This window comes from Pongo pygmaeus, chromosome 4, assembly GCF_028885625.2.
Source record: "Pongo pygmaeus isolate AG05252 chromosome 4, NHGRI_mPonPyg2-v2.0_pri, whole genome shotgun sequence".
NCBI classification, from domain to species: domain Eukaryota; kingdom Metazoa; phylum Chordata; class Mammalia; order Primates; family Hominidae; genus Pongo; species Pongo pygmaeus.
This window is the reverse complement of record NC_072377.2, coordinates 87,176,405-87,320,071: the sequence shown is the minus strand read 5'-3', so window position 1 is coordinate 87,320,071 and position 143,667 is coordinate 87,176,405. Positions and strand designations below refer to the sequence as shown.

Below are 143,667 nucleotides of genomic sequence, written 5' to 3'. Positions count from 1 at the left end.
GCCTTCCTGGCTATAAAGATGGACCACAGACATTCCCAGCCTGTCACTGGTATGACGCTGGTGGTCACTTCAGCTGAAAAAGGAGTATAGGGTCTCACCACCTCTCCTTGCAGGAGAAAACCGCAGAGAGCAGGGCAGAACACTTCCCCATTTGTGACATCTAGTGGCTCAGCCTCTGCATGACAACTTCTTAGAGAAGGAAAATCTGGCAAAGTCAACCCCAGCTCTGCCTGGATTTTGCCAGCTCCTGAAAAAGCACTAGAGCACACCTAATTCCTTAGAGGAGTGTTCAGTAGTGTTACAATTTAAGAGCCAGGCAGATTAAAATATAAAATATTTTTCTGTCTGTAGTGTATTCCCCTGGATACAGGAAAGCACAAGGGCCAAAGTGCACAAAAGCTCAAAAATAAAGATAATAGTGAATTGAAAATCTAGCTCTCATCATCAGGCTATTTCTCCCCTCACAAAAGGAAGAAAATTAAAGAGCCAGACATCTGCCATAGTAGCATCTTGCTTACTGGTGGGAAACCACATTCAACATGAATATTCAAACTCAATAGCTGGTGTCTTTATGGAAGCTTTTTGGGTCTTCCTAAAGAACCACTTAGGAAGAACTAGGAAATCAGCTCTGTCTTAAATAATTTCTGCATCAATACTGGCTACTTGTTTTTTGTTTGTTTGTTTTTATGCTTCTGCTGAAAGGAGACACTTTGTTGCTGTTGTTGTTTTTGAGACAGTGTCTCACTCTGTCACCTCTGCTCACTTGCAACCTCCACCTCCCAAGCTCAAGAGATTCTCTCACTTCAGCCTCTTGAGTAGCTAGAACTAGAGACACAGTCAACATGCACGGCTAATTTTTGTATTTTTTGTAGAGATGGGTTTTCATTATGTTGCCCAGGCTGCTCTTGAACTCCTGAGCTCAAATGATCTGACCTCCTCAGCCTCCCAAAGTGTTGGGATTACAGGTGTGAGCCACCACATTGGCCTGGGAGACACTTTGACTTTGCATATATTATCTCACTAAATGTAATCCTCGCAACAACTCTAGAAAATGGGGCTTTTAATTTCCCCATATGAGTAAATGGGAGTGCAAAGACTACAGAGACAAAATGTACTTTGCCCTAGTAAGCTAGAAAGTAGCATCATCATCCATGTCTCTTTGACTTCAGGACTGTATTTTTCTCCCACATCACATTTATTTAGGAAATAGTTTTGACTAATTAACCAATATTTTTTGGTTTTCCATCAGTATTTTTCACTTTCCTTCCCCTTCTCCCTTGTAGCAAATATTCTACAGTCATTGCCTCAGGGGAGGGATGTGACAAAACAGAAAACTGAAAAGGCAGTCAAATATTGGGGTTTTGTGGTCTTAAAGTCTAAGAAAGAGAATTCAGAACATAGATAAAGAGTATAGGAAGAGTGCTAAGAAGTGGGGTTGGGGAAAACTGGATCTAATTATTTTTCATGATTGCAGATGTAGTAGGGTAAAGATGAGAGAAATACATAGTGGTCTTGGGAAGGGAGACTCAAAGCCTTTGTCCCTGGCAGATCTGTCAAGACAACGAAACTCTCACTGAGAAAATGTTTATACACCACAGCTAGGTGTACAGCAGTATAAACTGCCTGTCTGAGAATCTTGTACCCTGTGATATGCTGGAAGCTGCTAGGGCCATCAGACCTGTAGAGGTGAAGGGGACACAAACAACTGGGTGGGACAAGCGTGAAGGGTTTATAGCTTAGACACTGCCTTGGGGGGAAGAAAGGGGCAGGTGAACCTAAATTTTTTTTTTTTTTTTTGAGACAGAGTCTCACTCCATGTCCCAAGCTGCAGTGCAGTGGCACAATCCTGGCTCACTGCAACCTCTGCCTCCTGGGTTCAAGCGATTCTCCTGCCTCAGCCTCCCAAGTAGCTGGGACTACAGGTGCATGCCACCACACCCGGCTAATTTTTGTATTATTAGTAGAGATGGGGTTTCACCATGTGGCCAGGCTGGTCTTGAACTCCTGACCTTGTGATCCGCCCACCTCGGACTCCTAAAGTGCTGTGATTACAGGCATGGGCCACCGTGCCCAGCCTGGTGAACCTAAATTGACCGAGCTTAAGTATCTACACACCTAGAAGAACTGAGGCAAAAACAAATGTTATATTGAATTACAGAAAAATAAAATTATACTTAATAACCACATTGTATGTGTTTCCTAGGACTGCCATGACAAATAACCACAAACTGGGTGACTTGAAACAGCAGAAATTTATTCTTTCATGGACTGAAAGCTAGAAGTTTAAAATAAGGTGGTGGCAGAGCCATGCTTTCTCCAAAGACTCTCAGGGAGACTCCCTCCTTGCCCCTTCCTAGCTTCTGGTGGTGGCCAGCAATCCTTAGCATTCCTTGGCTTGAGCGCATCACTCCAATCTTTGCCTCCATCTTCATGTGGACTTCTGCATGAGTCTCTTCATGTCCTCTTCTCTTCTCGTAAGCATTCCAGTCCATGAATTTTGGGTTCATCCTAATTTAATACGACCTTAGCTGGATTACATCAGAAAGAACCTATTTCCAAATAAGGTCATACTCACAGGTGCCAGGGGTGAAGACTTGAACGTATCTTTTTCAGAAACATAAAAGGTATGAATCCCAGTCCACAGATTCGGTTTTGTAGTGGTTTGGGGGTGGAAGAGGTGACACTACACACGGTCGAGAGCACTGGTGCCAGGGGAGCTGGTCCTAGTCAAATGCATAGTGACTGCTGGACCTTGAGCAAGGCAATGAGCCCCTAGGGGCCTCTATGTCCTCATCTCTCTTGTGACTGGAATGCTGTGTGATCCTTTCTAGCACTAACATTTACTGATTCTACTGGCCCTGTATGGAGGAGTAGATGAATCCCCACCCACCCCAACCAAACACAGTGTGATTAAATAGATATCACAAAAGCCTGCTGGTCTAAAAACACACTACCCTGCCACCTTATCATCCTTCCCTTCTTCCTGGTCTGTTCTTCTCACCATCAGGATTGAAAAGGTATTAAATGATAAATGGACAAATACCTTGTCTCCTAAAGAGCACTGCAAGAATAATCTGGATTCTGGATAACATGCAATTATATTGACAAACAGGATTCAGTTATGAAATGCTAAAACTATGGAGAGACCTGGTTTGTAAGAGGTTAATCTGTCTGGTTGCCAAGGGAAACTAGGACATGATTCAGTGGAGAAAATGCTAAAGAGGTAACATAATGCTTAGAGTCTGCATGATTTCTTTGTTATAATTGCAAATATATCCTAGAAAGAAAGAAATGACAGAGATGAGCCAAAAATCGAGGAACAAAGGCCAGTCTAAGCTCCCATTATTCATCTCTAGAAGCAAATAGTGAGCTGCTGAATCAGGCTACACCCAAACTGCACTAGAAGTCAACAGAGATGTCTCACTCCAATAAGGGTCCCCTCACAATCTCAAAGACCACTATAGACAAAACTGCAGAGAGTTTTCAAAGGCAGAGGCCAGACTGAAATCTGGGCTGCTTTCCAATGCCTAAAAGCTCTATTGGGGCCAGGAGCAGCAGCTCATGCCTGTAATCCCAGCACTTTGGGAGGCCAAGAGGGGCAGATCGCTTGAGGTCAGGAGTTCAAGACCAACCTGGCCAACATGGTGAAACCCTGTCTCTACTAAAAATACAAAAATTAGCTGGGCGTGGTGGCAGGCACCTATAATCCCAGCTACTCAGGAGGCTGAGGCAGGAGAATTGCTTCAACCCGGGAGGTGGAGGTTGCAGTGAGCCAAGATCAAGCCACAGCACTCCAGCCTGGGTGACAGAATGAGACTCCATCAACAACAACAACAACAAAATCTTTATTAGTCAAGGTCATCCAGAGTAACAGGACCAATTTTAGATAGATAGATAGATAGATGGATAGATAGATAGATAGATGATAGATAGATAGATAGATAGATAGATAGATAGATAGATAGATAGATAGATAAAGTAGGCTAAATCCCACAATCTGCCATCTACAACCTGGAGACCCAGGGAAGCCAATGGTATAAATACTAGCTGGAAGGCCTGAGAACCAAGAGCACCAATGGCGTAAGTCTCAGCCCAAGGACAGGAGACGAGCAACGTCTCAGCTCAAGCAGTCAGGCAAAGAGAGAGAATTCGACTTCTCTCTGCCTTTAACTTCTACTCAGGCCCCCAGTGGGTTGGATGATGTTCACCTGCACAGGGGAGGGCTATCTGCGTTACTCAGTTCACCAATTCAAATGCTAATGTCTTCCAGAACCACTCTTACAAATACATGCAGAAATAATGTTTAACCAGATATCTGGCACCATGAATTGAATGTTTCTGTTCCCTTCAAAGCTCGTGTATTAGAAACTTAATACTGAATGAAATGGTGTTTGGAGGTGGGCCCTAATGGAAAATTTAAAGGGCATAAATTAATGCCACTATAACAGGGGTTTGCAGGAGTGGGCTCTCTCTCTTCTGTCGTTTTGCTGTGTGAGGGACACCATTCTTTGTGTGACTTTTGGCAAGTTATCTTCTCTAAGCCTCAGGTAAAATGAAGATGATTTTTTTTTACCTCATATCTAGAGGAATAGTTGTAAGAATGAAATCAGATGCAGGTCACTTCATAGAGTGCCTGCCACAAGGGAAATATCCACTGCTACTTATTGTTGCAGATGAAGAGCCATCGTGCTCACCATTTCATAAATGAGGAAAATGAAGATGGAGGAGGTAAGTAGCCTGCTCAAAGTTACCCAGGGTCCATGGGTCCTAGGCTGTATCTAGGGGTTCTAAAGCAATTTTACAAAAAATAAAAATATCGTTTTCTTTAGACCAAGCTTGTTCAACCTGTGGCCTGCAGGCCATATGCAGCCCAATACAAATTCGTAAACTTTCTTAAAACATGAGATATTTTTGTGATTTTTTTTTTAGCTCATCAGCTATCATTAGTGTTAGTATATTTTATGTATGGCCCAAGACGATTCTTCTTTTTCCAGTGTGGCCAGGGGAATCCAAAAGATTGGACACCCCCGATTCAGATCATTCTTTACGAACTCATTAGCTAAAATATACTGTTCTTTTTAATAAGCATTTTAATTTTTTAAGACATTTAATAGACTAGAGGCCACGCTAAATCTAAAACTTTCAGTTATCTATGAGTGACAAAAGCCTAAAATTTCAGCCTGTAAAACATAAATTGATGGTCCATCCAGTTAATAGAGTTTCAGAAATTGCAAATGCTGTTTCATGAAGTGGTAACTATGTTCCATAAGACAAGCCTTACAGAATCTATCTTTACCCCACCTCTCTAGCTCTCAACGTATCTAAAGCTCTTAGAAATTTTTTAAAAAAATTAATCCTAAATGTTCTAAACATCTAAAACACAGCATAGATGACATGAATTAATATTTATTATTACTTTAGTCTGGCTTACAAATTTCTGTATCTATGCTATGCTACAATACAGTGAGATTTCAGGGTTCATAGCCCCTATGCCCTCAAGTGCCCTAACAGAAAAGATTCTGAGGGCTCCAGAACTGTGGACTTGGTCCAGGGCAAAGCAACAGTCAGGTCATCAGCGAGCAAAGTTATGAGACTCTCATGAAGTTGAAAATCTGACCAAAATACAAGGCACTGAAATCTGGTGCATTTAAATGAGAGAGAAGAACCAAGGGTTAATTTCAAGTGTGGAGCAAGGGTCACAAGGGGAAGAAAGATATCCTTTGCTGAGATAGGGAACTTGCCAAGGAAGTGTGGCAGGGGGTCAGTATAGAGCACAAAAGTGTTCAGTTTTAGACCTGTTAAGTTTGGAAATCCTTGTAAGTCATCCAAGTGGAGATCTCAAGTAGACCATTAGATAGATCTAAGTTGTGAAGCTTAGAAGTGGAGCCTGGGCTGGAAGTATAAACTTGAAAGTTTCAGCATATCGTGGCAATGATGAGAAGAGATAAATTTAGGTCATGGATTTGAACGGGATCACCTATGGAAGGATTGTAAAGTAGGACACAAGAGCACCTAAGACTCCTATCAGAGGGCTGTGGAAGTCCAGCATTAAAGCTGGGTAAAGGAGTACTAAGTCAGTATAGGAGACTGAAAAAGAATGGCCACTTAAATAAAAGGAAAACTGAGGGTATATGGCATGAAATCCAAAAAAGTCAGAAAGTGGTCAACTGTGTCAAATGCTACTGAGATAGAGTAGGATAAGGGCTGAAAAGAACACACTGGATCGGCACCATGAAAGTCATTGGCGACCCTATCAAGAACAGCTTAATGGAATAATAGGATGGAAATTATACTAAGTTGAAAAGTAAAGGGGAGTCAGTTCTGGCCATGATAGAGAATCTTGTCCTTGATTAATGAGACACACGGAACATATGCTTTGGGTAATATATACAAAACAACTGCTTGATACTGGAGAGAAAGCAATACAGGTGCTGTAACTCTTGAGAGAAGCAAAACATACAAGGTGAGCTTCAAATTTCCCCTTGCTTTTTCTCTAAAGCATTTTTTTCCACATTTAAGCATGTGGAAACTGGGTCCAAGTAAAAAGTATTGCAGGGACGAGGAGACAGATATTGGTGGTCAGGGCCCAGACTTATGCAGCAAATTTCCGGAGACTGAATCAAACTCAGAAAAGAAGCTCACATAACGATATATGTATTCCCCACAAGCTATTGGTCAGTACATAAGCTGCCCATGGTCTAGTGAGACTCTACAAAACCCAGAGCAGCTGGGAAGCTAAAAAGCTGATCACAGATTTCCGCAGCATACAGAATTGAGAAAACAGAGGTTATAGAGGTTAAGCTCCCCCAAAGTAGAGAGGCATCAGTAAACATCACAAAATTTTATTAGAGACTCAGATGAGGCAGGCACTAGAAGCGGGAAAAACTCACAAGAACTAACTGCAACACGTAAGATCAAATAAGGCAGAAAACTTTATAGCCTAACCCTAACAGAGCATATAAAATCACACCTTAACAAGATCCGCCCACCAGAAGAAAAAATAACTCTCTTTGGGAGAAATCAATAAAAGCCTCTACAGTTCTTTGTTTTTATTCACAATATCCAAACCTATAAGGCATGCCAATACCTAGGATACATTAGGTTTACTAAAAACTGAGAGACAGAGAGAGAGAGAGAGAGAAAGAGAGAAGTGATTTAGACATTAGAGGGAAATTTGGTCAAATAGTAGAAAAGATAGAGAATTAAGCTGAAAATTGGAATATAAAAAAAATCAAATGGATGCTTTAGAATAGAAAAAATATAATATTTGAAATTAACAAATCATTGGATGGGTTTTACAATGGACTGAACCCAATATAAAACAGAATCAGTAAACCAGAAAACAGAAGAAAAATAATATGCAGAAAAGAAGCATAAAGAGAAACAAAAATAGAGGAAACAACATAGAGTAAGAGATGCACAAAGCATAATCAAAAGGTATATATCTGTTTAATTGGAGTACAGGAAGAAAAGGGGTGAAAGAATAGGGCAGAAGCAATATTTAAGGGAAAAAAAAGGCCTATTCTACAACCTTTTCTCTTTATTTCTGAATTGATTATACTATCCCTCAGTGATAATTTCTGCCTCAAGTGTGATATCTGATAAATATTCTCTCCTATTTTTGAATGCCTGCTATGTGTATTTAGTAAATGGAAGAGCTGAGCTTGAAGCACAGGTCTTGCTGATGCCAGAGTTTAAGGATTGCTCTTTCTCCTGTACCATGCTGCATCCTTCTCACCCTCTGGCCCCTGCTCCAATGTTATATTCTCTCTCAGCTATATTCTTTTCATCTATGCAAATAGAAAGGCATCTTTTCAGTTGCCACATTGCTTTCTTTTCTCTCAGGGATCACTGTCCTGTGTTGCCTGATGTTCAATATCTGAAAACCATTTTTTAATATACTTTGTTTTTCTAATTGCTGCTTAAAAGGATAAATCTGGTCTCTATTATTCTATCCTGGTGGGAACAGTCCAAGTCCTTGTACATAATTTTTGTAACTACAAATGGTTGTTTATACTTTGTAAGGACTTCTTACAAATGGAGTATTTCACATAAAGGCAGTTCGTGTAGAATATTGTGTCCTTTCTCCATTTGTATTCCAGGCCCTTATTAACCTAAGTCAGTATCGTACTATTTTGGGATGCCATGCATAATATAGAAGATATACAAATGCAAATTTAGAATGATCTACATAAAATTTCCTTGTTCTTCCTTGTTCTTTCCCTAGGACTCATCTTTGTTATCTCAGATCTCATTGGTTTAAGAAAAATGGTACAACTAGAGCAGATTGCAGAGTAGGTGCTTCTGGGGGACCCAAAGTGCAAGATATGACCTGATCCTCTGTGGTGATTTGGGCAATTCTTGCTTATTTGTTACTATACCAGATAGGTTGTTACAAATCTGACTGTTAGAAAAGGGAACATACAATGTAAGTGTCTGCAAGAATTTAAATATCCTAAGAGTCAACACAAGGTTTTTGTGGTAAAAAGAGGGCCTCCCCTTCCCTCTGAAAATACATTTAAATTCTAAAATTGGATCGATGTAAAAATTTATTAAATAGATCTATACTTGGAAATTTGGAATATGTTTTACAACAATAAGAAACATTCTGCACAGAAAATCAGGCTTCTATTACATTGATTTCTAGGCAGAATATTTCAACTTAAATATCCCAGTATTGCCTTTCTATAAGACAAGTTAGATAATTAGATATGAATTCGTCTACTAGCACTTAGAATTTCTATTTTCATGTAGAACAAAACAATTTTCTCCATCAGTTAAAATGCTGAAAATGGATGATTTTATTATAGCATAGAAAATGATGTGTTGCTTAGTCCTTTGTGTCATGAAAGGGAAACACATAAAGAACTTTGAAAAAGAATTTTTTGTTGGTAATTGTTCTAATATGTGTTGCCAATTCTGCATTCAGACCTGGTTTGCAGCCAACAAGTTGTGTATGGATACTCTTAATATATTTTTATTTTATTTATAGAAATAAGGCACGAAAAATATAATGATATCCTGGAAGCAAAAAAGAAAACTAATTTAGACTGAACAACCAGTGCTAATGCAAATTGGTGATATCAACTAGTAAATTTTTTTTTGTTTTAGCAAAACAAGTTTTAGATGCAAATAGAATATTGAAAGTTATGTTCCACTTTACTGGGTTCACTCTAATGGCCTGATGTAAGTGTTTAGCTTTTAGGTGCTAACTTGGATTAAAAGCTTTGTTGAAGTATTTTGGTTAATGAGTCAATGAGAAGACTTGACTTGTGAAAATCTTATTTACCAGAAATCTCTGGAAGACCCCTGTTATTCATCGGGTAGGAAAGAAAGGGAGAATTTTGACAAATGTAAGGCCTTTGGGAAGTGATTAGGTCACGAGGGTGGAGCTCCTGTGAATGGGATTAGTGCCCTTATAAAAAAGACTTCTTCCACCATGTGAGGACACAGGAAAAGGCAGCTGGGAAATAGGTCCACACCAGACACTGAATTTGCCTGCACCTTGACCTTGGCCTTTCCAGCCTCTAGAACTGTGAGGAACACATTTCTGTTTTATCTAAGCTACCCAATTAATGATATTATGTTATAGCAGCTCACACAGACTAAGACACTATATTGCAGAAGATGTCCTAAGTACTTAGCATCCAATCACTAATTTGATAACACGATTACCATATGGGATAAGCACTATGTCTTCCTTTTACAGATGAGAAAACTAAAGCACGGAGTAAATAACTTGTCAAATATGACAGGCTATTAAGAGGTCAATCCTGAATTTGACCCAGGGAGTCTGCCTCTAGGGATCAAAGCCCTTAATCATTCCAGGATGTTGTAGAACTTATAGGAACTGCCAATCTCCCACTTTAATTACACTGGCTTTCTTTTGATTTCTCAAATATGCCATGTTTTTTATTTTCTCAGAGCTTTCATATAGGATTGTTTTCTTTCCCTGAAATGTGTACTTCCCCCACCCAACCCAGTCTTTACATTTTGTTTTATTGGTTTCTTCTGGTTCTTCACAGCTCACCTTGGCTTCAATGTCACCTCTTTAGGGTGGCCTTCCCATCCCACCAAAGTGAATACCCTCCCTCCACTGTTATTGTTCCTCACAGTACATTGTTTCTGCCTTCACAACATCTTACAATTTATAATATTACATGTCTTTGTGTTATGTATCCAATGTCTTTCTCTGATAATAAGGACAATGTTTGTTTCATTACTATATTATTCAGCACCTAGCACAGGTCCAGCACATAGAAGTCAATCCGTAAGTATTTATTGAATGAAAGAAATAGAAAATGGAAATCTAGCTTTTAGAACAAACAAGCAATGAGAAATATGGAGAAAGAGTATGGTAAGATACACTTCTGTAAAAATGGGTTGCCCATTGCTCAAATGTTCAGAAGAATTATGTGTAGGGAGATAATCATACATTCATTCAACAAATATTATTGGGTGCCTACTAAGGGCCAGGTGTTCTTGTTATCAATGAAGATGGAAGTTGAACAAGGGGGTTGGAGTTTTAAATAGATGTTCAAGAAAGGTTTTACTGGCCAGGCACGGTGGCTCATGCCTGTAATCCTAGCACTTTGGGGGGCTGAAGCAGGCTGATCAACTGGGGTCAGAAGTTTGAGACCAGTCTGGCCAGCATGGTGAAACCGCATCTCTACTAAAAACTAAACAAACAAAAAAAAAATAGCAGGGCATGGTGGCACATGCCTGTAATCTCAGCTACATGGAAGGCTGAGGCACAAGAATCACTTGATTCTAAAAGACAGAGGTTACAGTGAGCCGAAATTGCACCACTGCACTCCAGCCTGGGTGACAGAGTGATACTCTCTTTCAAAAAAAAAAAAAAAGTAAGTCTTTTCTGAGAAAGTGGCATTTTTTTTTAGTAAAGTTCTGTAGAAGGTGAAAGAAAAAGCCAGTCACGTATCTGAAAGATGACTGATCCAGGCAGACCAAAAAGCAAGTGCAAAGCACTAAGGGAGTGGGCCTGGCATGTGCAGGAACAGCAAGAAGACCAGTGAGGCCCTAGCAGAGTGAGTGCAGGGAGAACAGCAGCAGAAGGAATCAGAGAGGGCTCAAGGAGTGGTGGTACAGGCATCCTACACAAATGGGGTTAATTGTGTCTTTTACTCTGAGATAGATGGGCACCCACTGGAGACATTCAATAATAAGTGACATACTCTGACTTGGGTTTGAATCGGCTCATTCTAGCTGCCCTGATAAAATTAAACCAAAGTGGAGAAAGGATGGACCCAATAGTCTAGTAGGCTATTAGTGCTTAACTCAAGCAGAAGATAATGGTGACTTGGACCAGGGTGGTAGCAGTGCTGGTGCTGAAATAGGGAAGGTGATGGACAGAGCAAGCAGGAGGGAGATCAGGAGTTTGCATTTGGGTGTGTTAAGTTGAGATCCCTATTAACATACAAGTGGAGATGTACGGTAGGCTATATTTGGAGCTTGATATAGAGGTCTAGGCCAAGTCATAACACATTTATGCTGTTTACAACCGCAAGACTTGATAATATCAACAAAAGAGAAAGCATAAATAGAAAAGATGTGGAGCAACCAGCAAGGAAGATGCCTAAGAAATAGAAGAAAATCCAGGAGAATTTGATTCCTGGAAGTCAAGTGAAGAAAATGTTTACATGAGGAGTTCAAATGAAAGATCAACTGAGTCAAATGCTACCAAGAAAAGCACTGCCAATGTGTCCACCTTGGCCAGGGGACCTTTAAGAAATCTTATCTTTATCAGGTTTTTTTCCCTAAATATTGGATGAGGAAAATAATTTATGTTTTTTTCAATAATCAACAAGAAGACCTGGGGGCAGGAAAATCTGTCATTTCTATCTATACTAAACTTATAAATCCTCAAGGTAGCTAGCCTTGGAGGTTGTTGCTCTTGAAGAAAACTAAGTACTAGAGGTGATAGTTCTAAAGCCCCACAAGGATTTTAATGGGTAAGGATTTTAATTTTGCGCCCAATGCCCCAAGTTGCAGATAGGTGGCAGAGGAAGTTAGAGCTGCTTCTTCATAGCACTATGGCATATTTCTACTGGAGAAATGTACACTTCTGGGATTTCTTCCACAAATCACAGAAATATGTTTATCGATAGGTACTACTCCAACTATACTTTAAAAAATCTTCACTTTTTTCCTGCACTTATACAAGATACATCATCATACACTGCTGCAGGATACAAAGATTCAGGTGGACAATTCCAGAAACAAAAACCAGTAAGGAAATTAGATACAATATTTATGTATATGATATAATATACAATGTATTATATTATATATAATAATGACATATAATGTATTAAAATATATTATATTATTATATAATTATAATATATAATGTATAATATATAATATATTACATTATTATATAATATATAATATGACATATTACATTGTATATAATATATAATATACATATATTATAATTATATATGTAATATATATAATTACATATTACATATATTATATGTATATATAATATAATTCTATATACATACATTATATATAATATAATTCTATATTACATACATTATATATAATATAATTCTATACTACATACATTATATATAATATAATTCTATACTACATACATTATATATAATATAATTCTATACTACATACATTATATATAATATAATTCTATATTACATACATTATATATAATATAATTCTATATTACATACATTATATATAATATAATTCTATATTACATACATTATATATAATATAATTCTATATTACATATATTATATATAATATAATTCTATATTATATATTATATAATACAATTGTATATTATATATTATATATTATATATATTATATATTACATATATTAGATATATACATAATATATATTATATATATACACAATATATATTACATATATTTTATATATAATATATATACATAATATACATGACATGTATTTTATATATAATATATACATATTATATATATTACATATATTATATATTATATATATTACATATATTATATATTATATATTACATATAATATGTATTACATATATTATATATTACACATAATACAATTATATATTATATATATCATATAATATATAATTATATTAATTATATATTATATATTACATATATTATATAAAATATAATTATATTATATATAATACATGTAATATATAATATAAAATATAATATATAAAATATATATAATATATAATATATATTGTAATATATAAAATATATCTAATATATTATATATTATATTATATAAAATATATAATATATAATATATATTATAAATATAGAATATATAATATATAATACATATTATAATATATAAAATATATATAATATATACTATATATTTAATATATAATATATATAATATATACTATATATTATATATATAAAATATATAACATATAATATATATTATAATATATAAAATATATATCATATATAATATATATTATATATATAAAATATATATAATATATAATATATTATAAATATGAAATATATAAAATATATAATATATTATAAATATAAAATATATAAAATATATACTATATAATAAATATAAAATATATAATATATACTATATATTTAATATATAAAATATACATAATATATACTATATATTTAATATATAAAATATATATAATATATACTATATATTTAATATATAAAATATATATAATATATACTATATATTTAATATATAAAATATATATAATATATACTATATATTTAATATATAAAATATATATAATATATTATACATTATAATATATAAAATATATAATATATAATATATATTATAATATATAAAATATATATAATATATAATATATATTATAATACATAAAATATATATAATATATAATATACATTATAATATATTTTATATATTATAATATATAACATATTATATATTATAATATATATATAATGATATATATAATATATATTATGATATATAATATATAATATATAATATATAATATATAATATGTAATATATATTATAATATATATTATATATAATCTATAATATATATTATAATATATTATAATATATAATCTATAATATATATTATAACATATTATAATATATAATCTATAATAGATATTATAATATATAATCTATAATATATATAATATATAATCTATAATATGTAATATATAATATATAATCTATATTATAATATATAATCTATAATATATATTTAATATATAATATATAATCTATATTTTAATATATAGTACATAATCTATATTATAATATATAATATATAATATATATTTAATATATATTATATATGTAATATATATTATATATATTATATATATCATATTATAATATATAATATATATAATATATCTATAAGAATTATATATTATAATATACAATATTATATAATATAATATGGTATATAATGTATTATAATATATTATATATCATAATATGTAACATATTTTATTATATATCATAATATATAACATATGTAACATATAATATATAACATATAATATTATATATCATAATATATAACATTATGATATTATAGTATGATATATAATATCACATAATATATAACATTATGATATTATATATTATGATATATAATATCACATAATAATATATATCATAATATATATTATTTATATAGCATATATTTTTACAGTGTATATACATAAACTATTGGGGATATGTATCCTATTGTTCTAATAAGATGTTCCATTTAGAAAAATTTGACTGATACAATTTTATAAAATAATAACATCCCATTTGAAACTAAAATCCAATTTAATATTCTTTTAAAAGAATCACCATTTCCACTGAGGTTTGTGTTGGCAACCTTAGAGTATTAATTCAGCAAAAAATTAAATATTAATGCAAGTGTGGGATAGATTATTTTCTTCCTTTCTTGGATTTAGAACTTCTATTCTGCTTTTTATCCTGAGTACATGAGGCAAATATACACGGACCAAATAAAATTAGGCTTATTATCATGTCATAATTAATACCAAATGACAAAAAATAATTTTTGTGGGCTAGCTTGAAATAGCTTTTTTGGACCCAAGTGAATTATCTGTAGTTTCAATTTTAATATTAACCACCAATTCCTGCAGCTGACTTCAATCAGCTTCATTTTTGTTTTAAATAATTAGTGCTTAATAATGTATTATGCATTACACAGACATTCATAGAGGACTGAAGTTTCAATTACCTGTCACTTCAAATTACAAGCCCCCAGTAATTAGCTTCTGCCACATAACCCTAATGGAACAGACCCAAGTTAATAGAAAGTGGGAGGAAAACAATATAGCTAGTTTGGCATCAGTAGATTCTAAAATCAACCAATTTTGAACTCTTAATCTATTTCTCTACAGGAATTAAAGAATTGTCTGGCTAACAACATTTCTGAATCTCCCTCACTTGTAATAAAAGAGATAATGGAGACAGTATCTACCTTAGGGATTATTCAGATGAAATAATCTGCTGAGATAATATTCATCAGGTAATATTCAGATGACATAATTCATAAGGAACCAGATGAAAATGTATAGTTCAGATGTTAGGATTTCATCAGTGATCTGTTTTAAAATATCTTTAATCCAGTCAAGAATTATTTTGTAAAGCAGAGACAATGAATATATAGTATATATTAGAATGAAATCTCAAGTCCTCATGTGACCTACAAGGCCTTATATCAATGGTTTGATTAGAATCAACAAGGGGCCTTTAAAGCAGATTCCGCTAGAGGCAGGGATGGAGGGTCAAGGGGAGTGGGGAGGGCTGGAGGTGCCAAGCATGAGTATACATTATGAGGTTGCCAAGTTCTGCCAGGTTTTGGAAATATTGTCCTACATGATCACGCCCAGAGCTATATCACCCGTGAACATATTAGAAATGCAAATTACCAGGCCCTATCATAGAGCTGCTGAATCCAACATTCTGAGAGCCAAGCACAATAATCTGTGTTTTAATAAGCACCCTATGAGATTTTTATGCCCACAAAAGTGAGAGAACCAGTGTTCCAAGACCTTATTATTCAAAGTGTTTTACCTACCGACAACATCAGAATCACCTGGGAGCTTGTTAGACTTGCAGAGCCTCAGACCCCATCCCAGACCTCCTGAATAGAAACCTGCATTTTAACAAGATCCCCAGGTGACTAGTAAGTACATTAATGTTTGAGAAGCATTTCTCTAAGGCAATGGTCCTCCACCTTGGCTGCAAATTGGAAGCACTTAGGGAGCTGTAAGAAACAAAGATGCCAGTTGAGCTAAGCGGGTAGCTCCAGGTTCTTACCATTTCAACACAGAGAGCTCTACTTCCACCTGTATTATGCATCTGTGTTCAGAATAAGCTTTCATTGTGAGTAGAAAGGGCTCTACTACTACTAAATTAAAGTGTCTGAAACACTTTTAGCCTCATTTACCCCTGTCTTCACTAGAACAGCCTTGAAGTGATCATAATGGCTTAAGTAACTAATCATTTGACTCTTGATTCCATCTGTGCAGAGGGCCTAACAGCTTCCCGGGCTCCCAGAGCAGCCTCTGGTTCTGTCTGTGTGTCTAGACACTCCCACTGATGCCCTGGCATGTTCCCTGAAGCCCTCAGGTACCAGAGCCACACAAGTTCCCTTGCCCCTTGCCATGTGACTACGGATCACATTCTGCCCCTCCTGTTGTGAAGCATAGCACTGCATAAGTCTTGGTTTCAATCTCTAATAAAAATAGTTCCTTCAGCTTCTGCCTTAAGTGGTAGATATACATAGGATAGACCTCTGTTCTCTCACTTTTCCACCAAGAAAACAAAAAGGAAAAATATTTTCCTTTAGTTTTCAGCTAAACCAAAACCCCCCAAAAAATGTGTTCATAAAAATGATACCTAAGAATGACCTCTTCACAGTTTGTCAGACAGCACCAAATCCTAACTACCATCTTAGGTCCAGTTGGGAGCCAGTTACATTATCTGAGAAAACTAAATTTCAGGGGCTGGGTGTCAAAAGTCCCTCAGTTAGTGGATGGACACGTTGGGGTCTGATCCTACATTTTCTTTTTTGAGACAGAGTCTCGTTCTGTCACCCAGGCTGCAGTGCAGTGGCACGATCTCAGCTCACTGCAACCTCCACCTCCCAGGTTCAAGCAACTCTCCTGCCTCAGCCTCCTCAGTAGCTGAGATAACAGGTTCCCACCACCACGCCCAGCTTATTTTTGTATTTTTAGTAGAGACGGGGTTTCATCACTTTGGTCAGGCTGATCTTGAACTCCTGACCTCAAGTGATCCACCTACCTTGGCCTCCCAAAGTGCTGGGATTACAGGTGTGAGCCATCACGCCGGCCTAATCCTACATTTTCTGATTTCAGGCCCATCTGCTTTCTACCACACCTGCTCTGCCTTTGTTGGCTGTGGTCTGACAATCCTGCCTTTCCCCAGTCACCCTCCACAGGTCAACTCGGGATCTTTCAGTGGCATTCAGGATACTCAAGGGGGCTTTCCTGTCTATTTCGAGTGTAAGTAACCAGTTCCCAACTCCTAAACAAGGAACTGAGAGACACAAGAAAAGAAAGTTCAGCTAAAACATTGTTTGGCATTGTCTCAGTACATTTTCAATCAACTTACAAGATGGCATAAGACATGACATTGAATGAAATATTTGAGGCAATATTTTCAAATACAGAGTCCCTATTTGGCACAGAATTATTACAAACTTGTTATTACAACTACTTGTTGCTTGAATGCAAATCTTCCTTCCTGCCTCCAAACATTTATTTCCAACCTGAACTCACAGGCTATTTCTAGTTTCCAACAAAGCTTGCTTTACTTTGTAATGTCTTTAATACTGAGACAGATAATGTATCTTTTCAGTGTGCCAGTATAAGTGTTGGATGTTGTCAGATCATTTCTGGAGGGTTAAATATTTCATGTTTCAGGAGCAATTACTAAAACCCAGAAGAGTCTTGTCCTACTGTAATAACAATGTGATAAAGTCTCAAATGAATCTCAGAAATAAAATAATACCTGAAATGTAGTTTGTGCCTAAAAAACATTGTGAATGAATGAAAAAATAAATGAACAAAGGAATGAATTTGTGCTCTTACATTTGTAGCCTAATTCGAAGTGCATTCTTAAGGGTAATCAAAACTTAGAACACATTGTCATTGTTTTCTGCTACATTTTCTTTGAAATCAAAAGTTGGGTTGTTTTATTTAATCTCCATTCACTTCAGAAATTCACAGACTTATATGCTTATGTGAATTAGGATATGTCATAGGCATGTCAGTGACTCCTATGAATGCTAAAATGTAAACTGTATTTGAAAATTCATGCAAGCATTTCTTGATCTCCAGGATCATGCAAAATGGCTGCATGGAGACTTGTCCACAGCTCGCTGGAAAACAACTTCGGATTCTGTTCCAGACATTTCCACCAATGCCCTGGCATGTTCCCAGCATCACAAAATAAGTGGCAAATATTTATTTTGGTAAAATAGGCAACAATAAAAGTCACGATGTGCTGAAATCCAGAATGAAATGACTCTGACATTCACTCTGACTCTTCAGTCTTAAATAGACACAAATTGTACCTATATTTTTTTCTAAACATTCATTTATGTGAAATTCTAGAAATCCCAACAGGCTGTGTGATTCTTATTTGTTAAACCATTCAGCCACTAATTTAGGTGCCAGACAACCATGGATGGCATATTTCTGGAGCAGAGTGGTGAGAGACAAATGGCTTTACATTTTTCTTTTTCTGTCCTCAGCTTCTGATGCTGCTGGTTGACAGAACTGCTCAACAAATAATGTAACAAGTTACTGACAATACCTGTCTTACGGAGGTAAGGGGTTTCTGTTTTAGTTTCAGCGTGATGTTATTTTCTTATTTTTTTTTATTTTTTTGAGACAGAGTCTTGCTTCCTCACCAGGCTGGAGCGTAGTGGCACCATCTCGGCTCGCTGCAACCTCCGCCTCCCAGGTTCACGCGATTCTCCTGCCTCAGCCTCCCGAGTAGCTGGAACTACAGGTGCGTGCCACCACGTCTAGCTAATTTTTTGTATTTTTAGTACAGACGGGGTTTCACCATGTTAGCCAGGATGGTCTTGATCTCCTGACCTCATCATCTGCCCGCCTTGGTCTCCCAAAGTGCTGGGATTACAGGCATGAGCCACCGCACCCGGCCCAGTGTGATGTTATTAACATCATCACATTGACCTTATTTTCTACCGGCTCCCCACTACCCACGGAGTAATAACCAAATGTGTTAATGAGCTCCGGAATCAAACTTTCTAGGTGTACATCCCAGCTCTACCTCCCATCACTGAGAAGCTTTGGGAAGTCAACATAATCTCTCTGTACCTCTGTTTCCTCATCAGCAAATAGGCATGACAACAAAATCTATGGGAACACTAGAAGAGGTGATTTAGTCCTTCATTTAACAAATATTTATTGAGTGCCTGCTGCATGCCAGGCCCTATTGCAGGTGTTAGGAACATGGTGATGAAGAAGACAGAGGAGGCTTTGTGCTCATGGAGTTTACTTTCTTGTGAAAATAAACAGATGGCAATACACTTAGGAGGGTGACTGGCACCCAATAAATAGTTCCCTCTACATATAGTTATTGAGCACTCTTTGGATTCCTGTGGGTTAAAAATAGTGATCTGAAGCAAATAGTCTCTTGAATATTTACTTTCCTATTTGTGCTTTTCTGTATTTTCCCACAAGTTTACAATGAACTGGTGTTACTTAGCTAATAAATTAACAATAACAACAACAAAAGAGCAAGGACATAATTTAGCACATATCTAAAGTGTTTTCATGGTGTGTAATGGAGAGAGTTATGATTTAGGTAATATTCAATAAGTAGTAATTGCCCATGCTATTTTCAGCCTAGATGCATATTTTCCAGCTTTAGCACAATGGCCCATTCATTCTCAGTTGTTTCAGCATCTCTCGTCCTTTGGTCTAATCTCTACCCTGAACTTCCTCCTTTGTGGATAAGCAGGGCTGTTATTTTTGTATTTTCAAACCTTCAATTAAATAAAAATAATTCTAAGTTTGTTTCCTTCTTGTAAAATCAGAAATTCCCAAGCCCCTCACTAACATTTGTCCTTTTGGTAGCGAGCTTCCAATGTTTCTTGGTGTTCCATGTAACCTATCTACTGTGTTGACATGAATGCTTTATAGCATTTCTATTTTCCTCAACTCTGTATGCTAAATGTTGCACTTACCATTCTCTTCTTTCCTCCTTTCATAATCAGAGCCTCACTGAATCCCAAAGCCTGCTTTTTAATGGTATGTTTTGGCTCAACCTAGATTAGTATAGCCTCTAAAATCCCTGTTTCTTTCCTCAATCTTTTTCCAAAACAATGATATTGTTGTTTTACTCTCATTCTTCTGGAATTACTTTACTAATTTTCTATCCCATCATTGGAACCAACTTTCTTCTACTTCTTTTGCTGGGTTACTTTTATTTTCTTTGTTTATTATGTTCATTAACAATTTTCCTAATCACTTTTTTGAACGACATATCCTTATCCAAAATGAAATTATCTGTTAATTTACCTCATGTTTAAGGAGAAGATACTCAAAGTTAAAAGTCAAAATATTGCCACATATTAAGCAATGAAGATACTACTTATAAGAAAGCCTGAATAATATAGATATTCCCAAATTTAGTTGTAAGAAGTTGCACTTCCCTTTATCGCTAAAACAGCATTCCCCAAAACACACGTTATCTGCCAAAAATTTAAAAATCATATCAGGCCCCTCTCACAAAATATTCTTGGCACATTTTGTTAAGGAACGCTGCCCTATTCCATAAATTGCCCTGCATATCACTCTGACCCCAGCCTTCGCATACCAGGCATGTGATTCTCAACCATCTTTATCTGGCTTACCAAGGCTGCTGCTGATCTATTATTGCTCCACCCTACCCAGATGAAGCCATGGTCCATGTCTTAGTTCTGAAAAGCATAGTCAAGACTTAACCAAATTGTCCTGAGAATTTAAGGAAACATAAAGAATTCTAACACAACCAAGCCACACTTAAAACAGTGTACTTTATTGGACTACTTCCAGAGTTTATAGGCTTCTGCACAGATCTCTAGGAGAGGTTTGATTTCAGCACACCTGCCACCATGTTGCTGGAATCAGCTTTCCTCTTCAACACAGAAAGCCTCTGCCAAGAATTTTTCATGCCCTGGAATCAAGACCCCAGAGAAAACGAACAGAATATGTATTAATCTAAAAGATACAACATTTTGTATGAGAAGAAAATAATATCTACTTTTTAATGCAGAGCAGCTCAGCTTCTCCTTTTACCAATTCATCCCGAAGTATGAGCTTGGTCTTAAAGTTGTGTAACTTGAAGACCTCCCCTGGAATGACTTCTCCAAAAACCAGAGGGAAAAATTCATCTCTGAAAGATAAAGGCATACTTCTATCCAAAGAAACGAAATCTGTTGGCAGGTTTAAAATAGCAATGTCTTCCTCCCTTCTCATCCTACTTTCTCAATGGGTAACCAAAAAGTTTCAAAGATATTGGGGTTTAGTCTCAGAGAAACTTGTTATGCACCTATATAACTTCACTCCTACTCTTTTCTTTTTTCCTCCTAATTATAAAACAAGCATTGAAAGCTGACCTTGATTGTGAACTCAAATTGAGGAGTAATACATTTTGTTTTGGAAATTTAAGCCAGAAAACACAACGTTCGGACCAAGAAGTCTGCAGTGTGGCCATGTTTATGCATAGCCAAGGCAGAAAAATGGCTGGCAGTTGCAACAATCACATGCTTTGTGTTTAATGGTTACAAGAAAGGAATTAAGGCTATAACCTCATATAAGTACACAATAAGACGCCATAGAAGCAACCCAAGGGAACCAGTGCGCAAGCTTCCAGACTGCAATGTAGCATGCCTATCCTATGAATGAAATGAATGGGGTTACTTCCATAATTTCCCCTGAAGAAATGCATCAAATAACACTGTCAGCCAGGAATCCAACAGGAAACAGATGACACAACCAAATAATATTAGTCAAAGAGTGTTTAATAAAGGGATTTACAAAAGTGAGAAGCTTAAGGAAATCACAGTTCATAATACAGTATCCATGGAGCCAAAAATAGTGGAGAGCTCTTGCTAGACCAGTCCTGAAAGGTCTCATGAGCAGCTGTGGAACCAGGAGGCAAAGAGGGCTCTGTGGAGACTGCTGCCCAGGAGGATCTAATAACTTTATTATAGAGTACCACCAGCCCATGGCAATCTCACAGGATTGGGAGGAGGCAAGTGGCTACACACTGATATAGAGTTATCCTCTCTGGTTCTGATTTCCCGCAATGCTCTCCATGGCTGAACCCAATAGGAGCAATCTATACAGTCAGTATCTCAGAGCGCAGAGCAGAAGGGTGTAGAGTGTACCTGGAAAGACACACTTATGTCTTACTCAGTCAAATAGCAGTTTTAGTCTTCCATTTCTGCCTCCCATACAATTGCTACAAAGAGAGTCTGACATTTGATCAGAGACTTAACAGGAAACCAAACTGATCTAATTAAATAAAAACATTAGAACTTAAATTTGATAGTTGTTCCACTTACGATTTCTAAATCAAGACCTGAAATCAAAGAGTTTGGGATTTTTTTTTTTCACAGCATTTTGCAGAATATTAGATTGGACAAGTAGGTAAGGTCTATACCTATGAAATTAGATTCTATTTTGTAGGCATTAAGTTCTGAAGAATTCTGTGCTGGGGAATGCCAAGCTCTGATTTGCACATTTTAAAGAATACTCTGCAGTAGTTTGAAAGGTAATTTGGAAAGCAGTGTGTCTAGAGATAGTAAGGCTATTGAAGATATTGGATAGAGAGAAGAGAATGGATATAAGAAGGCTTTGGAGGTAGAATTACAGAATTTGGCAATTGATTGAATATGGGCATTAAATTAGGAGCCAGAATGACTCTTAGACTACTAGTTATAAAAAAAATGGTTGGGGGAGAGAGAGAAATAATAGTTCAACTTGAAAGATAAAGCTCTTCATGTGCCTATAGAATCCAACCAACTGGACATGGAAGTAATCATGTAGGGATTTAAGCCAGTTATGAATGGAATCAGGCAAAGATGGAGAGTGGAAAAAAAAGAGATGGTCAAGAACAGAGGCTTTTGCATTTTGAGAAATCAGACTGTTCCTACTTTAATGCCATTACTAATCTGTCTCATCAGACTGTAAGCTCCCTAAAAACAGAAACTCAGCTAGTCTTGTTTATAATAGTATCCCCAGCACTTAACGGAGTGCCTGGAACCTGATAAGTGCTCAATATGTATTATTATATGAAAAATGGGTTTAATTTGGCTAATGAACATAGGAGAGGGTGAGGTGATCTGGGAACTGAAGCAATGTAGAGATTAATCCACTCCAAAGGATTCTCCCACCTAGGCCTCTTTTAGGGCTCATCATTGAATTTGAGGTTCCTTTTCCTGGTTGGCTCTTGAAGAGAAATTACAATGTATCTTCTTTGCTTCTATTTCTGTTTTTAAATTTATCTTAATTCTTACACTTAAAACTTTGTATCAGGTCTTTAAGACATTAATATTTTTAATCATGCTGCTTTATTTGGTTTTTCCTGTAAAGAAAACCTTTCTCATTTTTTTCTTTAAAACCAGAGGCCCATTAAAAGGTTGGAAAGTAATCACCAGCAGACTGGTAGAACACATGCTGACAAATATGGACAGATGATGTACTAAAAAGCAGAAAGCACTTTAAGCACTCTGTATCTTAAAGCAGCTTTCGCCAAACCAGGGGAAAACTTAGTGTACTCCTAGGGTAGTACACCTACTGTGTGAGTGCCCTAAGACTTTCCAAGGGATACATAAAAGTGAAGCCATTTCCAGAACCTTAATTTCCACCTGGATGCTTTTCTAAAACTCATCTGCCTAGGGAGGTGTCTGTGGTGGAGGCTCCTGCTTCTGCTTTTGCATCCCCCTTTATGCCAGTTCTCATACACTTTAGAATGCATGAGAAGCACCGGAGTGCCTGCGAAAACCCATACTGCCGTCCCCACTCCCATAATCTCTCATTCAGTAGGGTAAGATCTGAGGATTTGCATTTTTCACAAGTTCCTGGGTGAAACTAATGCTGTTGTTCCAAGGAACAAATTTTGAGGACCAATACTTCAGACAATTGCTCCTTTTCTACTTTATTTAAAAAAAAAAAAAAAACAACCATTAAGTGAAATATATCTCTTATCCATTCTGAGTCTTAGGATACATTGCCGTGGAATGCAAGAATTAGAACAAATAAAAGACAATTAACACTGAATAATTCTGATGCTAGTGTGACAAATCCTTTTTCAAACCAAGTGTTTATTTAAAAAAAAAATTAAGGAGTACTTGACATGTCAGCTGAGAGGTAATTTGAATATAACTTTTGATAGATCACTGTGATTTTTGGCATATAACTCAGAAATTGCTTTAAAAATTGAGTAGCAGTGCACAATAAAACTATCATTTTCATTTACTTATGTAAACAGATTTTCTCGGTATTTAAATCTATCAAACAAAATGAGAGTGAAATGTGCTAAGCCATGCCACATTCCAGTTTTAAGGAATATTTCCCTACGGAAATGTGAATTGGGAAAAACAGCCCTAATCATCTCATTAAGACATATTTCCAACAAAATTTTACAATTTGTATAATCTTTCAAATGTTACGATAGCTTTATATTGTTTTGATCAATTGTATATTAGTAAACTACAAAAATAACTTGGTCCAGGAAAATTTTAGTTTATAGGATTATGTTCACAAGGAAAAAAAATTTAAACTTTAAAGTACAAATTTTGATGTACTTAAGTTTGATGGCTTAATCAATAGAAGACTTCTAAGCATATAACTTATAATTTTTGATAACATTCCATAAGAGGAAGTTAAATTTTAAATTAGTCTAAAGAAAATAAAAATATAAAATTTTTGACTGTTAATAAAGACTATTTTTAAAAGAATGATGTAAGCGGTCAAACCACTATGATATTTAGATTCCACTGAATATATCCTGAAAGTGATGTTACATGCTTATTTTAGAATGGCAATATTTAAAATAGGTCAAAAATTACATCCTCTATAGTTGTTTAACTTTATGATGAAAAAAAATTTTGTTGACAACTTAAAATGTGACAGGTACATAGTTTTTAAAATTTTTAAATAAATACTATCAAAAATAATTTAAGACTTACTGCCTAAGGCAGTAAACTTTTAATCTTCAACAGGGTTCATTTGATGGACTCAGACAGAACTCTGAATTAAATTCCAATTAAAACCCAGGCTTTGCTTATTCTGTAAACACCTCAACAAAACCATTCTTGTTCTATTTTGGCATTTGCTCTTTCTTGTCCAGCTGGGATCTAAACATACAGAAATGAGTAATAATGGGAAAAGATTATACAATCTTGAATGACTCACTCAAGGACCTTTATAAATGTTCTGTTTAGACTTGTTTCAGAAAAGAATCATTTGGATGAATTCTGATTTGTTTAGAGCAAATGCAAGTTGCAATACAGTAAAAAGAAAGATGCACCAATATCAGTGCTAACATATCACTGCCAACCTTTTTTTTTTCAGAAACAATTTCACTGCATTTCTAATATTAAGAAACATAAAAGGAAACACTTTACAAATGTTGTATTCATCAATGAGTCTTTAGCCACTTGATAATAACATCTTTTTCCCTTATCTAGAATATATTTTCTCTCATAGATCCTTTTCATGAGAAATAGTCATGCACAAGTCATGCACAAAATCAACCCTGAACTTTTTTACAACTACTTTATTTTTTTCTGTTTATTTGCAAACTCTGAGTTTATTGTACATGATATATGATTTCTGGGCAAATAGCTTGTGGCTAATTCAGTTCCTACTCTTGGTACTTTATTGAAAATTTACTTAAGATCAGCAAAGGTCTACTTACTATCACATTAAAATGATGCACCTCTCCCTATACAATCTCTCTTACCTCTTTAGTAATACAGTTACCCTGGAAGACCACCTCTTCTTAAATAGCCCCCAACGCAGGGGCACATTCTTCCCTCTGATATGTCACTTAACCTTTAAAAATGGACAAAGAATCACTTCTTGCTGACTTTGACTAGTGTAAGTCTTTTTTAATGTCTCACTCTGTCCCAGTATTCTGTACATCCCACAGATTCTGTTATTTGTACCTAGATCCACCAATAATCTCAGAAAGCTATATATGCACAATTAATATAAATTCTTATATATTCCCTTGGATCATATTTAAATTCTATGTAAAAGATATGACAGAGTGCACACTAAAAGGACAAGCTCAGAAAGGAAAATAATCTCTTCTCTTCCACACTTATTCACGCCAAACTCCCTGTATATTTTTGACATTTCTAGAAACAACCTTAAAATAATTTTCAGCTCACCTTTGACCTTTATATCTTTGATATAACTTCGGAGCATAAAATGTATTGGTTCTTCCAGATTATCAATAAAGATATTGAATAGAATGGGTTCTACGATAATTTCCATGGGATGCAGCCAGTATAAAAACTTTATGTGGGCAGAAACCTGTCTACCACATCCACTGGTGAATCTTCAGAGCCTATTACTGTGCCTGGCACACATTAAATCCTTAAATAATGAATGAATGAAAACTGAAGGAATGAATGGATATCTGAATGGGTGATAACTTTATATTTTTGACAGCTTCTGATAATTATTTACATATGATTTCCTTATCAGTAAATTAACCTCTTAAATGCATAACAATCAGGGATATAATATTTTACATTTTTCTTGGAAATGCTGTGTGGGCTGTAGGGATTACCTGCTTCTGCTGCACACTAACTGCATGACTTTGGACAAATAACGAGCCCTCTATGCCCGATCCCTCATCAGTCAGTAATGATGACCCCTGTTTCATAAGCTTGTTATGATATATTACACATAAAATACTTGCCTTGGTTCATAGGAAGATTTCTGTGATGTGAGCTATCACTTTTCCCATTGCATATTTTTCATATTTGAAATTAATACATAGTATTCAGATGAAAACATTATCAGAATTATTATCGCAACTTTTGCGGGTATATATATAATCATTTCTTTGCTTGCCACAAAATCATTTCATCCAGGTTAGAAGCTTGCTCTCCATGATGGAACCAGAATGTAAAAATGTTGGTGCACATTAGGATTTAAAGTTGTAAATAACCAGACCAGTCACAGTGTAGTAAAAGAAGGATTTTAGGTTTCTTTGGTGAAACAAAAGCAGATATAAAAAGTTACAAAGATTTTAGATTTTCATTCACAAAAAAAGTCATTCACATTTTACACTATACACGTTATGATATAAATACAGGAAAGTATTATGTGCATTGTAAAGAGAAAGGAAAAATAGAAACCTACTAGATCAACACAGTGTTGTTCTGTGCTCTAAAATACCTAAGGGTGGATTACATTTAATGCAACAACCAAAGGGAACCTGCTTAAACATACCGTGTATTATTGTAGCTAGAGTCATTCCTTCTAAGCCAAAGGAGGTTTTATAAAAAAGAATCAATATTGGGCCAATCCCTCTGTGCCCTTTTTCTCTTTTTCTATGTGCATTTATTTTTTGTCTACTCTTCTTCAAGTTGCTCTAAACTGAAATTAGGGAAAGAGTCTTACTTTCCATTACAGGTTTTTCTTTAAACATTAAATTAAGTGGATAAGGATTCAAAGTCATCTTCAGCAGTCACTTTATTCAAATAATGGGGAGAAAACAGAGTGGGAAGAGATGGGGAGAAATGTCAACACATACACGCCACCTAACAGGAAGAAATGCCCACACTATTTCTATATATTCGCTCATTTCTTAGAATGGGCAAACACCATTTGCTAAAAGCTATATACTTTTCCACTCTTTTCATAATAAACACTTGATGCATTCTATCCATCACATTATTTAATCAGGGACAAAGTACCTATATTATATGATTCCAAATTGTGTGAGGAAAGTAAAAGACTAACACTGAAAAATAACTAGCATACTATGTTCATTTTCAGGTCTTAGGGAAAATAACATCCAATAAATTAAATCAGTATGGCTTACTTCATTTATTTATGTATGCTTCACAGCTGCAGCATTCATACATGAACATTCAAAACTTTATAAAAGATTAAAATGGTTATATATACAAAATTTCTTTTTTTTTTTTTTTTTTTTGCATGTGTTTTAACAATCCCCCACCCTCCAGAGCCCTAGGTCTATATCTGTATGAAATGTGTTGATTGGTAACCTTATGAGTTAGTGTTATGAAAGCCATTAAAAAGTAGACCTTGTTGAGTTAATTATTAGCACTTTGACCCCTAAAAAATGCTCCTGGTTACAGAAAAGTCCTCCATTCAGGCCTTTCTTGTAAGTGAAGAAAAAGGAATGCAGCAAAGAAGAGTTCCACATTGGAGTCCCTAGTTCCATCAAGATCCCATTCGCAGCCTTTAGCATCATGTAGAAGCAAACTGCACCTATGGCTGAGATAGGTGCAATGACCTACAAGATTTTGTGTTTTCTAGCTGTCCAGGAAAAGCCATCTTCAGTCTTGCTGACAGTCAAAGAGCAAGTGAAACCATTTCCAGCCTAAACTACATAAAAGCAGCCGAACCAATGATTAAAGACCTCTAAGGCTCCATAATCATCATTAAATATGCCCAAACTCATTGTGACTTTTTATTTTATATACAGGATTAAAATCAACATTAAATCATCTTATTTACATGGCCATCGGTGCTGAAATTGAGCATTTTAAATAGTACAGTAGGCTGGTATACATTAGGAAATGGACTGCACTGGAGGCAAATAGAAAACTAAAGAAATTCGATAGGCTGGAAATGCTTACTTTCTGCTCTCATTTTCTTTCATTATGTCTGCTCTCTTTTTGAATGCCAATACTTTCATTTAAAATGTTTTGGGAGCACGGCAACCCAAAATGACTGAACGGTGGTCCAAAAATCCAAACCAACTGATAATTACTTCTCGAGGTGATAGGAAAGGCACAGGAAGTTAGGACTTTGGCTGAAATGATGAAAACACATGTTCGCCATTTTAGGGATCAGCGCCTCGACTCCTGCCACCTCCGGCTCCAACGATGATCATGTTTGGATGTATTTATTGAATTGTCCTTTGCTGATGAGGAATTTTTAAAGTATTTCATAGAATAAGTCCTTTGGTATGCAGATGCTACATGGAAGGAAAGAAAGAAAAAAAGAAAACACAACAATATTACTTGCTCCATACCCTAAACTGCCGATACCACAGCCGTAAAATGAAGGTGTCTAGTAGTTGTTATAGCACGGTAGTCCATTCTTTCTAAAGGACCACTTACGGTTCATGCAGGTAATTTTAGGTATAGCCCATCTTCCATTTCCTAGGCACCGGATAGTTGGAAGGTGACGCTGAATGAAACCATCTTTGCAGTGGTATCTAATCAGGGAGTTGATTTCATAACGAGGTTTCATCTTTCCAAAGGTCTTGGCATTTTCTACAACAGGGGGCTGGCCGCAAGCAACTAAAGGAAAGCAAATTGGGTTATTTCCAAATAATCTAAGTATTTCAACTAATATGAGTCTCTTATTTTTCCCTCTTTCTTTATGGTACCAAAGTAAGCAACTTCATCAAAGGCAATCCTTTAGAATTAAGAATATGAAATTTTTCAAGAAGAAAATGTAATGTTGAGGCTCTGGGCCTACTTTGAATCTCAGATTATGCCATCTTGAAATTTGTTTTATTAAAACAACCATAGGACTAAATGGTCATACATTCATCTACCCCTCTGGAAGGGCCACTATTCTGACAAAATTTCCAAATTAAAAAGCATACTGGCTTCATCACCGTCCCTAAGTTTTTATTTGTTAATTACCTTCACTTGGGACAATAATGAATTTAACTATTACTATTACCTCCTTATAAAAACTTACAATCTACAGTTCGGGCACAGTGGCTCACGCCTGTAATCCCAGCACTTTGGGAAGCCAAGGGGGGTGGATCATGAGATCAAGAGATTAAGACCATCCTGGCCAACATGGTGAAACCCCATTTCTACTAAAAATACAAAAAATTAGCCAGGCATGGTGGTGGGCACCTGTAGTCCCAGCTACTCGGGAGGCTGAGGGAGGAGAATCACTTGAACCTGGAAGGCGGAGGTTGCAGTGAGCTGAGACTGCACCACTGCACTCCAGCCTCGCGGCAGAGCGAGACTCTGTCTCAAAAACAAAACAAACAAACAAACAAAAAAACCTTACAATCTACAATAACATCATAGTTTTGAAATATGGACAGTCTCCTAAATACAAATATCTTTTGGTTCCATTTATGTTTATTTGCTCTTTTTTGTCTTCTGTATTGAGACAAGAAAAAGAGACCATAATATTCATGCCTGAGTTTCATAAATACCTTAATGAATATAAATTTAAACTCTTGAGACAGGCAAATGAGGGTAAAGCTTGGAATTCTTAACCATCATTTTAAATTTACAATGAAAAATTTTGTAATTTTGAATTTTGAAAAAATTCAAAAGCTTGGAAAATTGATTTAATTGAATTTGTGTTAACATAGTTTTTATTCAACATTAGCACACTTATTTTAAACGATATGCTTTAAAAAATCAACTTTGATTAAATTATTGTATTTTCCTATATATCTTTAATACAAATGTAACTTAAATATAATTTTCCCTAAGTGGAAATTTCTATTGTTTAAGAATTCTTACACCACAGGCCCACAAAAACATGCCGCATTCTCTCATGAAATATTGCAAATATTCAGTGGGAAAATGATTACCAGAAACCTTGGTACCAAATATTTGAATGTCAACATCCTAATATTAAAAGTTTACAATTATTAAATTTATTTACATATTCAGAAGACTATTCACAACCATATTCTTTTGCAATGACAAATTTTGGTTTAATTTAAATGTTTGGTTCTTCTAATTTACTTCTGCTCGACCTCAATCTGGATACCCGCACACTTCTTTTTTTTTTTAACTTTTAAGTTCAGGGGTAAATGTGCAGGCTTGTTATATAGCTAAACTCATGTCACAGGGGTTTGTTTTACAGATTATTTTGTCACCCAGGTACTAAGCCTCATACCCAACAGTTATTTTTCTAATCTTCTCCCTCCTCCCATCCTCCATCCTCAAGTAGGCCCCAGTGTCTGTTGTTCCCCTCTTTGTGTCCTTATGTTCTCATTGTTTAGCTCTCACTTATAAGTGAAAATATGCAGTATTTGGTTTTCTGTTCCTGTGTTAGTTTGCTAAGGATGATGACCTCCAGCTCCATCCATGTTCCTGCAAGGGACATAATCTCATTCCTTTTTATAGCTGCATTGTATTCCATGGTGCACACTTCTTTTATTGCAATATGGAAAGCCTATACTAGGATCCAGATAATAGCAAGTATCAGATGGAATAAGACCAAAGTGATAGAGAAGGTTAAAAATGATCAATTCAATAATTCAATATACTTGATTTGGTGCTATGCTAACAAATTTGAAGTCATTTTTATAATTTTGAGGAAATAATTATATAGATTTCTTCTAAAACTAAATATGAAGGCTTATTAAAAAGCTATAATAATTCAGTGAGTGTGGTATTGGCAAGGACAGGAAAATAGACCAGAAACAGATTTACACACATATGCTTGACATTTGAAAGAGGCAACATGGCAGTGCAGAGGGAAAGTGTAGTCTTTTCATTTGAACACTTGTGTATTCATACAGAAAAAAATAAACTTGGTTCCGTACTTCAGAGAATACATTAAAAATCAATTCTAGATGGTTCAAATATATAAATACAAAAGGCAAAACTATAAAACATTTAGAAACCATAGAATATCTTTATGACTTCAGGATAGTGTCAACCAAAATTAAGGCTGTTGAGGCAGAAATAATTTGATAAAGGCTTATTGGAAGCCAAATGCCAGGATCTACCTGGGAAGACACACCACAAATTTGGGCATATTCCAGAATCTGCTACAGGTTGGAAGGCTTTTATGGGGAAGTTCAGAAGGGAGGGCAACTCCTCAGACCCAAGTTGTGATTTTCATTGGAGGGTACAATACAGAGGTTATAATCATTGGCTACGGATTACAAAATACAAACTAAAATGCTCTATGTGCAAAACAATCAGTAAAACTTCATGATTCAGAAACAAATCTGTTTTTCCAGTGTCAGTAGGCTACATATTAATCAGTATGTCAACAGTTTAAGGAACTCATGATAAGATTTGAGGAACTCACGATAAAATTGTTTACTCAGGGACAGGATGTAAGCCATGAATCATAAGACCTCCCCCAGGCGGATTAATTTGGAAGCCTGCCAATGTGACCTGTAGGTTATCAGTAGGTAAAGATTTCTTAAAACACAAAAAAGGTTAGATCATAAAGGAAAAAAAATAAATAAAATTAAGAATTCTGTTCATCAGAAAATATCATAAAGTAAGGGTGAAGTCAAGCAACAAACTGGGAGAAGATATTTGCAACATATAAAATTGTCAAGGGATTAGTAACCAGAATATAAAAAGAACTCCTACAAATTAGTATGTATAAGATTATAAGTAAACAATTTTCAAAAATAACCAAAAGATATGAACAGAAACTTTACAAAAGCAGAGCTTCAAGTGATTGATAAATATATGAAAAGATATTCAGAGAGACGTATCAAAAAATGTGAATTAAGTCACAAGAGATTACATTTTATACCCACCAGATTGGCAAAAATTTCAAAGTCCAATAGTGCCAAATGTTGGAGAAGATGTAGAGCAACAGGATCTATCACAGATTGTTGGTGGGAGTGAAAATTGGTACCACCACTTTGGAAAAAATTTGGCTTTTTAAAGTAGATTTTATGGTACATATATCCTACGACTCAGCAACTTCACTCCTGGAAATATATCCTACAGAAACTCACAAAAGTTGACCAAGAACAAGTTCAAGAGTGCTCATAGAAACATTGTTTATAAAAGCAAAAACACTGAATATGACTCAAGCATCCACTGACAGGAGAATTGATAAGTAAAATGTTGTATAGTTATACAAGAAATACAATACAGCAACAAAAACAAAGAACATGCCATTACATGCATCAACATGAATGAATCTCACAAACATAATGCTGAACAAAAAAAAGAGCAAAGCACAGAATATATACAGTATGATTCCACTTATTTAAAGTTCAAAAATGTACAAAACTAAATAATTTATTTAGTGAAACAAGTGTATATCATAATAGAAAAGGGAAAAGAAAGGGAATTAAGTCATTATCTCTGGTGGGAGTTGAGAAGTAAATAGATAGGATTGAGAGGAACCCACAGGATACTCCACAGATACATGGGTAGTATGCATTGAGGTGTTCTTTTAAAAAATATGCCTTTTGTATATATTATAATTCTTTACAAGTATTTAATAGTTCATTAAAAGGAGAACTACTTAGGTCTGTAGGTTTAAAATATCTAAAAAGAGAAAAGGGTATCTTTTTTAAAAGCCTATAAACATTTAAAAACTTCCCCAGAGTTCTGATTAGTAAAGAATTGACTGCACAAATATAAAAATCAGCGAGTAGGGGAGATAAAATGCAAAAATAGGGTGTTTTTTCCTTCTTCTTCTTTAATGAGGTAGAACCAGTATTTTATGAAACTTGTTATCCATTGGGAAATGTAAACAATCATGGTGTTTTTGTGAATCTTTTTCGGTATAGGGCAGTGATTCTCAACGTGGGACAGTTTGCCTCTTCTGGAGACATATGGCAATGTCTAGAGACATGTTTGCTTTTTACAATGCAGAAGGGATGTAAAGGTGCTACTGACGTGTAGTATACAAAGGGCAGGGATTATGCTAAATATGCTTTAATGCACAGGATAGCCTCTCAAAATAAAGAATTATCTGACCAAAAATGTCAATAGCTCTGCTGTTGAAAAACCCTGCTATAGGAAAAAATAAAATAGGAAATGTAAGAATGTTTAAATCATAAAATGAAAAGTATGACTCCAGGGACCACTGGAGACATAAGAGGGCAAACATGACATTTGGATAGAGACGAATAATTTAGTAAAGATTTCTACACCAGAAAAAGAAAAATAGAAAATACTTGATTTGCTATTTTTACAAATCTCATCGCAGAGGTGCTGAAGTAAGGGACATGGTCAGGAAAGCTTCTCATGTAGAAAAGGTATTGAGAATACATTCTACCTTGAGTGAGAAAATAGCAGACTAACGTACTCATTGCTAACAGCTGACTTTCATATGAGACTCAGGCTTGATGTATGTTAGTGTTCTCTTTCTTCTAATAGAATTTCTCATTATTGGGTTTAAATCTTTCCTAAAATATTTATAGAGTGTGGTTTTTAGTTTTATTATTTTTGTATTCAAAGACAAATAAATCAAATAGGTTTATATTTTACATTTGTACTTTGTACTCTTATTTGAGATGGGTAAAAGTCTGGGTCTAGGGATTAAATATTCATGTGATAACACCATTATTAATTGCAAATAGGTTAAAATATTTTACAGAATTTCTATTTGTTTAGGGAAAAAGTCTGTACAGCGTGCTTTAGAAATTGGCCAATGATAAACACACCTTTTAAAAAATTAGCTTTTAAAATATTTTATGTTTAATGTTAACTAAACAATTCTCATAAAATTTATATTACACATGTTCTTATTTTATTGTATCTTGTAAATATTCAACTATAGATATAAGGATGGCATTTTTGATCCACAGTTTATAAGCATAAAATAAACTTCTAAGGGAATGATTAAAAAACTCAAATGCCTACAGAGACCAGGCAGTTGGCAAAAACTGGTGCCAATTATAATCCCAAAAGACACAATCTCAAAAGTCATAATCCCAAATTTTGAAATTCCTAAAGACCAAAATCCCTAGAGGTTAAAATCCCTAACATCTAAAGTCCCCAAAATCATAATTCTGAAATATTAAAATCCCAAATGTTGAAATCCTGAAAGCCAAATTCTAGGGAAGGGATTAGTGCATTTTTGGTTGTATGCAGGATAGTTATATCATGTCAGGAGAAATTATTATATAACCTTGTTATTGTCCTTATTTGGAAATTTAAATACAGCTTAACAATATGCATATGGGTGCCAAGTTGCAAGGGGTAGACCTGTAGACTTAATTTTAGGTGTCAACATGACTGGATTAAGGAATACCTAGGAACCTAATAGAGCATTATTTGGGGCACGTCTCAGAGTGTTTCTAGAGAAGATTAATGTGTCGGCATGAGTGGATGAGGTGAGGAAGATCTGCCCTCATTGTTGATGGGCACCATCCAATCAGCCAGGGGCCCAGAGAGAACAGATACAGAAGGCAAGCTGCTCTTTCTCTGAGAGCTGGGACAGACTTCTGCCACCATGGACATCAGAACTCCAGGCTCACTAGCCTTTGGATTCCAGGACTCACACACCAGAGGCCCCCCAGGTCTTGAGGCTTTCGGTCTCAGACTGAGAGTTACAGTACTGGCTTCAGCTTCCTTGGTTCTCAATATAAAAATATTGAAACTTCCTCAGTAAATGAAGAGATGTTCTTTTATACATCTCCATTTATGAACGATAAAATTTCTCAAGATCTCGGCTCTTTGAGTGACTGAATTTGCGGTGGTAACCCATCTCAGTTTTTCATCAATCTTGTGAAAAGATTTATGTTGTTCATCATGGTATTTCAGATGACCACCGTTATAAAGCTGGTGCACACAATTACAACCAGAGTGATGTGCATTCATACATTTTGGTTTTTCCCCAACTGCCATTAGTATACCTGAGTGCTTATGCTTGAAAATATATGTAGTTTTTATTGTCTATTTATTTTATTGTCTAAAGTGGCTTATGAAGCACGCTGTCATGTTTTTATATGTTTCTGTAATAAATCATCATTTTAAAATGTAAATAAATGTCTTTAAAATTTGTTTTTTTCCAGAATTCTATTTTCGGGATTTTAATCCTTTGAGATTTCAACATTTAGGATTATGGCATTTGGGACTGTGTCTTTCAGGATTCGGGCACGGACTCACATAAAACAAAGGAAGGACTCAATGAGGACTGCAATAAATGGAGATTGCAGCCCCAACCAAGGGAGGGCAGTGGTTCTCAGCTCTAGTACTTCAAACCACTGACAAATCTGAATATGGGCCACATGGTGCCAGGTCTTCTTATTTCTTAAAAAAGCTAAAAATCTAGATTTAAAAAATATAGCCGAATTTTTAACTGTTGACAACTATTTTATTTTGTAATGTTCTCATCAAAATAAAAAAAGAAGTCGGTCAGGAGCGGTGGCTCAAGCCTGTAATCCCAGCACTTTGGGAGGCCGAGGCTGGCAGATTACCAGGTCAAGAGATCGAGACCATCCTGGCTAACACGGTGAAACCCCATCTCTACTAAAAAATACAAAAATTAGCTGGGCGTGATGGTGCATGCCTGTAGTCCCAGCTACTTGGGAGGCTGAGGCAGGAGAATTGCTTGAACCCAGAGGCGGAGGTTGCCGTGAGCCAAGATCACACCACTGTACTCCAGCCTGGTGACAAAGCGAGACTCCGTCTCAAAAAACAATAATAATAAATAAATAAACAAATAAATAAATAAAAATAAAAAGGCCTATTGGCCTTTGGACTGGCAGTTGTTCTTCTTAAAGATATTACCAGGCAGCATTCCTACATTAATGTCACATTGTTATCTTAAGGACCTGAAATCTAAGGTGAGAACATTGTTGAAAACAAACTTTTCAATTGTTTTGGAAGAGTGAAATATTCCAGAGCAATGAGAGATGACATACATGGACATATCCAGTTTGTGTCTCAAACAATGAATTTGAGACACAAATTCCTGAAGTATCTTTATAATTGAAATGAAGATTAAGTACACATTATTAACGGGGTAATCATTACCTGTTCCTTTCTTGCACGTATAGGTGAGATGATAATTGCAGGGAACATCATTCCACTGGCCATTCTCATGCCAAATGATTACAACACAGTCTTCTCCAGCAGAAAAGAAGCTGTCTGGCTGGTTGGGTCTCCAATTCTCGTATTGCTGTAAAAATGGAGGGAGAAGGTAACTACTTGCTAGTCAAAAAGTAACATAAGAGCAACGACGGTATTATATCACAATCTAATTGGAATAGACTCAACAATTTCTGTTGTTTCATATAGCTGAAATTATTTTGGTGGTAAAGAAAAAGACTGTTAAACTGTGAGTAGAAAATATATGTGTCTCAAAGTATTTATTCAACAAATGTCTACTATTTGGCAATGAGATATCGTTGACAAATTTTGGCCTAGTTATTCTAGATTTCTAAATATATCATCAACCCTCAATTTAGGAATTTCATCTTATTATTAATTCAATAAAATTAATGGAAGTAGAACTAGAGAAAAAATAATCTCATCACTCTAATCATTGTTTTCTTCTACCTCTTAAGTGCACATATAAATTTACATAATTGTGATGATACTTCAATTGAATTTTCAGCCTGTCTTGTCTTATCTTTACTACTATAAAGTACCTTTGTCTCATTTATTGTAATTGCTTTTCACCCAAATTCATCTATTTGGTTAAAAAAGTAGAGATAGTTGCAATATTTATTTTTTGTATTTATCTGACGTAGCTATGCTAATCATTTTATATACAACCTTTCAGAGCTAGTTTGTTTTAGATGTGATTCTTACTTGCACCATACAGTTGAGTTGTGCTTTATGATTATGAAATGTTTTCTTTTTAGTAGAAACATTTATGACATTTATGCATATTGATATAGAAAGATACACCTTCAAAAGTATATCTTACTACAGATTTTTTTTGTGCGTATCACTGAAAAGGACTTTATGGGTTTGACATTTCTCTGCCGGTTACCTTTATATATACACGTATATATATATATCCTACTCTGAGCAATAATATACAATTGGAAATATCTTTTGCCTTCCATTATATGTGTCATTTATTTAGCATCTATAATAGATGAAGCCCTTTTCTAGGTACTTGATATGCATTGTCTCTTACAACAACGCAGCATAATAGGGAATTATTTGGACCTTAGAGATGTTACCCACCCAGAACTCTCTGGTTTAGGTTCATTTCTTTGTTACTTAAAATATTGCCTTCCTGGCAACAATAATTATATAAAAAACATAGTCGCTGTGCCTATTCAAGAATAACAAACTTTGGTAAGATGAAAATAATATTGGCCTATAAATAAGAGACCAGTTTCCTAGTCTTGGGTCCTCTTAACTAGAATGTGGTATGAGACAAGTTTGTTTGTTCAGCGCCTTTCTGGGTCAATTTGAGCATCAATTTCCCACCATGCTTTGGCTACTCTCATGCTTTATCATGTCTAGTATGGCAACATTAGTGGTGACAAACCTCCAAAATATGTTAGAAATACAGATTTAGATTTATGTGACAATGGTTAATATGACTGTCTTTTCTGGGCCTACAGATCTGTTAGTCTTTCCTTGAATTAAGTTTAAAATAAGTTTATGGTTTGAGACAATGAGTTAAGTGAATTTATTTGGCAAAGAGAAAGAGAATAAAGTGTATATAAGATTTAAGGCAATTGTTTTCAATTCAGAGCATCAGTGAATGCAAAAATTAAAAAAAAAAAAAAAAAAAAAGGGAAGGTCCAATTACTCTACTACCTACTTACTCCCAACAGTACTATCACTATTTTTAAGTCTTTTAAAATATATGTCTGATCCATTTCACTGTATTTACCAGAGTACTATACTTAGTTATCTGCAGTGTTTTCAATACCAAATGTTTCTTTTGTGTTTTATATCTTTAATACTTGGCACAATAAAAGACTCAAAAGGTATCCTCCTACCTATGAAATTAGATTTGTATACCAATAAGCTCTAGTTTACAAACAAAAACAGTATAATTAATATACTAGAGGATGTCTGTGATTTTTCTTCTCAGAAAAAGTGGTTTTCAAACTTTTAAATATGGTAAAAAAAAAATTTAGATCTTTCATAAAATAATTTGTGAAAAGACCTAAAGTTTGAAAACCTACTTTTCTTTCAGTCTTTTAGCTTTACTTTAAAGTCCTCCTCAATCCTGCCAAAATTAAGATATGAGACAAGAGATCACTGCTATGTAAAAAAAGAGTGTTTGAAGAGTGATAAACTTGCAAAAAACCAAGAGACCCTTAAGGAAGTTGTTTTTTTGCCAAAATACAGCATGAAAGGTGGTTTTATTTCTCAGGGGAAAAACCTAATCCAGAAGCGAGGCAAATTTAAATCCAACTCGTAGCCTAAATGGCCCCACTGTGTTACTCTCCAAATGGCCTGGAAAAGATGCTCAGGGGACCACACTCACTGAAGTACTCCTTGACTGGTAGGTCTCCCTGCAACCAGGAACTCACATTGGCTCTGCCCTGGGTTTCTAATTATTTCCCTATTTTTTTTTTCTTTGCTCATTTCCCTTATCATCCCTCAACCTCCACTCACCAAGCCTCCTTTTTACATTTTTGATACTCTCCTTTAATAGATAATCAACATTTCAGAGATATGTCATGGTCTGCCTGATGCTGATACAGAACTAAGTTGTTTGTAATGAATGAGTTAAAGTAGGATAAAAATTAAAAATCAAAGAATAAGAATCCATTAAAACTAACAAAAATCTATATTTGGTACTCTCTATGGTCAAAGATTCCAGAGTTCGCCAAATATTAAATTTGGATTTAGGAGCTCAATATTTTCTAGCTTACTTTCCAACTAGTCTCTTACAGGAAACCAGTAACGTCCTCAAAGGTGGAAAATTTTCCAACATCCTAATACTATGCGTACACTGTGCATTACTCTCTCATTTTTTGTCCCTACCTACACTATCCCATCTCCCTTTCTTAATTTCTTTTTCTTCATAACATTTATCATATTCTAACATCCTGTATAATTTACTCATTAATTGCATTTTTTTCTCCCTAGTAGAATGTAAACTCATTGAGGACAGGGCTTTGGTTTCTTTTGCTCATTACTGTATACTCAGTGCAGAAACTATGTTTGGCACATACTTATGTTGTTTAATAAATAGTTTTTGATATTTAGAGACAATGAACCACAGAGGGTGTTTCATTCTTCCCAACCCACACCAATCCCTAATCAAAGATCCTGCTTGCTGCTAGCAAACAGGTGAGACAGGCAATTATAGACATAGCCAGTGGAAGTAAATAACCTTTCTGGAAAACAGGTGGCAATGCATATTAGGAGCCTCAAAAAGTTCTTGCTTTTGGACCCCAAAATTCCACTTCTAAAATTCTATACTAAAAAATAATCAGAGATGTGAATGACATTTTATATGAAATACTATGTTTATTAGCAGTAAAGGGAAAACAATTTATAGAGTAAACATATGTTCAATAAATTATGATATAGCCAGACAAATAGAATATTATATCACCATTTAAAATTTCCTTTGAAGAATAAATAAAGAAATGGAGGATAGTAAAAGAAGTGTTAAATTATTATATAATAATGATCCAAATTTTATTCATACTCTCAGATACAGCTGTGTGTATGGATGTATGTATGTGTGTGTGTTTGTGTTTGCATGTGCGTGTGTGTATATAAAAGACCAAAAGCAAATGCAATAAAATCTTCCAGAGTTTATGTCTGAGTGATATGAAACTGAGATAATATTTTATTCTATATATTCTTACTTATTATGTTTTCCAAGTTCTCTAGAGTGAGCATTATTTTTCTAATTGCTAAAAATGAACTTTATAAAATATGTGCATTTCTCACAAAAAATACAAATTTCTTAACTAACCCTTTTTAAATCTAATCTTAACAAATATCACTTCAAGTTACTGAAGTCACTTGACTGCCCTATATTTTGCAGCTGACACTTCCTCCTGATCTGAACAATAACCATCTCATTTTCACACTGAAATGAGATTCGGATTCCATGCCACTAAAGTGAATCTCAGGGCTCAAACTGCCCAGATTCAGGCCTCTGTTAAAAGATTTAATTGTTTTGGGTGAGAATTACATTTGGCTTGCAGCAATGACTTAAAACGAGTGTTCCTGTTGTTGCTTGGCAGAGCTGTAGTTTAATGGTGCAGGACCAAATTTTAGCTCTGTGGTTTTTACAAGAATGTCTGATACCCACAGGCATGTCACACTATTACCTCATATCTGATCATTCCATTGTGCAGATTTATCTTGGCTAGAATGCTTTGATTTTGCTTCATGTTATTGCCAAACTGACTTAGCAAAGAAAACTCCAGTTTTCTTAACAACTTTGTGTCCTTCTGAATTCTTTACAGCCTTATTTAACATTACTTACAGGGAGAAAGTATAAAAAAAAATTTAACTTTAGCTTCAATAACATACTTTTCTTTTCACTAAAGTTAAATGTTAAGAAGAAATCCCTTCTCAGGGAATCAATTCTAAGTTATAAGAAGGTAATAGATCTTCTTGCACAATATGGTATCTCATATATACAGGAATACAGATTCTTGGAATTAGCAGGGAAAAACTCAGTACCTCCCATTTGGATTTCTTTATTTTTCACTTGGAATTATGAGCAAACATCCTGAGTGATCTATCTTGGATCAATCATCTTCTAGGGCTGAATGTGCAAACTAAGAATTATTCCCAGAAGCCAGCATGGGTTGGGGAAATTCATTTTAACCCCTTAGGGAAAAATAAATGCTGGTCATTCCCCTGCATGTTTGTCTGTGCCTCAGGAACTCAAGTTCATGCTACACACCTCAAACTCTTGTTGCCTCCCCAGGGACAAGAATTAGATCACTACTACACCTGAAAGAGAACCCTGAAATTACTTTGCATTTTCACTCTCTTCTGATGGCAGAGGAAATTGTGACATAAAAATCAAAGAGTTGCCAGGTGCAGTGTCTCATGCCTGTTATCCCAGCACTTTGGGAGGCTGAGGTGGGTGGATCACGAGGTCAGGAGTTTGAGACCAGCCTGGCCAAAATAGTGAAACCCCGTGTCTACTAAAAATACAAAAAATTAGCTGGACCTAGTGGCAGCCACCTGTAATCCCAGCTACTCGGGAGGCTGAGGCAGGAAAATCAGTTGAACCTGGGAGGTGGAGGTTGCAGTGAGCCAAGATCGCACCATTGCACTCCAGCCTGGGGGAGTCAAGCGAGACTCTGTCTCAAAACAAACAAACAAACAAAAATGCAAATAGTTGATGTAGAGGAAAGCCAACTCAGATGTAAATTTTTCTTGCATTTTATTAAGAGATAATTATTTTATATCTAGTATATAACTGCCTAATGCTGGATAATATATGATAAAATTGCTTTATTTTTAGAGTCCAATTAAATAACTAGTTCTCCAGGTCTGTAATAACATGCCAAAAAGGGCAACCATTTCGATTAAGCTGGAATCAGTCACTTTTCAGTTATTGTTTTTCTTTCTTTTTCCCCTAATTGAATTCAAGCAAATCAGCTGCCAACATAGTAAAATGATTCAAAAAACCCTGGACAAAATCTAACAGCTAATAAGTATGATTCTCTCCACAAACTAGAGAACTCATTGTGAACCAATCCTAACAGAGGGTGAAAACTCAGAGCAGACTGAAGCTATTCATCGAAGTCTATCGAACTCTAAATGTTTTGATTATTTTGTTCCAAATAATCTGTACTTGTCAAAAATTTATTTCTGTCTCACAATAACACAAAAGAGAAGACTCATCCTGCAGGTCTCTGCAGTGCACATGACTTCTGTGCATGCCAGCATCCTTAACCCTCAGACAGTGACCTCAATTCCACGTATCTCAGAGTGATTTGACTATTTTTCTCACTCAGAATGGTTGGAGAGCTATTTCTCTTCTTCCCAGTTCTTTGCAAGTCTCCAACTTAATTCAGTCAATATACCAGGAAAAAAAAAGATGATGGTGGGTGGGGAGAGGTCTCTGCTTTTAACAGTTACCAACAATCTACCAAATTCAGATGGGGTTTACATCTGTTCAAGGTGAATTTCTGATTACATAGTGTCTAGGAAGTCCCAACTGTCATTCAGAGATATCTTTTATCATTTAAAATACACACCAGGTGGCCATGATTGATGGCCTAAAATCTCAGCAGATAACTAGCATCACAAGCATGAACAAAACAAACTGATGATAAAAATGTAATGTACATTAATAGCCCTTTTCCTGATGCAGTGATGGATAACTGCCTTTTTGCAAAGGTTAAAAAAGCAGTTTTTCAGGGCCGGGTGCAGTGGCTCATGACTACAATCCCAGCACTTTGGGAGGCTGAGGCAGTTGGAGCACCTGAGGTCAGGAGTTCAAGACCAGCCTGGCCAACATGGTGAAACCCTGTCTCTACTAAAAATACAAAAATTGGCCAGGCATGGTGGCAGGCACCTGTAATTCCTCGGAAGGCTGAGGCAGGAGAATCACTTGAACCCGGGAGGTGGAGGTTGCAGTGAGCAAAGATCATGCCATTGCACTCCAGCCTGGGCAACAAGAGTGAGACACCGTGTCAAAAAAAAAAGCAGTTTTTCAGAAATAGATAAGACTTAGAAGTAAACCAGGAGTTTTTTTTTTTCCTTGTGTTAAAAAGTGAGTTTTCTTGGGTTCATCTTTAGTACTACTTTCAGTTGAAGAAAGGAAACCAGACCACCCAGTATCAGTTACTGCTGTCACAGTCAAGTCCCAGCTGGTCCTTGCACATCACATACAGAAGCAAATTCATCTATGAGCAAAAGACTAAGAAGTTTTAAGAGCAATTGTTCTTATCAACACCTAATCAATAACTAGAGTTTCTTTATAATACTCAACCCATTTCAAGTTATTTTCACTGAGATTTCACAATTCCTTAACTTGGTCAAATAACTACAAAGAATAATAATGAGCACTGGTTCTCTAGAAGAGTCAGACACTCTGTTTAGAATCTTTCTATTTCTTTTCCTCTCTACTGGCTTCTAAATCATACAATATAAATAAAAAGAGACAGAATTTTCATAGACACTAGACAAAATTAAAGTTCATATTTTTGTGAGTCATAAATTTCAGACTCTCTCTCTCTCTCACACACACACACACACACACACACACACACGCACGCACACACACCCCTACAGATACAATACTTCTTGGCATTAAAGAAGTGCCTAAGACCTAAGACTTGGTAATGCTTCTATTCATACACATCTGTGTAGCAGATAATTTCCTGCCATAAATACAGTAGAGAACAACCAAAATGGTCAGCAGAGTAGACAGCACCCTACTTCTTGCGATGAGAAAACTGAGCTGTCCAATAGACAGACTTGAGAGCTCACTGAGAGTTTTTACACACTAGCCAGTCATTGGGTACAGTTCAAATTTGTGCCTGAGCAAAAAGTACAAATGTTTTCATACTGCAGACCTTCAGGATCTCATGTATAACTGGAGCAGCAAATCTTGAATTTGTAACTGCCAAGGGCCTACTTTTCAACTCTCTCTCTATCTATCCATACATTATCTATAATTTTTCAGCTTAGGTGCAGTCACCTTTTGTTTTTTAAAATTCGCCATAGTTTAGATTACCTTAAATGGCCAATTAAAGATGATATTTTATAGATTTTATGGATTTTACCAAGCACATCCCTTTGAGAAAAACCATTCTTGACATGTGTCTAGTCAAGCCATTCACAATACATTATTTTAATTGTTGGGAGAACTTACTGAACTTCAAACTATAATTTGGGAGTTTTTTTCTTGAACGGTTCAGTCACTGCTCTTCACTTACTCTCTTTTCCTCCAAACATTGCTAATTTAGTTCACAGTGAAAAAAAAAATCATCTAAAAAACCCTGCAAAAGCCCTCTCTGTTCACCTCCCAAGGAAACTAGCCAAGGAAAACTTTCTCCATGGTTCTACTATTGTGTATAAAGTGAAAACACAGGACAGATAGGTCCTAATATTTGCCTTAGTTGCTAGGATTTTACTAAGCATTTGACTACATGTGTTAGCTTCATGCTGCATTTGAAAAATCCTCTCATTTCACACTTAACTTTCAGGATCACAGTATCATGCAATTTATACTGGAATTTAGAAACTAGTCAAAGCTACAGGAACTTGATTTACAGATAGTAGTATTCCTGTGTGTATCTGGGTGGAGTTCTGTGAATGTGGTTTTGAAACACAAAATACGATATGACCACTAGGTGGTGATATATATCCATTCTTACATTATGAATTAACGGCTACACCACTTAACAAAAGAGAACTTAGAATATGTCCCCCAAAATTGTGATTATGTACTCCATGTGGCAAAAATAAAAAAAAGTAATAAAAAATAAAAGATTGTCTGGGATATGTTCTCTCAGTTTTGTGAGTGAAAACACAAAGAGAACACTTTGCAAGAAGACAGACCTCAGTGAACCGGTATTTACCAACCTTACTGCATTCTATTCTGTTGCAGGCCATTCTATCTATAATCTGAATTTTCTTTCTGACTAAAATATTCACCTATGGTAGTTTATTCTTTTCCACTGTCTTTTAAAATTATCCGATGATTTACATCAATGGTGAAATTGCATCAGAACCAAAGCCAAATGTGTAAAATCCTTAGGACAGGTCAGATCATAGATAAACACCTAAGCACACAAATGCAATGTCTGCAGTGTGAGTCACAGTTAGTTTGTTTTTCAGTAAAAATTTATCTAGATTAGCTATGAAAACATGACACCTGCAGTAAGAGCTGACTTCTTGTGCGCAAACTCTTTTCATCACCTGGAACCCATATTGCCACTGCTGTACTCCCAGAGCTACAAAATTCAATCCAAATACACTGGATGCCAAGGGCAAGCAGATAACCACCGAAGTAGGAAAGCAAATTCCAAATAGAAAACACTTTCCCAAGAGGACAGGTACCTGTTTGAAACATACGCCGATAAGAAACCATCTTTTCACTAAATAACAAACAGAATAACCACTTGGGGTTAGCCTAAGCCTTTCAGAACACAGGTCAAACGGTTATCTGAAAAGAGGCTATGAGGACTACTTATTACAGAAATCAAAACATCTGGTACCTTTAAAATGACTTTTTTATCCCTAGATGGCTGGTGTACACAATAGGCATTTGTTTGCAGTCTGGAGGGGGAGTGGTGCATTTAACTTTGCCTTGTTTGTTAGGGGCAAATGACTTCCCTGCAAGGTAAAGATAAACCTTCTTCTGATCCTTGTACTTGCTTAAGGTTAGTCTAGTCTGGGTCCTTATTTATTTATGTTTTAAGGGAGGTTATGGTTTTGCTGCTGTCTTTTAGTTGAACAGGGTAATTCGCTGACCGACAACTGAAAAGAAAAGAGCAGCTTTGTTTTAAAGGAGAAAGAGACGTTTGTTTTGGTGTCACTACCCTATGCTGGCAGCCTGGAGTTGGATCCTACAAACATGAATATGCTGAAGGGAAGAAAAACTAACTTGGGGTCTCCTGATAGTTGTTAAAGTGGCAATATGCCCATTATTTTCCTAGCTGGCAAACCTCTGTGCGGGAAAGACAATCTGGCCAGCTCTTGAGAACAGCACTAATCTTGTGTAATAGTGTGAGCTCACTGCCCTACAAAGCAGTAATTATCAACAGCATTTTCAGAAGGATGTGAGTTACTCACACTGTGAGACCACTGTGAGAGAGGGGGCCTCAGGCAGAGGCCCACAGAGCAACTTGCATTTAATCCATAGAATGAATGGTGCCAGTAGGCTCCTTTACCCCAAGCTTATTTGCACAGGTCTCCAGTCATGAAGGGCTAACGGTCCAAATGTAAGGAGAGACTGGCAAAACTCATTCAACATTTTTTTTTTGGCCTTTTCCATGGTTATGCATTGCCTTAGACTAATTAGCAATTAGATTTAAATATCTGCATGTGATTTTAAAGTTGCACAGAAGTCTTGGAAAAGCATCTGTGAGATGCTACTGCACTAAATCTCCTTTTCTTATTCTTTATAATAATCTTGTCAATTATAAAATGATTTTCCAGTAGTGAGTAAATATGGTTCTTCCAGCTGTTCAACCCACCACTAGCTATCTGAACTGAAAGACAAGGCAGAGAGTACAGTTGTGTTCTAGAACTACTCTATGACTCATAATATCTCACATTTAGAATCAGAAGAATCAGTTTTTGATTCCAAATCAAATTAAACTACAACACAAGTCAAAATTTTCATTAACAACTCAGTAGTCTTTCGCAGAAAGGAATCTGAGAATTCTTCCACTCACGAGTAATGTGTTAAAGAATGAGAAAAGAGCATATGTTTTCCTTGGCTTTTGGGTTAATACAATAAAGCCTGTGAAGTTTAACATAATTAAATTAATGTTGATATGCAGTGTGACTTGTCCACAGAGAAATGGTATTTGACTTAGAGCTAATGCCACACCACAGCTGACACACGTCCATCTGCAAATGTTGTATAGAAAGTCTTCTAAGATCTTCAGGTAGGAAAAGGAAAACTTAAATTTTTGTTGTGGGGATTCTGTTTTGCATTGTTTTTCTGCCAAATCATGTGAAATCCTTTCAAATGAGCAGAAATCTACAAACAAGCTTAGAAAGCACTGGAATTAATGAATACTCTGTATTCTCTTTTCAATATCCAAGACATCTGGGAGAGGAAGGGGAATAGGAACCTTTGTGTTTATGAAAGGGTAATAATGATACATTGCTGCAGAAAAAGAATAATGGTTTATGGTCTGTGATTTGTTACTCCATTTCTTCTGCCCCTTTTAAGTGTCTCTCCCTGGGTAAGGGCTATTTCTTTATTGTTTCTACCTTTTTCAAAGCTGGCTTTTCTCACAATACTTTGCTTGACAGACTGATGTGTTTATTTATGAAAGAAGAAGAAGGAGCCTCTGGATTTAGAGTCAAATCCACACATCTGGCCATTCTTGTGCATCAACTCGAATCAACTGGTGAAGGGGGACAAGTGGGTGTTGGAAATTGTAGGTGTTAAGTTGCCAAAGCTGAACTATGCTTACCAAAATGAAAAACAAAATGCAAAATTGAGTTATCTTCCAGAAATATTTTTAAGAAGAACTTAAGTAATGAAGGTTAATTGCACAATTAATTGTACTAATTGTCCTATCAATTAGTTTTTTTTTTTTTTTAGTTTATATCACAACTATCATAGCAAGATGAGTTGGTTAGAGCTAGAAAATACGATATTTATGAATCTGTGATTTAGTAACTTGTTCTAGAACTTCCTGACCAGATTTGGGCAAATGTAGAAGAGAGAAAGTCTCTCTGTTTTCTCCCAACCGTAGAATGGAAAGTGAGAAGAAGGAAGCTGTGACAATTTCCCAGGAAGCAGGGAAGCCAGCAGCCTCATGGGGGTGACATTTGAGTCCCGACAATGTAGAGAAGACAGAAGTAAAAAAAGTGAAGGAGATGCAGAAAATGTTTTTAAAAATGTTTAGGAATAAAGTCAGGGCTTTTTCTGCAGAACAAACTAAATATTCCAAAAGCTCCTCAATATTTTAAAAATGGAATGGCAATGTCAGTTGTATTCAGTCCTCGGCCTCTGCACATGGCCATCTAAAGTGATGGTTCCCTTTGAAGTAAATGCGTCTGATCCACAGAAGACACCAGTGTCCGGTGGGGAGGGGTCAGCTTTGATGGTGCTGGCGGGAATCATTGAAGAAAGGTGAGTAAGGAGCAATGTGGAGCCCAGAGAATCCCCTCGTGAGAATCTTACTCCAGAGGGACCAAGAGAGAAGGAAGCAATATGACAGCTTTAAATCTCTGAGCTCCACAATTTGATTTTAAACCACTTGTTGGAGAGGTTTATCAGACAGAACAGTATGATGAAAGCATGTAAGAGTTTCTGATAGCTCCTTAATTGGGCTGTCCCATAGACACTATAGCCTTTAGTTGAAAACAGTGTTATGAAAATCATTTTGCCAGGAGGTATATTGATAGATAAATATAAATGATTCCATAACGTTCCCTGCCTGTCTGGCTTCCTCTGCACTTGAATAAACAGCCTCAGATAGTGGATTTACAAATGAAGCCCTATCCCATCTTATGCAACCAAAGCATCTATAAAAAGTAAAATGAGCTGATAACATTTGGGAGTGATATTTCCTTTTGTTTGTTTCACTCCATTTTGGATATAAATAATAAGGTTTCTAAAACTCATTTTTCTTCAGAAAGTATACCTACGGAATATGTGCCTATCTGGAAAAAAATATCCTCCTCCAAAGTTTTGAGTAATTGTTGGTTTCTTAAAGTTTCATGGAAAACCTGCCCTGATATAACTCAAACCTGCAGGGGTGGCAGAGGTTGAAAGTTTACTTTCCATTTTTAATTCCCAAAGTTTATTGCAAAGGTGTTTCTAGGACAACCATGGACAAAATTGTCATCATTTCTAGTAAAAACACTTGTTTTCCTTTGGGTTGATACATTTATAAGATGCAGTATGTTCAACTATATACTTCTATTTTTAAGGAATATCTTTTTTTTTTTTTGGTCTTTTCACCGTAAAACCCATCTATTATGTTTTGATGTTTTTCATACTGGTACAACTTTAAATAAAATCTTTAATTTAGGTAAAGAAAAAATATCACAAAGAGATTCAGCTGAAAGACATAATGTGTTCATTTCAGGATTCAAAAGATAGAGTTGGCTGAGCAATGTGTGTATACTGATGATCATTTGTTCATTCAAATATTTATTCAATATCTGTTCTATGTCAACTACTCTGCTAGTTGCTGAAAAAATAGAGACGCAAGTTAATTCCTATCTCAGAAGACTCAGTGTCAGGAAGTCGATTTCACAGGAGCCTGAGTTAGGATCGGTGGAGGACAAAAAAGATGTGGGAGCACAGAAGAGGAGCTCTTAGTCATTCCCAGCAAGGAAGGCTTCCTGGAAGGAGACCCTTGGCTATGCAGGGTATTTGACTGTTTGTGAGATGAAATGAAGATAAGACGTGAGAATATGCTAAACACTAGGGCCAGTACAGTCAAAGCCGCCCAGGAGTGAGAACCCATGGCTTATTCCAGGAACTGAGAGTATTTTGAGATGCTATAGCTTAGCAAGTGGCAGGTGGAGTGGATTGGTTTTGTCTGCCATACTAATAATTAAAATTTTATACTGAAGGCAATGAGCAGACACTGAAGAATTTTAAGGGAGCAACAAGAGTTCATAGCCAGGGAAGGGAAAGGTCATTAGCACTGGAAAACAGATCTGAAGGAAAACACTCTGACTAGTCATTCATTTAACAGTTGGTTTAAGAAAGAACTTTAAAGTCAGCTAACAGTATATAAGCTAGATAAGAAAAGTTTGTTTAAGTTCGCTAGCTTTAATGTATATTTAACTTGGATGGTTTAACTGAGTGTCTTTGAAGATATTACTTGTGTGACAAGCAAAGCAATTCATTAGTGAAGTTATTTGTTAGGGTTTCCAATAAAGCAGTAGGCACATTTTGCTATAGAGAACAATCGTCAAGTTAACAATAGTCAAGTTAGAGAATAACTGGGTTAGGAGAAAGCCAAGTGACAAAGTAAAACCTGAAATGTGTTAAAAGAAATAATCTTAATATAAATCACAAGCGTAAGGCTAGACACAATTTTATTCATGAATTCACTTTTGTGAAATTTATTGGGCAAACACCCCAAATAAAAAAAGTAATAGATTTTTAAAATATAACAGAAATAAGAATTTGGCATTTTATCAATGATAACAACATCCTATTATAGAGGCCAGTAATGTGGAATGAATCCATCAGAATCTCAAGAATAAGGGCAATTTAGATAACTTAGCCAAATAACATCATTAATTTAGTATATTAGTTGAATTAGTCTAGCTGTATAGCATAACATTAAATATGATACATTTATACTGTAAGTTTATTGAAAGCGAAGCTATTTCAGTAAAAGGGATCATTGAAATTGAGACCTAATATAAACTTGTTTGTTCTTACTGGATCATAAGGCTAAATATCAAAAGATACTTTAAGGTAAATATGAAAGGTTCTTTTTGTTTTAATACTGTTCTACCACCCAAGACAGAGAAGCTCTAATAAATCTTACAAAGAAAAAAATGGAGGGAGAGAGGGTGTGGAAGAGGAGAGAAATCACTCCAAACTACCACCCAAGACAGAGAAGCTCTAATAAATCTTACAAAGAAAAAAATGGAGGGAGAGAGGGTGTGGAAGAGGAGAGAAATCACTCCAAAACATAAACAAAGTCCTTAAAATTGCACACAGTCAAGTTAACACCATTCCAAGTATAAGCAGATACTGATCCCCCTGACCAAGACTTTACTGTTAGGGATATTTTCAAAAGCAAAATCCTTGGAGTAAACAGCGAAACAAAGCAGAAGGATCTTATTCAAAGGCCTGCACACATATGGAACCCGTTAACGGGATGGTGACTGTAGCAAAAACTACAAACGAGTTTAAGGGACACCTAGGCTGTTTCAGAGAGGAAAAGGATAGAGGAAAGGGTGGTTACAAAGGCAAGAAAGTGGGCAGGAGATCACTCGAATGCGAGGGAGACCGGCTCTAAGACAGATGGTCTGCTCTGTTCCAGAATTTTCAAAGTTAAGGGACACTCCTTAGCACACTTTTATTTTACACAGAGAGTGAATTAAGAAGAAACCGAGGGTCTGTCAGAGTTTTTTCTGTATTTACTTGTGTCATTTCTTTGATAAACTTTGCTTGTTAATACATTTCATCATGTGTCTTCTTCAAACTGAGGCCCTCAGTGCATTCTCCGTAATCCTTACGTTTCAAGTGAAAGTGCCAACTAATTAAGAGTAGGGTTCTTGTTTATGTTGTACAGGTATCTATGTTAGCTTATGTTATCTTCCTCTGGAAGTTTCAGAGGAAAATTTCAGAGGAAAATCAATATTTCTTTTTTGACAAGGTGCAATGCTCACTAATTTACCACATTTAGGACCATTCTAGACTATGGAAATGGTAACTGTTATGTTTTTCAGAGTATTTGTGTACCTACATTAAAAATTAATGGACACAGAGAAAAACCGGTTAAGCTGCCTTGCTTTGGCATACAGGAATAATGACATATGATGAATCAAGCTCACCTGTATGGCACTTGGCAGGGAAGATAAATTTCCTAAGATATTCTACAGAACCCACATAGCTGCCAGATATAGGCCAATATGAAGTCTCTTTAACCAAGCACACAGGAATAAAGGATAACACTTTATCTCAGACACCATGAAAAATAAAAAGCAGGGAAAAGAATTACTTCTTTGAAGAGGTGAACTGCTAAGGGAGAGACACATACATGTAACACACATACATGCTAAGAATAAAAACACACACATCAAATCTATGTAACCAATGACAGATTAGAAATAGATGGGACTTGGTTCAGTCAGGTAAGTGTGTAGGAAAAAGAGATTTTTCGTACACTCCACCTGGCCAAATGCAGCTATTCTAGGCTCAGGGCTGGAATCTACAGGAACCCAGACAACAGGTACACTTTGGGATAAGTCATGGGCTGCATCTGCCAGGCACAAATAAGCAGTAACTAGATAGAAATGGCCAGCTGAGTCCTGGGCATGCCAGCTTCTGTATACATGATGGGGGCTCACAAAACCCTGCACTTTTCACTGGGCTATAAATAAGGGAAATTTGTGGGAGTTAGACTTAATAGTGGGCACCCTAAAACCCAATTTATTCCATGACAATGAAGTACACATTTAACAAGGAAAACCCATTAAATGCATTCACTGTATGATATACATTAATAAAATTATAAAAACAGCTTATAATATATAGAAATACTCTCTTAATCATATGTTCACTTAGAAATTAAATTAATAAGAACAAAATTATCTTCAATTAAAATGAATATAATATAAAGATTAATGCTATACCAATCGCTATTAATCTAATGGGCCAGTATTATCCCCCTAAGTACAGCAAAATGAAAACATAAAGAGGCAACAATTGCAGATACAGATCCAATACATCCAGCCAGGACAATTATTAATAGAAGAAAATGAGACTATTGATTCTAAGGTTGTGTTTCCTATAGCTTACTGGGAACATATTTTAAGAACAACCTGTTTTTCCCTATTTTTCTCACATCTTGCCAAATAACCTACTTAAGAACTTGAATGACAAACAGTGAAACAGGGCTGATTAAACATAAACAGTGGTGACAGAGAGAGAAACTCAGGTCTTATTTTGGGTTGCTCAAAGCGAAAATGTAACAAGGGATACACTCTTTTTAAAGCCAAGGAGGTACCGGTCAGAAGAAACTGTGGCTTTGGAGACAAGCCTAAGTTCAAATTCTGGCTTCATCAGTTAACAGCTTTGTGATTCCAGGCAAATAGCTCAACCTAACTGACCTTCCCTTTCTTTACCTGTAAAACAGGTGAAGGAAAATCCAATGCCTCTCTTAAAAGTTATTGTGGGGAATAAACATACACAAGTGCTTAATACAGTGGCTGACATATAGATAAAGTGAGTAGTGTGTCCACGATGGAGCAGCTTCTCTTAAGATACAGCAGAACTTCCAAAAGCAGAGATTACTTTGACATCTGTTTTAGAATGAACTTTATATTTTGCCAAACTCATTAAATCCAAACAAGTGGCAGATAATGAATGAAACTGAATACCTAAGTAATAAAAACACAAAAAGGCCTTTAAAATTATCTTCAATTTTTTACACTTTGTTTCTAATTTAGAATTTAATTTACACTTACTATCTAGCCCAGTGGATCCCAACTTTGCATTTAAGAATTACCTTTGGAACACTGAGAAAATACAGCGGCTAGAGGTTTTGCTGTAATGGACCTGGGATAAGGCCTAAGCACCAGTTTTTAATTACATATTCCAGGTGATTCTAATGAACAGCCAGCACTGAGTACCACTAGTATAGCCAATCATATTTGAACTCTTTATAAAAATTAGATTTATTTGAGTTTAGTAGGAGTGACTCAAAATAGCTTCACCTGTTCTAAGAACCTATTACAGCCTACTCAAAGTTGTGGCCAGCATTTCCAAGTCACTTCTTTCTTCAAAAAATAGAAAACAAGTTGAAATATGTAATTGGCAGAAATTCACAAGATCATATCAACAATCTTCTTTAAGATAAAAATAAATGAATATTTTTGCTTGGAAATGAGTCATGCCTTATAGCAGATTTCCAGTGAATTATTTAAGAGGGAAAGGTATTTTTTTAAAAGGACTTTTCTCCTACATTTTATTCTTCTCTTTTTGCTCTGAAGCTAGAGAAAGCAAAGATAACCATCTGAAAGACAGACCCAAGGCAATTCTACTAATTGTCTGGTTTTCTGGTTTGATGGAAATCTGGTACACTCCTCTTTTGAAGAGAATCACAACTATTGAAGAGAGAACTGGATGTTGGATCAGTTAGCTTGGAACTCTTCTAACCCTTCCCTATTTCACTGAGTGACCTTGAGCAAGTCATTTAACTTGTCTCCAATCTAATGCACCCTCTGTAATGTGCAATCAGTGCACAGTACCAAATTTCCAGAAGGTAGAACTTGACATCATTTTCAAGGGCATCTTACCAGTGTGCTGCCATCAGTCCAACGGAAGTCATGCTCAAACATCTTGTCATTGAGGCCTATCCACTGATAATCATGGCCCACACCTAAGGGATAGGAAACCACACAGATATTTGTACTACTTTTCCATATATGGATGAAAATATATCAAAGAAAATTATTTTCAGCATGAATCATACATCCTCTTTACTGGCTGGATTTTTATTTAGTTGCTCATAAAAATCTCTCCTAGTCTATCTTTTGTTCTTCTGCCCGATGTGCTTTAAATGAAAAAGTTAATGTGCAAACACTGTGAAGCATTAAAATATCAAGACATAGACAATAATTTCCCTAGCAATTTACTATAATTAATTTTTTTTCCATCCCCACTCATGATAGAAATTTTTTTTATGATAGAAATTTTCTATTTTTTTTTGTTGTTGTTGTTGTTGTTAAGTGATGCCATTGGCAAAAATTCAGTGACCCAATAAAATGTGCTAGGTCTTATCCACGCTACCCTCATTTTGGAAGCCACTTGTTTTTTTTTTTTTTTTCCCAAAATATTTTAATTAATGAACACCTAGATTAGACAGTTCTACAAATTTATCCTCAAAAATATTTACTTTTACCATGAGGTGAGTCACTGGCAAGGATATCACGCAGTAAAGTTAAATGAACCTCTATCCAGATTACAAATTAACAAACTTCTAAACGATAGTAGGCATCACGAGAAAATATTTAATAGAACATCAAACAACACTTCATGAGGCTGGGAATGGTGGCTCACGCCTATAATCCCAGCACTTTGGGAAGCAGAGGTGGGAGGATTACTTGAGGCCAGTAGTTCAAGTCAAGCCTGGACAGCATGGCAAGACACTATCTCTTAAAAAAATGCTTTATGAGCAACAAATTTCTACATATTGCTACATGAAAACTAGTTGCCCTCCTTTTTGCTGCAGTTGAAGGAGTTATTAAACAGCTCTGATATTAAGTTTCATTAGCTTTCAATCTCCACCTATTCAAGTTCTTAGGATGTAGCTCACTTTCCACAAATTAAAATATTTAGAAACTTGAATGAGAATCAATATGCCCAAAAGGTAAGATTAGGGTGCTATTATTAACAAGTCAATTTTAATTAGCAGGACAAAAATAACTGAAAACAACTGTAATTTTAGACAGGCATATAAATATTCAAAATAGAGACTATGAAAGTATAACCATAGTAAGAATTCTATTGAGCCATAAGAAATGGCCGTTTTTGTATATTTAAAAATGATCAAATAGCAATTGCTTATGATTCAACCTACAGCAAGTGTTTCAACTACTACTGCTGGCAGACAAACCAATGCCTACCTATATTACAGTTGAATGTTTCCCAAAATGGGGGACTTAACATAGGTGAGATGATTTTAAGTAATTCACAGATGAGGGATTTGATAAGTTGTATTATGATTGAAAAAGCTACTTCTTTTCACTTGCACACAGACAAAACTAAGAGAGTGATGAGAAGGAGTGAAGTTCCTGGAAACTCGTATCTATTTGGTACATACGATTAACAAACATTTGTTCTTCGTGAGACAGGATGCTTGTGAGATGGGCGCCCTGCAGACGGCATTCCCGTTCAGCTGCATCCCATGTGCGTCGATGGGCAAAGTATTTGTAGCACTGCCCTTGGAATTTGTGCCAGCCATAGTCACATGTCTCGGTATCTGAGAAGAAACAGGCAGGAGCTTATTAAATGCACATACGTCATTCAAACTTGGCACCCCCATCTAAGTGTTAATAGCATACCCAAGCCAGTATCTGTGCAATGTCCCTGAAGTAAAACTGATTCATAAAATTCGGTCATGATGACAAAGAAATTATTATAAAGTGAGCCCAACTGATTCGTGCGAAGTGGATGGCTATATATCTTTGGACTGCAAAGGCAGCATCTAACAGCAACTTCCTTGATTAAAGCCAGAGAAAACTGGAAGAGGGGCCAGCCAAAATCTCTTGGGCTGCTATAGCACTGGCTGACTTACTTGTGAAGCAACTGGGGCTAATTCCTTACCAACACAACTTTTCTAAGAGACTCATTCAAGTGATAGATAAGAATTCCGGCTAATAGGATTACGAATGCCCTATTTGCATGACAACTTCAAAGGTTCTGGAGGTAGTCCTCTCCCACTTCCCAAAGAGATATCTGAGAAGTCACATGCTCTTTTCATGTAAAATTGACAAAGAGAAAAAAATCCTTTATGAATAGGTACCTTTTGGGATATAGCTAGAACTGTATGCATTCTTCCTAAAAAGAAAGGTAAGATAGGTAACGCCCAATGAAAATGCATCAAGATTTTAAGTTTATTAAAAATGAAATAAACTAAATTATTTAACTCACTCCCCCATTCCACCAGGTCATATACGTGTGTGTGTGTGTGTGTGTGTGTGTGTGTGTTTCACAATAAGCACACTATAACTGATATTCCAGTGGGACAAAAATATTTTTCAAATATATCTAAATTTTATACTGGCAGTCTCAGCTGCACTTTCTGGGTTGCCGATTTTTACACAGTTCCACAAGAAAGTAGCCTTGTTCATAGTACTGTATTCTTCATTGGCAATCTTCCCACAGAATTGCTCATCCACAGGTGGGGTTGACTTTCACAAAATACACCCCACAATTATACTGAAGTAGTTACGTGTAAAAACTAACAAAACTGCAAAGTTTATAGAATTTCAGGCACCAACAAAACCTTCCAGATGACCTAATAAGTATCTCCCCCCACCCAAATTTGCTGATTAATAGAAGAAAACAGAACCCTACTAAATTAAATAAATGTTTGCTTTATATGTTAGTTTTGGTGGCCAAATTGAAACTCAGATTGTCTCTTGACTCATTCCTGTTACTCCTCTTTCTATAACTGTGGGAAAGTATGAATTCTGAAAGATTTCATTTCTTTCCTGGCTTCAGTGATTAAAACCATACTCACACAACAGATGCAGCTTATCTGAGAGCAGTATTTATTTCAGTTTAGTCTATCAGGCCTGTTGTTTAGTTGCAGCCAGCTGACTAATTCTTTTGAGTAATGTGCACTGGAAGTTTTGCGTTTATTAAAGTGTTGTTTGGAGATCACCAAGTCTCATAGGAAAGGACTCAAGACACAGCTAGATGGTTTGGTATAAAAGTAGCACTCAGTGCCTCAAAATGAAGCAAATTTTGGCTACTTGGATGAAGTATTTCCGCTTTGGGGAAGTTCATTTGTAAGAATTTAGAGGTAAGGTGAGAGGGGTTAGGAAGAACACAGCTCTTCCTATGTGAGGGGGTTAGTTTACAGAGGAGGAGAATCAAAAAATTTTTTAGAACATTCTTACTGCCAAAGTAAATAATGTGATTTATAATGGCATAACTTTCCTTAACCATGGACATTATCATTTAATTTAAGATACATGATATAAAATTCTGGAGGATCTTAACCTCTTGAATAATACATCAGAAAAAACTTTTCTACATCTCCTTTTTTATCTGCTATTAACCCAATTGGTTTTAGTTTGGTTTCCCCTTTTTTGTCTTTTTTATTTTTTATTTTTTTTGTGGTGGAGTCTCACTTTGTCACCCAGGCTGGAGTGCAGTGGCATGATCTTGGCTCACTGCAACCTCCGCCTCCCGGGTTCAAGCGAGTCTCCTGCCTCAGCCTCTCTAGTAGCTGGGACTACAGGCGTGCACCACCATGCCTGGCTAATTTTTGTATTTTTTGGTGGAGATGGGGTTTCACCATGTTGCCCAGGCTGGTCTCGAACACCTGACCTCAGGTGATCCACCTGCCTTGGCCTCCCAGAGTGCTGGGATTATAGGCGTGAGCTATCGCACCCAGCCCCTTTTTGTCTTCTAAATAGTTTATCATTAAGTATTTTTCCTCCTAAACAAGAAAACCCAGATGATCACAAAATTTAGATGTGTGACCACTTCACTACTAACAATGCCTGTCTCAGTTAGCAGATGCATACATTCCTATCAGAACACAGGTCCAAAAAATAGAGACAGAGTTTCTGTTAAAACCAAACTGGGAAAATGTATTTATTTGTACTATCTAAATCATAGCTTCCCAATGATTATAAATACATCTGCAAAAACCACTTAGAGTGGTTTTTGTGTAAAAAGAAATAAAGCCAACTATCCACATTGATTCACTTTTTTTTTTTTTTGAGATGGAGTCTCGCTCTTGTCACCCAGGCTGGAGTGCAGTGGCATGATCTGTGCTCACTGCAACCTCTGCCTCCCAGGTTCAAGCTATTCTCCTGCCTCTGCCTCCTGATTAGCTGAGATTATAGGCACCCACCACCACACCCGGCTAATTTTTGTACTTTTAGTAGAGATGGGGTTTCGCCATGTTGGCCAGGCTGGTCTCGAACTTCTGACCTCAGGTGATCCACCCGCCTTGGCCTCCCAAAGTGCTGGGATTACAGATGTGAGCCACCATGCCTGGCCACTTAAATTTTATTGTTCATGAATTCAACAAATATGTAATGAAGGATCATGTGTCAAGCTGCATCTCCCAGGATGCTATTTTGATAGGAGATACTATTCATAGAAATAGTCTATTTGTTTTTTCAACCTTACCTAAAAATTATGTGAAACTCTTTTTATTTATTAAAAGGCAACGCTTGTGGATGACATTTGCTTAAAAATCATTCGATGTATGGAAAGACATCTTATGCTTTAAAACTCCTATAGGTTTTAAAGAGGTTACAAAAAAATAGGTTGTTTCAATGGGTTACAATACAAACCCAGATTTGTAGTGTGCACAGCTCCTGTTCATGAACATAGAAGGTGAAACTATCACAAACAATTTCACCAAAAATTTATTCTTTTGATGCTGTACAGGTAATGTTTTCAACATCTCTGACATATAGCTGTCAAGTCCTAAGAAAGTGCCCATCCTCTACACTTCTCACTAGGCAAGCTGTATCACTGACTTTGGCTAGGGCAGTTTGTGCAGCCAGAACTGCCTCTCTACCATTCCAATAGCCCTTTCTAGATTTTGTATCTGTAATTATTGCACCAAAATGTGTCCCCTATTTCAGAGTAACTGTGACTTGGGAAGTTACTAGTGCAGAGAACAGAAAACGTCAGCTGAAGGAACACCGACACGGTCATCACCAAACTTTGGATAGAAAATTGTTTAGACAACAAAGCTGCTGTTAATGAAGAAAACATTTGTTCTTAGGCAACCTGAAAAGAGGAGAAAAAAATCTTTCAGTATCCTGGCAATAAATCACAGGAGCACAGCTGCACTGCGTAAACAGACTGAGATCGATGTTTCTCAGCAAAAAATGTGCATGAAAATCAAACTTGCTTGAAAATACGATAAAAAGTACCTGAAAGACAGGTGGCACCAGAAATAAAATTAATTAACACTTTTTACTTTCAATATTCTTTTGAAAAGAAAAAGAAAAGGTCAATGGCACCAAAGTCCCTTCCAAAAATCTGTTACCACTCAATCCATCAGATAAACATACAAATAAAGTGTCTATCTTTGAGAGTTACTTTAGAAGTGTGAAGATATTCAGAGAAACTTGGGCTGTAGAGTTAAGCCATTTAGGTTCACTTTTCCCATTGTACGATTTACTAGCTGTGTGACATTAAACACATCACTTTTTTTCTCTGAGCCTTAATTTCTAGCCCATTTAATGCATAGAAATGCTATGCCAACCAAATGAAATAATGTGCCAGGATGCATTTGTTAGTCTGTAAAGAATTAAATTTTATTCTCTGCCAAGAGTTATGCTAAGTCACCAGGATCAGAGACTTTGTTTTGTTCATATTTCTATCTCTAATACCCAGAACAGTGCCTGGAAGACCGTAAGTGCCCAATAAATGCACGTTGAGCAAATGATTTTTTGAATTGCTTCTTGTACTTGGAACTAACAGAAGCCAGAATCATGTTTAACATATTGGAATGTCTCAACTGTCTCAGGCTTTTGTTTTCTTCAACAAATGCCATCTTTCTAATGTTTTTACTTTAAGAAGAGGATCTTGCTTGTTCTATCTTTATATTCAAAATCTAAAACAAACAGATTTACCCTATGCAATAAAAAAAGAAAAAAAACCAACACCTAAAAATGTAGCCATCATCCATCCACTTGGAACGGCAATTCAATACATGCTCCTTTTGGATTTGCATTCATTGCAGTGACATCCAAATTAACACCATGAAGCAGAATGTGGGACCAGACCAATGTGCCTGAGTGTCTAATGCATTTTCAGTTTGTCTGGTGGAATGGAAGTTTGGCACTGAACACTTTTATCAAAGCCAAACCACTGTACGAATTTAAGTAGAGGAAATCAACATTCCAAAGCTGAGTGTGCTTAACATGCAATCTGTTTCTTATTGATGGACCAAGAAATGCTCCCATTAACCACCTAAAATACACTCTCAGGTTGGCCATAAAATGCAAATTACAGGGATCATGAGATTCAAGCCATCATGAACATAGGGCTTTCTTTCATTCAGAAAAAGTCAATCCTTCTTTAGTAGGAAAATTTCCTGTGAGCAGATTCACAATATCTTCTACTTAGCATGTGCCAAGGCAAACGTATTCTAACAACTATATCAACTCATTCTCCAGATATGATTGACGATGAAAAATAAGTCCATTGAGTCTCAAGTGCTTAGGAGGAGAAAATAAAAACAGCTAACATTGAATTCAGTACTCCTTCGTACATGAGCCACAGAAAGGTCAGTGCTTAGTTTGTCCCCAAGAAAAATATATATGATAATATTCCTTTTATTGGCTGGATGTCTTTAAATTCAGCTCAGTTTGCCTGCCTGCAATTCCAATCTATCAGCTAAACAACGATAATCAAGTCAACACTATGATTCAGATGTTTTGAGCTATCCCTGAATAAGGAAACCTAAGGAAATGTGAATTTCCACTGCAGGAAAGATTATGCATTGAGGCCAAAATTGCTAAAAAAAATCAATAATGTTCATCACACAAATGTTGCAATAGCTCTTACCTTGCTCACAAAGTGCACCAACATAACTTGGAAGGCAGAGGCACCTGAATGTGTTGAAACCATCAACACAAGTGGCTCCATTACGACAGGGATTAGAGTGACATTCATCAAAATCTGAAACAAAATAGTAAAAGCTCACAAAATACTTTCAAAAAGTATCAAAGAATTCCATTTAGTGTGAGGTTGCAAGATAACATACAAGACAGCCAATTAAATTTGAATTTCAGATTTTTAAAAAAGTATAATTTGTTAGCATAAGTATGTCCATGCTACATTTAGGGCAAACCTATACTATAAAGTTATTCCTTTTTTACTCGAAACTCAAATATAAGTGGCCATCCTGAATTGTTATTTCCTAAATTTGGCAACCCTAAGAAAATGTCAAAGGTATTCAGAGTAGGGTCATTGTCTCCATTGCTAATAAATGAATCAGATAAGCCCTAAAACGAATGAAGAATTAACACCCGCAGCCTTCCCACCTCCAATCACGGCTCATTCTCTGATTACCTCACACATGGACTACTCAAAGTATCTAACTGGCCTCACCATCCCTGGGCCCTTTCCTCTCCAATATATCCATCACTCTGCTAAATGTCATATTTTTTAGACACAGTCATGATAATTTTATTCTTTTACTTCCAAACATTGCATGGATCCCAATTGCCCAGGGCAGCAGTCTTCAACGTGACCTCCCTGGACCACAACATCAGCATCACCTAAGAATGTTAAAAATCCACAATTCCAATTCCACCCCAAATCTACTGAATCACATACTTTGAGGTGGAGACAACAATCTGTTTTACTAGCCCTCTGATGCATGCTAAGGTCTCAGAATCACTTGACTAGAGTGTGAAGTAACACTATTCAGTACCCTGAACTCAGGACCTTCTTAGACTGTCAGGGCTTTCTAGACCCAACCTGCCTTCTGGTACTGTCTCCCAGTACGTCTCCCTCTCCCAAACCCCTAAGTAGGCATACCTGGATCGAGGCTGTCATTCAAATGCCTTCTGTAGTTTTTGGCCTCTGTGCTTTTATTTGTTGTGTCCATATCTCCCTCCACCACCTGTCAAATCTTCCCAACTTTAAAATCTATGTCAAATAAAATCTTTCTATGCAGATTCTAATCTTTCTACATATGATCTCCCCTGATGAAATTAGTGACTTTATTTCCATAGCATTTTGCAATTACACTAAAAATTTAATGTTTAAGAATACTTTTAAATGAATATACAAAGCAAGTTAAATTTCTTGGTCATATAATGTATTCTTACCTAAAGAAATGGTCTTAGTAACGATGATATTATATAGTAATAATACCAAACATGTTTATGGTACTTGCTGAGTGCCAGACACTTTGTCACCCAGCCTGGAGTGTGGTAGCGTGAACACAGCTCACTGCAGCCTTGACCTTCTGGGCTCAAGCAATCTTTCCACCTCAGCCTCCCAAGTAGTTGGGACTACAGGCACGGTTAATTTTTTTTTTTTTTTTTTTTTTGCAGAGGTGAGGTTCTGCCATGTTGCCCAGGCTGGTCTCAAACTTCTAGGATCAAGCAATTCGCCCACCTCGCCTTCCCAAAGTGCTGGGGTTATAGGCTTGAACCACCGCGCCGGCCTCATTGACTTTTTTTTTTTAAGTACTCTTTTAATATGAATGTTGGGATTGTATCCCAATATTTATGTATAATTTAAAGTGTTATTGGTGAGCTTTCTTTACTCAATCATTGTAAGGAAATTAAGCAAGCCTTCATGATATCTCTAAAAGGAACATCTGGACAACATATTTCATCATTCTTTTCTCAGAAGTGAGGTCTATATGTAGCCAAATCAACACTGGTGCCTTTTTTTTTTTCTTTAAAGAGAAGGATGCCTAAATAAGAATATGGGAGTGTGAGAGTCAATTATATTCCTTGGAACCAAAAGAGAGGCAGAGAACAGCAATTGCACAGCTCCCTGAGGCAGAGGCACGTTGGGCTGGGTGCTGGGAGTCAGGGAAGGGTTTTTCCCATTCCAAATGAGAAGAAAAATTATCCCAAAACTAAGGACAAGGCACTCTAATTTTTATTATTTTCGCAATTTTTAAGTCTAGCTTTCTAAAAAGATTTTTATACTGAAATTGATTTTTATTTATATGCAGATTTGGAGGATAGATGTACATTTTTGTTAATATTTATGCATCTTTACATTTGTAAATTCTACCTGTAAAAAACACAAGACTCAGCAGGCCTCACTGAGTCTTGGGTATGTTAACAGAATTCACTGAATATCTGTACCCATTTTCCAGCCCCTAGTTAATTACCCTCAGATTTTAACTTCATTTAACATATAATTAATCTTCATATGGGTTTCTCTGAAATCTCTGATTGACTCGACAACATAAATTCTCCCCCAATATATCTTCTGCGAAAGAACTGCACCCTTTCAGCCAAGTACCACCTTACCAAGTTCACATTGGTCTCCACTGTATCCTGGCACACAGGTGCATACATAGGAAGTTTCAGTAGGATAACAGGTGCCTCCGTTAAGGCACGGGTTCATTTTGCAACGATCAGGTCCTACCATATTCAGGAAAGTAAGAAAAGCAATTAGGCTCATCTCTAATGTTTCCGTGTATTTTAGCATATTGCTACCATATTGCTACCATATTATAGGCTTTACCATAGCAATTTAGAGTTACTACATATAAAAATTAACATTAACTTTACTCTCTGGAGTGTTTCTTGGCATTATAACTAATTGTTACAAATTGCATCTATTCATTTCTGGGATTCAGTCATGATTACTCTTAAATGATATTTTTTGTACTGTATCTGGCAACTAATATATTCTACTGCAGATTTAGTTGGCATGATAATGGCAATTGATTTTAGTCAAAAATGATTACACATATGTGCACAGTGAATGGAAAATGTATTCTTTTAAATGGGGTTAGTTCATGTGAAATGGCTGGATACACAGAACATGCATTCTTTTTAGCAGGTTGGCTTGTTATCATCATTTGAATTATTATTGCCTTTTACCACTTAATGCTCAGAAACTGTTTTTCTTCGAAAGTGTGCACTGAAGTCTCTTCTGCTACATTAATATGCTTTTTCCAAAAACACGTTCCAAATGTACTCCTTTAAACTATACTTGAAGAAAAGCAACACATGGATTAAACTCTACCGTAGAAAAACAAACCCAAATACAAAAACCTCACCTAAAATGAAACCCCAAGTTTTTATTATAATTTTCTTATTAAAATGCAAATAAAACCGACACTCCTGGGAGATAAATATGAAGGCCGAAGACATAAATTTATGAGGACAAACAGTTTAAATATATTTTCTAAGTGCAAACACTTTTACACCACTTGAAGCATATATTTTATATTGCAATATTGCTTAGATAAGTATATTTTCATTGAGTTTATACTTATTCTTTGTATATTGTTTCAGACTTGCTTAGATTTCTAAATCTTCAAAGATCCAAATGAGAGTTGAAAGTTTTACAAAATAATTGAAACAAAATAGATTATCTATGGAATACACCCATATTTTCAAGAATCTTAAGTCCTGAAACCCTGAAATAATTACACATAAAAGAAGAAAGATATCTAACTTCTTATGAAACATTAGCTTAAAGAATATCAGGATAAACAAGGTACTGCTATAAAAGATAACTGAGACTTCCCCACACCAGAAAGTCAAACTCAAACTTTCTGAGTGTTAAGTAAATTCTGAATGACTATAAACCTGGATAGGTACACATTCCCGTGTTTGGGATTCACGTTAAAATTAGGTTAATTCAGATGAGTACATCAACTTCTCCAAAAACTCCCCCGAGTTTTCTAAGACACTTTTTCCTATAGTTCCAAAACTATTTGAAATCTCCCTAACAATTTTAGCTTTCTGAATTTTAAAGTACAAGTACGCTGCCAGGATGACAAGGCTGCAGTTAACACACGCCATAGCCACATGCTGCCCTTTGTGCTGAATCCAAATGACACTAGGTGAAAGTGCTTTATCAGACTGTGATGTGCCACACAAATGTGAAGAAGTACTATTACTATTCCCACCACTGACACTAGACACCATGCTGAGACCATGAAACAGGGACTGAGTGAGTGAGTCTTCCTGTGAACTGGAAGTCGTTCCAATTAACAGGAAACTTCTGTTTTTATGAATGTTATTCTCCCCTAAACAGTTCCTGTTAACCTCTGAAAGTTGAATCTGCAACAGATAGACCAGGTAATCCCATATGAGCTGCTGTTTACTGAATTAAGCTAAAGTGACCATTTGTTTTGCAATGAAGATGCAAACTATAAATCTTGGTAAATATTGTAAACTGGATAATTGGTACGTATTTCTCATTCATCAAACTTAACTCTATAGGTACTTAGTTATTACCAGTTATTTTTACATCATATTTTTAACAAACTGAAGTATGTTAAACTAAATTAAAAACAATAAATATTAGCCAAATTCCCAGATTATCATTTACAGATTTAACACACAGTGATAACAAAAAACCCAATGTCAACTACCTTTGATCAATTTTCCTCAAAATATTTCAAGCCATTTATTAAAAACTGTACTCTTTCTGAAGCACATCAAAATAAAGCATTGGTGGCACAAAAGGTAATATTGATATGATCAGAAGAATAATTTTAACAATAGTCATGGCATAGAACATATTAATTAAAATAAAACATGTATTTTCAACCAAGACAGACATTAAAATACTGATTTTTCTTTCTCTTTTTCCAGGTAGCAGCTAGGTGGTGATGTCTATTTGCGGATTCCACTGACATTGTTAATTTAAATAATAACATTATGGGAAAACACCATTAGATCTGATTTCTTAACATTCTCAGGCTAGATTAAGAGGAAAATAAATTCTACAAAGTAAATATCCCAAGATTCCTGGTTCATATATTATTCAATATCAATTGTTTATTTTTATATTATACTGAAACCAGCAAAGAGCAGTGAAAAGACTATGGACTTCAGAGTGGAGCTAAGCTGGGTTCAAATCCTACTTTTACCACAATGTGGCTGTGCCACCTTGGGCAAGTTACTGAACCTCTCTGAACCTTCACCTCTTACCCTTTCACACAGGGCTTTTATAGCCTTTTCGTGACAATCAGAAGAGATGGCTTATATGAATCAGTATCAAATTCATGCTTTCCATGCATTCAGTAAATACACAGAAAACTTCTCTCAACAGGCAGTATGTTTATATAATAAATGACTACTCACTACTGGTAGGCACTGTGTTTGATGCATTATGTAGACTGTCTTAAACAAGGACATTGCATGTAAGTATGAGCTGATATTGATACTGCACAAACTCTGAAATAATTATTAAAGCTATGTACTACTCTCAAATGTTAAAGGCCTGACAGATTTTGATACTGCACCAATAGCATCCATCAATGGGAGGGTTTTTAAAAATAGGGCTTTTTTTCTACTTTTAAACCTAAGATGTATAACTATGAGACATATGACTAAGCAATACTCTAGTTGTGAGTAAAAACAAATTGAATTTTTATAACATTAATAATTTCATCTTTTCCATGTTGTAATTGTATATTATTTCTAAAACCCAGAAAAGTACAAAGTCTACTTGTAAAGTCCAAAATTAATCTATACTTACTGTTACTTCATCTCATTATGAACTCAATACTGTGGCCTGGCCTGCTGTTATGTGAATAATATGAAAATCTCCATTGATTTAACATCACAATAAAAATTATATACATATAAATGTTAGCACCAAGGGACTGTTCCCAGGTTTGGAAACAGATTTATCAATGTTGTGATCTTACCTGGTAAATAGATTGCCGTGCCTTCCACTGACTCTTCATTAATGCCAATCAGGAAATCTGTTTCATTAGAAGTCTCCAGAAGGGAAAATGGTGGTGTTGCAACCTCAGTATTAAATTCCACAGGGGTTACTGTTGCCTGATTATTGGAATCAAGAATTCTCGCTGCCACTTGCTGTTCTGATCCTGCTGTTGTGGAATCCTGCCCTCTGATTAAAGCTGCTTGAGTTTCAGGGTTTATTTCTGGAGAAGAAGAAAGCGTGGGCCTCTCAGAAGTCTGTGGACTCAGCCAAGGCACCACACCTGCCTCGACCCCATAGGTGGCAGAAGCAGAAGTAGAGTGTGGCCACTGTGTAGCACCTTCTAACTTAATTTCATCGGCAGTTGTAATAACAGTTCCAGCCTCAGGTGTTTTAATGGTGGAAAACATCTTGATTGCTTCTCCAGAAACTTGACCATCAGTTTTGTTTTGGAAATCTTGGGGAATCTCAGTTCCTTCCACAGCAATAAGTTCTGTGGGAGAAGCTTCTGTTTCTTCTAATGACTCAGGTTTACCATCATCTTCTGAAGGTTCTAATTTTGTGTCAGGAGATAAAGAGGGAGGCTTAGTTACGTGAAGGTATTCCTCACTTGATGGTTTGAAAGTCGCTTCAATATTTACATGAATTTCCTTAAAAGAATCCTGTGGAGACATTACAGATGAGCTGACATCTATTCCTGGCAGAGCACTGGGCTGGGGGATCTCTGTGTGTCCAGAGGCTTCACTGCCTGAGTAGAGAGTGAGAGGAGATGATGGTGTCTGAGAAGGCAACTTTGCAAATGCTGAAACTGCTAATGTTGTATCAGTGTAATATGGGGGATTGGATCCTTCCATCACATTAGGCACCTCTGTTAAACTCTGATCCATAAGGTGGGTAGTAGCAATACTTAGATAGGGAGTATGATCTACTAATGCCTCCTCAGCTCCTGAAGAGAATTCTGGCTGAAAAGAAGGACCAGCATGTTTTTTGTCTTCATACTCCTGAGTCCTTTCAAATTGGCCCAATGTTGGTATTATTTCACTTTGGTCTGCAATAGCTTGACCATCAGACAAAGTGCTTGATTCAAACATGTCATCCAGGGCTTTTGCTTCAGCTTTTATTCCTTCAATCTCTGCAATAACTGTGGCAGACTTATGAGGAATTGGCAGGGATGTTGCCGTTGGAAGTAAAATGTCTAATTCTGTTTCTGTGCTAGGAGCAGGGATCCCAGTTGTGAAGTTAAAGCCCATGTGACCTAGTTGGCTTCTATCTTCATAAGTCATTGATTCATCATGTGTTGCCTGAGTGTAGCTAGCCAGAACATCACCAGAGCCCTCAAATGTTTCCTCAGTTAAAGAAAGGTTGACAGCTGCCTCATAGGTCTCTTGAACTTGAGTGCTGTCATCTTTACTTTCATCATTACTGTCATGTGGTTCTGATGGTACCTCTGGATCTATATCTGTTTGCATTCCAAGAATGTCTTCATATACAGGTTTAGTATGATCAATATCTATGATAGTATTTTTATCCGATGTCAGCTCAGGTAGAATTTCAAGGATGGTACTCTCTGTAATTGTCAATATTAAATCCTTGTCCTCTTTGTCCAGGTCTATGATAATATTTTCAGTGGGTTTTTTTCTGTTAGGTTTTAAGGTGGAATCCTCAAATTCCCTGAAACGGTCTTGGAAACTACCATCTGTGGACCTCTCATATGACACTGTATTTGACAGTGTGCTAGTTGGACCAGGGGAGATTTTGTTCTGCTCTGAATGAAGAGGCAGCATCACTGAAACTGTTGGGAATCCATCAGCAGTAACAGCTTTAGCACTTGGCACCTCAGGATGTTTTTCCAGGGACCCATCAGAAAAAAATGTGGTGCTGCTTTCTTGTCTGGTTGCCTGAGTAGTTGCAGAAGTGTGAAATGAATCAACAATATCCACTTCTCCAGATCCTTCTCCAGAAGGTTCATAATACAAGTCAGATGGTTTTGGTGCTGATGTAACAAATTCTTTGGCCATTTCAAAACCATAAGCTCTAGCCAGAAAATCAGTGGACGAGGTGGTTGTTTCGTTAATTTCTGCTGTTGAAGAATTCTTGTTAGAGTCTTGTTCAGTTATGGTTTGTGGTCTGCTAGTCTGGATTTCTTCTGCCCACCTAAGAGTCTGATTTTGAAGATGTCCGATGTCCGTGGAGAAAGGGAGAGGTGCCACCGTGGGTCCTTCTACTCCAGTGTCACTTAAAATTTCTATTAAGGTTGTGCTGGTTACTGACCCACTACCTTCAAAGATGTCTGTTTGAGATACGAGTGGTCCAACTTCTTTTGCCACATTTTCCATTCTGTTAGAGTCTTCAGTTTTGTCACTTGAGGTACTTTCCACTTGAGAAGTGTGGGGATATAATGTGTTATTGATTTGTTCCACTTCAGTAAAATTCACTGACTCTGTTGGTAGAGTAGGTAAAACTTCTTCTCCTGATCCCAGTCCAGAGAATAAGAGCTCAGTATCTGACTCTTGAATTGTCGGTCTCATGCCTTTGGGAAAATGTTTTGTACTTTCTTCCTTTTTGATTGGTGAATCTGTGACTACATGTTCAGCTGGTATAGATTCAGTTACTAATGCAGTAGCTAAGAAAAAATGTGACTTTTCAGTAGCTTCAGGGAGAGTTGTGTAAGATTCCAAGCCATTTGCATCTGGATCTGGAGTAGACATGTTAACTAAAGAAGTGTCTTCCTCCTTCATTTCTTTATCATCACTGTAAGTTTTCTTTGTTGTTAGTATAGAATAATCTGTGGTTTTGAGTTCAGTTTCAGTAAATGTCTGTGAATCAAAGATTGTTTGTTCTGTTGCAGGAGAGTTTTGGGGGGATTCGAATGACTTTTCTTCTTGAATTTGTTCCTCTGATGTTGTTTCACTTTCAATTTCTTGTCTTACAGGGTTGACTTCTTGCCTAGACCATAATTTGGCTGGCTCCATAGTTTGGGGAAAGTTTGTTGAAATTGTGCCATGGACCTTTACTTCCTCCTTCTCTACTGGAGCTTTTGTACCTTCCACTTCTGCTGTTGGTAAAATGGTGGATCTTCTATCAATTTCATTGACAGTACCCACTTCTCCCAATCCTTCGTCAATAATGGAGGAAGCTGTACCAGAAAACTTTCCCACAGCACTGGGAAGCACTGGAACAACAGAGCTGCTGACTGTGACCAGTTGCTCACCTGAGCCCTCAGCTGAGGATGTAAACTCTTCCCAGGGGAAGGCTGAAGTGCTGACCATGGTGCTACTGGGTCCTTCTGAGTCAGATATGTGACTGATGTGAACTGAAGTAGGTACTGTAGATGGTAAAGTCTGCGTATCCCTAAATGCTGCATCTCCAGAGCCTTCCATCATTACCATTTCTTCTTTTGCTATGGGATGAGACACTGTTGAGTATTCTCTAAAGTCACCACTGAAATCTTCCTCCAAAGGAAAACCTGTGGAAAAGCCCCTTATTTCTGCCCCATAATTTGGTTCTCCTAATCGCTCTGAAATCACTATTTCCCTGGATGTTTGGCTTATATTTTCAGCAACTTCTCTGTCCATTACTGTACTCAAAACCAGTCCTGTTGGCTCAGTGGAGAACGTAGTTTCCACATGTGGAGACGAAGTGCCAGCTGCTTCCTTTTTGGCTTGAATTTCATACTCTAAATTTAATGAAAATGAAGAAACAGTGGTGGTTTCTGGGTCAGCAGCAGCTTCTCCAGAGCCCTGCTCCATAAAGACAGAGGCAGGACTACGTGGGAGAGTGGACAGCCCTTCCTGAACCCCAGGTTGATGGATACTGCTGTGCTCAGTGGTCTGTGCCCCCAAATTTTCTAATGTATTTGTTTCTGTAAAGACAGGCGTAGAATCTGTCATTTCCCTTTCAGACTGTGTTGGTGTTGTCAAGGACATAAAACTTTTCCTGGTACCTGAATCACTAGATGTAGCTACATTTGGACTTTCTAATTCAGAGGGTAAAATTAATTGATCCGATCTCTGTGTAGGTGAATATACCTCAACTGTAGAAGCCGTACCTGTAGTTCCCATCTCCTCCTTCCTTTTCTTTTCCTCAACAGAGGTACTGGAAATCCACTCAGAAGTGTCTGTTTTACTTACAAACTTGGTAGGCACCACTTTTGCAGAAGGTTGTTCAGAAACTGGATAAATGGTGGTTGCGGGAACCTCAAAAAAGCTTTCTGTGATTATCCTGCTAGTGTCTAAAGTAATGAGTGTATCAGTAGTATTTCTCTGTGATAAATCAGTTACCATGGTGAACATTGTATCTTCATCTGCTTCTGCTTCTCCAGAGCCTTCTGTAATTGGAATTGAAGAACTCCCTGAGAGCTCTACAACTTGTCTAGGAGTTGCTTCTACCCAGCTTTCTTTGGTAGACAACAGGTCATCTGGCCAAGGATTTCCTATTAGGGTAACTGTTTCTTCCTCTGAAACATATGCTGATGCAGAACTTGGAACTATAGTGGGAGTGTATGTGACAGAAGTACTCTTTTCTACCTCTTCACCAAATGTTACTTCTGTAGCCCTTGCAAAGGCTATTTTCTGAGATTCTTGGTCAATGGCAATCTCTCCTGAAGACTCTTCAGGAAACAGAGTTACAGGTTCAGTATGATCATGTGCCTGATGACCAACTTCAGTATCTCTCTCTGTGACTGATTCTGCCCCCTTTTTGGCTGTTCCACTTTCAAATTCCTCATGGAATGGGACTGTGGGGAAAACATCAGGCTCACCACCTGAAAAATGTTCTGATGTTTCAGGGTAAGTCTCAGGCTTCCATGTAATTTCAAGAGATTCGGTTGTTTCTGTAGATTCATTAGGTTGCACAGCAGTAGACAATTCCATTTTGGCTGTTACAAATGGATGAGTATCACTTTCAGAGCTGTCCGAGAAATTTTGAGAAGGTGCAACACTTTCAAACTGGCCACGCCTAGCTTCTGCAGCTTCTGGGTCCTTGGGCACAGTGGTAACGAGATGCTTCCCATTTATGTACTGCACAGATGGGGTGGTTGTCACATCAGTAGCATTTGCACACTCTTCTTCTTCTTCTTCATTTTCTTCACTGTGGTATAGGTCTATTTCAATTATGTCAGGGAATTCAGGTAAAATTTCAGCCATTAGATCATGCACTGGATCTGTTTCTTCACTACAAGGTTCATCTTCTTTAGATTCTGAATCTATTGGATGACCAATTACACTCAAATCACTCATTCGACCTGAAAAAAACAGAGTTTTCACAATACTTAAATAGAAAATTTGGCAGTGTATGACAGAAGAAATTGATAGCAAGGCTGGTCACACTCACACACACAAAGAAGGATTCAAATCTTTTCATAATAAGTGCAATCACCCTCTTATATGGCTCTCAGTCTTCAAATTTACTGTTTTTGTATTAACAATAAGAAAAATGAATTCAATTTAACATTATTAAAACAGGTTATAAAGACTCGTCAACACATTTAAGAAAACAACATAGTCCTTAAAATGAAGCAAGGAATCACATATACAATGTAATCTTGAAGTGCAGGAATTCATCTTTGTGTGAACTGCAAAAAGAGTAAAATTAAGACTATTTCATATAAAAACAATTTAAAAATTAAAAATTAAGGCCATATCATATAGAATTAATTACTTTTTCTATAGATCTATTTCTATACATCATCTATATAGAAAAAGTAATTGTCCCTTATGTAAGGGAATAATTTATACACTCTCTATTCAATAAGAAAATGAGAAGAGATTCCTTCTGGCCCCTTCATAATCTGTTCTAGAGCAGATTGTTTTATGGAAAAACAACAGAGCTTTATTTATAGCCCTTTCACATTGCAATGGCATCCTCTACCTACTGTGGCACTGAGACAAGAGCTTAACCACATCCCATGCACAAGAGTGGGAAGCTCTGGATAGAAGGGCTCTATTGGAAATAGCTCACTGAAAGGACCAGAAAGAGCCTTCCACACCTATAGACCTTTATCCTTCCCGGGATGTGACCCAGATTAGGTCAATTTTAGTTCTTGTTATTAACATCTTCTCAAAGAAAGTTCAGGAGTCCTATCTAAATATTCTAACTAGCATTCTTCGAAAAGTATATATCATCAGAATATTTCCTAGATTGTAAATTGCCATATGGTACCAACCACTAAGCTCAATGGCCTTTTCTGCTATCAGAAATACATCAGCAAAGCTCCTTGTCTTGGGCACTAGGAAAGAGAAAATTCTGAGGCCTCATCATAGAGGCGTTCAACTGTCCTAGAACAGGGTCCTGCCACTGCAGCTGCCTTACTTTTAGTGACAAGGCAGTACGAAAATGTGCCTGTGGATATATTGACCCATAAAGAAGACAAAGAACTACACACCACTCACCACCTTGCCCACAGGAATAATATTGCAGAATTAGTTTTCAAACTATCCCCAGTCTATAACACACATGCATAGGCCGAACCTGAGAAGCGTTTAGGAGAAATCATTATGACGGAGCCAACCCTGCTTCCCATCCTATCATCTAAGGGGGAGAAAACAACTGTTTTCTCCTGAATTGTTCCTGTTGCAAGAAGCTATTTCCTTCTATGTATAGAAGAAACAATATCTAGCATTTGCTGTTTCATCAGAGAAGAAAAAACCCTGTTGAAGAGGAATCAGTGTTGCTTATATTCTAATCTATTTTATGAATCAAGACTAATATAGTAGTGTAGAAACTACCAAGACAAATTCCACAGAAGGTCCTTGAATTTTTTTTAAATTAAAAAATCCAGACAATAAGACTTTTATGTAATGATAAGACATACACATTTATCCCTTTTATTCTAATAGAAACAAGAAAGAAAACTCTCTCTTGTATCCCACCACATCTTCACTAAATTATTTCACTAAAATACTTCTGTGTAGGACTGGGTTATTCTTATCCTAACTAAACACCCTTCCTATTGAAATTTTACACACTACAGTTCATTTCTTATCTCTCCATTCTATTCCATTCTATACATTCAGCTTTTCAACTTCATAAACTACAGCATATGGGTATGCAAATAAATGAGAAAATATTTCTACCACAAAGAGAAGCGAGATAAATATGTAACTCTAGTGTATTATAAAAACATAAAATGAATACAGATTATTTCTGACACAGATGTTGCAATTGTTACTAATTGCCAAGTGCAGGAAAATGATTAAATGCCTTGTTATTTAAAAATATATGTAATTAAAAAGACTAGGTTTCTTCAATATTAGGTCACTAAAGTTGTTACTTGGATCTTATATATAGTACCCATGGTGTATACGTTTTAAAATAGGACACCATAAAATATTCAGATGATAGCATCCTCTTAATTCAGTTTGCATTGAAAGTAAACTTTGTGCTATGAAAAAAGAATGTGAAGAAAATGTTTATATGAGCGGAAGCATTTAAAATGCCTTCTGTACAAAAGAATCTCTTGAAATATTCACATCAATAATTTTATCCAAGCCAGCAGTCTCTCATTGGTAAAACTATTTGAACATAGTTGAATTAAGCCAGACTCAGTTAAACTATTCAGTACAACTTCATGGGATTTAACTGGAGTTTAAAAATTTGCATATCTTAAACTGCTCATAGTATCATTTTACATGCAAGCAACTCTTTTATTTTGCTTCATTAACTTAAATAAAACTAGAATTCATGATTAAGAAATATTAGACACAGGTACACTAAATTCTTACTTACCCTGTTTGGTGACACCAAAACTTTCATTTAAATACAGAGAAAAGATTTTAAATAAGAAACATGGGTCAGTGTCAAGCATATAAAGAACCTCTACCATATTTTGTACCCTTTTGTAAATAATGAAGTTAAAACGAGCCATTCAGCTAGGTTTCTCCAGCAAAACACAAGGATAAATAAGGAAATATCTGATTAATATTGTATATTTACAAACTCCTAGGCCAAGAATAGGGTAAAAACACTCATTGCTATTATAGACTTACTTGAGTTTCTAAGTAAATTCTTTACTTCAAAAAAATAAGGCTGATACAAACATATCTCATGATCTTCTTGAGTAATTACAGATGGAAGTTCTGTCAAGTATGTTGGTGGCTCCAAAAAAAGTGGGGTGGAGAAAAGCAGAGAAAGAAGACACAAAGGCATGCCAACATGTCACATGTCAATATGGTAAGAAACTGATGGATGGTCATAATGCTCACTGAAATATTTTTTTCCCCCCGGGAAAGAAAATGAAGAAGAACTCTAATTGTAAATCAGTACTATATAATAATTTAGCTAACTATCAACTCATATTAAGAATACTTAATTCTACTAAAGACCATGGCATTCACTTTATAGTTTCTGATTTTAGCTCCAATTAACAAAGCATAATATCCTTTTAGGTCATATTTCTCTCAGATCAAGAACTCTAACACTTCCAATTGCTCATAGAGCTATAAGGACTTCCTTGCCATTTTAGACTATCATCTCAGAATTTCTCACCAAAAACCCAACTCAGATGTAGTAAATTCCATTTTCTAACCTAAATAAATATGATAATGTTTCAATCACCGCAGCAGTATAAGCATTTCAGAGACAGAATCTTCGCATACATTTCACAAACACAGCATTGCTTCATATTGGTTTTTGCACAAAAAATTAAATTCACTACCACCACAACCATGCATGCTGCCCTGAATGTAATATCTCTTCAGATGCTCATTGATTTCTCAAAATTTACTGAGTACCTGTTATGTATCAGACCCTAGGGCAAACACTCTCTTGTCAACTTCAGAGAGACCTAGTATACTTTCCAAGTCTCTCCTTGCCCCCTTCCTCTCTCTCTCTGAAACAAATGTTCCTGCCAGTAAGTTAGAGAACTGGCCTTACTAAACCCTTTTCTCCTATTTTAATGGGAAACTTTCGGAATGTACTTATTGCAAATATACCAATCATTAAATTTAGATTAGGATTCCTTTCTCCACCCACCTCGCAACTATTTGATCTGACTTGCCTTCAAAATGATAGAAAACAGAAACGTATTATGCAGTTTCATCTTATGTTTCTCATCATGAAGCTGGCAGCACATCAAAATAAATTAAGTAATTGAGAAGAAAATCTACATATAAATAAAATAATATGCTCGTTTAATAAGTATGATAGAAATTTTCTTTTTCTAAAATAAACTCTATTGTGTATTTGAGGTTTACAATATGATGTTATGGGATATATAGAGATGGTAAAAGGAAGCAGATTAACATATATACCATCTTTTTGTGAGAAGAGCAACTGAAATTTACTTTTTTAACAAAATCTCTAATACAATGCAATTTTATTAACTACAGTCTTAATGTTGTATATTAGATCCCCAGAAAAAAAATTGTCTACTAAATGGGAATTCTTTAATTTCAAAAAATATGCAAAATGGGAGTTGAAATTATTTTGTTTCCTTTTTCTGAAAGTAATAGTCTCACAATTAAGCAACTACTATTATTCTTTAAATAAGTCGTGACAACTTCAAATGGTCTTATTGAATTTTTTTTTAGACAGGGTGTTGATCTGTCACCCAGGCTAGAGTGCAGGGGTACCATTACAGGCAGCCTCAAACTCTTGAGTTTGAGCAATCCTCCTGCCTCAGCCTCCCAAAGTGCTGGGATTACAGGTGTGTACCACTGCACCTGGCTGGATTTCTTAATATCAGTTTGAAGGAGAGAGAAATGTTAATTACCTAGGGCTTTCAAGTTAAAATTTTCTGCTGACATTTCCTATACATACAATCTAAATTTTATTCTGTCAGTATAGTTTATTTCTTCCCATACTTTTAACATCTCATAGCAGGGAGAGGTGGGGTATAAAACCTATCTGCTATTAATATATGCAGATAAATTTTTCCCTGCCCTGTCACCCAAATATTTGTCACTAACCCTTTGCATCTCACCAAATCCTACTTGCCCCCTCTTAGTTTATTCTTCCTCTGAAATTACCTCTTCATCCCCATTTCCTGTCACCACCTCCACCCACCACACACGTTATTAGAGAATCTCCACAGAGATTATTGCAAACCAGAAAAGTTTCTTTGTGATGTATAGTAAGGGGATGGGGGGTACACCTGTGCTACTGTGAGAGGAGGTATCTCATTCCGAAATGGTGATCTGCTCTATTTCGTAGGAACAGAGCAACCCAATGATGTAATTGACATTCCAAGCTCTTAGATGAAGCTCTTAGTCTTATAAAAGACTGCTGTATTCTAGAATTTTACTCAAAAGGCAATATAATTTTTATTTGGATTTCAAGAGTCAAACCACAGAACTCTACAGAGTGTATGCATAATCTTCTCTATGTTTATATGAATGTATTTTAACAGCTTGACTTGAATATAACAGTACCATGGTTAATAGGCTTTTTTTAATGACATTTCACACAAAGCTTTATTGCTAGCTGACCTCAAATTATTCACCAAGTATTTTTAAGTACTTCATAACAAAGTTTTGTAGACAGAGCACAAGTCTTCCAGTCATACTGTTACCAGACACAAAACATAGTTGCTAAGATGCATAGGCAGCTGGTTAAAGTTCATGTTCTCTTTGGGGAATTTTACAATTTAAGTTTAAGAGCTTTTAATTAAATGTAAATGTACACCAGTCTACTCAGTGGAGATATATTAGGATCATATTTCTTTATTAAAATGCATTTTATTTTAATGTGTAACAAAAAGATTTTGTTTTCCTATTTAAAAAATACAATAGACAGCCGTCCCGAAGTGCAGCATAGCGAAAATGATGATTATACTATATTCCAATATACTCTCCAGAAATATACATTACCTTTTCCCTTTCTCATCTTAGAAAAAACAAAACCTCCAGAAACCTACTATGTAAAGCATATGGCCAAAGTAAGTAAACTACCCTTGTGAGACACCAGCGAGACTGTACTACAAGGTAAAAAGATAAAATCACTAAAAACCACTCATGGTACTTACTGTGTACTGGTTATACACGTGTATAAACAAGTTTGGGTATACCACAGTGACACTGTATATCAACTTTTCATAGACATAGATACTGAAATACAATTAAACTTTTCCTCTCACTCCAGAGATTCCTTCCTTCTAGTTTAAAATCTCCTTTTTAATACTTAGGTTATTTATGGAGAATCAAAAGCTGTATACATTACCCAATCATTCTAGCAGTTACTTAGAAGGTCCACCAGAATTTATTTTCCTCCAAAGGATCAAATCACTCTTTTTAAAAATAATTATATCCATCTTCTTGTCAATGGATGTGTGTTTCCCTCCTGATTCACACTCAAAAAGTCTAAATACTGGCACTCTCTTCCTAAGGAACACCATTTTTAATGTAATCAAATGAGTTCTCAGATATCCACATGATGCCCCAGGATGAAGGAATATTTTTATATTTTATATCACCTCAATTAGGTTGTAAAAAAAATTCAAATACTTCAATAGAAATGAAAAAATAGTTTCTACTAAAACGCATCACCACTCCCTCGTCCATCCCAGCCTCACCAACCTGGGCCCCATTCTTGGAGCTATTCTCTTAACGAAGCCACTTAATAACTAATATTTTTGTACATGAAACACTGGCCTCAATGAAAAGTAATGTTATACATTTTCTAAAGTGACAAAAATAGGCAATGTCTTTTTTAAAGCATAAATTTTTCAGCTTTACCTCATTAAGATGGAACCTCAGCAAGCATTTCTTTTTCCTTTTCTTTTATTCCTATTGCTCCTCTCACTAGGCATGTCTCTTCCCTTAGCTACGCCCCTCACCCACCAAAAAAGTTCTGAACACTGTCTGGACCTGTGAATACATTTTTTATTCGTTGCACAAATGAACGATCTAAGAGCTATTAAGAAAGAAGAATGTAATCCCTGTGTAGAGAACTGGGGGTTTCCTTGACAACAACAAAAAGACAGCAGGGAATGTCCATCCATTCTATAAATATGCAAGAAGCTAGGCCCAATACCTGGGGAAATGTATCAAGAATTTGTAAAATGATTTTTATGAGAAAAAAATTTAACTGGTAGTTATCAAAATCATAAGCCCAACTTTCACACCTGAGGAAAAGCAAAAAGCTAATAAATTCTACTCTTAGGTCCTATAGAGCCAATACTATATTTAAATTTTAAGTAAGGGCTGCAGCTGCTTCTGATTTGCACCCAAAATGGCACCGCCCAAAAAAACACAACCTATGTTGGGTTCGGATTTTTAAGAAGTTATTTCAGTCAAGCAGACACTAAAGTACAATTATACTTGGCTCCTTGTGGCATAAATGATCTCAAATTTTAAGATCATTTAGCTTTTACCTATTTAGAGCAAAACAGTCTATATTTTCCTGTACTTAGAAGTTGGAAATGAAATAATTTTTAAAGCCCACAGGGGATTAATTTGTACTAAGTCATTACTATGTATCAGGCATTGTGCTTGGTGCTTTCTAGTCACTGAAGGAGTATTAAATGTGTGAAATGCCTGTCACAGTGACTTGCATGTGGCAATCACTCAAAGATCCCCTTCTTTAACCAATGTGGTGAGGTTGTAGTATTATAATAAATTTTTAATTATATAACAACTGAGGCCTGGGGAGGTTAAGTAATTTATACAAGACCAAACAGACCGTAAATATAGTTATCCCTCAGTAGCCATGGGGGATTGGTTCTAGGAGGATACCGAAATCCATGGCACTCAAGTCCTTTTTATAGAACGGCATAGTATTTGCAGGAATCCTACACATATATTCATATACATATACTTTAAATCAGGTATTATAAGTAATCATTTAAATTACTTATAATACTTAATACAATGTAAATGCTGTATAGTTATTATAGTGTGTTGGGTTTTTATTTGTGTTATTTTTTATTGATGTATTGTTCTTTTTTATTGTGGTGCTCTTTTTTTTTTCAAATATTCTCTATCCATGTTTGGTCAAATCAGAGGATGCAGAATTGTGGATACAGAGTGCCTCCTGTAACAATGTTGACAGTGAACCCAGGTCTCTTTCCAAAGGCTCTTTCTACCACATTAACTGCCTCTTCCATGTATCCTACGAAGCAAACTAACTACATCTCCATGTTTGTTCAGAATATTAACCAGAATATACTTCAAAAAAATCCAGTTCTAATGTGGTTAGTATATTGTAATTATTTGACTGTTGAATAAATTAGAAAAAATATATCTGTATATTACCTGTATATATGTGTGTATACATATATCTGTGTGTGTGTGTGTGTGTGTGTGTGTGTCTTTGTTTCATAAACCCTGTGATTTGGAGAAAGAGTATGTGTCAGAGCTTAGGAAATATCATTCCATATAATAATAGCCATTTTACCACGTTAAAAATTCTGACAGAAAAATGGAGAAATCCCTGGGTCCACATTGCACATAAGCAAAGGAGAGACTGACTCCAGATTCCCTAACTTAGAGCGCCTGCTCTATAATCCTACTGATTCAGTATTCACTTGAATTAAGATGTCATAAACCTTTAAATCACCTTTTAGAGTGTAGGCACTTTTTACAAAGTAGTTTTATGCCATTTAACTTTGTAAGTGTGTAATTCTGAACCATGATACTTCATGGGAGTATATTTTGAAAAGGTAAATGTACTTAACCCCAGAACGTGCTGTCTTATCAAAATGTATGAATCACTGAAGCTCAGAAAAGTGGGACAACACTGCTTTCTCAAGAAGCTGGCAGAGTATCTCGGGTTTTCATGAACCGTACTAGTTTCTGCGTGAGGCCTAAAAAGGTATTCAGCTTCTGAAGCAGGCCATGTCAAACAGCACTGGGACGACATGGCCTCCTTCAGAAGCTGTTTAGAAGCTCTATTTAGAAAAACAGCTGTTTATACTTGGGGCTCCTTAACCCCACTGGTTAGCCTAAGTTGGGAAGCAATTGGCTAATAACTGGCCTCTCATGATTGGATTGTATGCTATCCCTCCAACAGAGACTGGCATAAGTCTCCTCTTTTGCATGAAATATTCTGTAACTTCCTGCCTTTCTTGATTCCTTCTTTTTCTGACCTCACCTGTCATTCACAATCTGTCATACCATACAACCCACTGTGTAACTATATGTTTAGTATGACAACTGTATTTGATTGTGTTAATGTTAGCTGGCCAACATGCCTTTGGAGCACAGCCTATGGTTTATGTTTCTTTTACGACCACCTTTAATATCTGTCAAAGGACTAGACATGCTACAGCTTTACCTGAAGTTAATTTGATTGACTGTGCTCTCCTAGAAGATGGTGTATGCGTCTCTCTCGAGGTAACTGCCAATAAATAAGTGGTATTTGTTTTAGTTAATGCCTCTACCTCAGTGGTAGCTTTGATAATGGCAAATTGTAATTGCAAGTGCCATTTTCAGAATAGGCATTGGTTTATTTTAGGAAGAAGATAATAAAGTTCCTTTTAGTTATCAAAGTAACACCTTTTATTGTTAAACCTCAACCTTTGAAGAAAACACTTTCAATTTCTTAACTTTTTCCTCAAGGTTAGTGAGTTAGTAAAACTACCCAAAGAAGTGTTAAAATATTGAGATTCTATATGTGTGTGTTTATATGTGCATCTATGTGTTATATATACAAAATATTTCACCTCAAAGGACTTTTTTAAAAGGTAATCTTTGGTCTATAGTACAGCATTAAGCTCACTGATAATTTAGAATCATTAAGTTCGTTTATTTTCTTAACACTACAGAAAGGAAAGGAAGACAAACATTCTCTTCCCTTTTATTTGACTAATAGAAGAGGAACTCAATTCTTTTCTAGACTTGGGACAGTCTGTGAGAGATGGGGGAAGCCATTCTAGTTTTCTGCAGAAAAATGTGCTTCTCTGACAGAGAGCCACAGCTGGAGCTCAGGAAAAGGAACCACGGAGGTGTGCAGGCACCAGACCCACCCACTTTCAGAGATGTGCTCCAAAACTCTACAGGAAAGAAGCTGCCCAGAACTGCAGAATAACCTACTACCAATTTCAGCACACTCTTCGCTTGCTATGTCAGGTATCTGAAGAGCATGCATAGTGCCCCATATTAGCAGCAACCAATCTAAATTATATACTCTAAACAAACCACTAGAATGCCAATGAGAAACCAGTCTTCCCAGAGTTTGCTCTTTCAGGAACTGACAGACAGGGCAGTACCTAAGCCATTGGGCAGGGGGTGGTTGTTTTCTGAGCTCATCAGGAGAGAGAATCACTTTATGGCAAAAATGCTCCAAAGAGGGCCAGGGCTGCTAGACCCAATGCCAAGAATGTCAGACTCAGTGTACCTTCGTTTGCCTATCTGCTTTCCCTAGTTGTCTCACAAATTATCTTTGAGGTTTAAACATGATAATATATAGAAAAAGTGGTCTGAAAGTATTAAGCCCGAAGTGTGAGTCTGATGATGACTTAGTTTTGCACATACATGTGAGACTCTGACATACCATTATATATTCTCTTGATGACACATAGGCATCAATAAGATTGAAACAATATTTGTTTAATGTGTTTTATTCAGCACCATGCATAGTGCTATTCAAAGGTAAATGTTAAATGTGTATCATTATAATGAGATAAAGATATAGATAATCAGACCAATTTCTGAAACATTTTAACTTTTAAGAACTTAATTCTCTCAGGAATGAGTAACTGTTTTTGCTTTATTTTGAATTATCTAGATATCATTCTTTTTCTAGCTGTGTTGTGAGGTACATGTTATTTTAGAAACCACCACAGGAGATGAGGAGGTCCCAAGGGAGTGAGGTTCCTGATGTCTCCCTCAAACATTAACCAACACAGCTACTCTTTTGTCTGTTCAAGATACGGGGGCTCTCAATAACATTTTGTTTGAAGAAAGGACCTGGATCTTATAATAACAAATCAGAAAGTAATTTTTCTATAATTAAAACTTTCTTTAAAATTCTGTAAAAACAGAAAATGTGTGATTTTAAAAAATTATATGAGATTATCTTAAATAAACATTACCTTTTAAAAAGTGATGACTTGGCTGGGCGCAGTGGCTCATGCCTGTAATCCCAACACTTTGGGAGGCCGAGGTAGGTGGATCACGAGGTCAGGAGTTCAAGCCCAGCCTGGCCAAGATGGTGAAACCCTGTCTCTACTAAAAATACAAAAATTCGCCAGGCATGGTGGCAGGCACCTGTAATCCCAGCTACTCGGGAGGCTGAGGCAGGAGAATCGCCTGAACCCAGGAGGCAGAGATTGCAGTGAGCCGAGATCACCCCACTGTACTCCAGCCTGGGCGACAGAGCAAGACTCCATCGCAAAAAAAAAAAAAAAAAAAAAAAAATGATGACTCTGCAATCAATGATGTAAATATGGGTATCTGCCCAGATGGCTCCTGCCCTCAGAGCCAATGTTCCTTGTTCTTTATCCTCTCCATAACACCATGTTTAGACAATAAGCCTTTAGCTTTTTGTATATTTCTCAAAATCTAATTAATCTTTAATAGCATTACGTTAATAGTTTTACCAACATCTTAATCTTTCTATCATTTAATTTAATATTGCTTTGCACCTGCACACATACATTTGGGTAGATATAAATTACAAAACCAGTAGGAAAAAGAACACCTAACAAGACAGCATCAAGCAGGCCTGACACATAATAAGTAGTATATACGAATTTGTTTGTTAAAAAACGAAATAAGCTGCCTATTTTAAGGTTATAACTATGAGCATTTGCATAATAATGTTGGTATTTAATATCCATACATTTCTAAATTATTCTCTGATTTAAAAATACCTGTTTGTCAGCTTTTAAAAACATTCACAGTTCTGTTCCACTACCTTGTAACATTTCAGATGATTTAGAGGAGTCCTCTTTAAAAAAAAATCTGGAGTTGAAGAAACTCTTCGCACACCTTCAAATTCTGGCCTCCATGCATGTTCACAAAGAAAGCCTTTCAATAATTTTTCAAAATGCAGGTGTGCAAATTACTCCTGAAATAGACAGGAGTACAGTTTTCAGTATCCCCTGAACCACTGTTAAACACACCCCATAGCATTTTTCAGCTCATAAAACTTTTATGAGCTGAAAAGTTCCTTCAGATTTTTTTAACTGCTAACTACAGTTGCCCTCTAGCAACAGCACCGTAAGCTGCTATTAAGATCCATTTGAGCAAGTATAACATAAGTGTGTCCTGAGTAGCATGTTTTGTTTCACAGTAGTAAAAAAAAAAAAAAAAAAACAAGATTTATATGACTCGCTGAGTGCAGCAAAAAATTATTGAATGCCTTGGTTTAGAATAGCATGGGTGGTATTTTTGCTTACTTGGATATACAGTATATATAAAGGTGTATTCTATTCCTGTGAATAGATTTATACAAGTTCACACATGCACCAAGGACTTTCCAGTCTGGAAAATTGTGCCTTGATACTTGATACATAAAAAGGTTGGTTCTCCAGGCACATATGCATTTTTCCTTATTAAGGTATACACCTGCCTTGAAATTCATTAATTGAACATCTGCTTTAGGATTTTCCCTTGCCAAAGCTCAAAATGTTGGAGGATAAAATTTCTCATAGAAAATAAATAATATTAATATAGGTGAGCAGTTAGAGGTGAGTAAACTTCATTGTCTTATGAAGACAATAAACAATGCTTTTAGTTAAGGAGAACAGCATATACAGAACACACAAAAATACAGATGATGACAGGTAGGTAGGTAGGTAGGTAGGTAGGTATGTAGGTAGGTAGGTAGGTACGCAGGTAGGTAGGTAGGAAGGTAGGTAGGTAGGTAGATACATAATTATTCCACAGATACATCTCCTTCTTGTACACACATATACACACTCTCACATCAGAATTCTGCCTGACGGAAGTAACCAAGTATTGCACGGTTTTCTGACCCATTATTATTATGCAAAACAAAATTAATTTCAAGGTGGATTAGAGTCCCACATTTTAGAAGCAGAAGGAGAAGAAACAGCTATATACGTCTCCCAGGTCTAGCTGAATCAAGTCCACAACTCGCTTATAAATATACACCTTTGTATAAATTGTTTCAGGTTTAGCTTACTCAGACCCTCCATTTCCAGTAACCATTTATAACTTAGTCCTTTTTTTCTGATGACTGCCAATTCTTTCAGAGAGATCAAGTTTCACTTTTTCCATTTTGTAATTTGACTTCCTAACCTTAACTGGCAGTTTCCCACTTGGAAGAGTTTTTAAATGCAGAACATTTTTACTGGGTTTTATATTATTCAACTCAACTTATTAGCCACACTAACCGAGTAATATCAATTGAAAAACAATCTGCATATCCATTCAAGTATTTTTTTAAATTATGAAACTAAGTGTTCGTAGTCATTTACTTTTTGCTTCCTTTTACTTCTTTTTTGTTTTTCTTTCATTGTTATATTCCTGTCTCTTTTCCAGCCTTACTAACGCAATCCTCATTCCAACTTCTTGGCAATTCATTTTCTCTTTCCAACACCAGTTCTGAGAGATGGAAAAGGATGTAGAAAAGAGGAAATATGTTATGGTTGCCAAGAAACAGTATCATTAGCAAGAAAATCATGATCAAACCCTATCCTTTTTAAACTACATTGGGAAGTGGAGATTAATTTTAATACTCTGTGGGTGTGTTCTCTTCTCTACTATTCGCTGACAAGCAAAAGCTTTCACACAGAAAATTCTGGAGAGTAGAAACCTATAGAAGCCATGAAGTGTCCACCAACAGCACTACATGCAAACATACTTGACAATAATGCTACTTGTTTGTTTCCAATAGGTGCACTCCTGAGCATTCTAATGAGGATAGCATCATTCTTCAGAAAAATGATACTCGAAAGGGAATATTCCAACAGTAAGAGAGAAACCCTGCTTAAAAAAAAAAAAAATCTTCTATCCTGTCTTCTCAGAGCCAGGTCAAGAAAAAATGAATACATTTTCATTTAATTCTTATATGAAAATGAAAATACAGCAAATTAACTAAAATCCATGATTGTAATTTCTAAACTAGAAAGAGACAAACCTGAATTGATTTATTGAACTGCATTTGCTATATATTCTCAACTCAGCTTATCAAATGTAAAAGATGGTGTGATCTCACCTTTAGACAGCACTAAATCGTATTTGATCATGACAACTGCAAGTATTAATCAATGTAAAAAAACAGCTTTTAAGAGTTCTGTCAGAGAGCTAAAATATTTGAGTGGAATAGAAGGCATCACAAATATTCCTAGTGGTAAAACAATTAAATCATAAAATAAACAACATTACAGCCTGGTTTTTAGGAAGCAAGGATAATGAATATATAGCCACCTTCTGAAATTATATTTAATACAATAAACTGTAATACTCCCTACAACTAAGCTAGGTTGTATTTGCTCTAAATAGATAAAACCACAGTAAAATACCCCAAAACAATAGCATAAGAATATGTTGCATTTACATTAAAATAACACTTACATTAGAGACCTATTACCCACCACACAAGTCATATAATAAACCTGTAAAATTCTGGAAGAGAAAAACCAAAGCAAACCTTTAAATATCTTTCTGTCAGCTTTAGGGATATGCAAAACAATTTTAGCCGTCCACATTGTAAGTACTGAAGGTTAATAGTTAAAGACCAATGGAATGTTAACACAGTCTAGTGCTACACTTGAGTAGTAATGTATGAAAAGACACTGAAATTAAAACACTTTGTTCTGCATGTTCTGAAGTGATGTAACAGTGATGATTTGGTTATATTAGATGACAAAGCAGGGCTTCTTATGACTTTTAACATAAAATTGTATCTAACATTCTTCCGCATTGTTTAACATATTCTTCCAATTCTTGTACAAATATATGAAGCTAAAACATTTATTTTTCACACTCCAGTTATCTTCTAATGGCAGCATTTGGTATGTTGACTTTTTTTTTTCCCAAAAGTAACTTTCAAGATAAAATGCGGATTGCCTTCAATGCTAGTCTAGAAAGCAAAGACTTACCTGTCTTATTTTCTCTGACCTCAATAATATAAACATTAATGTCAGGGTGAAATTTTGTCCTTGCTGGGGGCTGTGGCGTAGAAAGTGCCTGAGGTCCAAAGGCCTCTTTGTCTTCCACAGTGGGTGGTCTTGTTGGCTGTGTAGCAGAAGGACTTGAAGTCGTGAAATACTCTCTATCAATATCGGTTTCTGTTTCCTTAGCTACAATATCTTCAAGGGTAGTGGGAGGAACATGAGATGTTGATTCTCCAATGATTACCATGTCACTGGTTGTTTCTTCACCAGGTTCCCTGTCGATGAGAGGTGGTTTCTTAGTGATCGCGGAAGATGGCTTGAATGCTGAAGTTGTGTGAAGTCTGTCTACTGAACTGAAGGCAGTGGTAATATCACTTGGAACTGTGACTTTGATTGTTGAAAATTCTATGAGTTCTGTGGCTTTGGGCTTTTCAAATAATCCTGAGCCTAAATCAATATCCTCTAGGGATGTTTTCTCAGTAGTGGTTTCTTCCATAAGCTGGGTAACATGGGTACTAAAAGGACTCAAAGATGATGTAAATCCTGTTGTACTACTACCTTCTGTTTCATATTTTTGTTCAGGCCCTGGACTTAAAGATACTTTTGGCCCAATGTGTGGTGTTAGTGTTACCACTTCATCAATTTTCACTTTGTGCTCAGTTACAGCACCTGGTGGATAAGACACACTGTGATCAATTTTTCCAACTGGAGTTGTTTCTAAAACTGGGACCCTCTCAGAACCTGTCAACAATTCATCTTCAGAGACTGTATATGCTGATCCATTGCCCTCTTGTTCATCCAGTGGTGTTACTGCCTCCTTGGGAGTCCAAGCTGTAGAACTGAGAGCAGGAACTGGTTTCTCTGCAGTCTGTTCTTTCCAAGGGAATTCTTCCTGAGTTGTTCCCTCTGTGATTTTTGTTGTTCTCATAGTTTCCGGAGAAATAGTCGCTTCAAGGCGAGTCTGATCAATGACAAGTATGTCTTGAGAGGGTTCACCTAGAACTTCATCTTCTGATGGAACAGAAGGTACTAACACTCCCCAGTCTGTCTTGGGAATTACAGAAAGAGGAATGGTATGGGAAGAGTCTACATAAGTAGTAGGCTCTTGGGTGCTACTATAACTAACAAATGCTAATCCTTCCACCTCTGAAGTGTGTGCAAATTGGGGAACAGTAGATACTGGCTTAGAGAGGTCCACATCTTCTACTTCATCCAAAGCACTTCCTTCCATGGTTGCATAAACTTGGCCTTCAGTGCTTGTGATAGGTGGAACTTTTTCTTCAGTTGTGGAATCTCTCAAAGTTGACTTTTCTGCAATACCAATTGATGTAGTTGGCTGAAATCTAATTGTGAATTTTCCATGGGCTGCTATGTCTTCATCAGTAACCTCCTCTAACTGCTTTTGAGTACTATCTGGAATAAGAGTAAATTCATCTACTCCATCTTCAGTGAAACTTGGGATTTCTTTATCCTTTCCATTCATCCCCACAGTTGTGAGTAAGGCAGGGGGCAATTTTGAAGAGGCTGAAGGTTCTGTAGACTCTAAAGGCTTGGATGTTGTATTATCTTCATCCCATGACCATTTTGATACAGTGGCTGCTTCAACACTTAAAGTACCATGGGCCAAAAGCACTGTTGTAATATTTTCATCATATTTTGTAGTACCTGGAGTTGCTGTAAAGTCTTCCTCCTTATCTCTTACTTCTGTTGGCTCTGCACTTAACTTTGTTATCAATGTTGGGAAATCAAAAGACTTGGTCATTTCCACAGAAGACTCTGTAACATGAATTGGCTCTGAGGGAGATGTAGAGAGTTTCACCCCAGAGAAGACTTCTTCTTCTGTTTTTCCCATAAATGGGCTTTTAGTGATCTCTTCTTGTATTTCATCTGTATAAGTATCTGTTCTCATCTCTGGTATTAGTGTTTCTGTTCTTTCTCTTCTATGTGTCATTTCTGTTTGTAGAGAAGGATAAATGACTGTAGAAATTCCCTCTACTAATATTTTATCACCAGAATAAGGAAATAATTCTATTTCTGTATGATGCTGTGATAGAAAAGGTGTAGTAGACAGATATTTGCCAAGAAACTCTTCCGTTATCCTACCACTAGTTTGTCTCTCTTCCCAGTCATCCATGGATGATCCATTATTGTCAGGCATAATTAAAGGTGAAACAGTTGTGGATGCTGAGACTGACTCCAAGTCCTCTAACTGAGTGTGGATGGTGTCTTCTGAAGTCTTTGACACCGTAATGACTTCCGGCACTTGGTCAAAGATCAAGGTGCTCTCATCAGATCCAACTGTAAGTGTTCTGTCTTCATCATCCTCTTCTCCCAAGGTGAATCCATGGTGACCTGTGGTTATCAATTCAGAAACGGTGCTTACCATTTTCTTTTCAGTTTTGGATTCCAAGGTCATTCTTGCAGTTACGAATGGTGTTTCAGTTACAGCGAATTCCTTGGAAGGAATGTGCTTTAAGATTTCCATAGATGTTACCAAAGGACCCACTTCTATTTGTTCAATCTGTGTAACCGATTCTTGTGTTTGTGTATCTTCCACGACACCATCCCATGAATCGGTAGCATAATGAGAGACGCCAGTTGTACTTTGGAGCACTTCTTCCTTAATTTCTGATATGTCTAGCTTTCCAAGAGGTCCTGAAGCAGAAGGTGAGTAGTCGTCCATATCCCAAGGCTTCTTGGTACTGCCAGTAGGTGTGGGTAATTTGGTGGCTAAACTATCTGTGACAGCCTGAGGTTGGACTGTGGCTTTCTGTTCAAAATTGACAATATTTCCCACGGGAGGGAACTCTGTTGGAATGACAGGTAATTCATCAACTAAAGGGATGACTGATGTAGTTCTATCAGAAACCATTTGTGGTTCTTTGGATAAACTGGGTGATGCAGTTTCTGCGAGGATACTCAAATCGATGGTTGTAGCCTCTTTAGCTAGAAAAATAATTTCAAAGAGTTGATTAGACAAGTCACTAATAAAAAGTTGTATGCCCAGTGTTTGTTAAGTACTCATGAGTATTTTGTAGGGAGTATTTTTGGGTGACCCAGAAATGTTCTGTGATGGAGAGGAGTCTTAAAACTATACTTGAATTAACCCAAGGACAGATAATTGAACACTTAATAGTCATAAATTGATCAGTTGTTTTACGTTATAAGGATTATCACTGCTTTTACCTAAAAGTATGCATGACTGTTACCAGTTAAGGAAAATTAATATTAGAGGTAGTTTTAAGATAAGGAAAAGCTCCTAAAAATATAAATGCAGATTTTAGATACAGTAGACTGTTTATTTACCAGAAACTACAGCGTCAACTTGAAGCCTCGCAGGAGAATTTAGTACTATTCTTCTGGAGGCTTCTGTACCCTGTCTCTAGCTTTCTCCACATGCTCCCTTCTTTTCAAGTTGCTGCGTATTATCTCAGGGGAGAGGGTGTGTCTCAGATTGCAAAACAACAAAAAAGCCACATCAAATGTATCCAAGTTACATATAAACCATTACATTGTCCATAATGTGGAGACTTTCACAAAAACAGGATGTTAAAACTTGTTAATACCACTCTTCACTTGATCCCAGGTGTTGGACATTTGTCTTCATCCTTCTTTCAACTTCATGGTGTAGATTTGTTTCTAATAAATTATAAAATGTGCCTGGCAGAGGCTGGTTGGCATTTGTTGTAGTTCTACATTTTGTTGTATGTTCTACACACTCTGTGTGTATCTCCTAAGGATCTTGTTTCCAGGCTTACTTTAGCCTGAAACACAAATGTAGAACAGGAAGTAAAGTACCCACATAATGTATTTTAGGTCTGTAATTACAAATCACTGGGAACAACCCTAAGCATCAGAAAGAACAGGCTCAGGCAATATAAAGTAACCTGTCATCATAAAATGCTGCATTATAATGTCTCCAGATTTACAGAGAATGGCCTGGCCTGTTTAAAGAAATTTAAATTGTGTATAAAAGCAATAGTTTGTAAACAAGATTCTTTCTCAACACCGGGAAAAGGCAGCAGCCTACTATATAATGATTGTTTTTTTAAAATTAAAAAAAGTCAGTATTTTTAAAAATAAAAACCTATTAATAGTTGCCACTGAACTCAAAAGAACTGTCCTGAAGAAACCTGTAGTTATTGTTTTGCTACATCCTATAGGACTTAAAGCTAGTTTTACGAGTAAATGCTTGTTTGCCCTGAAAAGAGGTGTAATAGCCATAGTATCTATAGTATCTTCTTTTTTACTTTTAATAATTCCAGAACAGGAGCCCTCAAAAAACAAAACAGGCTACCTTTTAGCTCCATTTGCTCTGTAAAAACTTAATCATAAAATGATATGATTTTATTGTAAATCAGACTAGGGCTATAACAGGTTCCTTATTTTTTGTCTGGCACGAGCTGTTATTAGTTGTGGTCATTCCCCAGACCATTTTAAAGCTCAGCTTCACTGATTTTATCATGAACATTTGATGGCTATTTACATTATGATACATTTAAATATTCTTTAAAGTCTGTCATTATTTATCTTTCTAATATTAAAACAAAACTAAACCAATAAAGAGTTGGAGTTTAAAAACATTAAATAACCTTTTCCTCCCCTTTTTAAAGAAAAGCTTTTTCTACATTCATTTCCTGGAAGAAGCGTTGTTCTATTTTGATTGACATGAACAACTTAAAAGCCCAAAATGTGGATGACTATTTTAATTCAACTCTCTATCCTCTGAAATTCCATAACCATTACTTCATTTAACTGCCAAATTTCATGTTTGTCTTATAACTGCATTCTTTGGGGAAATAGTAAAAAGATACATACAGAAAAAGTTCCCATGGAAACATAATATAAATACTTAGCAAACAGCATATTAGAGAAAATTTCATCATCATATTATTAATAACAACAAAAAAGCTAAATTTACTTTTTCCCTCTGAGTATTTCCTTGGCTGATGAAATTAACTTAGAAACAGGTACAATTGCATTAGGGCCAAAGGGGCTGTGAATCCAGGCTTCCTATGTTCCAATCCAAGCTCTCTGCTAGCAACTTTCTACAATGCTATGAAAATATGTTTATAGTGTTTTAAAAATTGACTCATATTTTTACAACTAAATAACTGGATTTCATTGTCAATTATTACTATGGAGTTTGCTGTTGCTTTCCTTCCTCTAGTCCTGCTGTGTAATAAAGTGGTAGCAATATGTCCTAGAGAATCTGTTCTAGAAAGCCAGTATTTATGTGACTTTGTTTCCAAAAACAAGGGTTTTCAATAATTTTAGAGCCCTATTTAAAAAAAGAAAAGGTCTGCTTATAATTAAGTTAATTAATTCTACTACTTGGAATGGAAAACCTCAGACTTCCTTTCCAGTTTGGGTGGCTTTTTCATCAACTTAACAGCTGATTTTGATCACAAGTCAGTATATCTGAGGATTTGTGCCATTTGTTTCAGCCATTCCACAAAAGGAAATAATTTTATAAAGCACAATATCTACAAAGAGATATTTTAAGAATAAATACCACTGTATTCTGATGACTATTGTAAAGGTAAAAACAATTCCAGATTATTCTAACAGTGTCCTTCCAATAGGTGCATTCACATGGAGAAGTTTTGGTTCTGGAAAACTACCAGTATTCCTTCAACTTTATTATTGAGGAAGCCAACATAAATCAACACGATTCTTTTCCCACAAAAGTTCCTTTCCAACCTTTGCAGCTGTCTTCCCACAGATGTTTCACATCACTGTACTTATGGCATTTTTGTCCTATGGGCCATCTTCTCTGCTTCTGCTGCGAGACATGAGACAGATTTTCCTAATAAAACTTAAAACCCCTATTAGCAGCATGATAGTCAATTTAACTTATTCCCATGCTCTCTACATTATTGAGAAATGACTAATTTTAACTTCGTTCTTCTATATTAAATTTGTTATACATAACTAAATGTAAACATGTTTAGAAAACTGTAAAGATTGGAGCAGTGGAATTACAATTCATACTATATATATATATATATATAATTTTTTTTTTTTTTTTGAGACAGAGTCTCGCTCTGTCGCCCAGGTTGGAGTGCAGTGGCACAATCTCGTCTCACTGCAAGCTCCACCTCCCGGGTTCACGCCATTCTCCTGCCTCAGCCTTCCGACTGGGACTACAGGCTAGGGTTAGGGTTAGGGTTAGGGTTTGGGTTAGGGACTCGGACTACAGGCGCCCACCACCACACCCGGCTAATTTTTTGTATTTTTAGTAGAGACGGGGTTTCACCGTGTTAGCCAGGGTGGTCTCGATCTCCTGACCTCGAGATCTGCCCACCTTGGCCTCCCAAAGTGCTGGGACTACAGGCGTGAGCCACCGCGCCTGGCCAATTCAAACTATCTTTTTAAAGTTATATGAGTGATGGAATGCTAACAAATTCAAATTCAGTGAACAGGAAACATTTGTAATATATCAACTGGGGAAAGGTTAGTTTTGGCACATGTGGTCAGATTATGAACTAGGGCACACACAAAAAAGATAACTAACTAACCAAAGGTTAGAAGGGCAGGCAAATTTTAACAGTGAATGAGTATGTAATATAGGATAGAAAGTGGTGGGAATTAATTTAGCCTTCTCTGGACCACCATTTTGATTTCCAAACTTAATCATAAATAGAGGAATGTGCGAAACAACGATGAAACTTCAAAGCAAGAACATTATCAATGATTAGAAATTTGGAGATTGAAACTGTAAAACAAGAAAACTCTTTCAGTTGGAGAAGATGCTGAGGGATAAATAAACAATTGTGATCAACAATAGAAATGGCTGTTATTCAGATTTTGGTCTCCAACTCAAAAATGAAAACATGGGTTCAAATTCAAATGCAAAGCACTTAATTAGAAAAATTATCTGAGAGTGAAAGTCATGGAATATTAGAATGAGTTTTCTAGGAAACATGTTCCATCTCCCTCTCCTGGAGATAATTAATAACATTCTGTGAGAGATTATCATGAGTTTTGAATGGTTTTGATTCACTTAAGTTTGAGGATGTATGAAATGATCTTTCAAAGCCTTGTATAACTCTCCAACTTTCACAGAACTTGCTAAATTCTGAAGTAAAAAAATAAATAAGCAAAATTGTTTAATCACTAAGAGAAGATATACAGGAAAACTTTCTCTTACAAAGACATTACTTTGCTTACTTTTCAAATTTATTTGAAAGAATAAAGCCTAATTTTATATTTTTTATCTGTCATTGTGAATGTTTTTAGTCAGTGACTTTGTGAGGCAAAGGGAATTAAAGCAAGGTACGATTTGGCATTGTTCATTCACCAAGTGACTTAAAAAACACTTTCTACGTTTGCAAACAAGAAAAATATGGTTATATTTCTAAATTCCTCTACATAACCAGCCAGCTGTATATCTCTGAAATCACTTTTGGAACTGTAGCTGAGGCCATGACTCTTATGAATTTTACCCTATAGAATTTAGTCACTACTTGACTATGTGGGAAAAGTGGACATCAATTAAGTCATTTTGAAAATATTTTTCAAATTCTTTAAAAATATATACTAGGCCAGGAGCAGTGGCTCACTCCTGTAATCCCAGCACTTTGGGAGGCCGAAATGGGCGGATCACCTGAGGTCAGGAGTTCGAGACCAACCTGACCAACATGATGAAACCCATCTCTACTAAAAACACAAAATTAGCCGGGCACGGTGGTACATGCCTGTAACCCAGCTACTTGGGTGGCTGAGGCAGGAGGAGGCAGGAGAAGGCAGGAGAATCACTTGAACCTGGAAGGTGAAGGTTGCAGTGAGCTGAGATGGCACCATTGCACTCCAGCGTGGGCAACAAGAGCGAAACTCCATCTCAAAAAAAAAAAATATATATATATATATATATATATACACACACACACATACACTAAAAAAATTTTTGAAAAATAAATTAGAAATTTTGGAAAACTATTGGCATTGTGTGTGGTTTAAGAAAGGCTTCTATATGGCTACTCTTTTAACCTTCTATGCACTGAATGAATTCTGAATATAATAACGTCTTAAGTAGGAAATAAATAAGAATCTAGCCACATGCTTAGGTGGAAAGAAAAGCAAAATACGAGTCCATTATATTTACAAGTTACATACATGTAAATGAATTAGAGAGATAAAAATGAATATAAACTTTTAAACATTTTTTGAATTTTGTGTAGATTTTGGTTACTCTATTTAAACATAAGTACCTTGTTATTTCACGTGTATTTTTCAATTAAATAAATAATTTAAAACACATCAGGATGAATTCTTTAATAATAGTCTTTGTGGCTATAGACAGGCTTTGATTTAAATTTTACCCACAGAGAGACGAAAAATGTTGTTTAAAAGTTTTCCAGTGCCAGTTTTATTAATAAAGCACAAGAAAATATCAAATAAGGAAGTCAGGCTGGATAATTCTACTCCTTCCCTAATTTAACCTCTCCAATGCCTTCCCCACAGCATACCAATCTGATTTTGCTCCTTAATTATATCAGTCACGTAATGTAAAACTGATTTTAGAGCCTGAAGTACTTGAAAAATCATTGTCGTGACAATGCAGCTTAAAGGAATGTACATCTGTCTACTTTTAGAGATAAGGTTTATGCTATTGTTGTTTTCCTGAAAATGATTAAGGAAGAATTCTGTTGTTTCAGGGCCTGAGAACAAAAGCTAGCATTTTCTACAGCCTTTATGGAGCGACCAGCTTGTAGCAAGCTAATACAGAACACATGGCTTTAACACTCAGCAAGTTGAGTCTAAGGGAGGAGATCCGAGCAGAGACTTCTTAGCTAGGAGATAAAAGTGTGAAAACAAACCTTTTGGTTGCATTAACATCCATTCTACTGACTACTTAGAACATCACAGTCTGTGTCTTTTTGGTTGCTTAAAAATGCCAGTGTATTTCACTCTAGAAATCAATTATATAATAAGCTAGTACATTTTGTACTCATTTTAGTGACATATTGCTATAACAAGATACATTGGAAATTTAGTCAAAATTGTTTACAAATTTGTTTCAACATAACCTTACTCTGTCTTGGATATTACCCAAGGTCACCAAAATTCTGGGAGATCTTTGTTTAGCTAGCATAGTATAGATGGTTCAGTAAATATTCCAATGAGATGCTAGATTACTTGCTGGTTTAATTTGCATTCTACAATTATGATGCTATATCATGTGACTACTACTGCTAAAATTACTTGAGGACATCTGGAAAATTAAAATAATTATATCATGAATGTTAAGAAACGTTATTTAAAAAAACAATGTGAATTAGTAAACCTAACTAAAGATACTCTTATAGATTGCAAAGAACACATATTGTACTTCAATACGATACTACAGAATTAATGATTAGAAGGCATGTATTTCCATTACTTGATGTCAGTGGAGATTTTTATTGATAGTATGGTTCATTTTTAGTTATGACTTGAACATTTTGAGTATCCATGTCAGCTTCAAATACTCACCTGTAATTACTGAAATTTAAATTCTTTGCCATCTCAAAGAAAGTGATACTGAAGACAAAATAAACAATCTTAAGGATTTAACTCAGCCTCACTTGGCCTCGGCATTGTAACACCAATAAGCAAATTGCAAAATTTAAGGACTGCAATTAATATAAAATACTTAGAAATATGCTCTGTGGCTCTGGACACAACAGAGCACAGTTAAAGCTTAACCTGATATTTCCTCACCCCTCTAAAAATCCATTTGTCAAAATTCCTGTGGTTTTAACCATATCACTGCTGTTCAGTTTGCTTGCTTTTGAAAATCACTGAACTGTTTCCATTCCGTGCACACACTGCAAGACATGGAATCCATTCCAACGGCTAGTTGAACATCAATGCATGCTTCGAAGCATTTTTTTAAAATCTGTAATTTTTAAAAAGGTATCAAACACTTACGTTTAAAGCAGTAGGCATCAAATCTGCTATCAGGGGGAGGGAAGCCTGTCTGGTTGTCAAAACGATACAGGGTTCTCACCCCAAGTAGACCACCTCCACACTGGGCCCTGGCCACAGTCACAGGGTGGCGCACGCTGGCATCCGACAGCCACCCGTAATCGCACTGGTCAAAGCCGTTCCTCCACGCCGCCTGGAGTTCCCCCACTGTTGCCAGCCTGGCGTCCTGGTTTTCACACTCTTTTGCAGCCTCCTCGAAGGTGAATTTATTGGGGACAGTGAGGTGGAACACATCACCTGGGAAAAGAAGAGGGGAAAAAAAGCCCAAAGTTTTATTATTCATTCCTTTCCTGTTGGATAAATATGGTGGGGGAGGAATTGGAGGAGCACGTAATACTTTTTCATGGCAAGGTAGCAGCTTCCGATACTTTAAAGCAGAAAAGATAATGGTGACTTTGCTTCGTTATAATTATGAATACATAATCATAAATAACACATACCAGAGAAGTTTTATTCTATACGTGTGTGTGTGTGTACATTGGCCATAGAATCAGTCATTTGATAACATTTTATAATACATTCTTTAAAATGAACAAATCCTTCTGAGTGATTCTTCAGATTACTATCCAGGTTTCTTTTTTTAAGGAAAAAGCCTGCTATGTGCTTCCTAACATTGCATATTGGAAGGGAAACCTTGCATTGAACTGCCACCACGGTTATTCCACTTCGTTTACCCTAAAATCAAATAGTAATTCTCTGGCCTTCCTCCTCATTTATAGCAACCGACAAAGTGGATTAACGCCATTAAATAAAAAAAATAAATAAGAAAACCTCCAGAAATGTGAAGATGGGAAGGGCTCCGAGTGGTACGGAATTCTACTTCCTGCCTTCCCGTACCAGGCACAGGGCTGCCATGATGGTTACGAAGGTCGCGGCCTGCGCAGGAGCACCGGGCCCAGTGTGTAGGGAAGGCCTAGGTCGCCTCCCACTCAGCCAGCCAAAGGAACTCCAGCCTCTTTGGATAAAGCCTTTGTTTTACTTGCTCTGTGCAGAGGGAGCACTTTTTGCTAATTCTTACAAAGACACCCCAAGTGCTAGCGGGGGCTTTAACTAGGTTCAAGAGACTTCTTTTTTTTTTTAGGAGAATCGCTTGAACCCGGGAGGCAGAGGTTGCAGTGAGCCGAGATCGCACCACCGCACTCCAGCCTGGGCGACAGAGCGAGACTCCGTCTCAAAAAAAAAAAAAAAAGAGAAAAGACTCCCCCCACACCCTGCCCACTCGGGCCCCAGATGGAGTCTCAGTAGCCCAGGCTGCAGTGCACTGGCACGATCTGGGCTCACTGCAACCTACACCTCCCGGATTCAAGCGATTCTCCTGCCTCAGCCTCCCAAGTAGCTGGGATTACAGGCACCTGCCACCATGCCCAGCTAATTTTTGTATTTTTAGTAGAGACGGGGTTTTGCCATGCTGGCCAGGCTGGCCTCAAACTCCTGACCTTGTGATCCACCCGCCTCGGCCTCCCAAAGTGGTGAGACTGGTTAAAGAGATTTTTTAATTTGCTGATTGATTAACAAAAAAAGGCTGGACAGTTGCTTTGTTTATTACCAAGTCTAATTAGCAGAGGGTATATTCGTTATCATTTAACATGTTACAATGAAAGATTGTGGAAATTTTAGAGTTTGTTAAGTTGGAATTTTACTTAGCTAACTAACATAACAGTTTGCTGAAATAAATTCCACACAAATTAAATTATGTTTTTCACATGTGAGCAAAAGTAACCGAAGACAGAGGCAGAATTATAGAATACCTAAGCCAATATTGCAGGCAGGAGGAGAAATGAAAACTGAAATAGAAAGTTAAAATGTTGATAGCCCACTATTGTAGCTGAGAGTCCTGTTTCCATCTCACTGAGGCTGATCTCTAATTCTATGATATATTAGACAACTGGGATCCAAAGAGCTGTCATGATTTGGATCTTCACCTGACTAAATCCAGATGTAACAAGCAATTGTTTAAAATGAATAGTGCTATTACTTTCTCTGAGTGGGTGACAGCACTATAAAACAAGAAAAATTAGTCATAGGGAAAATGGCCAAGCACACATATCGGCTTTTCTCACTATATATCTAAAATTGCTATTGAGGAAAGTAGGCCAAATTTCAATGAGAGCTATTTGAAGAAGGGAAAGAGAAATTACTTTCACCTGACTGAAAGAAGTGGTAGAGGTGGACATAGCTTTTTATTCTTAATTATCTAGTCTGGCAAAAGCCAGTAATCTCAAATACAACAATACACTCGAAGAATTCCCCCTCTCGGCTCTCACAATGTCTCCCTTCCTAATAAATTTTAAAAGCATAAGGGTCACAGGGCCAGTTACATAGTATGTATTAAATAAGATTTGTTAAATGAATGGCACTTCAAGTTCTTATTAAGAAGCTAGGTCTCTTTTTCCCCCTATCCTTCCCAACATCACGTTAAATAAAGCTAACTCTGCTGCAAAGCTTTGGAGAGATGGCTGCTGCCTGAAACAGGCATGTTATCTCACAATAGACTTGGCTCAAAGCAACATGGAGAAAGGCAGACAGAGAAATTACGTCACCCTGAACAGCCTCCTTCACCTCAGAATAACACTTGCCTGAGGCCTGAAAGGGCTGCAAGTGTAAAGAAGGCAGCGTGCCAATAGTTTTCCCTGAGAGGTAGAACCCTTGGACTTGTTATTACAGCTGGAATATTAGTTGTGTTGCCTTAGTTTCCTGCATTTCCTGAGATACTCCTACCTTAAGGCAAAACTACCATTCCTCTTAAGTAACAAGTGTTATCAGCCAACCACAGCAGGGCAAAGAAATATAATTAACTGAGTAAAACTCTGCTTCTCCAACTGCACTGTTAGTCTATCTATTGAGGAACATCAACTTCTCCAAGGAAGACCAGACCAAAGGGCTAATGAGGAAAAAATGGCAGCGTGATTTCATGGGTAGCTGGTTTCCCGATTTTAAACAGCAAACATGTTTGCAGTATTAAAAGAAAGAAAGGCTTCAGTAGATGCTGGCCTGTTACAAAGAGAATTCTCTTATTAGTAGTAAATCAGTTCAGACCTACTTATAGAACTTTTCATGTAGAAACTCTTGTTAAATCTGACTTTATATCAGACTATCAATTATTTAACTCACTTGTTTAAAGTATACAATTTTCATTTATTTGTTTGATACCCACAGAATGATCATTTTACTACTTTAATTAAATTCTGTTATCCCCAATGCCATTTCTTTTTCTTTCTTTCTTTCTTTTCAAAAAAGATGGAGTCTTGCTAAATTGTCCAGGCAGGAGTGCAGTGGCTATTCACAGGCATGATCATAGCACACTCTGTCCTCAACTTCCTTGCCTCCAGCAATCCTCCTTGTCTCAGCTTCCTGAGTAGCTGGGACTACAGGCAGGCACCACTGTGCCCAACTTATCCTTTTCAATTGTGTGTAGAAATTTTTCAAACTTTCCAAATAAAATTTTTATAAAACATATTGCAAGAAACATTACCATTGGGTTTCTTGTAATTCAGATGAAAAAAAGGAAGATTTAACCAGAATCAATTGAGTTTACTTTAAGGTGAGGGTTAAAAAATTAATCTGTTAAGATAATGTGCAGTCAGTTATTTTATTCACCAATAATTATTTTATTTCAGAATAATGAGAAAAGGAAAAAAATTACTTAAATTCTGTTCTAAAAAATAACTGTTTAAGCCTTCCTAAATCATAATTGTTTAGTGTGAACATTTCCTTGCTCACCTCAAAAACCTAATGATATAGTGAAGCATTTACACTATAGAATTGAGTATGTCTTTAATCTCTTATAATTAACACCCAATCTATACCAAACGTGATAAGTTAAATGTCCAAACTTCTGTCCTTTCCATGTATCAACCCTCTATTATTAAGGCAGGAACATCTGTACATAAATTTGTTTTGTGGAATATTTTGGAAAACACTGTTCTAAAGACGTATATTTTAATCAAGAAGAGGAATCTCAATTAACTTACAACACACATAACTTAGTACTAAGTTTCTGGTATGTGTCAAGCTGTTTAAGATAGAAGCAAAGTGAGCAGACTGGGTATCCAGTCAGAATCAAAGCAGGAGATTACAGAGCAAAGTATATATGATGCCAATTGCCTCCCAGGATTATGTCAAAGACTGCAAGTGAGCAAAAAGGGGAATGAGGCAGAGCAGGGAACCCTGATGAAGTGTCTAAGACAGCAATTTAAGCTGAACATGGAAAGAGCTCATTACTTAAAAAGAAGCTCATTTTGCACAAAGTAAACCAAGGTATGGCAGATAGCAACAGGCTTTCTCCTGAACAATAAATCCCAGGAATAAGTCTTTCAACCCCGTATCTCATTAAAAACATGCAGATTTTTAAGCTAAACATTGTCCATTTCTACACTGAGAAAAGCAATGAAGATGTTAACATTTTCAAAGTTTCTAATGATCTATTTTCAGTCTTTAAATCCATAGTCAGGAATTATTTATAAGTCAAATTATATGTTGTAAACTATAGCACAGTGGAATGAAATTGGATAGAAATGAAGTCTGAGCCAGTAACAGAATTGTAAATCCAGGCTTGGTCCAAAAATGAATGGTCATAGAAGGATGCCTCCCAAGATAAAATCTAGTGCCTAGAGGCAAAGCCAATCAGGAATCCAAGGAACAGACAAAAGAGAAAGCCACTGATCACAGCAAACATGGGAAATCAAGCAAATCAAATAGGCACGTTTGCTTAGTTGCTTTCTCTCAACATGATTTAATTGGCCCAGCTGTGTAAGCTCCTACCCAGAGGGTATCATAAAGCCACCTTTTTATCTCTGATGTGAATAATAAAAGTTCTTCCTGAGTTTTTAATCACAGTACAAGCTTTAGAGTTAGACAGGGAATGCACAGCCTTCAGTGAGAGAAAATGCCTATTTTAGTAGCATAGAACAAAGTTGTGTTGTATCTCTGCTCCTGGATACTTGTACCCAAACAATTTAATGTATTTTTAGATTTAACAGATAGTTGCTTTCCTGGAAAACAAGCATGTTTTTTGTAGTTTGACAAGAAGCCTGTTAATAAGTTCCAGGAGTAGCCTCATCAAAGCAGCTAAATTGATAGGACAATTATCAAAGTCATAATTAGAGCACAGATTTGGAACATGTTTCTAAATGTTACCTATCCATGAGAAAATGTTTTATTTTTCTCTAATTGAAAACAGTAAATAAAATGTCAAGTGATATGATTTGGCTGTGTCCCCACCCAAATCTCAGCTTGAATTGTACCTCCCAGAATTCCCATGTGTTGTGGAAGGGACCCACGGGAAGGTACTTGAATAATCGGGGCCAGTCTTCCCTGTGCTATTCTCATGATAGTTAATAAGTCTCAAAAGATCTGATGGGTTTATCAGGGGCTTTCTGCTTTTGCTTCTTCCTCATTTTCTCTTGCCGCTGCCATGTAAGAAGTACCTTTCACCTCTCACCAAGATTCTGAGGCCTCCCCAGCCATATGGAAATATAAGTCCAATTAAACCTCTTTTTCTTCTCAGTCTCGGGTATGCCTTTATCAGCAGTGTGAAAATGAACTAATACAGTAAATTGGTACCAGTAGAGTGGGGTGTTGCTGAAAAGATACCCAAAAATGTGGAAGCAATGTTGGAACTGGGTAACAGGCAGGGGTTAGAACAGTTTGGAGGGCTCAGAAGAAGAGAGGAAAATGTGGGAAAGTTTGGAACTTCCTAGAGGCTTGTTGAATGGCTTTACCCAAAATGCTGATAACGATATTGACAATAAGGTCCAGGCTGAGTTGGTCTCAGATGAAGATGAGGGACTTGGGGACTGGAAGAAAGGTGACTCTTGTTATGTTTTAGCAAAGAGACTGGTGGCATTTTGCCCCTGCCCTAGAGATTTGTGGAACTTTGAACTTGAGAAAGATGATTTACAGTATGTGGTGGAAGAAATTTCTAAGCACCAAAGCATTCAAGAGGTGACTTGGGTTCTGTTAAAGGCATTCAGTTTTATAAGGGAAGCAGAGCAAAAAAGTTTTGAAAAATTGCAGCCTGACTATGCAATACAAAAGGAAAACCCATTTTCTGAGGGGAAATTCAAGCTGGCTGCAGAAATTTGCATAAGTAGCAAGGAGCCTAAAGTTAATCCCCAAGACCGTGGATAAAATGTCTTCAGGCCATGTCAGAGACCTTCACAGCAGCCACTCCCATCACAGGCCTGGAGGCCCAGGAGGAAAAAGTGGTTTCATGGGCCAGGCCCAGGGTCCCCGCGCTGTATGCAGCTTGAGGAATTGGTACCCTGTGCCCCAGCCACTCAAACCATGGCTGAGTGGGGCCAGTGTACAGCTTGGGCTGTGGCTTCAGAGAGTGGAAGCCCCAAACCTTGGCAGCTTCCACGTGGTGTTGAGCCTGTGGGTGCACAGAAGTCAAGAACTGAGGTTGGGGAACCTCTGCCTAGATTTCATAAGATGTATGGAAATGCCTAGATGCCCAGGCAGAAGTTTGCTGCAGGGGCAGGGCCCTCATGGAAAACATCTGCTAGGGCAGTGTAGAAGGGAAATGTGGGGTTGGATCCCCCAGACAGAGTCCCTACAGGGGCACTCCCTATTGGAGCTGTGAAAAGAGGGCCACCATCTTCCAGAACCCAGAATGGCAGATCCACTGACAGCTTGCACTGTGTGCCCGGGAAAGCTGCAGACACTCAATACTAGCCCATGAAAGCAGCCAGGAGGGAGGCTGTACCCTGCAAAGCCACAGGGGCTGAGCTGCCCGAGACCATAAGAACCTACCTCTTGCATCAGCGTGACCTGGATGTGAGACCTGGAGTCAAAGGAGATCATTTTGGAGCTTTAAAATGTGGATTTTGGACTTGCATGGGTCCTGTAACCTCTTTGTTTTTGGCCAATTTCTCCCATTTGGAATGGTTGTATTTACCCAATACCTGTATCCCCATTGTATCTAGGAAGTAACTAGTTTGCTTTTGATTTTTACAGGCTCCTAGGCAGAAGGGACTTGCCTTGTCTCAAATGAGACTTTGGACTGTGGACTTTTGGATTAATGCTGAAATGAATTAAGACTTTGGGGAACTGTTGGGAAGACATGATTGGTTTTGAAATGTGAGGACACGAGATTTGGAGGGGCCAGGGGTGGAACAATATGGTTTGGCTGTGTCCCCACCCAAATCTCAACTTGAACTGTATCTCACAGAATTCCCATGTGTTGTGGGAGGGACCCAGGGGGAGGTAATGGAATCATGGGGGTTGGTCTTCCCCATGCTATTCTCGTAATAGTTAATAAGTCTCACGAGATCTAATGGGTTTATCAGGGGTTTCTGCTTTTTCTTCTTCCTCATTTTTTCTTGCTGCCACCATCTAAGTAGTCCCTTTCACCTCCTGCCATGATTCTGAGGCCTCCCCAGCCATGTGGAACTGTAAGTCCAATTAAACCTCTTTTTCTTCCCAGTCTTGGGTATGTCTTTATCAGCAGCATGAAAATGGACTAATACATCAGGAAATATACCAAATATATTTTATATAAACAAAGTGATGCATTACTTAAGATGTCAGGTTTAAAGTAAGTTAAATTGTTATAATAAGAATTCATCAGGCTGGGCACAGTGGCTCATGCCTGTAATCCTAGCACTTTGGGAGGACAAGGCAGGTGGATCATCTGAGGTCAGAAGTTTGAGACCAGACTGGCCAACATGGTGAAACCCCATGTCTACTAAAGATACAAAAATTAGCCAGGCATGGTGGTGCATGCCTGTAATCCCAGCTACTGGGGGTCTGAGGCAGGAGGATCGCTTGAACCCAGGAGGCAGAGGTTGCAGTGAGCTGAGATCATGCCACTGAACTCCAGCCTGGGCAACAGAGAGACTCCCTCTCAAAAAAAAAAAAAAAAAATTCATCAAGGTATATACATATACATTCAGATTAGTGTACATGTAAAATATGATATACAACAGAGCCTTTCATGAATAGGATAATTTGCATATTCATATGGAAAACATATGCAGTATCTTAAGCCATAGTTTTCCAAAATTTCAAATTAAATACTTATAGCTTTGACATATTCCTGTTACTTCAACTTTCCAGGGATGCCCTAGATGAAACTGGGAGACATGTTGTAAGACTTTAATGACATTCCACAAACTAAATTTATCTTAATTTTGGGAATTAACATCAGAAATTAAGGGAAAAAATACTCTAATTTGATCACTAGCTGCTACAAGACTCCCTAGAAAGCGGACCATGTATATTTTTTTCACATTTCTGTTTGCTAAGTGGAAAAGCTGCTTCTTGGCAGACTCAAACATGACACATACTGAAATGGTAAGCAATGATGAAAACAAATCAAAACATTAAAAATGACCCACAGTGTTCAAAAGCTAAAGTTTATACTCAGGAGTCACTCAACAATATGATTAAAGAGCCTGAGTCTAGAGTAAAACTGGGATAGGATATTTCTCCCCTACTGACAATTCTTGCAATCACCAAGGTGAAAGGAGGACTTAATCACAGATAATTACACAATTCTTTCCTGACTGCAGCAGATGGGCTGCTCTTTGTGGCAGTCAAAGCTGAGATCTTACCAGTTTTCTAGCAGAGTATATTTGCTGGGTGATGTGATACATGATTATGTTTATTCTGTTCATTAGTGCTTATAGCTCTACTATACTGCACTGTTTGGTCTAAAAATCAGTTCTTATAAACTAATTTATAATTTCCTTTGTCCATTTGGGTGCAGCACTCCCTGCTCTTTTGGTTTTTTGTTGTTGTTGTTGTTGTTGTTGTTGTTGTTTTACTACAAAAGTTCAACATTTGTAAATGTTTTCACATTACCTTGCTATCTGGGTCAAAATGGTATATAAGTAATAAATGTGTGCAAAAGTAAATGGGATGAGTTAGCTGGAAGTAGTTACACGAAATGAGCTTCTAAATACTCATATGATAAAATCACTAACAGAATATATCAAGTAACAAGGTGATAGCAACAATTCAACAAAATGATTAGCTTTGAAATGTTGGACTTTTAAGCTTTTTCAACACGTTCTTTTTCTTCTCTGTCTCTCTCTATCTCTCTCTCCATCGTTTTTTTTTTCTGTATTGATATACATAAGATCAAAGCAGTAAAAACTAATGTTTATTATCCACTGAATCACAAAGTCCATCAGCTGCACATGGATTGGTTAACAGATAATATATACTGCTATATAATCTTTTAAGGGCTAATATTTGTAGATAATTTAAAAGCAAGTCAATTTCCTCTAAGATTTATTTATTTAACCTGCACACAGGCCAATCTTCTGTTAACAATGACAAGAAAACTCTAGGGCTGCCAAAATAACTTCATTTTAGACCCCAGAGTTAGTGTTAGGCTGGTAATGTTTCTAATTTGGGAATAATGAGACTAGAAAGCTAGGAGGGCCCCCTCCAAATTTCTCCCTTGTATTAGGCTGAAGTAGAACATAACGTGGCTTAAAGCATAGTCTTTGAGTTTTAAAAATGTTAACCTGTAATTAATTATCAGAGTATTATCCATAGTCTACTATGATAGTTAATATTCTCTAAATCAGATTATATTCATTTGAAAATGCATCTGCATATTTGCAAATGTGTTATTACACAAGATCTTACCTATGTCAATTTAAAGAGGTTAAAGATGCAGGAAGCCCGCATTACAATGTAAACACATTTGTATGGTTTTCAGAATGTCTGGACTCATTCTTTCCCATTGACAGAGCAGTAGGTTTTAATTAGAGTGAGAAAGAGGTTCTAAAAATTTCTGGGTTTCTGAGTCTTCAAAATATACAAAAGACTGAATGTGTTATTTGGTTTGACAGGCACAGAATGACCTCAGGTCAACACAGGAGGATCAGCCTAGTTTGGGTTTTTTTGGCTTTTCACAGCTGGGAGGTAAATGGCAACTGTATTTCCAAAGAAGATCTTTTGATTCAGAACTCCAGGAGACCCTGACATGAAAAGCTTAAAGCAAATGACTGTCAGATGCTTCAAGGAGTTTATGTCAAGACAGTTCTACTTATGTAAAGTAAGATTATAAAATGAAAGAGGGTGTATAAAGAAAATCCTAAGGAATCCACTAAAAAACAATTAGAACTAAGAGGCAAGTTCAGCAAGGTTGCAAGATACAAGACCAATATATAAAACTCAATTGCATTTCTATACACTTGTAATAAACAATCAAAAAAAGAAATTAAGAAAATTACATTTGCATTTGCATCAAAAATAGTAAAATATTTACAAGTAAATTTAACAAAAGAACTGCAAAACTTATACTCTGAAAAGAACAAAATATTGTTGAATAAAATGAAAGAATATCTAAAAAAAAGCAGAAAGACATTTCAGGTTCACAGATCAGAAGACATAATATTGCTAAGAGAGCAATATACCCCAAGTTGATCTAGAGATTCATTGCAATCTATATCAGAATCCTAGCTGGCTTCTTTGCAGAAATTGACAAGCCAATTTTAAAATTCATGTGGGAACTCAAGAAACCCAGAATGCTAAAACAATTTTGAAAAAGAAGAACACAGTTGGAAGCCTCACACTTTCCAATTTCAAAATTTACTGCAAAGCAATTGTAATAAAGACATTGTGGTACTGGCATAAAGATAGACATACAGATCAATGGAATATAATTGAGAGTCTAGAAATAAATGCATCTACCTATGGTCAATTGATTTTCAACAGGGTGCCAAGGTCATTAAATGGAGAAATAATTATCATTTCAATAAATGGTGCTGGGACCACATCCAAAAGAATGAATTTGGACTCCAACCTCACACCATATACAAAAGCTAACTCCAAATGGATCAAAATAAAAGCAAAAGAGTTAAAACTTATAAATCTCTTAGACTAAAACACAGAGATAAATCTTCATGACTGGGGATTTGGCAATTTTTTTTAGATATGAAACCAAAAGCACAAAAATTTTAAAAATAGACAAATTGGACTTTTCATCTAAATTAAATACTTTGTACTTCAAAGGGCCTTATCAAGAAAGTAAAAAGACAACTCACTGAATGGGAGAAACTATTTGTAAATCATTTACATGAGAAGACATGCAAATCTAGAATATATAAAGAGCACTCAAAATTTAATAGTAAACACAACACAATTATAAGTGGGCAAAGTTTCAGAGTAGACATTTCTACCAAGAAGATTGATAAATAACTAGCAAGCACATAAAAAGATGTTGGAGCTCATTAGCCATCAGAGAAATGCAATTTAAAACCACAGAGATGCTACTTTACACTGATTAGAATGGCTACACAAAAGGTCAGAAAATAGCAAGTGTTGACAAGACTGTGGAGGAATCAGGACCCTAATACACTGCTGATGAGAATGTAAAATGGTACAGCCACATTGAAAAACAGCCTAGAATTTCCTCAAAAAGTTAAAAGTAGAGTTACCATTTGACCCAGCAATCCCAATCATTGTAATCCAATCTGTAATGCAGTCATTGCTCAAATAAGAATTATGATTTTTTCTAATGAGATATCAGAGATTTGAGGGAGCTTTGAGGGTACTTTTTATCTTCTTGGCTTGCAAGACTGCCTGCTGCTCTACTGGGGAATCTTTGGTGGCCCTGTGAGTTTATGGCAGTAGAAGAAGAAAAAAGGCATATCCAATCACTTAACCTGTCTATGCCTCAGTTTCCTTATAGGCAAAAGTGAGGTTTCTTTTAAAAAGTGCCTGACAAAGGTTTCATAAGATTTAAGTTAAATAATACTCCAACCACACAGTAGATGTTTTCCTTCCTCATTCTACTCATGAAGCTACCTCACAGTCAATCTTACTTGAGTCACTATACTGAATAAGGACATCATCTTCCAGAGGTGCTCCCACCATGCTGTGCCTGATTGCTTTCCACATTGGCTCTTAGGTAGACTGTTCAAACACTGTACATAGAAGCAACTCCAAGCAAGGTGTGTTAATCTCCAAAGTCTATATAGGAAGCTACAGAGAATTAAAAAGTTTTCAGCATCTTCTAGGGCCAACTGCAACAAATGTGAAGAGATTCTGAAATCAAGAATCACTACTTTAACCATCAGCTGAATCATAGTGTGCAAGAGACTCTTCAAGCTGATATGTGGCTTTTTAACTGAATAAGCCCAGTAAGGACACAAATCACTAATTCTTAAATAACCTTCATCAGTGAAGTATTCTGTAGATTACATACTGTAAATCTCATTAAAATTAAGAGGCAATCTGAGAATCTATAGGAAAGAAATTACACAATCTCCAGATTGGATATCTGATTTTGGTCCAACCAAAACCTCTAAAAAGCTAGAACTAACCCTGCTCTAAGACCTACTTGATGATGTTTATCTAAATGTTTAGATTTTCATATCTAAAGGAGCTCATAAAGTAACAAAAATGGAAAAGTTATTTTTGGTTCTAGGTGAGGCACAAGAATGATATGGAGGCGTTAGGTAAGTCACAGAGGTGACAAAGCCATCCTGGACTTTGACACCAGGAAACAGTAAAAATAATAACCTATAATTGATGAATAGGTATTAATACAAGAAAAGCAATCCCAGAGAGGAGAATTTGCTGGGAAGGAGTGGAAGGCAAGGAAAATAATTTACCATGAGAGGCCAGAAAGGAGTATCTCTGGGAAGGAGTAATTTCTAAGAGACATCAAAGAAAAGAGTGAGAGGAGAAATACAAAGGGGAAAAAATAGTATCATGGTGATTAAATAATGGTAAAAGGTAGATCTTTTTGAATTTGGTAAATAAAACAAAGCATTTTTTCAAGTGTTATAGATAAATGGAAAGGTGGTGGTGGAAGGCAGTTTCCAGAAGAGACAAAGGTTGGAAAAATACTATAATTACCACCAACTATTTATTGGATAACTATTATGTGTCTGCGATTGGAATAGGCTCTTGATTGCAGTTAGGAAACATATAGAAGTTTATGGTCTTATCTCTACTAGGAGCTTACAATAATTTTGCTGAAATAAAACAAACATATAACATTTTACATTTTATGAACACAAAGAAACCAGAAAACAATTAAGCAATAAATCACATGGAACTAACTCTAAGTAAAGTAGAAGTTCAGAGTCAAGAAATTTCAGTGTGAGCTGCAATAGCCAAAAGGGGGATCCTGGAAGCAGTAAGTCTTCAAGCACAGGCAAAATCACAATGTTGAAGAGATGAAGGGTGTGTGTTCCCTGAGAGGAACAGAGCAGACTTGCAAGCAGGAGCAAGCAAAGGGTCTGTGCAGGGCGAGATGCACGTATGTGGGGTCACATTGAAGAGTGTGGGAATGAAGGGTGAATAGATTGCAGTAGAGCAGGTATAGGTTTTGAAGACCAGGCAGAGTATGTGCTTGTGGATGAAGCCAACAAAACCAACACACAATGTTAAGTAGGAGAATTACATGGCAATGGTGTTTAAGTGTTTTGATGGTAGTAAAACAGATCCCCTGAAGGACTCTTAAAGTGATGGGGACTATTTGTGACAACCAAAACCAAAAATGAAACTCGAAAGTGATTCATAAACTAGAAATATGGGTATGAAATTCAGAAAAGAATTCAGGAGCTAAACATGCAAAACTAGAAATGAACATCTTCATTGTTCACGTATTTGTTCTTTTGGTATTCTTTCATGCCCCATATGTCCCACAAGACTTTTGGCTTACAAGTTATGTACAAGAGAACAAAAATGAAATTAAACAAACTAATAAGAAAATTAAAGCAATAAAAAAATCAGGAAGCAGGTAGTATACTGATGGAGCCTGGAGAAGTGTGAAACTATCCAGAAAGCAATTGTAAATCAAGGTGAGAAGGGAGGCATTAATGGTTTAGAAGTTAATTCATTAATTCACTCATTTATTCAGCTCTACCTATGGAGCACCTACTATATGCTAAGGACATGTTGGGCATACAAAAATGAATTTGTATGTTTCCTTCTTTCCCCAAATCCATAGTTTAGAAGGAGAGAAAGAAGTATAAGCAAATATTTGCAAGAGGGTAATTATAGTCATACATTCAAGGTTCAGAGATGGTAAAGATGAGAAGAATCAACTAGGTCTTCAGGAGGGAATATGAGATGAAAGAGAGTGCCCACAGTATAGGCCTGTCAAAGTGCTGGGAAGCTTGTGTAAAAAAACAGGGAATTGGAATAGTAGGGTAGTAGTTAACCCAGGTGAAGTAAATACCAAAAGGCAGGGCTACATAGAAAATGCAGGCCATAAGAGGATAGGCCTATGTCACAGGGGAGAGAAACTCCTGAACCAACCATTTGTCAGGTCTGGGGACAAGACTGTAAGTATTGACTCATTTGCAAGGAAACTAAGTGGGTCAACAATGAAAGAAGGTAGTAGGACCTCATCTGCAATCGTCCAGTTTATCTGCGGGTTAAATTAAATGCCTAAAAAATAAATTTATTTTTTAAAGTACCTGCTACCATCAGGAAACCAAATAAATAGTCAGTCTATTAATTTCATTCTGAAATAATTCCGATCCTTTACCTAATTTCTTGAGCCATTTAATCATCTCAACTCTACCTTAAAACCCTCCCAATGTTTTCCAAATCTGTCTTACTGGGAAACAAAGATTAAAATTCCTAATAAGGATTATTTTGTGGATCTTAATTTCTAGATTCCCATTTTAAAATTTTAATTCCATTAATTTCTTAATAATAGCATTCTATTACTGATTGAATCATGTCTAATAAGCCATCATAATTTCCAGACCATTTCTAAGAACACGAGCTGATATTGAAATGTTTACTAGTGAATATAGCTAATGTAATTACTCTTTAAAACTTAATAGGTTATTTTGAAAAGCAGAATCGAATATTCATTGAATATGCATAACTGTTATAATCACCACCTTAGAAAAAGAACCCTACTAGATTTTTCTCCTAAAACTGGCAGGATTTAATTTAGTGCAATTATTTAAATTTTATAGAGAAACACATGTGTCAGGAAAATATGACATTATAAAACAAGAAAGGAGAAAAAAACAGGTCAACATTCTGTCAACTATATATCTTTCACAACAAATAATTAAATTAAAACAGAAAATTAATTGCCTTTTTGAGCAAGTTTTCATTTTATACTTAATTGGCTCTTTCATCAGACCATCTGGAATATATGGCTTCTGATCTAAATTAATTGCACCTTGGTTCATAACTCCTGTGTGTGTGTTCCATCACATGCATTTTGAATATACCAAATCTTTTCCTGCCCCCACCATTTCTCATACACACACACTTGACTCCCTCAAATACAATAAAATATAGGTGGGAATTATTTGACTCATGAATTTAGCAATGCCTCTTACAAGGAATCTTGACTCACCTTCAGATAATCTTTTCTCAATGTGGCAATTGAAATACCAGATGTAATTTTATGTGGTCAACTTTCCACAAGAATTTTTTATTAATTCACACATTAGCCAATGGTCTGTACTTCAAAAGGGAAGACATATACTTCAGTTAAGAAATGAGAGAAGCCTTACAAGAATGATTTTGTGATCTTCCTCTTACCTCATCAGCCATAAAAGTTACCTTTCACCCCCATTCCTGCTCACTTTCAAGCCAAGAAAGAAAAGAACAGTGTCCAAAGATTTGATACTTAGTCCAAGAGCCAATAAACAAGGAGGAAAAAAATGTCAGGAACAATGTTATTGTAAACATGCTGAATATCCTCCAGAATTGTCAAGTTTATTCTATGAAACAAATAAATGCCTTGTTACTTTGCTGACACAAATTTCAGCCAGTGCTTGAATTAATATTTGAACTGACTCTTTTATATTTCTCTTCCAATTTTTACATATTAAAACAAAAAGATTAAAATTCTGTTGCTTTGGTATAAAGAGCCTAAGTAAAGTTATGCCATATTCCACATTACAAGTTTTCAGTCACCAAGTACGTAGATTTATCCAAAATAACTTTATAAAATACAGTTGGGTTACACTGGGACAAAAACTGGCTTCTTTAGAAGTGATTGTGTTTATGGAAGTGGGAGAGGATGTCTATAAGACTAGTAAATCTTTCGTCGTGGGAGATATGCATATATCCTCAGAGCTCCTCTTCTGACAGAGTCCAGTTCCTGAACACTGGTTATGATACTATCAGCAGATTGTGGGGAGCCATCGTTCAATGAAGACAGTGTGGCTAGGAAATCCCTGGAAGGACTCCCACCACCAAGACTTGTCAAAAGTTCTTCAAACAGTACTTGCAGAGGCCCCGAAATTTCTGGGACTTCTATAAAATCCCTCCCTGGGCTTGAAAAAATAATTTTGAATTTGGGCAGTCTAGAGCCTTAGAGAGCTAAGAGCTGATGGTACCTCTATCAGAGTAAACTGAAAAACAAACACACGGGGGGTCTCTAGGGCTTTCTGGCTGGTGGCTTCATGGGTACATAAGCCTATCTTTCCACTAAGGAATCTGGCTTGGGATGCTTATTCATATTTGAATCAGGCCATGAAAGCCCACCATTTAAATAATATTTGGTAAAGATCTTTTAGGTTAATTAGATCTTACATATACTTTTGCAAAAGCTACCTCTGGATCATTTCTAGTATTACTAGCATTTCAGATATTGTTTATAAATATCACCCTTGTAGATATTACACTAAATTAAAACAATAGTGATACAAATTCCCACCTTACCAAAATAGCAATAACCCAATTTATTTCCTAGTTTATTTAATCAGATTCTCCTACCAACCATCTTCTCTTCTATTTTTTAAATCAATTAAAATAAAGGCAAGAGAAAAGCTCTAGTTTTATATATTTCAACCATAGCTTGGATGTTATGTTTTCCCTTTTCCTATATACAAAAATAAAATTTGCTCACATCTGCACTTTTGGTTTAGAAAATACATCTGGCAATCTTCAGTGATAGTGAAAATAAGAATGCTAAGATACTAGAGAACCACACCTAAGCACCCTTTTTGAAAGCAGGCCTTCCGATGCAAATTTAGTCAAGGCATTAGGAAAATATAAGCTGCTTATATTCTAGCTTTCAGGCTCTAAGGTTGCTTATTCAATTCACAGAATCAGGGAATCACAGAATTTTAATGTTGAAAGAGACCATAGAAATTATCTAGTCCAGCCTCCTCATTTTAAACATAAGAATTTAAACATAAGAAAATTCAGATCATTCTTTTTATATGCACCTAGTCAAAATTAAAAGTATAATTTAATTTAATAACACTATTATCTGTACCTTTAGGATTCTAATAATAGCTGTTAATACAAATGAAAATCCATTTCAAAAGTTGTAGAAACTTCTATTCCATGTGCCTTTATTTTACTTATATTTATGTATTTGTTGAGACAAGGTCTCGCTCTGTCACCCAGGCTGGAGTGCTGTGGTGCAATCTCCTCGGCTCGCTACAGCCTCCACGTCCTGGCTCAAGTAATCCTCCCACCTCAGCACCCCGCACCCCCACACTTCTCCCACTCCCTGAGTAACTGTGACTACAGGCACATGCCACGACACCTAGCTAAGTTTTGGCATTATGTAGAGACATGGTTTCACCGTTACCCAGGCTGGTCTCAAACTCCTGAACTGAAGCTATCTTCCCACCTAGCTCTCACAAAGTGCTGGGATTACAGGCGTGAGCCACTGTGCCCACCTCCCTGTGCCTTTATAATAAAGCTGCACCATGCTCTTTAGATAATGTCGGTACTATTGAACTCAAATTCGTCTTTAAGAATCTCTAACTCAGGCAAAGGAGAAATGACAGTGCCGAAATCAGACCGTAAGCAACTTAAAAGGAAGGGCTATATCTTAACTGATTTCATATCTCTAACAACCAGCAGAGTACCTATAAAAATCACAGTAGGTGATTTTTAATGTGTTAACTGGTTTAACATATTGATGGGTTGAATGAAGGAAGGATTGCTCTGAATATTAGTGTAACAAAATAAACAGGAAGTGAAACTTGAAAATTCCTGCTGGGCTAGTTTATGGAGTTATTTAGTTAGCTCTGGGGTGTTTATCAGTACTTGGATTCACAGTGGATTGTCATCACATGATTTTTATCTTATGCTCTCACCAGAATAGGTACCACCCTTACAGCTTTCTATTCTCAATGCTCTAAAAGTGTATTGGAAACAGTCCAAGAGCAGCATGACTGTAAGAAAACCTGCCATTAACTGAAGACATTTCTAACCTGCATAACCATTTACACACTCCTCCTTCCCTTTCCACTTTAATTTCGGCTTATTTTACCACAAAATCATACAGTCGTATAAACAAAATGCCACCGTTTGGAATCCAAACAAGCACGAAGACTTGCTCTATTCCAATGCACTTCTGGTCTTCCCTCAGTTTTCTCAGTTCATACGAAGATATAGAAACTCAAACATCTTACCATCCAGATGATCCACATAACAATACACATCGTAAGTTTCCTGGGGAGAACGGAATCCATAGGTCCTGACTCCTGCCTTCCCCATCTTATCTCCATAACAGCCTACTCTGGGAGCCCGGATGGGATATCTGGGGAAATAAATGGCTAGTTAGTGGCACTTTCTTCTCACTCTCAAGTTAATAATGAAGCCTGTGGCCCCCCGACCTCTTACCTGACAGTCTGATCAGACAGCCAGCCTGCGTCACACTGCTCAAATCCATCTTCATAGGCGGCAAAGAGCTGCTCTGGAGTTGCTATGACTGCCCCAACGTCCAAACAAGCCTTCTGAGCAGCCTCAAAATTCAGTGTGTACCTGCTGGTTGCCGCCCTGTAGTGAAACACAACCCCTGCAAAGACAATAGCAAACAATTGCCAGCCTGTTCAAATCTCCCACTGCACTGTGCAAAATTTCTCATTGGAGCAATGTATCAACTCAGTTGGACACATAGTAATAATATCATAATAATTATTTACTTTTACTTTATGCAGCATTATGCAAAATCATGTTGATTTGAGGGGCTCCAAAAATGCCATTCATCTAGACATCCCGTTCTGCTCCACCAGAAAATTTTCTACTGGATCTCCTAGATCAAGGAAGAGATTTAAGTCACTGAATCCCAATAGTTGTCCTGATTGCAGGCAGTATTCAGGCAATCATGGGAACACCAGATACCTAAAGGGAGTAGATTCTGCAGAAGACACAAAGACCTAAGGGGACCACAAGATCAACTTCTACTTCAGGACTTTATCCAGGGTCAACCCAATATTTATGCATGAAACACTCACCTGTCTCATAAAAATATTCACTAATACCACTTCCTCCAAATATAAAACAATGAGATATTTACCTTCAGAGACAATGTACTAGAGTGGAAAAGACACTAGACTATTCATGAGTGAGAAGACTTGTTCCAATCCCTAATTTACTCCTTACTTTTATACAGGTCAGTTCCTCTGAGCTTTAATTTCCTGTCCCATAAGGTGGAACTAAAAATATGTATGTTACTTGATTGGTGTGAAGGTCAAATTAGGTAAAGGATTTTAAAATGTTGAGTAGACCACCAGGTACCATTCAAATGTTTATCTTATTCTTTACCTGACCAGCATAACATAGGGTCTCTGCTATGACAGATAACATGTATAATTTTTATCCAAAGAAAGCCTGAAATAAATTCTCAAATTCTTCCTAGTAGAAGCTCCTGATACTTGCCTCAAATTCAACTTTGTTGTATTTTAGGGGTTGTATAAACTGGTGGTTTTGAACTGTGCTCCAGGGCTCAAGAAATTTTCAAAAGGATGAGGATAGAGCAAGCAAGGGGCTGGAGCTCTGGATCCTCTCTTGCCATGTCAACAAGAGTCTCTCCATTTTTAGCTGGAGTAAATATGATGACTCATTTCTGCAAGACATCAAAGTGGATCGAACTAATGTGCCAGAGAAGTCACTGAAAAATAGAAATTGAGGCAACCGGGTCTCATGAATGAGATTTTATTAAGAGTGATCCCATTTAAGTACACTTTTTTTTGTTGTTATTTGGGATAAACTGTGGTTTCCAAGATACGTGCCACTCTTCTTATCCCTAGTAATTTCCTGGGATTGACAACAGTTTATCTTCTGCAGCCTGACTTCTAGCTATGACTGTCTGCCATGTGTTCATCCTTAGATCATCTCTGTCTTCCAGAGTTATATTACTGTAGTAATATGACTACAGGGGAAAAGACTACCCATCTCATAGATAAGTACCTCAGATCAGTGCCAACACAAAAAGAGCTGCAGAGGCACTAAGTAGATGCAATGACAACTAGCATTCATTTTCTCATTTCTGATATTTTATGACTCAAATAGGAGATTTTGCCAAAAAAAAAATCAAATGCCAATTTGTACCTTTATAGAACCTCTCTAAAATTGCCAGAAAATATATATGGTGCTATCTGGTGAATATAAGAGATAGCTTAAAATGATCTCTAAGGCTTAAGCAAGAATTTGAATAGATTTAGATTAGTTTAATGTTGATCAAAGCTTCAAATAGTCTTCTTGGTAAATAAAAATCTTCCATGTGCACTGAAGATTGGCATTAAAGGGGCACAAAGAGGCCTCCTCGACCAAGGCAGGGAACTTCAATCTGTATAAGTATCTGCAGTTGCTGGAATAATTTGAAGACCCCATGGAGCTAAGGAGATTAAGTGGAGGATTTTCATTGTTTCAGAGGGGCAAGGGGCAAATCCATTGCTAATTCTTTAATGATGAAAAATTGTAAGAAGTTGTTAAACTCCTTTGGGGATTTTAAAAAGTGATATATAAACAGAAGAGAGAGAGAGAGAGAGAGAAATCACAGTAGTGAGGCTAACGAAAATAATGATAAAAAGGTTAGAAGAACCCAAGATACTTAGTGGATGCCTAGACAACATAAAAATAGATTTATAGAAGGAAGCAATGGAATTTGAATATAAGAGGGTATTCAGAAAGTTAATGTGTTGCATCTGAAATTCAAAGTATTTCCTTTTGGCTACACAAGAAAGACTTTTAATAAAACCCTTTGTATATATTTCTGAAAGGTAAATATTTTATAGGGAAATGGAGGATTGGAAGAAAATCTGTTCCATCATGTCTGGGTATTAGAATTTTGCTTAATAACTTGCCAAAATATTACGCTTCCAAGAGCTATGGCATTATGTGTGTACCCAATTAAAGCAATTTTTCTTTGCTTTGTCTCCTAACTTAAATTCAAATGACATATAAACCACCCCTGAAAAGAGGGTGAAACTAAAATGTCTTACTGCAACACTTAATGGATAACAACTAGGATATTAATCTTAAAAAATATACTGAATTTCTGTTTGATCAAATTCAAATATTTATTAAGTCTTGGCCTTTTTAAGACTCTGATATGTACCATGGTTTTTATTAAATACCTTATTTCTTCAGTGTAAGTTAAGATAGAATTTCCTAAAAGCAAACTCAAATATTTTAATAATCATATTAAGAGAGAAAAAAGGGGGAAAGGTTTTTCATGTGTACATGTATATGTATGTGTGTATATGTATGTACATGTGCATACACACATATGTAATAATTTTTAAAATGTAGATTCGCCTTCAGAGTCTTGAAAAAGAATCACTGATAAGACTCAACATTGAAGTAATGATTATTAAATGATGTGTCATGCCTTGAGGTATTCGTTATTTTCAGTATACAATACTTTCCTTCATGGAATCAATGAAGTGGCTGCCAAAAATGCACCTGCCTTGACCTTTGAATGAGTACCAGTTCATTTTTGGTGAAAGACACGGACTATTGAATTGACAGGTGTTTTTCCGCTCATCCAAACCCCAAACAACAGTTACTTCTGAGTGCTATTTCTCAATGCTTCTGAACCAGGTGTCATGTTATACTACCTTCTTGCAGATAATAAAAGCCTTACCATCCACAGCCAGTGACACCGTGTCTTGTGTGTCTTCAATCCCGTACATGACGTCACAGCGGTAGAGACCCGCATCACTTGCCAGCAGCTTGACCACAGTGAGGGAGGCATCGCCCACGGCCTCGGGATGTGTGGGCACAGACACTCTCCCTTTGTAGTCCTGACCAATCTTGATATTTCCATTTTGGGCCACAAGGACAGTAGTCTCTTTCAAATCTTTTCCATTTTTGTCCACTTCAATCTTAGACCATTTGATGCGGAGAAATTCACTGGTGTTGTAACTGGGTGGCAAAGTAGGCATCGTTGAAAAATGACAAGGCAGGCTGACTTTTCCAGAGAGGGAGCCCCTCACCGGTGGGCTTTTTCCCACTTTGACTAGAGGAAAGAGAAAATACCAAATTAACAATCTTAAAAAACCCAAACTGAATCTATTCAATATGTGAATGAATAAGCAGCCCTTATAATAGTTTGGTTACATCTTCAACATGTGAAATAGTTAGAATGACTTTATATAAAGAGAATAGCAAACAATTTCAATGATGTTTTACAACAACAGGGATTAATAATGCTCATTTCTATATATAGAAATGTGGCATCATGCATTTTAAAATATTTTTAACTTAGTGTTTAACATGAACAAAATAAGTGATTAAAAAAAAGGCAAGCATAAGAGGTCAAGCAATTAAGGGCAAAGAAGGGCAGACTAGAATCCATAGGGCAGGTTTAAAGGACTGGACCAACATTAGGAAGAGCAGCTGAAAGATGAAAATTATGTCTACAGGTCAAAAGACAAAAAATGTTTGTTACAATAACTGCCACATTACCTTAGAGGAAATGAAAACAAAATTCAAAGATGAAGTGAAAATAAAAAAGTGCTTCATAGGACTGGAACCAGGGAAAGTCTAACATTTGAAGGATGCTCTTTGGTCCTGTGTTGGAACCAAAGGCTTTCATAATTATAACAAATCCAGCTACCATCACTTTGCAGTGAGACATTACCTTCAATTATATAATGGGGAAAGGTTGGTTTCTGTTCACCTAACTGTCCTAAAATATTTATCTGCAGAATGTCCTTCTGTTTAAACTTTTAAACTTTTAATGATAAAGAATATATTGACTACAGTTTAACACCATTACATGCAAAATAAATGTTTTTTCACTCTTAGAGGAATCCATCCCTTTCTCTCCCACTCTCCTCTCTATCTTCCAGCCTCTATTAATTAGTCTAGACAATATGTTAGTAATAATGGAAGTTGTTGATAATGCACAAACAACGCTCACTTCATGAAAATACGGTCAACAAGTTAATAGTAGCCTCTAGGTGAAATGAAATAATGATTTTTTAACCAACGAAATGATGTATATCTAACACTCTGCTAGTGGTCAAACATATTGGAAACACACATCTCAACATGGGCATGCATTGGAAATGATATCACTCTCAATGAAAACTCTGTGGATTCTCAATGTAAACACAGTTGGAGAAAAGCATTTTGAAAATTGCAAGAAGATACTATGGAGATATTATATCCTTTAAGAAAAAAATGCTCTGTCTTGCTAAAGATTAAAATTTTAACCTAAAAAAAGATTGGCCTATAAAACATTTCATGTGATGCAAATAAATCCAAAATAATTAATATAGTATCATATTTAATGTACTTACAATATAAATCACTAATTTGTTTCAAATGTATAATAACCATTGCTGTCATGCATTTGTTTATTATTTTATTAATCTACATGTAGCTTATCCAAAGCAGACTTAAGGCATTTAATGAAATTAAATAAAAACAAAGTGAAGTGTGCTATTAGCTATGCTAAATTATCCTTTGAAATATTGCTAAGACTATTATCATTCTGGAATAAAATTGCAAGGGAATAATTCCACTTTTAATGGCCTCCTTGGTTTACAAAGTAAATTCTCTAACTTAGCTCAACCTTAAAGTAAAACTGGTCGAATTCCTTACTAAGGATCCTCCACTGAGAGGAAGGATAATCTCCCACATGGCTGGTGAGAGACCTGAGTTAGGACACATGTCTCCTGACACCTAATCAAGGAATCTTTTAGCTCTGGTGTGCTTCCTCTGCCCCTAAATTAAGCAAAAGAAGTGTTCATTTCAGTTCCTTTTCAAAGTCTAGATGCATCCTATTTCTATAAGTATTGAATTACTATCTGAACTGAAATATTTTAGTAATTTTATGATCTTTTTAACAAATCCATAAGGTTCACAGAGGACTCTCTGAAAGTACCTTCTACCTATTTCACATTCCTTTAATTTGGACCTAATTAGGGAGATGATGATAACACAAAGATATTGTTCTGAGAAGAGAAAGGGTGAGAATTTTGTGATCTAAAAATCTCCAAATTTATATTCATCATATGTTCTAGAAAATCTCATCTTCCTTCCTGAAGAATTATTTAGATGACTAACTTTGCCACAAACAAAGTACTATTTTTAAATGCAAAAATAAACAGCTTTATCATCAACTTTAATTCTGGTATGAATTTTGAAACTCTTTATCATGTCTTTTAAAATTAGTTTAAAATATATGTCTTCCAATCCTTCAATATTTCTTACCAAATTTTATTTCTCTTCACAATTTTAAGTATTTAGGGACAGACATGAGAGCCAACCCAATCTACCCAATAGGGAGGTTTCTGAAACATAGAGCATTGCTAAACAGCTGTGCTGTAAAGAAAAGGTATGTTGGAACAAAATAATGTTAAAAAGCAATTTCCCAAGGGCTGTTTATTGTTCTAGATGTTTATATATATAAGAAAATTAAAAGCTTTGGTTGGATATAAATAATATATTGATGTGAATACAAACTTAACAAGATTAACAAAAAGCTGTGTGGTCAAATCTTTTGTGTCTTAAATCTTTGGTCTTAATGCACTGGGTCACAAAAACGAAATTCACTAAATCTAAATATTTTAAGAAAGAAATTCAGTAGTTCAGAGTATAATGTTTATAGAGTATGCATGTTTCAAAGAAATCTGCTACCTACAGGAATTTGTCTGAAATGCTGACAGTTCAAGTAATAAAAATGAATCCTAACAAAACATTGGCTGTTACCAGATGGTTTGTGGTCCAAATGAGTACAGTAATGGAGAAATCACTAAATAATGAATAACCAATTACCCCTCATTCTCTGTCAGCAGATTCCTTAGAGTAAAGATGATGTAAATTCCATCTGCACAATTTGAGCAAACACACATACACAGACCTTGGCCAAATAAATGTCAAATTGAGAATATGGGAATTTATCACTCTTTCAAGTGACAAATATCACTATCTAGTTCATTCACTTATTCACGACTGTGCATGACTCCTTTTCCTACTATAAGGGGAACATCAAAATAACTAGGCCAATGGTAGATAATCAATGATTAGGACAGTTTATAAGATAATATAATGTGTATTCTTAAAGGAAATAGTTCTTCCTGGGTTAAAATAAAGCCCATAACAATAGACAAGGTGTTCATTTATGTTAGTCGTTGACTTCATCAGTGACTGGGAATAAACAGAAAAAACCTTAAGATGAAAGTACTTGTCTTGACTCAACAACAAGTTACTACTGTGTTTTCCACTACAAACCCAGAAAATCTGTTTTATGTGGATTGTATATTTGCAACTTTCACCTCTGATATAAAAAAAATTCTCCTGAAATTAGCCCCAAACTAATTACATCTAATAATAGTGATCATGGATTTACAAAGAATAGGTAAAGACATGCAGAAATTACTCAATGTTGTTGGCTATCAAAATTATTGTTGTAAATACTGTAAAGGAGCTACAACGCAAGTTGTTTTTCATTGCATGAGTTCTTTCTTTAAGTGGAAAGTCTAAATTTCAGCTGAAGGATGGTCACCTACTACTTTCCCTGTAAATTGCCTTCCAATACTGCCCATCCAAATACCACTCCCCTTTTCATATCCCTTTCTCCATCTTCACTGCTTGCTGTTGTCCTTTCCTCTCTGTGACTTTCACCTTCACCTCCCAAAAACTTTGAGGAAGACAACTCCTAGGCTTCACCATCTGATTAGCGTGTCTTCATGATCCAACTGGTGGAGCCTAGACTCTAAAAACCATCCAGGTGGTCCACTGTGACATTTATTTATTTATTCACTCATTTAGTCAACACACAAAATGACTAAGTGCTGTCAGTGTGTCAGGCACTTTGCTAGAAGATGAAAGGCCTTTTTGCAGCTTATAGTAGCCTACTTGGGAAGAAAAACAATAACATCCCAAGAGCATGGAAGATGTTATTATATCTGCAACAGCACAGGGGACAAGGGGAACATGAAGGAGGAATTTATTTATTTATTTATTTATTTATTTACTAGTTATTGAGATAGGATCTCACTTTGACATCCAGGCTGGAGTGCAGTGGTGTGATCATGACTCACTGCAGCCTTGACCTCCTGTGATTAACAATTCTCCTGCCTCAGCCTTCCCGGTGGCTGGAACTACAGGCCCAAGCCACCATGCTCAGCTAATTTTTTAAAATTTTTGTAGAGATGGGGTCTCACTGTGTTGCCCAGACTGGTCTCAAACTACTGGGCTCAATCACTCCTCCGACCTTGGCGTCCCAAAGTGCTGGGATTACAGGCATGATCCACTGCACCCAGCCAAGGAGGAGCTTTTAAATTGGTTAGAAAGGGGAATCCGGAGGTGAAAAGGGGAAAGAGAGCCATCCCAGGAGTCAATTTATTCTTGACTCCTCTCATGTCCTCACTACACACCCCATCCAATCCATCAGTGGGTCTGACTCCTCCATCTCCACATATCAAATTCACTTCTCTTCACCTCTACTGCTACCTGATCTAAACTACTCCCCACCCCATTTCATGCACAGGCTACTACAATAACCTCCTAAATGATAGATATCTCTGCTGCTACTCTTGCTCTCCTACAATCAAATCTGCATAGATTATCAAAAACTGAATTTTCAAAACATTCATCAACTCATATCTTTCTTTGCTGAAACCCTTCAATACTTCCTACTGCACTTGGAATAAAATCTAGACTTTTTTTTTTTTTTTTTTTTGACATGGAGTTTAGCTCTTGTTGCCCAGGCTAGAGTGCAATGATGCAATCTCGGCTCACTACAACCTCCACTTCCCGGGTTCAAACAATTCTCCTGTCTCAGCCTCCTGAGTAAAAATTCTAGACTTTTTAAAGCCTACAATGTTCCATGTAGATAAGAAGTACAACATGGTGGTAAAGAGCACACACTCCCATGAATTGGTTCATCTCCAAGCTTTGCTTCTTACTGGGTATGGGCGTTCGAGCAAGCTGCTTAGCCTCTCTTGGTACCACAGTTTCCTCAATAGAATACAGGGGTAATGGATGTTTCAGTGAGTTAGTGTTAAGCACTTAAAACAGTTCCTGGATCATAGGGAGTTCTATTCAAGTTTTGGGTGTTATTATTATTTAGATGAGCTGGTTTCTGCTAATCTTTCTGTTCATGTCTCCTACTTTCCCCTTGATCACTGCTCTCCAACTATAGTGACCTTTCTGCTATTCAAACACATGATGTTTCTTCCTAACTTACAGACAGGTCTTGGCTGGCTGGTTCCTTGTCATCATTCTCATCTCACTTTAAATGTCACTTTCTCAGGGAGGTCTTATCAACTTCCCCCAACTCAAGCCACTCTCTATGATGTCACTCTGTTTTATGTTCATCAATTTGAAAGTACCTGGATTGTTTGTTTACTTGTTTATTGCTGGTCTCCCATAACTAGAGAAGTAAGTTTAATGAACGACAGGCCAGTTATGAGTCATCCATGGGTATATTCCCAGACACCCAGAATAATATCTGGCACAAAGAAGGTATTCAAAAAACATCATCAATGGGTGAACAGATGAATGGGTGAGTGGGAAAAATGGATGAATGAATGGATGGATGGATGGATGGATGACTACATGGATAGATGTTGATAAGCAAACAGATGGAAAGATTTTGGACAGATGAATGGATGGCTGGAGGTATGGATGGATGAATAGATAGATGATGGATGGATGGATGGGTAATGAATAGACGGATGACTTAAACTTTAGCAAAAGGAATTCATCTGGAAAATCATAAAAGGTGAGTCTGATGCATAATATAAGTGTAAGGAAGAAATGGAATCTGAGTCTGGAGAGGTACACTAGACAGACAGAAGCAGATGAGTGAAACTCTTGGATAGTATGTTTCTTCAAATTCCTTGAATATATTAAACAATAAATTTGGAATTATAGAACCCTCATTGGAAGAATATAAAATTTCAAATAAAAAACTAGGGCATATGCATATCCAACTGCTTTTTTAAAAAAGAAAAGAAAAAGAACTAAGGGAAAAAACATGGCCATCAGCTTTCTCTTTATCTTCTCAATTCTTTTCAAATTCTAGCCCACTGGGTGTTTAATAGTGTTTCTTTTTTTGCATAGGAAAGTTTTTGAGAAATAGTGTTAGAATTTTAAAATATGCCCAATACTATATATGCGCTTTTTTGCAAAGCCTGAAAGTAATCAGGGAAGTTACTGAAAGCTCACTTGCATCTTTAGCATCCTACTTATTATTTTGTTTTGACTTATTTATTTAAAACTAATGTTTTTAGTCCAATAATATTTTAACTGATAGTTTTCAGCACTTAATAGATTTTAAAAATCAATCTTTTATTCCAGTGATTCCACATTGCCATTTCATCCTTCAGCACTTACATTTTTATTTCAATTAACACCAAAGAAATTGTTAGCACACTCACCTTTATGTAGCGCAAGGGTTACTATGAAGGTTGAACACATCCATAAGATGCTCTTTATATTTATGAACATCTTGGCCTAGAAATGAAAAAAAACACAAAGTAAATCACAAGCATTCAGGTTTAAAATGGGTCATAAATAACATGTTTTTTGTGCATTGTATGTAATAAGGGTAGTATTAAGCATTAAGTAATAAGAGTAGAAGAAGTAGCTCCTCTTGGACTGTAAAAACAGGAGGAAACTTGTAATAGCAGAAGCTATCTCAATGCTTTAATTATTAGTTTGAATCTCATCCAATGCAGCCATTACCAAAATCATTCCAGAATACAGTTTGGGAACATATAACAATGTGGATGTGTGTGAAACCACAAGTGAGTAGGCTGTACGAAGAGCAATAGAGACCACAGCTCAAGTAACTAGTGGCTAGGAGCTGGCAAAAAGAGAAATGGGTGACCACAAAGTCTATTTAGAAACAGAAAGCTGATCATAAATGGAGCAAGAGAAGATGTAGAGCAATAGAGAAAGATGTTGAAAGAAAGACATCTTCATCAAGTGTAAGGTGAGAAGGAACCAATTGGTGGTTCATGCACATAATACCAAAACAGAGAATAAGGACTTCGGCAGGCTTTTTAAAGCACAGACTCCATGTAGTTTCTAGCTGGCTAAACAAACAAAATAAATGTATTATAAGGAGGTGTTAATTACAAAAGTGACCAGTTCTTGCCATGAATTTTAAAGCAGTACTAACAGTTCTAAAGTTTCAAGAGTAAAGAATGAAAGAAAATACCCTGCACTGAGTCAAGAAACTGCCCTGGCTTTGCCATTTAATTTATTGCATGACTTTGGAAAAGACACTTAACAATCTGGGTCTCAGAATGTTCCCTTCCAGCTCAAATTTCAAGTCAGCTATAATTATGAGGAGGACAAGTACCTGTGTTGGGGAACCATCTAGAAATCAAAGTGCCAACTTCAAAAGAATGGCAAAAGATTATTTGGTTTTCACAGTTGTGCCCTCCTCAGTAGCATTTAGAACTATTCTATAATAGCCACGTGTTTCTCCTTTCTAACACAACTCTGGTTCCATTCTAGTGCCTACCCTCAGCCATATACTTTGGAGAATCCTGGGTCAAACCCCAGCCCAAGGGACGATCCTGATATCCTAAGTCAATTATAGAGGTACCATTCCCTTTTCCAATGACTGGATGTGGAACAGTATATAATATAGTTTTGGCCAGTGAGATGTGAGGGGATCTCTTCCTCCAGTGAAGGGTCCCTGGGAAAGATAGATTCATCCTGAGAAGAGAACAAAGGAAGAGGTGGTCAGTGTTCTTCCCTGGACATTATCATGCTGGAATCTTTCTGCTGGAACTGTTGTAGGGATTTTGCATCCATGAGTAAGTAAGATACCTCTGGAAATGAAGCTGAGAAAGAATCAGCAAAGGCAGGGTGTAAGTCCTTAAGGATTAGACCTAGAGTGGACCATGCCTTTGAACTTCATTTTATATGAGATTATAAATGTCATTATTGTTTAAACCCAATAAAATCGTGACTTTTTGTTCCTTACAGTTGAAAGCATCCTAACTGGTATATATTTTTCAGCTGGGACCCTGAATGACTTCCTTGGAAAATAAATTCTATATTATTTAGCAAACCTAGATTGAAAACAAGCAAATGCTGAAATTAGCCATAAATTACAAAACTGATCTTGAACATAAATAGGGCTTGGATTTGTACAGCATTTAATTAATTAAGACCTTTTTTCTTAATTTTTTTGCATTTGATTTCTTTATAAATTTTGAAATAAGAAATAGACCTTTTCAAAACAAAATTTTAAAATTCTATAATTCTAGATACTTTCTGAAGAGCATTTTTTAAGCTAATACATTATACATCTTATATTTTCCAACTATAGACCAACTGATAATTCACAATGAAAAACATATGGTTGATAATCCTAAATTAACCCTGATAATTAAGTTTGTTATTTATCCTATAATCACTAGGATCTGCTAATAGACTTTGTTAAACACTAACTGGGAAATGCCATAAAGTTTCTACATTTCTGGATTTCTTATAAGACAGCACAGCAAGCAGGAAGTATACACCGCATCTCTATGCTATTACAATATTTTAAGGAAAAATTTAGGTATCAATTGCACAGCCAAAGTAAAAGATTGTATTTTATGATAAAAAGGTGTTAAAGAAAGTGCATTCCATGAGTATTAGCTGAATCCAAATAAGAAACCTTTCTTTATGGCGTGAACCTGGGAGGTGGAGATTGCAGTGAGCTGAGATTGTGCCTGGGCGACAGAGCGAGACTCCGTCTCAAAAAAAAAAAAAAAAAAAATTAAAGATCTTTCTTTAATTATACTTATAAATAATAATTTCCTACTTTCCTTCAGGAAAATTTGTTCTCTATTTTTTATTTTTCTTTTTTTCCAGGAAATCTTAAGCCTAATTTTAAAAGTCTGGGCTCCACTGTCAAATAGCCCAGAATGCAAGTTCTGCATACTCTACTTATATTCTGTGACTTTGGGTAAAATACTATATCTCTCTAAACCTCATTTTCTGTCGCTACTTAGTTGTGAAAATTAGTACTTATTGAAGTGATCATACGAATTGATAAAATAATGTATATAAAATAAATCTCAGTGATATACAATATATCAGTACTCAATATTTATTATTAAAATCACGAATTCAGACTTTCTACAGATGTTCTAACATAGTTTCATATCACGAAGAGTAAAAAGAATAGTATTTGGGGCTCTTACATTTGAAAATTATAACCTAGGTTACCACTATAGTAGCAATATACACTTTATGCTTGGAATAAATCATCCTATAACATTGCTATGTACTTCAAATTGTTATCTGTAAACATGTCTAATCTCCTCTGTAGAACACTAGGCTTCTGGAAGGCAGAGCTAGTACTTTATTCAACTTAATAATTCCCACAATATTTCTTCAGTGCCAGGTTCAGGGTAGATCCTTGAGGAATGTTTGCAGATCAAATATATGATCAACGCCTCTATTACTTATGCAGAAACACCTTTGAAACTCAATGCCAACAATTCCTTAACACCTGAAATACTTTGGAACACTTTTGAATCAGTCCACTTGAAGATTTACCATGACCCAATAATATGATGTTTGTCAATATCTAGAGAGTCAAATCTCATTTAAAAAAACCAAAGGTGTGACCCAGGAAAGGATCTTCTCCATTTGAGTTTCCCACTCAATTTAAATACTAAAAATCGAACTCTTTGTGCCACACTCAATCCTTATAAAAGTGTCTTTTGTTGGGGAGAGGAGAATGGTCCTCCATCCATATAGGTACAACAAGTATACGCATTACTTTCCCTAAGATTACCCCTAAGACTAGGTAAGAATACAAGGAGATCAGACTGCTCTAAATACATTTGAATAAGTTGCATAAATATGTTTGAATAAGTTACTCAATTTAAAAATTAGACTGTTTACACTAAATATCAGATCTCCAACTTCTTTCAAAAAATCAGAAGGTCTAGCAACACTAAGTCTATTTTTCAGCTGGCTGATCATGAGCATTAACCAAGCAGCAGTCTCTCCCCTTGAGTCTGTGTGCTCAAGGCCATTACTGCCCCTACTTAGTCTCTCACCCGTTTCCACTCCATGCCTCTCCCCTGTAGTCACCTAAATTTGCAACCCTTGAATTAAAAGATGATCATTTATTTCTACAGTAAATATATCAGAGGGCTTTATTGACTTTAGCTGCCTCAGAACTACATTTCCATTCCCTCTTCTTTGGAGTCCAAGACATTCATTCCACTTCTCTAATTTTCTTAAGGCTATGTCCCTATCCTTGGTCATTAAGTTACATTTTTTGTCTTCTATGTTTGATCTTATTAAATGGAAAGCTTTCAGAAGCCTCTTTCTTTGTTTTTAGCACCACTCCAAATCCCTATTTCCATTCTTCCACTTTTCCATGTCTCTCTTATAAGCACCGTCTACTAGTGATAACAAGTCTGTCTGCATGGAAAGACCTGAGAGATATGAGAGTGAATGCCTATATTTAGCCTTCTACTCCAGTGAAGTCATTGAGAAGGGAAGAAAGTCATTGAACAATCCAGGTACAGGGTACTGAGACTGTTTAATTGCCTGGGAGACATAAAAGACAAGGTCAATAGAACTCCTATCCATGAGAAATGTCTGCAGGGAGGAAAAGGGACACACCAGGGATGTGCAGCCTCAGAGAGAAAGCCAAGATTCTATTAAATAGATATTTAGTATTCTTCCTTGATTTTGGAGAAGCTCAGCTGACAAGGGTTGACTTAAGGACACAGACACGGTGATTTTGTCCACCATTCTGCTAATTAGGTACCCTACACAACCAATTTTCTAGGATACTTCAGCTACAAAGTGGATGTAATGAGCATCACATATCATATTGCTCATTGGTTCTTTCTCACAGAAAGAATCATTGTACTGCAGAGAGAAATCATGTGATTTAGGTGTGAAATTTCATGAATTTACTTCATACAAGTAATAGCATCATGTGAATTCCTGAACCTGGACTTGGCTAAGCTTTTTCACATTGTCGCCCCTTAGCACTCCTGTTCTCTGCCTGGTGAACTCCTTTCTCATTACTCTACCTAAGACGTACTGTACTCTATTCCCTTTCCCATGCTCTATTTTCATCCTAGCACATATCACCATTTTGCATATGTGATTGGGAATTGCCTTTCTCTACCTACCATAGTAAAAGTTCCAACAGAGCAGTCTTTGATGTTTTGTTCACTCCTGTAACCACAATGCCTAGAACACTCAGTAAATATTTGTTAAAAGAATGAATATACACCCATTTTACATAATTAGATGTATACTATATACACAGTTTTATCTATCAATTTTTTCACTTAAAATACAATATATTTTGGAGAATGCTCCAAATCAGCAAATACAATTTTTCCATGTTGTTTTTGACAGCTGCATAGTTTTCCATTAGGTGGATACAGCAACTTTTATTTAAACAATTCCCTATGATGAGCCTTTACACTGTTTCCAGATATTTGCTCTTAGAAGCAATGCTGCAAAGAACATCCTTGTCCATTTGTCTTGGGTGACATTGGTACCAATATCCATCCATATAATAATGTCAAGAAGTGGAATTGCTGGATCAAAGAGTATATGGGTCTTTTAAAAACTTTTGATAAAGAATCAAAAAAAGTGATTGCCAAATTATTTTTTAAAGTAGAGGAACCTATTTACTTTCATACAATAGTATATGAGAGACCCAGTTTCTCCACAACCTGGCCAATACAAACTTGCATCAGACTTTTTTATTTTATTTTTGCCAGGCACAGTGGCTCAGGCCTGTAATCCCAGCACTTTGGGAGGCTGAGGTGGGTGAATCACTTGAGGTCAGGAGTTCGAGATCAACTGCCATGGCCAACATGGTGAAACCCCACTCTACTAAAAACACGAAAATTAGCCAAGCATGGTGGTGGGTGCCCGTAATCTCAGCTACTAGGGAGGCTGACACAGGAGAATTGCTTGAACCTGGAAGGCGGAGGTTGCAATGAGCTGAGATCGTGCCACTGCAATCCAACCTGAGTAACAGACCGAGACTCCATCTCAAAAAAAAAAAAAAAGAATAAATTTTTTTTTTGTTACTCCTCTGATTGGTGAAAAAATGGTGTAGCATATCATTGGTGTTTTAATTACTATTTATTTAATTACAGATGAGGTGGAGCGATTTTTTATATAATTTTAAAACTCTATGTCTCTGCCACTACCTGTACATAATTTTTGCTCATATTTTGATAGATGTGGACTTTTCAAAGTTATTTATAAAAGTCCATGGAATATCAAGAGTTATTAGCTTTTTGTCTCTCAAATGTCGTAGATGTTTTCCAAATGTGTTATTTGCTTTTAATTTTTACTTAGTCAGACCTATCAATATTTCCTAGAATGGCACTGGGTTTTATGTTTTGCTTAGAACAGGTTTCTCTATTCCTAATTTAATTTTTTTAATCCCATGATTTTCTTTTATCATTTTTAAAAAAGTTATTCCCTACATTTCATATTTGCTTCATCTTATATTTCTTTTAGGATGAGAAATCAGGTAGAGATTGATTCTTATTTTGCGTGGACCCATCAATTGTCCTAAAACCATTTATTGAATAATTCTTCTTTTCCACTGAATGTCCAACTTCATTGGAGTCAATTTCTGTAATCTGTCTTCTGATTAATGAAACTAAACAATTTTTAAAACAATATGCCCCTCTCTGATTTATTTTATAGATTTAGTAGAAACTATATGGCTTGGGTAATGCCGTTATTATTAAAATTATAGAATTAGATCAATATGAATCCCACAGACATAATATATTATCATCCCTTTTTTGTATAGTTTTTCAAAGTACTTACTCTTTTGATCTTTATAACTGCATATTCATTTAATAGATTATGACACTAAAGGTCCAAAAGTAGTATCTTTGCTTGGTTTTCTCAGCTAGTGAGTCCAACTCAAACTTTCTGATTCCAAGTCTAGTGCTCATTCCACTATACCTCAAGTAATATCAAATCAAAAATTTAATAGTAAAAAGATTATAATTTATCAAATATATGTTTATCGTAAAATATGTAATCTCATTTTATAGACATAAACACCTCTTAAAATCCTCAGAAGAATGAGGTAGGATGTATATAGATGTGGAAAGTATATACATTTGTATCCTTTTATAGATGGTAAATCTACCCAGAGGTGTGTTTCAGGAAACAGAACTGACACACTAAACAAAGATTCTTTGTACTGACCTCTGAAATACAACCACCTCTAACACATTCAATGGTAAGAACTTAGCAGTGATTAAAAACGCTGTATACACACACACACACACACACACGCACACACACAGACTTTATATATATATATATGTAATTTACCAAGTCTAGGCTAAAGAGGAAACTGGCAAAAATTCACTAATTGAAATGGAGCTTGGCCAAGACATTCATCTCTAATCCCCCTTTTTCTGATTCCAAATCAGGGAGAGTACATCCTTTGTGTTTTCTGGTAAAATACAGACCTATGTAACAATCAGCATATTTTCTCAGACCAGAGCAAGTAACTCCCAGCAATGAATGTTTGTCAGTCCTAACTGGTTTCTCTATGTGGGTGGTGAAAAAATACCTTACTACAGTCATTAATTCTTTCCCTCAAAAGAACCATGTGTCTTGAGAAGTTCTGCTCCATCACAGGGCAATACCCATTTTAAATACAGTGTTTACCGATGTTTGTCCATCAATGACGTCAACAAAAGTGTTTAAATCTCACCAGGAAAGGAGGGCTTAGTTGCCAGACTTTGGGAGACAGAGTTAGTTGATCTTTGCGCTCTCAAAGGCTCTGTTACTCAATTAAGTGACCAATCATTAACTCCAAAGTATTTAAGCCTAATAATACAACAAAAGAGAGAACAATGGGTAGTATCTTTAACATTAATCATCGTCACCTTTGGTTTAGCTGTTTAGGTCCTTTCCAAGCAGAATTTACAAGTGTATAGATACAGGTATTCTGGAATATCAAAGGCATCCGCCTCCAGTTTGCAAACACAGGGAAAAAGAAGAAACTTACATCTGTAAACCTATGTAAATCTAGGGGGATTCCTTTCAAATCTCGTTTTTTTGAAAGCAGGAAATACAATTTAAAACCAACTCTGTTTTTATCTACCAAAAGAATCAAAACTTTGAATTCTGACATAAATCCTAAATGATTGTCTTGAATCTCATCCCGCTTCCTACCTAATCTTCTCACAAGAAGATTAAGGACTGTGGACTTGGTGCTGGAGGAAGTAATTGCTCAATCACATTGGAATCCATTGGAACCCTTTACAATATTAGTGCGGGCAGACAATACAATTCTAACATATTTCTTTCTTTACTCAGAGCTCAGAACAAGAAGTCAGACTCTTGGAGACCTTCTCCCTGATGTACTGCTCTTAACATTTCCAAGTTACAAACTGGGAACCGCTTCTATCTCAGAACACTAATTGTTGCTTCCATTGGTACCTTCCTATTTTTATATTACACTCACAACATCCTATTTTAGGACTTTATGTGAATATTTTCGGGATGGGTTTGGCAAAATTGTCAAGAAGTGCTTAAAACAATTAGGTCACGGCTTTCAGCAGACAAAAAGAAAAAGACGTGGCTGTTAGCTATAGAATCTGAGGTGATGGAAGAGATCTTTAAAATCCAGTTCTTCCAATATACAGCAAAATGGGAGGACTTAAAATGCGGCTCTAAGTAGCACCGTCTCGTCTGCACCAAGCTTCTCCAGGTCTCCAGCTCAGTCACTCCCTAAACAGGTGCTGAGCTTCCAGTCCCCGCCAGGTCCCCGCTAAGGTTCCTCATTGACGCACAGGAACCTCAGTTACACTCGCAGCCCTTCCATGTTTGCCCCCATGAAATTCTATTAGTCTTGTTGAATGGCAATATTTGCCATTCCAGGCGAACTCTTTATGACAGTCTGGAACGAAATTAATCTGTTAATTGACTAAAAATGGTCTTTAGAGTGACCTGAATGTATTTAAAAAGTCAACAAACGGAACACAGTATAAAGTCGTCTCATTTTTCTGACAAAAAGTTTGCTTGGAGTAAATTTTAACCTCTCCCTTGCCTCAAAACAAAAGCACTATGCCCCTCCTACCACTCCCAAGAAGCAAGCAAAAAAAATTAAAAAAAAAAAAACTTAAATAGCCTTTTAATAAGAGTGTTCAGCGCTGTCTGGATGGAACTCGGGTCAGCTCCAGACGCAGCCGGCCCCGAATCCTGGGGGCGAGGCCACTCGGCTCTCTCGGCTAAGCCGGGCCCCGCCTTCCCCGCCCCGCCCCCATTGGCCTCGGTGGGTGGGGGCCTCGGCTGCGCCGACCGCCTGTGCGGCTGTACTGCAGTCTCCGAGCCCAGGAAGTCACACCCGTCTCGGGCTGGGAGCCGAAGCTCCAACCCACGTGGCGGCTGGCTAACCCAGCCGCTGCGTGGAGCGCCCGTTGCGGGTCCTCCCTTGGCGCAAGCTGAGCGAGTGGGGGCGGACCCCAGACCCAGCCCCTTTGGGCGGGGCTGGACCACCTCCGCTCGTCTAGTTCTTTCCCACCCTTCCATCCCGGCACGCCTCTGCAGTCACATTTGCTGCCGCTGGGAAAGGGAAAAGAGTATCCTAAAACGAGTTTCGAAATTCAGACCCAAACTCCGAAACGAACCCTTCCGGTCCGTTCCTGGCTGTTTGAATGCCATCTGCCCCATCTCCGTTCCTTTCTTCTTTCCCTCCCCTCCAGGGTCCTCTTTCCTTCCACTTCCCTTCCTTCCCTTTCTTTTTTCCTCCCACTGCCCGCCTTCTCTCCACTTTCCCGTCCGACGCGCGCCCTGAAGTTGAGGAAGTTTTAAGTTTTGGATTAGGAGCCCTTCTTTTGCAATATCCTGGGGCGGGGCCCTAGCGTTGGGTTCAAGTGGTCATGGATTTTGAGAGCACGGTATGTGTATTATCTTTCTTAAAGACGCCCAGGGTGGCGCGTCGAGACCTCCGAAACCTGGCTCCACCCCGGCCATGTGCGTTCGTCCACTAAGCGGCGAACTGGACCCAGGGCGCCGCGTGCGTTCTAGCCGACTCGCGAGAAGGCATCTCTGCACTTTGCACAGACCAAGACCTTTTTTCAGGGTCCTCCAAACCCCTAGACGTACGCCGCAGATTGTGGAGTGCAAAATGAATGACTTAAGGGAAAACTAGGGCCTTCCATCCTTGAACACAAGGTTGTGAAATCTGCTCGCTTGGTGGTGGGGGCTTGTTTTTCTCCACCCGTGCGGGACTTCTCCATCAGGGGGCGCCCACACCCGCCGCAAAACTCCCAATTCCTAGACATCCAGGTTCTGCAAGTCCTGTGAGCTGAACTGGGGGCAGATCCCAAGGAGCGCACCGCCTCCCTCGCTCCTCCCTCCCTGCTGCCTTGGAGGACGGGGAAGGCAGGGATTTCACACTAGCCATTCATTTGTCAGCTGTGGGGGAGGGGACGCAGAAGCTAGAGAGACAGAACAGAGGCTGGGAGAGGGGAAGGGAGGCAGAGAAGATGGAGACAGAGGGAGACACAAAGATGAGGAACGCGACCCAGAGAGACTCTGCCGCGGGTGTGCGCGCGGCAGGACAACTCTCCAGGCGCCGTGTAGATTTCTCCCCCTTCCCGCAGCATCTCCCAGGGACATGCAGGACTTGCCGAGACGCAGTTGGATTGGAGAGCAAATAGTTTAGGCTATGACACTATTTTTCTACCCTGCTCTCCGCTGCCTAACACCCAGACCGCTCCACGCCCAGTGACACAGACCGCGAGCCAGAACAACCCGGATGCCCTAGGTCTGCACGCACCAGGGATGTCGCCCTACAGCGCCCAAGCCTCTGCAGGACGGTGGGGCGCTCCAGCCGAGGACGTCCCCCGGGGCTCCCGGCACACGCGCGCGCCGCTGCCGCTAGACCTGCCAGTAAAGTTGCTCAACTAGAGCGGAGAACTAGGAGAGGGTGGGGAATATGTAAGGAAACGGAGGACTCCTGTAGTCTGGGCGAGAGGACTGGACCCAGAGGCCCCTGATTCGGGTCCCCGCGCCACCTTTGTCTGCAGTGCGCTCTGGGTGCCGGTTTGCTTGTTGAGATGGGAGCGACAGACCCTGTTTCACTCTTCAGGGTGAGAAAAATTGTTGCACACCCCTGCCGATTCAGAACAGGCTTTTCCCGCCCAGGGGCCTCCCAGACCTCCGCGGGGCTCCCACAACCCCACCCCCCATCCTCTGCTCCTTCCCTGCTGGCCCCTTCGCACCGCGTGCAGGACAAAAGAACCCAGGGGCGCCGGGAGAGAACCGTGACAGTCCCCAAGTCGTCAAAGAGACACGGCGGGGATCCTGCACCTCCCCCGGCCGGACCGCCTCCCAGACTGCCTGCGGTCTGAAGGGGTCAGGTCCGCGCAGGTCCCAGGCTGCTTGGGCGCCGGGTCGCACTGTCAGGAGCTGCCCGGGAGTGGCTTTCCAGGAACACCAGGCACTGACCACACACCAGGGACTGGGAAACCAGGTGGCCTGCACCAAGGCGGCTTGGGGGACTTGTCTGTGGCAAGTCTTGGTAGTCCCCATTCAAACTTTTGCCTCGAGCGTGTTAAGAACAAAAAAAAAATCAAAGTGCCAAAGGTCCCTCTCTTCTCTCCAGCTCAAGAACCCACCACTTTTCTATGATTTCTCTACAATTTATTCCCTCCCTTCCCCCAATTCCGTTAGTCATTTTACCCCCACCCCACCCTGGGTTTCTTTTGTCTGAATCTTTTTCAACACCAAGGTCCCTCTGTATCCCTCTCCCCAAAAGCCCTTTTGAAAGTTACCTGCATTTTTTAAGTGCCTACATTTTCTTAACTTCGCCTTACAGCTCTTTGCCTTAATTAAAGCCTTCTACCAATTGCTTCTTTTTTCTAAGCTTGCGGGTTTTTTTCTGTAAGTTTTTTTGTTTTTGTTTTTTAAGGGGGGAACAAAAGAAACGTGATTACCTTGGAAGGCGGCTTATTGCAGTTTGGGGGGAAAATTCACTGCAGCGCTGCGCGACTGGGTTCGGCGTTGCCCAGGCGGGTCACATAGGAAGCGTGGTGGCCCGGGGAAGGGTGCGGAGGGTGCGGGACGGTGCTGGAAGATGCGGGAGGATGCGGGGCTGGCCGAAGATCTTGGTCCCAGCTCCTGTCCACAACACCTAATGTTCTCGGCTGTTGCGTCCGCACGCCTGGAGTTCTTCCCCAGAAAGGCTCGGGGCAGCTCGCCTGCAAGTTCAAATGCGGGTTGTGACACCCATCATCATTATATCACTGTACCGTCAGAGCCGAGGAGGAGACTCAGCGAGAAGAAGGAGGAGGGAGAGGAGGAGGGTTCATTCACAGGCTCCAAAAGCGCTCCACAGCTTCAGCCACTCCTGAGTCCAGGCTTGGAAAGCGAGCCGAGGGGCGGAAAGGCAGCTCCCCGCGCCTGCGGTAGGGACCGCCTGCCTCCCTCCCCAGGCACTCCCACCTCTTGGCGTTTCTTCCTGACAAGAAGTACCAATCGGCTTGGGGACAGCAGCGCTCCCCATTCAGGGACCCACTCAGTAACATCGCTCTGCTCGCGGAAACCACTGCCCTCCCACTCCTTCCCCACCCCCACTTCCCCGCCCCCCGTGCAGCTAGTTCTGGGTTAGGGGAAAGGAGCCCCCAGGCTCTTAGAGGGCAGGCCAGCAATAGACAATTGAGTACGATCACTTCTTCTCGGGAGCACACAAAACTGTAAAATCAGCAAAGAACTTGGTTACAGCGTGTTTACGCGCCCACAGAGCTTGCCTGTCCCATCAAAGGGAAGTGTCAGGCTCAAGGCTCCTGCCAACCTGAAAGAGACACTGAGAAAACGAGATCCTTCGGGGACCTAGAGGGAAAGTGTAAGAATTCCCCACTGCACTCCCAGGGAACTGCCCAATGGGGAGCCCGGCGTCAAAAGACCCTGGTAATAAAAGGCTGGACAGGAAATTCCCCAGGCAAATCCCCTGTCGGATTCAAAGAGAATACTTTTCCTCTGCCACAAATCTCTCCCCACGTAAGTCTAGATTCTGCTTTCTTCGTTCTTCCTTTCCTTCAGCCTTTCCAAGTATCTCTGAGTAGAATATTTGATAATTTTCCCGAGTAACAGGGACTTCTTGGAAGTATCAATCACCTTTCATGCTTTCCGGAAATAAGACCATAATCTTTCATGCGTTTATGCGATTTTTTTTCTTCAGTCAGGCCCACTCCACTGTGTAAACAGCATCAACACATGCAAGAGTCCCCTGCATTGTGTTACAAAAGATTTCCAATAGGACCTTACAGAGCAAAGGGTCAAACAGTTGACACAAAGGATTTCTGTCCCCTTAGAAAAGAGGGACTTTGGATTTTCCTTTTCTTTGAAGTCAAGTATGAGTTTATACAATAGGAACAAAATAAATCCAAGGTGCACATCAGTATAACACTAGGGATACTAGAATGGATGGCAAACTTTTCCTTCTACACAAATATGAAAGTGTCCTCACAACTCTTCTCTCTGAAGCCTCTACTTAGAAAATTATATTAAACATAGGACCTCAAAACAGTAGTGATTAAAAATGAAAGACAATTTTTCCTCTCAACTCCTTTGATTAGTTTGGTTTAAACTTACGCTTTAAAACTTTTAGTAACTTAGACTCCTGTGCATGCGCATTTATAAGATTTCTTTTATATTTTGTAATTTGTAGGCAGTCAGCATGGTCATTGATTTTAAGTGATAAACAGGTAGAAGACTTGTCAGGATAATTTCAGTTCTCACCATGTGCATCTTTCATTTCTTTTGTTATTTATCAGCTCACTGCAGTAATATAACTATCAGTTACGTCATTTGGAAATCAATTTGTTTTTGCAGTGAATTATTTATTCTTAGTAAATTTATTGTACTACCATTCCAAACATTGAAATTTGATTTCATCAAATGTTTAGAATGATAGTCACAGAGCAGAATCAGACTTCAACCTTCATGTATAACATGTAAGCAAACTAAGGTGCAGAAAGTGACTGTCCCAAAGTCACACAATTAATAGTCCAGTGGTCTTTTCAGTGCTAATCATAGCAACTTTAGATTCAGGATTGCTTGATTCAGGAATGGAGAGAAATAAAATAAAATGAATCTTCATTGAAATATATACTCCAGACATTAAGGTAGAACTTTCTGTGAAACACTTCAGGATATGGATTTGTATTCTCATGCTTAAATTTGAGTAAATCTAGTTGAGTTTCAAAGAGTTCAACTAACCTGCCCAAGGCCATTTTGTAAGTGACAGATCTGCCAGTCTGAAAAGCTTGTTATCTTTTACTGTTTTGTCCCTTTATGATACAGTTAAGTAAAACCTTTCAACAAAGGAGAACTAGAGCAGAAACAAGAAACTAATAGCAGATTAATGCCCATTTTTAGGGAAATGTTAATAGTTAACGTTCACTATAAATAATGCCATCTGTATATAATGGAACATGATTGAAAGTGATGGGTTAGATACTTTTTACATTCTGAGATGTTTTCATTTATGTTGCCAAATTTGATTCTCTAATCCTCCACAATTTTTAGTTTCTTTTAATGCCAATAGACTTCACAACACTTGACCAAATAGTTCTACAGGACAAAGGCACTTTCTCAGGGCTGACTTAAGGAATTAGAATATGCACAATGTTGAAAAGCTTTATACTGCCTGTCTTTTCTTTTCTTTGACTTGTAACATTATTATTCAGAAAATTAAATACTTCTTCAGGCTATCAGATAACTAAAATGAAATTATACCCCATGGATATCTTCTTTCTATCTCTAGGGCAGACTTTCCCCTCTAGCTATCTAAAATGGAGAATGGATAAAAAAGAAAAAGGAAAACATATCAGGTATATTTAGAATAGAGTCTACAGTTGTATTATTATTTCTATGTAACTGTTTTTAATGACTTTCTTTCATCAAGAGAAAGAAAATGAGAGAGCATTTATTTCTGATTCTCCAATGCCTGACAAAACTATCAGAAGTTTTTGAATGGGAAAATATATATTTTTCAGGTTTTAAAACTAAAATTGTATTTATTTGTCCATTAAACTTAAGTATGAATCAAACAGTAATTAAAATCTTATTCTGTGAGTCCCCCTTTAAATCACATCCTTGTACTGGGGATATTCTTTGTGAAAACTCCAAGATCCCAGGTATAAATGAAGCAAGATCTTCATTCACAATGCTTGTGTCCAAGAGAAACCATAAGCCAGAAGCTATGTGCCTTGCTTCCTTGCTTTGATCTTGTCTTTGGGAATTTGGCTGAGCTCAGGGGCAGCAAGCCAATGACTTGGAGAGGAAAGGTGTAGATGGCAGATGTGTCTCCAGGGAATTTTATTATCTTCATCTAAACCCCCTTCTGAGGTTCTTTAGGATCACATTTCAGACTTCTCCTTTTTTATCGATCAGGTGAAGTGTTCTTAGACATGGCATCATCTATTCCTGCTCTAGGGATGACAAGATTCCAGTCCCATTCAAATTCAGAAAACAAAGAGCTTAGTTTCAACTCCTTGATCTGACTAGTCCTAGGCACGATGAAGCAAATTATCCTTGCTGGATGATGTAATAATGCTACAGACTAAAAATGTACTTTTATTAACTTTCAAAGACACTGGAAAAAGGAAGCCCATCCTCTAAGATTGTGTCATAATTTTTTTTTTAAATAAAACACTACAAATTAGGGACAGACATTTTATCCAGCACTTTGAATTCTCTTTGGCTTTCTAGGAAATGCAGAAATATAAGGTCTTTATTGCTTTCTTTTTATTCTTAAAAAAGAAATCTTGCAAAAGGCAAAGTGATAGTGGCAATATCATTGTGCTTTAACCTGTAGTATATAAATTGATCTGATAAATTAAACACAGACAAATTTCCTTAGAAAGCCATAAAACATTAGATTTTTCCCAGAAATCAGATATTGAGTTTTTGCTCTCCAACCCCCAAATCAAAATGTTACAGTAAAATGTTTGTTTTAATAATTTTTTTTTCTCCTGTGCTGTAAATGTCCTGTTCATGGTTGAGCAGATTTCTCTAGAACTTAACTGAAAGACCATCTACATCACGACAGAACTATGCAAGCCAAAGCCAAGTTCCAACATGGAGTGATGGGAGAGGCCGGGCTGCCGAGAGGAGATGACTTCATTAGTGAGAAGAGAGGCTCTCTGAGTCGGTCCTCAAGGCAGCCAAATGGCTCAGCACATCTGCACTCACCCTGGGAGGCTGCCTGGAGCAGAGCATCAAAAACGCTATCTTTTTTATAAAGAAAAAGATGAAGGCATAAAGAACGCAGTCCAGCTAAATTGAATCAAAGATTGTATCACTCTTACTCCCTCCTTAGTCACTTTCTCAAAGTCTTTTTCTTCCCTCCCCACAGTCTGAAAAATATAGGTCATTTTTATAAAGCATTTGTCTGACTGAAGCAAGACAAACTGAAGAGTCTGGTTTCTGAACACAAGGAAGCGGTAGAGATCTTGGAATCAATGAGGCAGGGCGGAATACAATGCAGAAGATTTCTTAAGAGGCAAAACTTTTGCAGTTGCTGTTTATTTTCAGTGACTACCCGTTTCCATTTATTTAATTAGACTACAGTGGGACCGAGACAAGGAGCATAATGAAAGCTGCTGCACTGATGGTGCAAAAAGACACATGGCATCATTAACGTCTCTGTGGTGAGCAATGGTAGAATGCAAGACAGAAAACAAGGAAACCTCTACGTTGTAAGAAAAGTGCTCAGCATGGGTATCAACCAGCATGTAGAAGCAGCAAGCATACATTCAATTTTTATTCTATTGACAAAAAGAATTGCAGGACTAATGCTTGCTCCTATTAAAATATGAGAAATCACATTTTAATCCTACAAATCAAAGGTCAAATATTTGTTGTAATCATTCCAAAAAAAAAAGAGAAGATCTGTAAGACTTAGCAAATACTTATTACAAACAGACTGCTTTCAATTTTTTATATTTTCTCTCAATTCAACAAAAGTTTATTGAGCACCTTTTGTGTGCATTGTTTTAGATAGTAGGCATTATTCAAAAAAGTAACAATTATTTTCCATCCTTAAGGAGTTTATAATCTCTCTAGAAAGAAATTAACTCATTGGAGTAGCCAAAGTTACAACTGATCTATAAAATGACTAGTGAACTTAGAGGAAAATTATATATAAATATTTTTGTCTGCATTGGCTGGTTCAGCTAGACATCATTTAAAAAAACATCCCATTGACTACAAATGGATGAAGGAAGGATGATAGTTCAGCAAATCTATCTCCCTTACTGGAAAATCTTTTTCATGCACATAATCTATTAACACTGAATCCCAGGCATTAACTTTATTGCACGTGACAAAATCATCTTTCTTATTTTCTTATAATATAGTTGGTAAAATGACAACATGTTATTTTACCAACATGTTGTTGGTATATATATTTAGCAACTATATACACTGGTGTATGCAATATAGTTGTATTGTATAGTTGTATTGTATATTGTATAGTTGGGTAAAACCCCAACATGTTGTCAGGGTTCATTGTAAGTGATAAATCAAACATTTGTACTATGTGAAAAAAAGGAGAATGATAAAGAAAAGCATTGGCTGTCATCCTAATAAGAAAAGAAGCTCAAGGAAATTGAACACTCTAAGGGTACTAGGATCTCTGACTACTGGGCACCAGTATCAAATGTAGTCACTAGAAAACAAGAGAAAAGAACAATGTGCTAAAAATTCTCCTTCTCAGTTATCATAAAGTTAAAATAATATGATTTAAAATATAATATCCAATCTATAGGCTTCCCTCACAAAAGAACTTGAGAAAGTGTAATGGCCTTTCCTATCCCCATTTCCACAACTCCTTTGGCCACTTTTTGTTTTATCTTCTCTCTTGTGGCAGCTGTCTTTTCTTGCCTCCTCCCTCCCATATCATCTCACAAGGTACCTATCTTAGTTTGGATTCCCACAGCAGCAAACCCTGTGACAAGGATTCAAATGCAAATAGTTTATTTAAGAGGTGAGATCAACAACCCTCTATAGGGAAGTGGGAAATGAGGCAGAGAAGGGAAGGAGGATGGGGAAAGGAGCATTTCTAGCAGGTTGCACTGAGTAAGTGGAGCTTATTCCCATTAGAAATGCTCCAGAACAGTACAGAACAGACATGCACCTCAGAAGCATCCCATCTGAGAGGTGAGGGAGCTGAAGTATTTATACACTTGCTGGTGGAGGACTTCTCCAGTGGGTGTTTATCCTCTTCCATTTCTGCCCTGTGCACAGGCAGACTG

At 36.9% G+C, this 143,667-nt stretch overlaps 1 protein-coding gene across 2 annotated transcripts; it reads right to left on the bottom strand.

The window, feature by feature from the left end:
• Positions 1–27,258: 27,258 nt before the first annotated feature.
• VCAN (versican) lies at positions 27,259–137,358 on the bottom strand. 2 transcript variants are annotated; one of them, XM_054488660.2, is made up of 15 exons: positions 137,344–137,358; positions 125,794–125,869; positions 119,040–119,414; positions 115,793–115,967; positions 115,582–115,709; positions 97,199–97,492; positions 87,269–90,229; positions 67,307–72,565; positions 63,939–64,052; positions 61,501–61,614; positions 56,051–56,209; positions 54,525–54,607; positions 36,957–37,101; positions 29,394–29,576; positions 27,259–29,248 (listed from the first exon to the last, which is right to left on the bottom strand). In XM_054488660.2, exons 2-15 carry the CDS (start codon positions 125,861–125,863, stop codon positions 29,121–29,123), a joined length of 10,188 nt encoding a protein of 3,395 aa, XP_054344635.1. In that variant the 5' UTR covers positions 125,864–125,869; positions 137,344–137,358; the 3' UTR covers positions 27,259–29,120. The 2 variants fall into 2 exon arrangements, with proteins under 2 accessions (XP_054344635.1, XP_063521022.1); XM_063664952.1 differs by lacking the exons at positions 87,269–90,229; positions 137,344–137,358 and having other exon boundaries at positions 125,794–125,868.
• Positions 137,359–143,667: the final 6,309 nt, after the last annotated feature.

What these genes read in the sequence shown, in the direction of transcription:
- VCAN (XM_054488660.2), bottom strand. Translation starts at nt 125,863, where the DNA reads ATGTTCATAAATATAAAGAGCATCTTATGGATGTGTTCAACCTTCATA. An exon ending in AGAACAAATGTTTGTTAATC is followed by an intron (nt 54,608 to 56,050) that starts GTATGTACCAAA and finishes CCTATCCCTTAG; the next exon opens with GTGTGGGCCATGATTATCAG. An exon ending in TAAAATTACCTGCATGAACC is followed by an intron (nt 29,249 to 29,393) that starts GTAAGTGGTCCT and finishes CCTTCCATGTAG; the next exon opens with CATCTGCATACCAAAGGACT.